The sequence below is a fragment of the Maylandia zebra genome, linkage group LG15 (genome assembly GCF_041146795.1).
Source record: "Maylandia zebra isolate NMK-2024a linkage group LG15, Mzebra_GT3a, whole genome shotgun sequence".
In the NCBI taxonomy this organism is placed as follows: Eukaryota; Metazoa; Chordata; class Actinopteri; order Cichliformes; family Cichlidae; genus Maylandia; species Maylandia zebra.
In genome coordinates, this window is record NC_135181.1 from 14165565 (window position 1) to 14298941 (window position 133377).

At 40.3% G+C, this 133377-nt stretch overlaps 9 protein-coding genes across 13 annotated transcripts in view; 8 read left to right on the plus strand and 1 right to left on the minus strand.

Moving 5' to 3' along the window:
• apobb.1 (apolipoprotein Bb, tandem duplicate 1) overlaps positions 1–9926 on the plus strand; it is a 20117-nt gene extending 10191 nt beyond the window's left edge. Inside the window, exons 21-29 of the mRNA XM_004568751.6 lie at positions 9–219; positions 306–478; positions 805–965; positions 1096–1205; positions 1294–1667; positions 1903–7599; positions 7690–7801; positions 7970–8156; positions 8691–9926. Of these exons, the coding sequence (XP_004568808.3) occupies positions 9–219; positions 306–478; positions 805–965; positions 1096–1205; positions 1294–1667; positions 1903–7599; positions 7690–7801; positions 7970–8156; positions 8691–9677 (8012 nt within the window). The 3' untranslated portion in view covers positions 9678–9926. The remainder of the gene's footprint in view (positions 1–8; positions 220–305; positions 479–804; positions 966–1095; positions 1206–1293; positions 1668–1902; positions 7600–7689; positions 7802–7969; positions 8157–8690) is intronic.
• Positions 9927–26817: 16891 nt separating this feature from the next.
• On the plus strand, positions 26818–66806 carry pum2 (pumilio RNA-binding family member 2). The gene is given in 50 exon segments (XM_004568744.5): positions 26818–27029; positions 27638–27682; positions 27971–28083; positions 28188–28333; positions 28469–28616; positions 29019–29171; positions 29448–29572; positions 29674–29759; positions 29893–30343; positions 30461–30575; positions 30750–30896; positions 31019–31230; positions 31345–31564; positions 31719–31892; positions 31998–32201; positions 32297–32464; positions 32656–32858; positions 33059–33229; positions 33538–33659; positions 33781–33982; positions 34088–34260; positions 34348–34523; positions 34615–34730; positions 34858–35231; positions 35343–40039; positions 40153–41270; positions 45287–45863; positions 46615–46667; positions 48086–48449; positions 50089–50157; positions 51471–51576; positions 53572–53759; positions 53852–54024; positions 54276–54573; positions 54661–54754; positions 54872–54979; positions 55158–55303; positions 55741–55861; positions 56096–56236; positions 57275–57580; positions 57679–57906; positions 58108–58375; positions 58586–58715; positions 58854–58988; positions 59101–59238; positions 59445–59570; positions 59841–59912; positions 60845–60966; positions 63143–63335; positions 64181–66806. Coding segments are annotated over 50 exon segments (14205 nt in total). The 5' UTR covers positions 26818–26971; the 3' UTR covers positions 64313–66806.
• A 1753-nt stretch (positions 66807–68559) lies between these two features.
• Positions 68560–72528, plus strand: LOC105941321 (uncharacterized). Its single transcript, XM_012923976.3, has 5 exons — positions 68560–68720; positions 70874–70958; positions 71051–71130; positions 71230–71344; positions 71423–72528. The coding sequence occupies exons 1-5, from the start codon at positions 68655–68657 to the stop codon at positions 71590–71592; spliced, it is 516 nt and encodes a 171-aa protein (XP_012779430.1). The 5' UTR covers positions 68560–68654; the 3' UTR covers positions 71593–72528.
• Positions 72529–73688: 1160 nt separating this feature from the next.
• Positions 73689–83585, plus strand: laptm4a (lysosomal protein transmembrane 4 alpha). Its single transcript, XM_004568740.4, has 7 exons — positions 73689–73913; positions 77999–78119; positions 79560–79636; positions 80637–80759; positions 81662–81757; positions 81897–81995; positions 82663–83585. The coding sequence occupies exons 1-7, from the start codon at positions 73746–73748 to the stop codon at positions 82735–82737; spliced, it is 759 nt and encodes a 252-aa protein (XP_004568797.1). The 5' UTR covers positions 73689–73745; the 3' UTR covers positions 82738–83585.
• Positions 83586–84232: 647 nt separating this feature from the next.
• matn3a (matrilin 3a) lies at positions 84233–89343 on the plus strand. Of its 5 annotated transcripts, XM_076873952.1 has the most exons (7): positions 84233–84449; positions 85052–85489; positions 85977–86552; positions 87477–87602; positions 87936–88033; positions 88182–88248; positions 88346–89342. In XM_076873952.1, the coding sequence occupies exons 1-6, from the start codon at positions 84284–84286 to the stop codon at positions 88236–88238; spliced, it is 1461 nt and encodes a 486-aa protein (XP_076730067.1). In that variant the 5' UTR covers positions 84233–84283; the 3' UTR covers positions 88239–88248; positions 88346–89342. The 5 variants fall into 5 exon arrangements, with proteins under 5 accessions (XP_076730067.1, XP_076730068.1, XP_076730071.1 ...); XM_076873953.1 differs by lacking the exon at positions 87477–87602 and having other exon boundaries at positions 88346–89343; XM_076873956.1 differs by lacking the exon at positions 85977–86552 and having other exon boundaries at positions 88346–89343.
• Positions 89344–93250: 3907 nt separating this feature from the next.
• On the plus strand, positions 93251–95863 carry ttc32 (tetratricopeptide repeat domain 32). The gene is made up of 3 exons (XM_004568738.6): positions 93251–93403; positions 93613–93779; positions 95068–95863. The coding sequence occupies exons 1-3, from the start codon at positions 93288–93290 to the stop codon at positions 95193–95195; spliced, it is 411 nt and encodes a 136-aa protein (XP_004568795.1). The 5' UTR covers positions 93251–93287; the 3' UTR covers positions 95196–95863.
• A 171-nt stretch (positions 95864–96034) lies between these two features.
• On the plus strand, positions 96035–100750 carry zpax1 (zona pellucida protein AX 1). The gene is made up of 21 exons (XM_004568737.6): positions 96035–96193; positions 96278–96354; positions 96427–96522; positions 96602–96726; positions 96929–97072; positions 97153–97233; positions 97309–97473; positions 97565–97661; positions 97734–97951; positions 98027–98183; positions 98259–98467; positions 98549–98666; positions 98734–98933; positions 99045–99159; positions 99230–99399; positions 99476–99564; positions 99656–99786; positions 99887–100076; positions 100226–100361; positions 100442–100571; positions 100655–100750. Exons 1-21 carry the CDS (start codon positions 96174–96176, stop codon positions 100720–100722), a joined length of 2736 nt encoding a protein of 911 aa, XP_004568794.1. The 5' UTR covers positions 96035–96173; the 3' UTR covers positions 100723–100750.
• A 4183-nt stretch (positions 100751–104933) lies between these two features.
• On the minus strand, positions 104934–111104 carry LOC101465524 (uncharacterized). Its single transcript, XM_014414599.2, has 21 exons — positions 110948–111104; positions 110810–110868; positions 110644–110730; positions 110383–110504; positions 110093–110236; positions 109850–109948; positions 109596–109766; positions 109193–109295; positions 108670–108884; positions 108245–108395; positions 107946–108157; positions 107752–107866; positions 107440–107639; positions 107251–107365; positions 107009–107178; positions 106827–106921; positions 106492–106622; positions 105640–105829; positions 105388–105526; positions 105194–105287; positions 104934–105030 (listed from the first exon to the last, which is right to left on the minus strand). Exons 1-21 carry the CDS (start codon positions 110968–110970, stop codon positions 104960–104962), a joined length of 2706 nt encoding a protein of 901 aa, XP_014270085.1. The 5' UTR covers positions 110971–111104; the 3' UTR covers positions 104934–104959.
• Positions 111105–112242: 1138 nt separating this feature from the next.
• On the plus strand, positions 112243–115579 carry LOC101465242 (delayed-rectifier potassium channel regulatory subunit KCNS3). The gene is made up of 3 exons (XM_004568736.2): positions 112243–112290; positions 112697–112875; positions 113347–115579. The coding sequence occupies exon 3, from the start codon at positions 113351–113353 to the stop codon at positions 114845–114847; it is 1497 nt and encodes a 498-aa protein (XP_004568793.1). The 5' UTR covers positions 112243–112290; positions 112697–112875; positions 113347–113350; the 3' UTR covers positions 114848–115579.
• Positions 115580–133377: the final 17798 nt, after the last annotated feature.

Here is a 133377-nt window from a genome sequence, read left to right on the forward strand (position 1 = left end):
AACAACAGGTGCAGAGCCTACAGAAGCCACAGCAGTCATGAAATATAACAGAAGGAGGCATGTCATCAGTGCCGACATCCAGATCCCCGACTACGATGTGGAGGCTGGAGTTAGGCTGGGTGTTGTGGATGGAAACACAAAGGGCAGAGGAACTCACGCCATCTTTCTCAATTTTTTAAACAAAAATGTTCTTCAGCTCTCCCTGGTTGGTCGTGCCAAGTAAGAAAGCAACTACAGATCACACACACATATTTTTTTTTAATCTCACTGCTATCATTAACAGCAAGATGTATATGTTCTTTCAGTCTGAAGGCTATGAAGGAAGGTATGCTCCAAGTCCAACTTGTGGTCCCATCAATCAGTGCTGATGCTACTGTCACAGCTACAATGAAACGTGATGAAGAAGTGGAACTGGAGCTTGAGAGTGAAATCAAGGTCATGGATGCCAACTCTCAACAGAAAATCAATATCAAATATGGTAAATTGCTTTTTCAGTTACAGTGTTCTAAATGTCCCATCACAAGTTATTTAACAGTTGCATATTGTTGCTTTTTTGTATCAAGGTATGAAAAATGACATCCTCCTATCTGTAGAAATATCTGTCACTTCATCATAGTTAATAATTGCAGCCTAAAAAATGGTTTTACTGACCATTTAAAGGCAACTATGATCAAGACAGAGTGACCCATTTCTAATAGCTATATGCAGGTTATGATATGATCTTTAAAATAAACAATCTGAATTTGATTTTTCTCATAAAGTTGTTCTGGATTTTATTCAGTGCTCTCTTCTTTATCATTTTAGATGCCACAAAAATTGAGGTTGAGGTCAAGTCGGGTGTGAACGCCAAGACCACCATGTTGCCTAAAGGCGACTTGATTAAAAATTATGGCAATGATCTTCTTGACATGCAAGTGGCACAAACTGACATGAAAGTTCGTCATATCTTCAAGAAGTTTGTGGAGGTACATACATATTTGCTCAATTATACAAGTGTTTTTCTTAAAAAAAAACATGAACTCAAAAACATAGTACTTTATTAATCCTAGAGGAAATTTTGTAACAGTGCATATAATAATGGTTATCTGTTTTTAGGCAGCAAACAATTACATGGAAAAGTATGGTGCTGATTTCCCTTACATTCAGAACTTCAGATTGCCTGAAATGCCAGAGATTTCCCTACCAGAGACACTATTCCTGAATACGTAAGTGTGTTAAACCTCATGGTAAATATTAAAACTGTCTAATTTTTCTCCCTAAACAACCAGATATTTACTTTTATCTTTTTAATAGTGAGGCAACGGCCATCTATTACATAAACAATAATCGCTTCACAATTGCTATCCCTGTGCCACTTGGAGGAAAGTCAACAGAAGAGCTTAACTTCCCACCAGCTTTGACCACACCAGGCCTGTCTCTACAGCAGTATGGACTGGAAATCCCCTCTATGGAGATTTCCATCCCAGAGTTTGTTGTTCCTGAGAGCATCACGCTATCTATTCCCTTGTTTGGTAGAGCTGAGGTTTCAACAGTGATGAAAAGCAACTTATATGACACAGAGGCCTCTGTGGCTTTCGGCGTAGACCAAGATGAATCACAAAGCTACTCAGCCAAGTTTGTCATCAAAGGAACCTCCCCAATTGACATTCTTTCAATAAAGCTTGAAGGTACTTCACACTGAAGATCACTGATAAATTTAAAGTTGCTAATGTGTAGTTCAAATGAAGTGCTGTTTTTTGTGTTGGAATAGTTTTCAAGAGATTCTTGATGTATATATGGATATTGTATACAAGCAAATGGATCTTTTCTGGTAAAGTAGTCACCATAGGGATTCTGAAGTTATTAGTCAGCAATTAAGCATTTTTTTTGTTTTTTGTCCTTGTGTGTGTTTTTTTAATCTAGGCTCTGGAAAAGTCGCCACTACCGATTCCATCAAAGCCCAATTTGAAAGTTCTTTGGCCCACAAATTCGTTGAAGCCAGGATTAGCATTGTTGAAGATGCAATCATCTCTGATGCAATTAATTTGAAAACAAACACCAAGATAGAAGCCAGAAGTCCACTTGGTTTCAGTGTTGTCACAGAGCACACTGGTATGGCTGGAATAAACCATGAGGAAATGTCTGTTGACAACAAATTTCAGGTGGCATTTGAAGCTGGACCCATTTATGGCAAGACTCTCTCAATCCAGTCCTTAACCATCTTCCCATTCAGGCCAGAAGTAAAGTTTGATTCTAATTTTCAGGTAGATTCCACACTTGTTAAGGCCCTGAATGTAATTACAGGAACCTATATTAATGGGGAAGTCTCAGTTGCGTCTAAAACCAGTGCCTTTGATGTCATCACTCACAATGCTGAGCTTTCTATCAGAGATAGCAGAGTGAAACTGATATGTGCTGCAAATGCCCTTGCTCTTGGCATGAAGATGCAAAATCAGATAGAAGCCTCTGCTGGTGCTGGTGAAGTCATCTTGAGGATGGAAACAAACACAGACTACTCTGAAAATCATGTTTACTCTTTGCTGACCGCCTCTCTTGATGTCAATGGTCTGGCTATAAATAGTGATGCCAATGTGAAGCTTCTTGAAAATGAGGCTACTCATAAGGTCATTCTGAGAATGAATAAAGATGGTTTCACCACAAAAGGAACAACTACTCTCCATAGCCCGCTGTCCATGGAAAACACCTTTGATGCCGAGGTTGATGCTACAAGAGCTACTCTAGCCATTACCAACAGGGCTGCGATGTATGAAATCAAGGTTGACAACACCAACAATTTTACCTTAACTCTCTCCGGCCTTAACTTCAACTCAAAGGCTGAAGCCTCTGCAAGGGATTATGCCTCTTACACTCATGATATCACCTTCGACCTGAACCCCCACAGTGTTTCTTCAAATGTTAACAACAATCTAAATCTCCTGAGTGCTAACTTTATTAATCAGGCACAGCTGCAGGTAGGGCTTGGCAAGATGGATCTGAGTGGAGTTTTGAAAGCCAACAATGGTGAAGAAGAGCTCAAGCACACCTATCAGATCAGTTATGGTGACATGAGTGCTAATGCAAAGTGCAGCACGACTGGAAAATTCCTTGGAACTCACATGAACCACAACACTGAAGTTGAAGTTGTCGGCCTTGTTGCCATGATTACCAATGATGTCCGCTTTCACTCACAACCGGTGCGCTTAAGCCACACTGTGCGTTGCAATATTGCTCCTTTTGATTTCAACTTGGATGCCATATTGAATGCTGAAGGAGATATGGCCATTTATGGAAGAGAGAGTGCCCAGATCTACAATAAGTTTCTCTTTAGAGCTCAGCCCATGGCTCTTGCCAGCTCAAATGAAGGCAGGGCATCCGTAACCCATCAACTGAATAATGGGTTTTCCCTTGAGACCACATTTGACAACAAGATGATTACTACTTTGTCACTCCAAGAGCAAAGGACTATTTTTAAATTCAAGTCTAAAATGAATGAGCACACCTTTGATCAGAACATAGATGTTTATAACACTGCTGAGACAACTGGAATTGAGGTTTCTAGTACAATCCTTACAAACATTATTAACACAGCTTCCACAGACAACCAGGAGTTCACGGTCTCTGGCTTACTCAAATATGACAAGAACACAGATAGTCACATAATTCAGATTCCAAATCTGTTTGCCCTCCTGGAACACATCAAGGGATTTCTTTTGAATGTTGTAGATGAACTGCAGCACTACATCAACAATGATAATATAAGGGCTAAAGTTGAGGCTCTCCCACAACATATAAGTGACCTACTTACTGAATTGAATATAGAAGACAAGATAATTCAACTGAAAGAGCTTTTCAGTCATTTAATTCAGAAATATACTATCTCCATGAATGATGTGGAAACATTTTTGAGGAACCTAAATGTTACTATTAAGAAACTACTAGCTAATCTCTCTGTTTACATCCAGAACTTTGTTGATGCGGTGAATGAAACTATTTTTAGTGGCAATTTCCCTGAAACCACCATTCAAGCAATCCAGGAATGGCTGAATAACCTTAATGAGGAATATGATATCGAGCCCATTATTGAATATGCAACTGAAACCATAGGAGAAATCATTCAAGTCTTTGACTTGGAAAGACTAAAGGGCAGCAGCTTTGCATTCCTACATGATATTGCTGGCAAGGATGAAATCAAAGCCAAACTACAGTCAATCCTCAGAGGTATAAAAGAAACATTGGAGATTTTTGTTGCTGAGCTAAAGAGCTTCACGTCATCCTTAAAAGCTCATATCGAGTTATTAACGAGCTACATTCCCACGGAAATTGTCAGCCACATAACAGATTTTATTCAGAAAATTATTCAGGACTTTGATATTGTAAATAAGCTTAACACAATAACTTCCAAATTAAGTGAACTGATTGCAAAGCTTGAAGCTGAAAAAAATTTTCAAGCAATCTTAGATAAAGCTGTGGAGGTCGTGAAAAACATCAAGATTGACGAAACCATCACTAATCTCGCTACTGTCATAACAAACTTTTATCGTTTTTTAATGGATTGCCATGAGTTTACTATCCACTACTGGAAAAGAAATGAAGTAAAAGAAATAATTCAGGAAATTAACATGTTTATTGAAATGATTGTGGAAGAGCTTCAATCGTTTGATTATAAAAACTTCCAGGAGTTTGTTAATCTGTCTGCACAGATCATGAATGAGATTATTAGAAAACATGAAATTCTTCTTGGGGCAATAAGAGATTTTGTCAATACGGTGTTATTGTCTGTTCGAGACCTTTCAGAACACTTAAGAGAAATCAAAGTAGCTGAAGTTTTTAAAACTCTAATGGATATCTTCGATGAAGTTGTGTTTAATACTCTTAAGAGAGTTGCCCAACTTGTCAAAGACAAAATTACAAGCCTTGATATTCCAACTCAGCTTGACATCCCCGAGTTCACTATCTTTGGGTTACACATTGTTAAAGCCACCACAATCTCCACTGATGACATCAAGCAGAGAATTATTGAACTTATTGATTTAATTGTAAATTTTAAGATTAGCATGTTTGACATGGATGCTTTCTTTGGAGATTTGACGATGAACTACTTTCCTTCCATCCCTGAGGTAACCCTCCCAGAGATCACTCTTTCTCAGATCTCATTCCCCAAAATTCCACAAGTCCCTACAGAAAAACTTGCCAAGTTTCTTCAAGTCCCTGAAATAAGCTTTCCAACCATTCCAACTGAAATTGTAGTCCCATCTTTTGGTAAACTCTTTGGTGAACTCAAACTTCAGACTCCCATCTACACAATGGAGACATCTGCTGAGTTTAAGAACGCAACTGAGAATGCAATGACGCCTCAATTCAAGGGATTTTTCACTTCCATTGGAAACTCTCCAAATTTTGAAATTCTCAATTACAAACTAGATTCCACTGCTCGCATTGCAATCCCAAAAATGAGACGCGTTGTCTTTGGAGAGACAGTAAAGTTCAGGCACAATTTTCTTGGAGTTGAACATCAGGCATCTGTGACTCTCTATGGCCTATCAGCTCAGGCCCAAGCAAAGACTGGAATTAAGGTCACTACTAGACCTTACACTTCTACCTTTGTAAACACAGCCTTTATTGCTAGGGAAGGGGGAATGACTGCTTCTCTTGATACAACATACACACATTTAGTGGACATTCAATATGACAAGAATGTCATTCTCAGTAATGAGGTAGCTCTAAAACAGAAATCACTTGTTCGCCAAGATGGCTACACACTTACTCTAACAGCTGACAATACAGGAACGTTTAATGGTGATGACAGCCACAACAGCAAGTTAGAGTTGTCATTTTCTCCCAGCATTGTCACCATATCTTTCAGTGGTGACACAGACTGTTCCATGTTAAAGATGAAACAACATATTAGTGCTGAAGTTAGCACATTTTCCTACTTCAAGTTTAATGTTCGCAATGAAGCAGAAGCACCAATTATTAAGAACAGTCTTCTTGTTGCATCTGGATATGCAAACCTTCATGACATGAAGGTTGAGTTGAAAGCAAACAAAGACACAGAACTCTATGGTGCAGTCACTGGTAGACTTTCCAATGCAATAAGCGTTATAGCTCACCCTGGTGAGTTTTTCTTTGACTTTCAAAACAAAGGAAATGTTAAGGTCAACAGTTTTGAATTTTCGACTGCTAAAATAGAACTACAGAATGATTACTTGGCCCACATCAGTCCTGACAGTCAAAAGATGAATACAGTCATTCTGACTCGTTTTAACCAGTACAAAATCTTGTACAACTTCACTCTTGAAAATAATGTAAATGAAGTTGGAATCTTCGCTGCCATGGAAAGTGAGACCAGTCTTGACTTTCTGAAATACCCCATCAGTATTCCTGAGATTGATCTGCCTTTTGTTGACTTTCATACTCCTGCCATCAATGATCTGAACTTGTATGATCAGGCTGGATTGGACAACATTTTGACTACCACTGACCAGTCTCTGGATGTGAATACTAAGATTGTTTACCAGAAAAGCAAGGCAGCCCCGCTTGCTGATATGATGGGCTTGATCCAAATTCCCTATGTGGGCAATCTAATAACAGAACTCTCTGTCAAGTCTGCCATTATTAATCTGATTGCTAATGCCAGAATGTATACAGAAGATGATCTTGTGTTCCGTCTTGAAGCTACCACAACCTCTATGTTTGAGGACCTTCAAGTCAAACTTGCTGGCACTACTAGTCTTACCACCAAGAGGGGATTCAAGATGGCTAACTCCCTGTCCCTAGAAAACACTCGTATTGCAGGAACTCATGACAGCACCATCACTCTGAGCGCTGATACTTATGATACTGAAGTCTCTGTGGCAACAGTTGCAAATATTGCCCTGCCAATACTAGACATGCAAGCAAACCAAAAACTGGATGCAGACACAAAAACCAAAGCAAATGCTATTTCCACCTTGAGGATAAGTGGTAATTTGAATATTCCTGTGATCAAAACTGTTGGAAAGGCTGAGGCAGACCACAGTCTGAAGCTTGAAGGAACCTCTGATTATATTTCCATGGAGTCCTCTACTAGAGCAAACATGGATGGCACAGTCTATGAAGACTACTTTCTTTATGGAATGCTAGATAACGAAGCTAATGTGTTCCTGAATAAAGACGCCCTGCGCTCAACTTCTAAAGTTATTAGTGATACCAAGTTTAACCATGGTACAACCAAAGTCATTGATATGGATGTAAATGAGAATCTTTCCATTGAAGCCTCCATGAGCCATTTGTATGCAGTGCTGACGTATACTGGCAACAATGAGGCAAACCTGTTCAACTTCAATACCAAAGGGATTCATATTGCCCAAGCCAAAATGGATTTTGCACCAGCCTCCTTGACTGTTGATATTAACATTGACGTGTCTCAGCCAACCAACATGGGTGACTTTGCTCTCTCTGAGAAGACTGTTGTTGAAGTAACAGCTACCAAGCAGCACATCTTTACTAATTCTACGCTTGTCAGCCCACTGTACACTACAAGCATGGCAGCTGAAGTAGAAAGCCGTGCTCCTGTCATCAGAGCAGTTGCCAAGTCCTCTGCAACCTCTGCTTTTGTGATCTTGGAATACAACATGGATGGTGAGTTGATTAAAATTCCCTAAAAACTTCTGTCTTTATCTTTTTTTAAGCACTGTTGAGCACTAAATTTGATGCAATTTCTTTATATAGCTTCTTCTACTGTAAACTTTGAGAATGAAGCTTTCAACATGATTAGCCAAATCACACTGACACATGCTGACCTGACTGTGAATGCCAACCATGCCATTATGCAAGCTATGAGGTAATAATCAATATGTTTGTTTTAAAATGTGTTATTTTAGGAAAATGCACAAAGCTATAATTCATGCTTTACTGTATATTTTCATATGTAAATTGCATATTTTTATATCTTTTGCATGTAACAACAGATGAGGAGCAATTGTGATTTCAATATTTCCTTTTGTTCCAGTGTTCAACAACATGCACTGAACGTGAACTTCACCAGTCATACTTTCACTGATGTGAACCTTCAATATGCTACACACAGCAATGGTATCAGTGCCTCAGTATCTTCTCCAGCCACTGGCCTTCTGGGCCTTCAGTTCAGTCGTGCGGTCCCATCCCAGATGAGTGCAAAAGTCTATGGCCGTTACCCTGTAAGTATTGTTAGCAAGATCATTTTAATACAATGGACACTAAGGAAGAAAGGCACTAGATCAAATGGCTAGACAGAGAGATGTGCGCAGATCACATGTGTGTGAATGAGAAGGAGACAAGTGGAAGGGTTAAGAAAAACAAGGTGTAGATGGGTAATAGATAGACCGTAGATGTCAAGATTTTTAGGGGCAACGCAGGTTGTGTGGTTTACATACAAAGTTAGAGACAGGATTGAGATGGTACAGAGGAGGGATAGTCGATATATTGAACAAAAGTTGTTAAAGATGCAGTTGCCAGAGACTAGGCCCTCAGAAGAGGTTTATAAATGTATTAAAGGAAGACATGGAGAGGGCTGGTGACACAGAAGAGGATCCCAAGGATAGTATGGTATGAAGGCAGATGAGCCACTGTGGCGAACCCTAAAAGGAGCAGCTGAAGAAGGAGAAGAAAAAGAAGAATGTCAGTACAACGATAAATTAAGATTTTGGTTACTAAATGTTACTTTCTTTTGTTTTCTTTTTTCTTTTTTCTAGTCTGCCCCAGAGGTTGATGTTGACATCTTGGTCATCAGATCTACTCCCAAGGATAACGACAAGATGAATCTACAGATTGTTTACAACATGGAGACACCCACAGCAATACTCTCTCAGATCAAGATGAGACTTCCTTCCATAATTTCAACATTCAAAGACTTTACTGACAAGTATCAGTTCACAGGGTACATGGAGATGTTAAAGGACTCTGTCATTAACCACATCAATGAAGTCTATAATGCTGCAACCAATTATGATGTTCAAATGAGCCAGCTGTCAATTTTCTTCAGGAACATAATTGTACAATACCAGAAAACTCTCCAGGTCTTCCTAAATGCTGTCATTAAGGTTTTAAGGGAGACCAGGTTCAAAGTGCCTGGGTCAGATGAGACGACCACTCTCCCTGAGGTCTTAAAGAAGCTATCTAGCAGCATTGCTGCTATGCTAGAAGTAACCATTCAGATTATCTATGAAAAAATGGAGGCCACCTATAACTTTTTTGTTGAAAGGTTGAGCAATGTGAAAATGCAGATGCCGGTTGGTGATGCAGTCACTGGAGGGCAGATCATAGATCAAGTCAAAAAAGTTTCCAAGAAAATCTTTGAGGAAATGGTGAATTTTGTAAAAAACATGGAGAGTCTTGACACAATGCTAGTGAAAATAGGTGAGACCCTGGAGGCTATTGTTGAGAAATTGCAGGAATTTGTAGACTCTCTCAAGTCAGATTATTTAGATGAAATGTTTGGCAATATCAATCATCTCTATCGTAACTTTGTCACGGTCCTAAAGAACATAGTTGACCAGATCTCTGCTATGGAGTTCAACATGGTGTGCAAGTACATTATAAATGTGTTCATGTATGTAGTATATGAGTTCAATAATATGGTTCAGGGGGTTCTGCAGCAAGCTTCTGAGGAAGTTCAAGCCCACGTGACAGTCAGAGATGGAAAGCTTGAGATTGACCTTCCATTTCACTTTCAACAGTAAAGCATCAAAGAGTGAAGCCTAAGTACATAGGAAACACTACCATCCATTCAGAGCACATTCTTGGAAAGAATACGGATAAATAGCTTTTCAATATTTATAACAATAAGTTCAGCAGATACACCGGCTACACCATTAATGAAGATGGATTATTTTGTAGAAACACATGTAGAACATGTAAAATGTTGTTCAAACTCACCTTCCAGCATAGACTGAGAAGCATTAATAAAATCCATTAATGCAGTCTGTAAATGTTGGATTTATTGCTTTGTGATTTTTTTTATTTACATCCAAACTTAATTAATTAGGAAAACTGTCAAACTACACAAAAATAATTGTCTATGTTAAACTGTATCTTACAAGAGTGATCATCAGAACTGTCCGATAATGTCACTGTAGTTTGAATAAATATTCATATCTTTTAATTTCTTCAGATGCAACATTAGCTTCAGATATGGAGATCAGGACAAAGCTTTACATGAATTTCTAAAGCTGAGGTGTTAATTCATTTAAAAAATGGGCACATTGGAAACTGGGACTGTTGTAGAGGGCTGCAGGAAAAAGATTAACTCAGTTCTGCTCAATATTAATTTTATCTCTTCATAAACTGGTAAGAGTAGATTGACAGTTAAGCAATGAGAATATGAAATGAAAGGTAAGAATAAGAACATTTTATCAGTGTTTAATCAGCATTTCCAATAACAACTAGGAACAAAATGTGCAAGCTATAGCAAAATTTCAAAGACTTTAATTTTATCTATTGCTATTTTACTTGTAGTTTAACTACTTCATCTTCAGTTTTTCCAGAAAGTTTTTCTTTCTCCATGTTCTCAATGTTCTGGACTTGAATAATCCAGTGGAAATTTTATTTATATAGCACTAGTTCACAACCACAGTCACCTCAGTGCACTTTTTAGTGTAAAGTAAGGACCCTACAACAGAGGTCCCCAATCCCAGTCCACGAGGGCCGGTGTCCCTGCAGGTTTTAGATGTGTCCTTGATCCATCGCAGCTGATTTAAATGGATAAATTACCATCTCAACATGTCTTGTTCTCCAGAGGCCTGGTAATGAACTAATCATGTGATTCAGGTGTGTTGACCCAGGGTGAGATCTAAAACCTGCAGGGACACCGGCCCTCGTGGACTGGGATTGGGGACCCCTGCCCTACAATATTAGAAAGAAACCCCAAATAATTACATAACCCCCTTTGAGCAAGTACAGTGGCGAAAGTGTGGATGAATACTCCCTTTTAACACAAGAACCCTTCAGCAGAAACCGGCCAGGGTTATAACATCTGGAGTAAGTCTCTGGTTAGATACGATGTTCCTGAGATTTGTTTGGCGAATAACCTCAGTTTTATCTTTTATCTGAAGGGCGACCGTGGCTCAGGGGGTTGGGAAGCGTATCTGTAACCGGAAGGTCGCCGGTTCGATCCCTGGGCTCTCTGTCCTGGTCGTTGTGTCCTTGGGCAAGACACTTTACCCTACTTGCCTACTGGTGCTGGCCAGAGGGGCCGATGGCGCGAAATGGCAGCCTCGCTTCTGTCAGGCTGCCCCAGGGCAGCTGTGGCTACAACCGTAGCTTGCCTCCACCAGTGTATGAATGTGAGAGTGAATGAATAGTGGCATTGTAAAGCGCTTTGGGTGCCTTGAAAAGCGCTATATAAATCCAATCCATTATTATTATTATCTTAAATTAGAAGCAGGAGGTGAGACGTAATCCAGGTCTTTATGTGATTAGACTTTAAACTCTGAGGATGCAACAACTAAAACAGTTGTTTTTTTTACTTTTCCAATCATGGTGGAGAAGACAAAGAATAAGGTTTTCAAATGAATTCAAACTATTTCTAGGTCTTTAATTACCTGATAGCCTCTAGTGAAGAATTTCTGCCACTCCTCTTCATCGTGCGCTTTGAGTATTCTCAGATTTGGAAATGTAAAAAAACACAGTGGAAAGTTGATTATCACTGAGAGGGGGTCTGTTTCTGGATTTGTTAAACTTCATTATTTCATGCATTTATTACTTCTGGGCTCAACACCTCTAATCCGGGTTTTTCTAAATGTTTTTTTAAAAGCCCTCAATTGATCAAGAATACTGTAGTGAGAGTAAAAAGAGACTAGAAAGGGACTAGACGGAGAGACCATATTTATCCCATATCAGCTTCTTGTCACTGGCTACCTGTTAAATCCAGAATTTGATTTAAACTTCTTGGCGATAGTCAGAAATAAAAGCTCCCTTTTAACAGGAAGAAACATGCAGCAGAGCCAACTTCAGGGAGTGTTCAATGCAGCCACTATATGTGATTTCTTGTCTGAAAATACCGGCTAACTGTTTGCTAAGCAGTAGTGAAAATGTGAAAATGGAATGTAAAGTGCAAACAGAGAAATCTCTGGATGTAAAGAGACATGTTGATAACTCTAATGGCAACCAATTTCACCTCGCAATGCCCTGCAACCATTGAGGCAATACAGGAAACCTAGAAACTTGTAGTTGCTAACAGGTTTCTAGATGCACCCTTATTATTTATGCACCCTTCAACTATGTTATAAGTTTCAATGTTGCAGACTATGTCCACCAAAGAGCCACAACTTCCCAGTTGGCAGCAGATGTTTAAAACACCTCAAAGACAATTACCAGCTGATCCAAGCAGGTCCAGGAGAGAGTGTCAGTATATCAGTCAATATACCAATTTTTAAATTGCTAAATATCTGTGTTTGGTATCAGTTTTCAAAATCCTATATGAAGCATATATAATACATGGCCCTATAATTATCTTAATATTTCAGCTTTTTGGTTTTCATGCTAATAATGCAGAAATGCTTGCACATGGGAATATTTTATATCTTTTTTTCTATATTCCGTAGTATGTGATAGATTTTGTCCTACCGCAGGGGTGGGCACCTCCAGACCTCAAGGGCCGGTGTTCTGCAGGTTTTAGATCTCACCCTGGGTCAACACACCTGTATCACATGATTAGTTCATTACCAAGCCTCTGGAGAACTTCAGGACACATTGAGGAGGTAATTTAACCATTTGAATCAGCTGTGATGGATCAAGGACACATCTAAAACCTGCAGGACACCGGCCCTCGAGGCCTGGAGTTGCCCACCCCTGTGGTTACCGATTATATATACTGCAATATTCCATTACTCAAAGTTTAGATTCAGCTACAGATGAGGACAGAATTATCCACCCCTCCCCCCATTCTTTTTGCTGGATAACAATCTGCAGTCAATTGTTCTAGTTTTTAACAAATCTCGCACACGTCTCCAGAGCAGTCCGAGCCCTTTCTTCTTTGGCGAATATCTAAGCTACTCCAGATTTGATGGTATTCTGACATGAACTTTGATCTTCTGTTCACCCCACAGATTCTTATTAAATGTGCCTTCTGCACCACAAACAGGACTGTAGACCCTATTCGAACATCACATTTTGGAACCTTTAAATCCCTGCTTTAAAGATGGACATACAGTGGCCCAGGGAGGCCAAACGGACTGCAACTTAAGAAAACACCAGCAATAAGAAAAACGCTGCAAAAGCACACAAAACAAAAACAGAAATAGGAAAAACGACAACGGAATTAGGAAAAAAGAAAACAGAAACAGGAAAAAACTGATTTCCAAAAGCACAAGGGAAGTGTTTCTGGGGAGACAATAACCCGACGGACCAGTTGCAGGAACCAAAATATGCTAAGAATTGCGCTGGGAGACACTTAAAAGAAGTGGAGGATCTATCGGTTTTGTGAGGAAAGAAAAGATGAGAGGTAAGTGTGTTAGCCTAACTATTAGCCTAAAAATACGTCATCAGTAATATATGAATCATAATAAAACACACCTACCATATTTTGGGTTCCTGCAACTGGTCCGTCGGGTTATTGTCTCCCCAGAAACACTTCCCTTGTGTTTTTTTTTTCCTATTTCTGCTTTCGTTTTTCCTATTTCTGTTTTATTTTTTCCTCTCTGGTACTTTTACACCCGGTATGAAGGTTGGACTGAAGATTACTCGTGACATGGTAATGCTCCATAAATATGTTTATATGTCACCTGTCATTTTTTTCACCACATCATCACAGGTGTTAAATTCTGTTCCTGTTTCCATATAGATTAAAGAGACTTTCATGCCCTCTGCTGGTATTGAGTTTGTAACTCAGATGGGTTCTCACATCCCTGAATATGTCAACCCTGGATTAGAAATGCAAACGAATGTTTTCCATGACAGTGGCCTCCATGCCAAGATCACCAGAGCAGTCATGAAATTTAACAGAAGGAGGCATGTTATCACTGCTGACATCCAGATCCCTGACTACAACGTGAAGGCTGGAGTTAGGCTGGGTGTTGTGGATGGAAACACACTCTTGATTTTATAAACAAAAATGTTTGTCAGTGCGCTCTGGTTGGTCGTGCCAAGTAAGAAAGCAGATTTTCCTACCAGAGACACTATTCCTGAATACTTAAGTGCATGGTAAATATTTAAACAATCTAATTTTTATACCTCAACAACATAAACAATGCTTATTTCCCTATGCCTTTTGGAGGAAAGCCAACTTAAGAACTTAGCTCCCCACCAGCTTTGACCACTCCAGACCTGTCTTTAAACCAGTATGGACTGGAAATCTCCTCGACGAAGATTCCCATCCCAGAGATTGTTATTCCTGAGAGCTTCACTGTGTCTATTCCTCTGTTTGGTAGAGCTGAGGTTTCAACAGATGAAAAACAACTTAATGACAAAGAGGCCTCTGTGAATTTTGGCTAAGTTGGACATTAAAATAACCTCCCCAAATAAAATCCCAAAGCTTGAAGCTACACACTGAAGATCACTGATACAGTTAAAATTAACTTGTAGTTAAAATGAGGAGCTGTTTTTATTTGAAGGATTTATTTGCGGTTTGTGACTTTGTTTCTTTTATAATGTTTTGGTACTTTAAATATCTACAGAATAAGATTGACGAACTGTGCGCTCTGAACAACCACAGACTATACCGTGAGTGCAGCTTGTTTATCTTCACGGAGACGTGGCTAACCGAGCTAACGTAGACCTATGCGGTTTCACATCTGTGAGAGCCGATAGGGACACGCAGGCCAGCGGAAAAAGCAGAGGTGGGGGACTCATTGTCTACGTTAACAACAGATACTGTAACCCTGGACACGTCTCCGTTAAAGTTTCGGTATGCCGTCCGGACCTGGAGCTGCTAGCTGTTAGCTTGCGGCCATATTATCTACCTCGGGAGTTCAGTCATGTGATCTGTGTGTGTGTTTACATCCCTCCGAGGGCCGACGCAACAGCTGCCTGTGAGAAAATACACACAGTCACAGCAAGACTTCAGACACAAAACCCCGAGGCTTTCATTATTATATCTGGAGACTTTAACCATGCCACACTGGATTCTACTCTGGCTGCTTTTCACCAGTTTGTGAATTGTCCCACAAGGAGCAACAGGACAATTGACCTACTGTATGCTAATGTGAGAGATGCATACAGAGCCACCCCCCTCCCCCCACTAGGGAAGTCAGACCACAACCTGGTTTACCTACAGCCACAATACACACCCCTCGTCCAAAGGCAGCCTGTCACAACGCGCTCCATCCGGAGATGGACCCCAGAAAAGGAGGATGCTCTGAGAGACTGCTATGACACCACAGACTGGGATGTGCTCCTGAGCCCACATGGTGAGGACATAGAGGGGGCGACACACTGTCTTACAGACTACCTCAACTTTTGTGTGGACACAGTCGCCCCTGCTAAGACGGTACGGTGTTATCCTAATAACAAACCGTGGGTAACACAGGAAGTCAAAGCTGTCCTCAACATGAAGAAGAAGGCTTTCAGTAGCAAAGTGAAGGAGGAGATGAAAGCAGCACAGCGGGAGGTGAAACGCTGCCTGAGGGAAGCAAAGGACACCTACAGGAGGAAGGTGGAGCAGAAGTTGGAGAGGAACAATATGAGGGAGGTCTGGAATGGTGTGAAAACCATCACAGGCCACAACACCAAGAACAGCACCGTGGGGGGGACTGTGGAGAAGGCAAACGAACTTAACAACTTCTTCAACAGGTTTGACCAGCCCACAACCCCCCCACCCTCACCCTCACCTTCACTACAGAGTCCTCTCCCCACTCTCCTGCCTCCCTCGCTTCCCCCCCTTCCTGACACCATGACACCCCCCTCCTCCAATCCCTCTCTCAGCAGCAAGACATCTCCCCCCCTCCCCTCCTCCCAAACATCTCCCAGTGTCACAGTGGATCAGGTCAGGAGGCAACTGAGGAAGCTTCGCCCCAGAAAGGCAGCAGGCCCAGACAAGGTGTGTCCTAGGATGCTTAAGGTGTGTGCTGCTGAACTTGGGGAGCCGCTACAATGAGTCTTCAACCTCAGTCTGCGACTAGGGAGAGTGCCCGCCCTATGGAAGACATCCTGCATCGTCCCGGTCCCCAAAAAGAACCGGCCCAATGAGCTGAATGACTTCCGACCGGTGGCACTGACGTCACATCTTATGAAGACTCTAGAGCGGCTCTTCCTCAACCTCCTCCGACCACAGGTACAACATGCCCAGGACCCACTACAGTTTGCATACAAGGCGGGTGTCGGAGTGGAGGATGCCATCCTGTACCTCCTACACAGAGCCCACTCACACCTGGATGGGGGAAAAGGCACGGTCAGGATCCTGTTTCTTGACTTTTCCAGTGCCTTTAATACCATCCGGCCCTGTATGCTTCAGGAAAAACTGAACAGGATGGAGGTGGACCCCTGCCTGGTGGCTTGGATCTCCGACTACCTCACCGACAGACCACAGTACGTCAGGCTGAAGGACATCACGTCTGACACAGTGGTCAGCAGCACAGGAGCACCACAGGGAACTGTGCTGTCCCCTCTTCTCTTCACCCTGTACACCTCTGACTTCTGCTACAACTCTGAATTATGCCATATTCAGAAGTTTGCAGATGACACGGCCATCATGGGGTGTATCTGGGATGATCAGGAAGAGGAGTACAGAAGTCTGGTGAGGAACTTTGTCGCATGGAGTCACACAAACCACCTGCAACTCAACACCTCAAAGACTAAGGAACTGGTTGTGGACTTCGGGAGGTCCAGAGAAGGTCCACTGCCAGTTCAGATAGAGGGGGAGGAGGTGGAGGTGGTCAACAAGTACAAGTACCTCGGGCTGTGGGTGGACAATAAACTGGACTGGTCATGCAACACAGAGCACCTGTATAAAAAAGCCCAAAGCCGACTGTACTTCCTCAGGAGGCTGAGGTCTTTTAACATCTGCAGGAAGCTCCTGAGGATGTTTTACCAGTCGGTGGTTGCTGGAGTACTTTTCTATGCTGTGGTGTGCTGGGGGAGCAGCACAGCAAAGAGGGACTCATCCAGGCTGGAGAAACTGATCAGGAGGGCTAGCTCTGTGGTCGGCATGAAGCTGGACACTCTGGTGACAGTGGCAGAGAAAAGGACATTAAAGAAACTGCTGGACATTATGAACAATGCTGGGCATCCTCTGCACACGGCCATAAACAACCAGAAGAGTCTGTTCAGTGACAGGTTGCTTCTCCCCAAGACAAGAACTAACAGACTTAAAAACTCCTTTGTCCCACACGCCATCAGACTGTTTAACTCCTCTCTGGAGGGGAGAGGGAGGGGAAACAGGAGGACAAAGGAGGGGGGAACAACTAAGCTGTAGTGCCTCTGCACCTCACTGTACAATACCTTGTGCAATACTTTTTGTAAATAGTCAACAGTGCAATAGACTCAATACTTGAAATGTGCAATTCACTTATATATATATATATATATATATATATATATATATATATATATATATATATATATATATATATATATATATATATATATATATATATATATATGTATATGTAACAGTTCTGTAACAGTTCTGTAACTGTAACTTCGGTCGTTGCTGTGCTTTTTTTGGAAGTCGAATTTCCCAGAGGAACCCACCCGAGGGATTAATAAAGTTCTATCTTATCTTATCTTATCTTATCTTATCTTATCTTATCAGATTTTGGTTATATAAACTGCAACACTAGTAACTCGAAAACACTTGCTGCTAAGCTAAAGAGGCTCTTTTCATCCGTTGACTTAAAAGCTTATATTGAGGAACTAGTGAACTACGTTCTTAGAGAGATTCACACTGACACTGATTTCATTCGGAAAGTAATTCAGGGTCTTGACATCGTGAGTAAGATCAACATAAATTCCAAAATGAGAAAATGCTCAAGCAGTCTAAAAAATTAAATATAGACAGAATTATCAATTATGTAGTTTTATGAATGCCTTTAAGGATATCAACATGTGGAAACCACTAAGTATTGTTTTCATGTTCAAACTTGAGGCCAATTTTATTGCATTGTGTGTGCATTAATTTGAAAATCAGGGCCCCTCTGTTGGTCCTCTGTGGGCTCTTGCTCTCTGGGGGGCTTCTAGGTTTCTGGGGCCTGGGTCTCCTCCATGCTTGCTTCATGTCCTGGGGGCCAGGGCTATGGCTCCCAATACCCACTAGTGTGTGTTCACAGACACAGACTATATCTTTCTTTGCTGCTGCCTCAAAGCATACATTGCATTTTCAGCCTTGTGCTTAGTAGCTGCTTAGTAGCATTCAGTATTTATTATCTATTGTTTCTTATACTTATCTAGGTTGTTGCTGTGATCTCCCTACTGTGTTGTTCTCTTTTTGCTTGTTCTTTTTTTTCTTCCGGCGCATGAAGTATTTTTACTTGGTTATTTCTCACCTCTGCATATGAAGGTAGATCCAAGGAGAACCAACATCTTCTAAGCATATCTCCTTATGTCTGGAAAGTTCTTATCTGTGAAGGAAGGATAAAAATGCAACAGTGATACTGACTTGAAAGATATTCTGGAACTCAAAGAAACCTACAGATGCACAAATGTAATGTCTATTTGCAACCAGAGGGGGTCACTGGAACCTTTTCTTCACAAAATATGTAAAAACAGTGCTACAAGGCTGTGATAGCTCATATGTTGTTGAATTAATGAGAACCAAAAATAGACTGGGCATTTGTCTTTTCATGTGTATGAGGTAGCATGCCGCGATACTTATTGTAAAAAACATAGTTAACTTATATATTAGTCACTCACAACATTTTTTTAATTCTTAACATATTTTGGTAATGGAATTTTGTGTTAGAGTGAAAAAAAAAAACATTTTAGATATAAATAGGTAACATGAAAAGCTTGAAGCTCACAAGGTTGTTGATTTTTCTCAAATATATTTCACTCGTGTGAAAAAGAAAGTATACCTTCTTGTTCTTCAGTGTTCAGGTTGTACATATCAGGAAATAATAAAAAAAATTATCTGGTCAGGTCAGGTTATCAGGTTCTAAAATAATTGAAACACAATCACAAAAGAACAACAACAGAGAATTATTAAACTGTTTCATTATTTATTTAACAAAATTTAAGTCAAAATTTAAAAAAAAAAAACACGAAAAACTAAGTATACCCTTACTGCTCCCATAGAAGGGTAGGTATCAGCCCAGTGCTGCTAATCAAATACATTTAATTAACTGATCGTCAGCAAGTGTGAGCACCTCTATAAAAGCAGATGTTTGGGCAGTTTGCCTTCTGGTGTGTTAACACAGTGCCTAGTAGGAAAGACGTGGTCAGTAATCTTAAAGAAGCAATTGCTGCTGCCGATTAATCTGGCTAGGCTTATAATGTTATTTCTAAACAATCTAAAGTGCATCATTCTGCAGTGAGAAAGATTATTCACGTTCAAAACTGCTGTGTGGACATCCCAACAAATTGCAATGCAATGCTCAGAGAAACTGCAAGAAAACAACCAGGGGCTCTATTTTAATCTCTACAGGCCACAGTTAGCATCTTAAATGTTCAAGTTTACAACAGCAAAATTAAAAAAGACTGTGGCTTTTTTTTTTAGAAGACTTCCCAGGAGAAATATTCTTCATACCAGAAAAGAACATTCAAGAACCAAGATGGCAACACAGCTCAGGTGTAAAAGGTTGTACCTGAACAAATCACAAGATTTCTGGAATAATATATTTTGGGAAAACAAGACCAAGATGAAGATGTTTGGTCATAAAGCACCACGTTTAGTAAAAATCAAACAGCAGATTTGTACCAGCAGATCAAACCCACTGTCAAACATGGGGGTGGATGAGGGATGATTTGAGTCCTTTATATACCCAAGTATTCTAGAGTCGGATGTGAGGCTATCCAGCCTACAGCTAAAGCTTGGTTGAAACTAGATCAAACAGGTCAATGATCCCCAGCACAACAGCAAATATCCAACAGAATGACTAAAAAAGAAAAGAACAAGGTGTCTCAATGCTCCAGTCAAAGTCCAGACCTCAACCTGACTAAAATGCTGTGGTGAGACCTTAAGAGAGCTGTACATAAATCAATGCCCACAAACCTCAATGAACTGAAGCAACATTATAAGTAGGTGAAAATTCCTCCGCAATGATGTAAGAGACTTATAATGTCATCCACAAAATGATTACTTCAGTTTATTGCTGCTAAAGGTTGCTCGAAAGCTACTGAATTATGGGGTGTACTTAGATTTTCGCACTTTTTGGCTTAATTTTTGTTAAATTCCCAATTACACTGTGTAACATGTCTTGAGGTTTTTGTTCATCTGAGATTGGATTTAGATAACTGCTGAGGACCGTATGATTTTTGTTTTGTCCTCTTATACAAACTTTACAATTAAAAGAGGGTATACCTTCTTTTTTCATATGTTTGTAATTAACAAAAACATAGTCTCTGTATTTATTTCATCACCGGTGTACAAGACATTTTTTATATAAAATTAGCGTAAACAAGTCGTGGCAAACCAAGCACAGCACCTCTGATAAAACTTTGAGGACCATTGCCAGAAACTGAAACCTTTGATCCATGACTGCCCTTCCATAGCAGTACAGGAACATGTTATCAAGTTCCTGAAGATAGTAGAAGTTACTCGTCAGTGAGACGTAGGACAGTGTTTTCCCAGTGCTCTCCTTAAACAGGACAGTAAGTTTCCAGATGCTAAACAAATCAAGCCTCTTCTTGACCATAAACACGTGAACAAACATTGTGAAATTTACACAAGCATTACATTATGCAACATTTTGCAATAAATTAGACATCTAGTAAACAGTAGCTGCAATTATTCATCATCTGGTGGGTTTAACATGTCTGTTGCACATCCCTATTTGGTTTTGTAAGACACATCCAAAGCCACCTTCCACAAGTTCAGTCTTGACCAAGGCAGAGAAACCTCAGATGCTCTCCTAAAGCTGCAACATCTGTAATATTCTTGTCTCTCAAGCTAAAGCAAGCTATAAAAACAAATATTGGGTAACTGCTATTACCATGACTCAAATCCCTTTTGTTCAAACATACACGCAGTAGCTGTTCAGTCGCAGTGTGTGTGTGTGTTTGTTTCTTCTATTTTAGTTTGCTGCTTTCACTGTCTTACAGTGTTGTACACAGGTTTTTACATTTTTATTTTCCGTGTTAAACACATCAAGTTCACGTATAACTAAACGTAATATTTAAATAAAAATGCCTGGTTGGTGTTTGATACCCAACTACACTGTATATAAAATGCTTGCCAAAGAAACACACAGGCATTACTTAATAGTGACCAGCACTGTGTTGTTCATCAGCTGACAGGAATCAACATGTCTGCATTGCTTTACTTTGATTCACCTGTTGCACATCTTGATCCAGTGTTGCAAAGGCCACCCAGAGCTATTGTCTTTTGCTGCAGCTGCTCCAAAGTTGTGGAATGATCTGCCCTTGCACGTTAGGCAGGCCTCTTCTCTTTCCGAGTTTAAGACTCTTCTTAAAACGTATTTATTCGATGAAGCCTTTGGCACTGTTCAAGGGGGTTGACTCAGTTTGTTTTAACATGTTTTATTTTATTTCATTTATTTAGTTATTTATTTTGCTTTATCTTATTTTTTTTTATTTTTTTTATTTTACTTTGCTTATGCTATTTGTATATGTACAGCACTTTGTGAACCCTGGTTTTTTATAAATAAAGCTGGTATGGTATGGTATGGTATGGTATGGTATGGTATGGTAGTTCAGACCTAGTCAAAGAAACTGTAAAGATTTCTTCCTAAAGCTGGTTTATCTGTTGATTTTAAACTCTGACATAAGTGTGGTAAGCTACTTTATAGGCCCAGTACTAATGATGTCCAGTACTAAGAGATGCATTGGTCGTTTCAGCTTCATTGCTAGAGTCATGATTAGATTTATTTAAACGTACTTAAAATAACTTTTAAAACATTTCAAAGCAAGGATCATGCCAAAAATCATTCCATTCTCAGACAGTACGCTTTAAACCTGAGTGAGGCAGTGATACATGAGCCAGTGTGATGAAACTTTCATCTGTTTTAAATCCTATAAAATGCATTCAGTGTACAAGGCATAAAGCTTCGAAAGGAAGTTAAGAATTAAAGAAACCTGAGATCTGAGTCTTATTTGGTCTCTACATTAGTTTTTAATCCAAGGATTTTGAAACGTAGTTCTTTTCTTGTTGCTTCAGAGAATTGTCTGACTTTTCCAGTTCACAATGATGAGTACAATATTCATCTTGTTATGCAAAAAAAACCAAAAACATTTGTAAGTTATTTTAAGGCAGAATGACTAGCATGAAAATAAAGCACAGGGACGAGGTTAATTTGAGTGTAAAACTGCAACATGTTGTTTTACTGTCATTCTAAAAGGTTAATGAGTAGGCACATTTGAGGGTGGTATACTCTTACCTGACAATTTGTGATTACACTTTGCTAGGACCCCTGTTTACCTTTAGAACTACCCTAATTCTTTCTGGCATAGATGCAACAAACTGCTGAAAACCTTCCTCTAAAGTCTTGCTCCATGTTGACATGATAACATTACACAGTTGCCGCAGAATTGTTAGTTGCACAACCATGTTGGACCATTCCACCATCCCACGATGCTCTACTGGATTGAGATTGAATGCAAACTCATTGTCAATACTCTAGTAGCCTGTGGTAGGCAAACAATCCTCAGCTGGTGTGAAGGGGCCCACCACCTGAACACTTCATACAAAGCAGGATGATTTTTCCAATCTTTCCAATTTTGGTTAGCGCACGTGAGCTGTAGCCTCGGTTTCCTGCTCTTAGTTGTGTATTGGCTCATAATCTTTTATACTAAGTTATGTTCCTGATGTGTTGTCCATCAAATTCAAACTGAGCTCATATTTTTCTTAAATGGTACTATTTCTAAGTCAAACATTTCATATGTCGTCTGTGTTCAATTGTGGATAAAATGTGTGGTTTATGGTATTTTAATATCACTGAATTCTGTTTTTATGTACACAACAACCCAACTTGTGGAGAAATTATAGTATATTTTATTAATTTTAATATTTATCATGAAAATATATCAGGATTAAGGTTAAAGACAGTAAATCTTTAGTTATTGTGTTACATTTGACAGGAAATGCAAGATATTTCTATCTGCTTTGACTCTTCTCTGTATTTCAGTTATGTCATTATGACTCATGCCGGATCAACAATATACTATCACTACAGTATCAGAGGGGATTTTTCTGAGTGGCTCTAAAGCAATGAAGTGTCTCCTTCCAACTAAAAACTGTAAGAGTACAGATATCATTCACGCCATGATCTCATTCTTAAATCATATGTGTTAATTTTTAATGACTTATATACATATATCTCCCATGTTTGTTTACTGCTTTGTGGTTTTTAGTATTATTACTTTATACCTATTAACTAAATGTCCAGCACTGCCATTTCCTTCTTTCATCCACTAAACATCTGGTTCAAACGTATTAATCAGAGGTAATATGTTCACACTGGTTTTGATGAACTAAGGCGAGCACTTAAACCTGTTGAACCTTATTGATTTGGTAAGTTCTCCTTGTTTTCGGAGCTCAGCAGAAGATCAGTATCTCAGACTGAACTTTGACTTGAGCCCAAATGAAACAGGAGACAAACATCTTTTTTATATTTATTTAGGAAACTTGCTTTATTTTTAAAGTGATCATTTCATATTTCTTCCATCCATCCATCCATCGTCATCCGCTTTATCCGGGGCCGGGTCGCGGGGGCAGCAGCCTAAGCAAAGAGGCCCAGACCTCCCTCTCCCCAGCCACCTCCTCCAGCTTATCCGGGGGAATACCAAGGCGTTCCCAGGCCAGCCGAGAGATATAATCTCTCCACCGTGTCCTGGGTCTGCCCCGGGGCCTCCTCCCGGTGGGACATGCCTGGAACACCTCACCCAGGAGGCGCCCAGGGGCATCCTTGTCAGATGCCCGAACCACCTCAGCTGGCTCCTTTCGATGTGGAGGAGCAGCGGCTCTGAGCCCCTCCCGGATGGCCGAACTTCTCACCCTATCTCTAAGGGAGAGGCCAGCCACCCTTCGGAGGAAGCTCATTTCCGCCGCTTGTATCCGCGATCTCGTTCTTTCGGTCACTACCCACAGCTCGTGGCCATAGGTGAGGGTAGGGACGTAGATCGACCGGTAAATTGAGAGCTTCGCTTTTACACTCAGCTCCCTCTTCACCACGACGGACCGGTGCAGCGTCTGCATTACTGCAGCCGCAGCCCCAATCCGTCTGTCGATCTCCGGCTCCCTTCTCCCATCACTCGCGAACAAGACCCCGAGATACTTGAACTCCTCCACTTGGGGCAGGAACTCATCCCCGACCCGAAGTGAGCACTCCACCCTTTTCCGGCTGAGAACCATGGCCTCAGATTTGGAGGTGCTGATCCTCATTCCCGCTGCTTCACACTCGGCTGCGAACCCTTCCAGTGCGAGCTGGAGGCCCTCACCCGATGAAGCCAACAGAACCACATCATCCGCAAAAATCAGAGATGAGATTCTGAGGCCACCAAAGCGAAAGCCCTCCGCCACTTGGCTGCGCCTAGAAATCCTGTCCATAAAAATTATGAACAGAACCGGAGACAAAGGGCAGCCCTGGCGGAGCCCATCACCCACCGGGAACGAGTCCGACTTCATATTTCTTTTCCTGATCAAATATTTAACCATAATACTGCGAGTGATTAAAGTACATAAAAAAGCCAAGTAAAAAGGTTCAATGCATATTTCATATTACTCTTTTAAATAGCCCACATTTTTTCCATTAAACTAACTAATGATTGGTCACCTCATATCATCTTGTTCACTGCAACTGGCCTGTTGCTAAATTAGATGATCTGCTGTGTGGTAACTTGACTTTAGTCCAAAGATAGACTGGTAAAAAAAAGATTTTACAATTTTTGTTATTATAAAGGTTTCTCCTTTTCCTCTGACATTAAAATGGAATCATTAATAGCAGAGGCAAAAGAAACAGACATGTTAACAGGAGGTGTTGGTGAAAGGGCTTAAATAGCGTTTTTAGTATTAGTCCCAAAAATTCACCATTTTCTCCTATATTCCCATAAGTCCACATAGTCCATATAGTCTACATACTGTACTGTAACCCCTTTGCACAGTGCTGATGTTACTCTTGTGCAACATCAGCTAGTCTTCTTGTGTCTGATCGACTTATCTTGAGTTCATTTCTCCTGTGAGCCTTATCTAGAAGATTTCACAGGCTTTTCTTAGGAGGTGAAAGGTTAGCCATAAATACTGAGACACCACTGCTGAGATTTATTTGCATCCAGTCTGGTTCCCACTGGGAGTGACTAAAGCTCCAGGGGGCTCTGGCCTACAGGAAGCTATGAAACCTTGCCATAGTTACATCTTTCACCCTGTTATTCTGAATGCACCACAGCAAATGAGAAATCAAAGGGCAGGTTTATGGGTTACTGGACCTTTAGCGATCTGAGAGGCACTGGTTATCATTCATTTAGCAGCTTCTGCACTTTACTACTTCAGGCCATTTGTCATATTATAATAATTATATTGCATAGTGCACATTGCAGTATAAGTCATTTCAGTCAAATTAGAATTAGCTAAAACTAAACTCTTCTTATTTTGTGAATAAACAGTTTAAAAAGCCACGGTTGAGGTTTAAGGCTATTACAAGACTACAAGAGTCTAGGGTGGATCCTAAAATGATGTTACACCCAAATGCAAGACATAACTATTGGAGTTGGGCTGAATATTTCCTGTTCAGGAAGATATGGTTTGAGTTTTCCATTCAGGTATTTCAAGGTTTCATTTTAATTTTATTCTATAAGTGAAATTACTCATTATAATCACTTTCACTATGTATTTTTTCCCTGGATGTCCAAGTGCCACCCTAGAGATCCCTGCAGATGCACTGCACTTCTGATGACTGGTTAGGCCCATTAGAGTCCTATCTACCATGTGCATGTCATAAAGCACCTAATGCTTTGAGACGTGCTTTAATATATGCTGATAACAAACTTTAAGCAGGAGCACACTAGCAGCAGGCGATATAGGTTCACATGCTTGAGTCATCTATGAGGCAAAGGTGAGCGTATGTGAAGGCGTTCGCATACTTGCAGTACATCATAGTGCCACAATTGTGTTATAAGCTATATTTTGAATCGTATGAACGTTCATGCAGTCATAAGTTTGAAACAAAGAAATAATACTCAGAAAAACTTTATTAATCCCAAAGGAAATTCTGTAAAATCAAAACTGAAACCTTTCTCGGTTTGAACTGATTGCCTCTTAGAATAATGGCACACAGCGTTGAAATGAAAGTCAATAAAATCCTGATACTACCAAATGTTTTTGTGACCTGAGCTTTGAATGCAACATACAAACAAAGTTATTGATCCATGAGGATTAGTACTTACACAACACTGATGATGGTTATTAAAAATGTTAGCTAGCAAGAGTATATTAATGTTGTAATAAAATAGAATGATATATGATAACACATAAACATTAGTATTATCCTAGTACCACAAAATCTATGTTGTACTGCACTATATTACTTACTAACACATAAAGTAGTACAGCACTAAATAATAAATTATCTGCTAGATACAAATTGTCAGGGGGAAGGGGGGGGGGGGGTGTTTTTTGTTTTTTTAACAATAAGCATTAGCATTAGCATTCTATATTAATGACCTCAGGATGATCTCAAACCAGAAATAATAAAACAACAGTCATTTAGAATAATCACTGGCCACCCCCACCCAGTGCTGACAGACAGTCTTTTTACCTTTGACCTGCCACAAGGACTGCTCAGACTTTGGAACCAGGGCAACACATTTGCAAGTCCCTGCAATCACATACAGTATGTCTTGAAAGCTATAAAAGCCAAAAGGCGAAAGCACAAGAATTAGTCTTCAGAGAAAGAGGGGGACTCTTCTTACCTTAAGGCTTCCAGGAGCTCAACCCATGATGTTGGGTTACAAGCTCTGCCTTGTGCTGTTTCTGGGCACATGCACACTAGCCCGTGAGTACAATATTTTTTTCCATTTAAAGGCAGTGGATTTTTAAAACTTAGACCTGTATGTGAATTAAATCTGTTTGTTTAAAAATATGTAACGAATGCTTTTTTTTAGCTTTGTGAAAAGTTGGCAACTTGCTCTGAAATGGAACACATATTTTACAAATTTGAGACGATGATATTTGATACTGTTTATGTCTCTTACGTTTTTAAAATGGAGCAAAACAAATGTGTAGCTATTTAATTAGACTTCGACATGTAAAAATTTACAGTAAATATTGTTAGTTTGTGTTAAGTGTTAAGCAAGGCACTGACAAATAAAATTACTATGTTTTTTTTATTAGTAGTATTTATTACTGTATTTAACATGTAGCTTAAACATTCACCAAACAAAAATCCCCGGTTTCCCCTCGGGTTGGAGACTCAAATTCCTTAGGGCTTGCATAAGACAGCGTATTTGGCATAAAATCTGCCAAATCAAATGCGCAGAGACTCACGCTTGGAATAAGAGAGCGGCCAAATGTGGCATAATTACTGTATTCAATCATTTGCAATTGTGTTGTTGCACTGTAATGGCAGCTTGTGCGTTTGTTTGGGGTTTTTTTGTTTTTCAGAGCAAGATGTTGGAAGTGTTGAGGAACCATCTCCAGCCTGCTTTTGTGAGTGTCTTTGTTGTCATTGTTTAAAAGTAAATATTTTACAATGTGTAATTTAATATTATAAAACGGGAAAATCAAAATGGGAAGCTTGAAATATTTAATTTCCATTATACCTAGAACGTATATAGAGAACTACGCATTAAATATTTGGCTTCAGTTCCATAAGTCCTGGATGTAAAACTTTGGTTTGAGTGGAGCTAGCCTTGAAGTTTTTATTTTAGTTTAGCATTTGATAAACTGGCTGTTGTTGTTCTAACTATTGCTGTAAATGCTTTAAATACTTTTCAGTGGCCAAAAGATACAGGCACTTCAGAAGATTTGTGTATGACTACGAAGCTGAGACCTTTAACACTGTGAATGGAGCTACAGACAATAAAAGCGGCCCCAAAGTCTCCTGCACAGTAAGTCTTCGAGCTTAGATCATTGCTGAGGAAAAATAACAGCAATCTCATGACCCTGAATGTAAAACAAGAAGTCCAAACAAACTGTTTATTCTGCTGCACAGGTTGAGGTTGATGTGCCCCAGACCTGTAGCTTCATCCTCCGCACAACAGACTGCTCTCTGAGCGAGGTTGTTGGCGTTGACGATGAGGGGAATCCACTGTATCGTCCTGCTGCTGGAGCTGAGGCTTTCAAAGCTGCCATGGAGAAGTGAGTCATCTTGTTTGTAGGAAAGATTTATGTATTTTGTTAATTGCTCTCAGAAATTAGGATCCAGGGTAACTGAGGAAATCAAAGAGTGACCTGAATGGCAGGCTGTAAATGATGATCTGTCCACGTCAACAGAAACACTCTAAAGATCACAGTTGAAGGACAGACAGATGTCAGGCTGTACCCTGAGGACAATGAGCCCGTCAACATCCTCAACATCAAGAGAGGAATTGTCTCAGCTCTCATGGTGCCTGTGATGGAAGAGGAGAAGAACAATGAAATGGTAGCTCCCCTCACTTGTTTATTACTTGATTTTTTCTTTTTTGGGAAAATTTTCATAGCTTCATAGTTGGCAATTAAATCACACCAAGTAGAGCCTGATTCAGTTTGTTGTTTAGTCATGCATAGATAAGTTGCACAAGGTGCAGATAAGCTGGCCCAGTCAAAGGAGATAAATACACTGTTGTAACAGCATGTTCCAACAATGACAATTTTCAGCAACAGGTCAAAGTCCTAGATAACTTTATCTTGTTATTGACAAGCGCTGCTCTCATAATGGAGGTAATCTTTAAGAATGATTGATTACCTGATTTAAGAGATAAGTTAAAGGAAGGAATGCACGTCCATAGGTCCAGTTCTTACAGCTTGAATATTGAATTGTTTTGAACATCCTAATCATTTCCAGCCCACCGTGCACGGAGTGTGCTCCACCGACTTCACCGTCAACAACAAACAGGACATTGCTACTGATGTGACAGTCAGCAGGGATCTGTCCAGATGTGACTGGTTCACTGCCCGCAGACAGGACACCAGTCCCCTGGCTCTCGTCTCTGGGATGGTAAGAGTTCAACAAAAATCTGACACTGCCATCACAAACTCAGGCCAAGAGTCAAAATATCAGCACTCAATCATCAGGAAAAAAATATGGTCTGATTGCATTATTAAATGAACCCAAGCTATATTTCCATAGTATAAAACCACAAAGCAAACATCCATCCCTTTTTTCTTCCAACGTCAAGCCACAAAGTACATCTACATTTCCCAGCATTCTACATTCTCCAAACTTCTGACAAAACATTAATTTTTATTTATTTATTTATTTATTGCCTGTCAGAAATACGGCCTGTCCAAGCTGATCAGGAGCACTCAGAGCTGTAACTACAGGTTTGACAACCAGAAGAAACACATGACCAGTGGAACCTGCACAGAGAAACACATCTTCCTGCCCTTGTCCCATGAGTAAGTTTTATTTTGACTTTTTGTATATTTTTCATGAATAATTTTGTGAATTCTCTTTGAAATCTAATGCACATTTGGGGATTTCTCTCTTCTGAAAAAAGAAACCAATATGGAATTTCTGCTATGGTGAAGCAGACTGTGACTCTGAGAGCGACTGCCAAGATCAATGACAGAATCTTTGATCACAGTGAGTGCTTCTGTTGTGTGAAAACAAATTTAGTAAAAAATAGGGGGGAAAAAACAATATAAATATTTTACGTGTGTCTCTAACATCCAGATTCTAATAGATTTTCCACTGCTTGTGATTTATTTCTGTACAGATGAGGACAATGTCAGGTACTTGCCCATGGATGTTGTTGACGACAAATCCCCAGTGCAAACCATGGATGCTGTCGCTGCCACGATGCAGAAGCTGAACTCTCTGTCAGAGACCAACGAGGGCGAGAAGCGCGCCGGCCTTTTCCGCCAGCTGGTGTCAGAGTTTCGTGGCCTGAAGGGGGACACCCTGAACTCGGCTATTGTTGAGATGACAGACATTTCACCCTCTCTGACGTGGCAAGCTCTGGCTCAGTGTGGTACACCAGAATGCACTAGCGCCATGCTCAAGCTTCTCAGGACCTTTCATGAAGATGCTGTTGAGGTTGATGCTGTTGTCTACGCCCTGGGGCTGCTGCCCAACCCTTCACAGCAGATGGTGAAAGACTTGTTGGCAATGGCTCAGTACAAGCAGAGCAAACCCATCATGTATGCTTTGAGCAATGCAGCCAGGAAGTAAGTGAACATAAATATATGACATTCTGAAGGACGCTCTCCTCGATGCAGTAACACTGAATTGTGGTACCTGTTGTAAATTAATACATAATCCCTAATGTCTGTCTTTTCCTCTAGACTGTATAAATCTGAGGGAGTCACTCCAGAGATCACAGCTGTCTACAACTATATTGCTTCTCTTCTGGGTGCAGACTGCGCTGGTGACAAAGACCTGACTTTCCTGACTTTAAGGGTAGGTAACAAGACGTGAATAAGACTACATTTTCATTCAAGAAACTTTATTATATCAAGACAATACAGAGGGGAAAAAACACATGATCCCACATTTCCTGAGGACAAAGATAGAAAAGTTTTAAAGGGAACATTTAATTGCATGATTTATGATTTGCTTTCATATTCTGTCCAGGTTGTTGGCAACATGGGAGACGCAATGGAGGCCACCGATCCTGCTATTAAGACCACCCTGCTCAAGTGCATGAGACAGCCCGCAACCACTTTGTCCGTGCAGCTGGCCGCCATCCAGGCTTTCAGGCGCATGTCTGTGACAGATGAGGTAACTAACCACATTCCTCTTCTACATGAGGAGTCTCCTTGCTTCCCGGTTTTATAGTGGAGACAAACTGCAGCTACAAAGACCATTAAGTCACTGTTTTTTCAAATTGTTTTCCTGTCCAGATTCGTGCCAACCTCCAGAGGGTCAGCCAGTATCCCAAGGGCGCTGTGCAGAAACGTCTGGCAGCTTATCTGATACTGATGAGAAACCCCGAGGACAGCGACATTGAGGTGGTGAAGAAGCTGCTTAACCAAGAGCAGAACGAGCAGATCAGGGCTTTTGTGTCCTCCCACATCTACAACATCATTTCCTCAACTGATTCAGAGACCAAAAAGTAAGAATGAAGCATTTTTCAGCTTAATGTGTTGTTCTATACTAATATAGCGCCGATTTGGGCACCCATCTATTTACACTCAGCTAATAGTTTTACTTTTAATCTTCACTCCAGGCTTGGGGAGAAAATAATGGATGCCCTGCAGGACACAGAAGTTTCTACACACAGCGACTACACCACAAAATCTCGCAACTATGAGCTGGGAATGGCACATGAGAGCATGGCGGCCAAAATTCAAGGCAATGTCATTTTCGATCCCAGCAGCACGTTGCCAAGAGAAGTCTTGCTGGAAACTACCCTGAATGCTTTTGGTTACAGCATGGATATTTGGGAGGTATGTACAGTGCTTCTCACGCACAATTATTTATGCCATTTTTACACCTTTAACGCTGAACTTTATTCATGGGGATTCATTTTATTTGATGGGACCTAACCCCAACAACTCCTGGTTCATTTTTGTATTCATATTATTAAATTCTTTTTGGCAGGTTGGCATGGAAGGAAAAGGCTTTGAGCCAACCATTGAGGCTCTGTTTGGCAAGAATGGATTCTTCCCTGACACAGTGTCCAAGGCTCTGTACTGGGCTGAAGAACAGATGTCACCAAAGATCAAGGAAGTTCTGGAGAAATGGGTTGCTCCACTGAAAATAGAGGGGCAAAAGGTATATCACTCGCATAACTGTTTCTGTTAAACACTCTTATTCTTAATAAACGTATCATTGTCACTCACACCAACGTATCTAACATATTGGTCCCTTTTTCTTAAGGCTCCTGAAAACCTTGCAACAGAAATTGTCCGCAACCTCAACAAGCTGGTAAAAGACCTGCAGAACCGAGAGTCCCCAGAGGCCATGGCCTACCTGAGGCTAATGGGAGCTGAGCTTGGCTACATCAAGAGCAATGAACTGAAGTCTATTGCTGAAAATGCAATGATGTATGCAAACATTTTCATGAGGATAGTACCTACAAAGGTAGTGTTCTGCAGTCATTAATATAGTGTCTATATAGATTTATTTTTATTTGCAGCTGAAAAACTCTATTTGTTAACTGTATTTCTCCCTGTCAGGTCATGTCTAACCTGATTTCAAGCACTCGCAATGAGATTTTTGCCCATTACATCTTCATGGACAACAAATTCATGATGTCAACAGCATCTGGCTTGCCTCTGACATTTGCTCTGTCTGGCACCTTTGCTCCTGGTGCAAAAGGAGGTCTTCGCATGACTCCAAACATGGTAAGGTTTCCATCTACTGTATTTAACCTGTGTTTAGCACCATACTAAAACAGCAATTGTTATTACAATGTTGCTGTTTTAATTGTTTGTTTCTGTGACATGTACGTAGAATTCTCAGTCATATTAATCCTGACTGTTGGTCATTTTTTCCCCACACACTTCAATTTTTCTGTGATCCCCTTTGTTTCCAGGAGCTGGTGTTCATGCCCGCAATTGGAATTGAGTTCATGACTCAGATGGGAATCCATGTGCCTGAATTTGTTGTCTCTTCAGTTGAGATGCACACCAACATGTACCATGAGAGCTCTTTCAATGCCAAGATCACCATGGAGCAAAACCAGGTCAAACTTTCCATCCCTGCTCCACAGGGCACCATGAAATTCTTAAGAATCAGGTAAAAAAAAATCTGATAACTTACTTTGTGTAATACAAGTAAATGGTATTAATTGATATTGATTATTCAATCAATATCATATAAATATTAATTATAAAGAACACTACCAACAGGGAGCGTATTGCATTTCATATATTCTGTGTTTTTAATAATGTTGTTAGAAGTTGTAAAGTAATTTTGCTGTTCTTTGTTTGAAATAGCAACAAAGTTATGATTGTGGGTGCTGGACACGCTACAGTAATCCCACACAGACTAGCCGACTCCAGCTGCAGCCCTCTCTTCTCTGGAGTCAAATACTGCACAAAAACACTTCATGGTGACGCTCCTGGCAAAACGGCTGCTCCTTACTTCCCTCTGAACGGAGAGACTGAGTAAGATGTCCTTTAAAAAGTCAGGTTTTGCTTTGTTTCTTTGTTAAATAAGAAATGGAAATGCCTTAAATATGATCATGTAACATATTTCCATTTAATGCTAAATATTGTTTAGTATATTGTGGTACAGTTGAAAAGAAGATGGTTAAATACAGATAAGAATAGGTCAAGATGAAAAGATTTTAGCTCATCTCAGATGGTGGTTTTAGCTGGATATATGCACATGAGATTATAGATTTTATTGCTGCACAGTACCAAATTGCATTAGAAGAAATAAAAATGTACTAAAGACTTTATTTTTACCCAAGGTTTGCTCTGGACATTGAGCCTACTAAAGAGGTCTCTGAGTACACAGCCAGTATCACCTATGGCGAAGAAAAGGACGGACGCCACAAGGTTAATTCTGTGAAGATGACCCTGAGAGCCGAAGGTATGAATATTGCTTTTTTTTAATCAAGAATTTTATTACATGTGCTGCCTCTTTCTTTTCTTTTTCTTTTTTTGAGTTATACAGATAAGTGATTAACCTTTTTCTGACTCTGTGACGTCAGGTGCTCAGCCTACTGAGGCTACAGTCACCATGACATACAACAGGAACAGAAATGTCTTCAGCACTCAGATCAACATACCTGACTTTGATGTTGAGGCGGGCGTCAAGCTCGGCATGACAGATAGCAATGCCGGAGGCAAATCTATTACCCTCGAGATCTCCAACAAGAACGTGCCTCAACTCACTCTGACTGGCCGTGCCAAGTGAGTAAACCCAGCAAAATATTTTCCTAAACTGTTCTGTTACTTTACTATAATTCCACTGACCTCATTGCAGAAATTAACTGCTTTTTTTATTATTAATTATAGGCTTCAGGCTATGACTGATGGCATGCTGCAGCTTCAGCTGTTAGTCCCCTCACTCAGGACAGATGCCACAGTCACTGCTACCATGAGCAAAGCCGACGGACTCACCATGGAGATCAGAAGTGATGTCAAGCTCCCAGAGATCTCCTCCATTCAGGCAGTCACCTTCAAATATGGTAATTTTGCTCAAGAAGAGTGGCAATGGAGCTCAAAGAATGGTCATGTCAGGCACAGTTTAAATCACTGTCTTTTTACTGTCACAGGCGAAGAGCAGGCTGAGGTTCAGCTGATGTCCAACATGAATGCTGAAACAAAAGTCCCAGTGCATTACACTAAGGTCGTCCAGGCCTGGCTGAGGAAGACTGCAGAGGATGTTATGGACCAGCGGGTTATCGAGACTGATATGAAACTACGACACATCCTCAACAAAGGAATTGAGGTAAAAAGAATTTTATACTAACTGAATGTTTATTTCGTAGTTTTTAGTCTGTCCAGACTGAATCATAAGAAATATGATGTGTTTTAATCAGGCCAGCAATATCTGGATGGACAAAGTCTCAGCTGATTGTCCCTATATGGCGAGACTGAGGAACAGCTTAGCTATGATGGAAATGCCATCTGTGCCTGAAAACCTGTTCATGAACCTGTAAGTGAAGCAAAAACATTAACTAGTATCTTCACAATTGTTATTATAATAAAAAAAAAAACTTTCAAACCTTATACTGAATAAATACAACATTTTAACAAGTTCCCTACTCTCACCATTTCAACAGTGAAAGCACACTGATATACCAGTTAAACCAGGACCGTCTGACTATCACCATCCCAGTTCCTTTTGGGGGCAAATCATCTGAGGAGCTGAGGATACCTCAAATGGTCACCACTCCACACATTTCCATGCCGAAGTTGGGCATAGATTTTGCCTCACGAGGAATCCAAATCCCAACTTTTAACATCCCATCTGACTATGATCTCACCCTGCCTCTGATGGGCATGGTGGAAATGGCTGCCAAGGTCGACACCAACTATTATAAGTGGGAGGCAACAGCGTCTGCTGGTAACAACACTGCAGAGTCTCCTAACTATGTGGCCAAATTCAACATTGTGGCTGACAGTCCAATCAAATTCCTCTCATTTTCAGCTGAGGGTAATTCTTTATTCTTTATTCTTATAAACTATACATTTGTTATTGAACAGTGCAGAAAAAACATAGACGCTGAGACGAATTGTTAATTTTTTTTATTTGTCTGTTCTAAAGGAGCAACCAAAATCACTGACACAGAAGTGGAAACTATGGAATTCACTCTTGATGGTTCCCTGAAACACATGCTGATCACCACAGGTTTTAATGTTCAGGAAACCATTGCAGTCACAGACAGTTTGATGTCAACTGGCCGCTACAACGTGCATGCTGTTGCCCCTGTGGGTCTGGACACCTCCCTGACTATTACTACCCAGATGACCCTTGACTCTAAAAAGTTTTTTGGAAATGTTAACACAAATGGAAGTGTCACTGTTGGACCCATGACCGCTTCCACCACCTATCTCTACACCTTCTCGGTCGACCCAGCGAAGAAAGAAGCAATAATGCAGAGTTCACTGAATGTGAAGTCTGAAGACCTGAAGCTTGAAAACAAGATGAAGGCATCATATGCAGAGGAAGAGCTTCTGTTTGACTCTAACACTAAAGTGAACAGCGACCCCATTGTGCACAACACCAAAATTAACCTTAGGTACAAGGATCTCAAGTTTACCATCCAGTCCAGCTCTGAGACACAGGCTGACGAGAGGATGCTTCGGAGCCAGATAGATTTTGCTGCCTCTAGAGGACAGGCCAGTCTCAGAATAGAGAATCTAGCCGATGATACAAGCAACCGTATCTACTCACTGCTTACCGGTTCCCTTAATCCCTCTGGCATGGAGGTCAACACTGAGGCCTCCATGAACATCTTTTCAAGCATCGCCTCTCACAAGGCCGCCTTTTCCCTGAACACCAATGGCCTGACCACCAGCTGTACAACAACCGCCCAGCACAGTCCATTCACATTTGAGAATATTTTCCATGGTACAGTTGACACTTCAAGTGCCACCATGTCTCTCACAACAAAAGGAGGCATTAAAGAAAACAAAGCAGAGCTCACCATTGGAGGCAAGATTGCAACCACAGAAGTCTACTTTAACAGCAACTTTGAGGCTAACCTCTTTGATATTAACAGCAGGAACAGAGTGAACTTCAGAGTGAATGAAGATGGCTTGACTCTCTCTAACAACATGGTTGGATCTTTCAAGGAGATGAGGACTGAAAACACAAATGCACTGTCTCTTACACTGAGATCTTTTACCCTGCAGTCCAAGACTGACAACTTGCTTGACAGCAGCAACTCTTACAAGCATGACATCACAGTCAACATGGGCCGTTCTGCTGCCTCAGTTATTGTGAAAAATGACCTGAAGATAATGGAGGTTAGCTTCGTGAATGATGCCCAGTTCAAGGCAGAGCCCTACGACCTGGAGCTGACTGGAACAGTGATGGGAGCTTTCTCAGAGGAAGAGCTCAGACACACCTATGAAATCAAGTTTATTGACATGGTCCTGTCTGCAAAGTATAACACCAACGGTAAACTCCTGGGAACTCAAATGACGCATACCACTGATATCGAGGTTGCTGGCCTGACCATGAAGTTCAACAATGTGGCTAACTTCAACTCCCCATCTCTTCATCTGGACAGCAAAGTTGCAACTGTGGCTGCACCCTTCACCCTGAACATTGATTCCATTTTCAATTCAAATGGTGCAGTGAATCTGTATGGAAAGCAGAGTGGCGAATTATACAGCAAATTCCTCCTGAGAGCACAACCCATGTTTTTCACACAGTCATTTGAGTACAGAGCTTCAACCACACATGAACTAGAAGGCAGACCAACCATTACAACAAATATGGACAACAAGTTCAGCAGCATGCTGAACCTCCAAGAGCAAAGTGTCGCACTGAAGGTGACATCTAAAGTAAATGAGCACGCCTTTGAACAGGAAATGAGTGCCTACAACAATGCAGAAAGAATGGGTGTTGAAATGGCAGGAGCAGTCTCCACTCTCCTCTTCAGTGAGTCCAGTCAAAATTATGCCATCTCTGGATTTGTGAAATATGACAAGAGCAGTGACAGTCACTCTCTCCAGATCCCATTTATTGAGCATCTGCCTGCATTCATTGAAAAGATGAAGAGCACAGTGGTGGTACTGATGGACAACAGCATTGAGATGCTAAAAGACATCAACAACAGGTATGAGATCAGTGCCAAGTTCCAGCTCAAGGTGGCAGAACTAAAGGAGGCCATTAACAACTTTGACTTCAACCTGTTTGTCCAAGACCTGAGAAAATTCATCAGCTCAATGGAAAACTACATCACCAACCTGACACCCAAGCTCCCAACTGAAAAAGTTATGAACATACTGAAATCTATCAAAGACACCATAATGGTTTGGATGAAGAAACATGACATTGAAAACAAGTTCCAAGTGATTTATACCAAAATTGAAGAGATTCTCTCCAGCTTTGAAGTTGAAAAAACGATTGGAGCCTTCATGGATGAGATTGTTAAAATGATGAAGCAGTATCAGGTCAGAGAAAAGATTCAGCGTGCATTTGATGCTCTCAGGTCAATTGACATTCAGCCTGTGATGAAAAACATAATGGTACCTGTTCAGGAGCTGTTGAATGAGCTATATGCCTTTGACTTCAAACAGCTAATTGATGACATGAGTGACTATTTCATCAGAATGATCCAGAAAGTAAGGTCCTTTGATTATGACACCCTCACCATGGAGCTGAAAGAGAAAGTGGCAGAAATGAGCAAGATCCCCTGTTTTGGAAAACTTTATGGAGAGTTCAGAGTTATTTCACCTCATTATAAACTCACAACCACTGCTGACCTGGAGAACACCACAACAATTTCTGATACACCAGAGTTCAAAATGAACCTCATCTCAAAGACTACATCTACTTTGCGAATCCTTGACTTCGCTGTGGAAGCCAGTGCACATTTATCTGTGCCCAAGATGAGTCATGTGTCCATCTCTGAGCTCATCAAGGTTGATCAGTCGTCTTTTGAACTTGACCACAAGGGTCAAATGACCTTCTATGGTCTGACAGCTGAAGCTTCTGCTGATACTATTGCAGCAGCAAAAACTGAGCTCTACTCTGCAACCCTTGTTAACAATGCAGTCTTCAACATGGAAAATGGAATTTCAACCACCGTAGTCACTACGTACGTACATGGCATCAACATGCCTGCCCTTAACATCTTTAGTGAAATGGAGATTAAAGAAAATGTAGTTTTCCTGCTTAAAGATGGCTCCATCCAACTGACCTTTAACAATGTGGCCAGAGAAAAATATGCAATTCGGGACTTCTCAGATGAGGCACGCCACAAGAGCGACTTGTCAGTGGTCATGGATTTCCATAAAGCCAAAGTGAGTTTCACTGGAACAACAGACAGCAACTTTGTGAAAACGAATCAGAATGTTGGTGCTGAAATATGCATTTTCAGCCACGTAGTTGTTGATGCCAAGGCTGAGACTGAAACACCTTTCATTAAAAACAGCGTTGCAGAACTCAAGTTCGAGGCAAAGGTTGAAGACATGAAAATTGATTTCTCTGCCTCTCACAGTGCACAGCTGGTTGGTCAGGTTGAAGGAACTCTCTCAAACTCAGCCCTTGCTCTGGTCACACCTAATGAGCTTAAGCTTGATACCAAGAACACAGCAAATACCAAAATTGCCCTTCCATTAAAGCTGTCTGGAAAGATAGATCTCCAGAATGACATTGCTTTCACCGTGAACACCGAAGTGCAGCAGGCTAGTTGGACAGGTCTGGCTAGATTCAACCAGTACAAATACTCCCATTACTTTGCTGTGGACAACAGAGAAACAGAAATTAACCTGTATTCCCAAATCAAAGGAGATGCCAATCTTGATGTATTGAAGCAGCCTATCACCATTCCTGAAATTACCTTGCCATTTGTTGACATGAAGACACCAAAAGTGGAGGACTACTCACTGTGGGAAGACACTGGTCTGGGCAATCTACTAATCACAACAGAGCAAACATTTGATATGAGCTCCAAGCTGAAGTACACTAAGAACCATGAGTTGATCGCCATTAACATCAATATGGATCCAGTCATCAATGCGTTTAACACCAATTTCAAGACACTGCACAAGAAAATGATGAATGGCAAGGATAAGGCTGCTGCCATACTCGCTACATCATATGACAAAGCAAAGGAAGAGTATGAAAAATATAGCACTGAGTTGCCTAAAACTATTATTGTCCCTGCCTATAAGGTTCCCATGATGAACATTGAGACATCAACATTCACAATTCCCCTGCCTGACTTCACCCTCATCACAATGCCCACTCTGCGTGTGCCCTCTGCCCTGCGCAAGGTAACTCTTCCAAAAATCACCCTGCCCAAAATTCAGAGCATCAAGATCCCAGTTATGGGTGATATGACCTATGAGATCTCCATGAAGACACCAATGATCACTCTCAAGACTAACGCAAGCATCCTAAAGCAGGACAGCATCGCCATCAAACTAGATGCTTCTTCAACATCTGAATTTGAGATCCTGAATGGAATGATTGAGGGCAACACCAATGTGAACGTGATGGGTGGATTTAAAATGGCCTCTCTCCTCAATGTGAAACATTCAATGCTAGAGGGACATCATGACAGCACCATCTTCTTAACTACTGAAAATGTAGCTATCGCCATCACAAACACCGCAAAGGTCAACATTCTTGACCTGACCATGGAAATCTATGAGGAGATTACTGGAAATCCAGAAGAAGGCCTTATTGTCTCAGTTTCCAATCCATCTGCAGGACTCATTGCAGTTCAGATGCAGGCTAAGCGACCGGCACAAGTGAAAGCAAGACTCTATGGTCGTTACCCGGTAAGATGATAGTCTACTATCGATGCACTTTCTAATAAAAGCTGATTTTTTTCCAACCTAAATGATGTATTATTTAAATAATTAACTTATTGGTTTTTATGTGTCCTGTTTAGTCTGAGCCATCCACAGACATTGATATCTTGGGTCTGAAGATGTCTGTGATCAACTCTGAGAAGCTGAACCTTCAAACAACCTGGAATATGGAAATACCATACGAGATGATGCTCGGAGCGAAGAAACAGGTGCCTGCGGTCATGGAAATAGTGTCTGAATCTGCTGTCATAACATACAAGGCGGTCAACAAACAAGTTAGAAGACTCGAAGGTTCCTTTGCACAGGCTAAAAAGCAGGGTAATGTGATGTTCAAGAGGGCTATTAACAGTCTTGAATCAGTAAAATCTTGCAAGATTGTGACCACTGTCACAGATAATACTGTTTTAATCCTCAAAAACTACCAGAAGAAAGTTGAAAAGTTCCTTGATGCTGTTGTTAAATTTCTGAGAGCGACTAGGTTCCAGATTCCTGGCTATAAAGAGAAGCTGTCTGGGCTTGAGGTCTATCAGAAATGTACTGCTTTTGTTGCTGATGTATCTGAAGAAGCAATCCATAAGATTCCAGAGTACCTTTCTTCCATGTTTGCAACGGCACTTGATTATTTCCAAGCCACTGAATTCACCTTCCCAGGTTCTAATCGCATCGTCAGTGGAAAGGAAATTCTTGACGATATGTTGGTAGCTTTAAAGAAAATCCAGGACCAAGTGGTTGTTACTGTGAGAAAATTTAGAGATATCCGGCTGGAGGACATTGTAAAGAAATTATCAGCAATCATGCAGTTTACCATCCAACAGAGTGAGAAGCTTCTCCAAACTCTGAAATCCCAGAATCTGGAGACACTTTCTGACTTTGTGAGTACTGCATACAACGATGCCATGAACTCTCCTGTTATGGCTGGCGTTATCAAGCCGGTTGAAGAGGTCTGCAGAGTTGTAATGGAATATCTAAAAGCTGTGACTGCTAAACTCCAAAATATTTTGGCTGACATATCTAGTAAACAACTCACAGCTGACATCCAGTCCTGGATTAATTCAATGGTGAAAGGCATTAATACTCTGCACAACAATGCCATTACATCCCTGAAGGAAAAAAGCAAAAATGTTGAAAAATATGTTAGAGTAAGTGACCAAAAAGTAGAGGTTGACATCCCTTTGCCATTTGTTGCCAAATTCAACTAAGCAACCATAGCTAACAATGATATAGGATATAGTGTCTGTATTGACTTTCTGTGTTTTGTAACCAACGGTGTAATAGTGAATCTATTTTCATAACAGCAAACCAAACTGAGCAATAAAAATTATGCCTGTATAATGTTTGTTCCTTTGTTTATTATTTCACAACAGACGCCCAGTGCTCCCTTTGTGTCTTGTACTATTTAAAACAAAAGCCCTGTCTGGGTATCAATAAATACAGTTTGTACTGCATTCATGTCTGTGCATTCTTTACATAAAGTTTACCTTGACTGGTTAAAAAGATTGGAAGCTAATGGACTATAAATATTTCTTCATGTAGTTTTATGTTTTCCTGTACAGATTTAAAACAATAAAAAGCTTACTCCCTAAAGATCACAGCAATACACCCTTGCTAGTAATTTTTATCCTCTGGTCTAATTTTAGATCGGACACAAATAGTTTCTGTGATACACACACACACACACACACACACACACACACACACACACACACACACACACACACACACACACACACACACATTTCTTATAATAAAACAATCACAATATAGAAACAGAGTCATTTTGACCAGGGTTATAACAATAGTTAGAAGTCAAGTCTCAAAATGTACTGCCCCTTTGGAATAATAGGATTATTTTGTCTGGGGACAGCTACAGGCTATGTGTCATCATGAGAAGTGGTGAAATAAGTATACAGCTTATTGACTCGTATAACGTGATAAATAAGTCATTAGAAGTATAAACAAACTTAAATCTTTAAAGGGTTTGCAAATAATATGAGAACGAGTAAACTATGAGACTCTTAAAAGTAAACATATTCATAATAATGGGAACGACGACAAATTTATCAGACTGTCTGTCATAAAAACAAGAAAATGCAAATATTTTTTAAATCTATCAAAAATATATTTATAACTAAAACAAATGATGCTGTTATTTATTATTTATTAGGCAAATGAAAAACTGAATCCAATGTTTTCTTACCCAAATATGAACAAGTACACTGGACTTCTCTGAGATCTCAAATATGAACCAAACATAACATTCAAACACTAAAATTGATTTTTCTATTCAGGAATGTTTGTAAATAACTGTAGTAAAAATAATAATAATGTGCTTTAAATATTTTTTCAGCTTTTCTGTAAAATGGTAAAAGTGGAAATTCATGGCTAACAACAATAATTATATTTTAGCAGTTAAAATATTTATTTTTAACATATTGTAATATTAACAAAAAAGGATTTTTACAATTACCAGTACTGTTCATTTTGGGCATTTAGGTCATAAATCTGTATAGTGGGGTAGAATTATTCATTTTCGTATAAGTGTTATTTAATGTTGTCACTTGTTGAAGAGCAGGTATTTTGAACTAGCATAAATTTCTTTCAGCAAAACATACAAAAGTTAACTGCAAATACACAAGTACATTAGATTTACTCTTGTTTCAAAGGCCTGAATCAAAGTGATGGTTCAGTGGATCCTGATTAAAGCAAATAAAGAAAGAAATACTAATAGAGTGAATTTTCTAAATTTACCAGCAGGTTCCAACTATTTTATCAGTATACGTAATGTTTCTTTGTACGATAAAAGGAAAGAAAGCTGTGTGTCAGGAAAATGCGACAAGAGTGGAAAAAAGTGCAGTTAGTGAAACACATTGATTTTTTTTTTTATTGACTTTCCCAGAACAGTACCACTTGTTCCCTTACATTCTGTTTTTTTTCCCCCTCTTTTAATTGTACCATTCTTCCACAGAAAGCATTGTGTAATTACACCAATGGCATCAAATAAACTCTTACAAAGAGATAGGTTTGGCATATTCCACAATTTCCTTTTGTATGAGGAGACGCAAACTGTACCATCTTATCACAAATACTAACCTAAAATCATTGCAAATCAGAGGCACATGAGGGGGGCCGGTGTGGGAAATTAACCAGTCCAGCACAATGCATTCCTGTGCTGTATGTCAGCAAAAAAAAAAAAAAAAAAAAGACAGCAACAGACAGCAGACAGGAGGAATGTGACTTTTAAATGCCACTGTAACTTCGGCTGGAAAGTATTTTTAAACACAGATGTGCCTGCAGCGCAGTTTCTTAGTAAAACACAAAGTAAGTGTTTAAAGCAAAAAAAATCCATCTTTTTTTGTTTCCAATAACAAGTAAAAAGAGCAAAACATGAACAGTAAGAGTTTCACCCTTAACAACAGTCTCTGTAACTGATGTTCACAGTCATATGAACAAACACTCCCACTATCAAGCAAGAGGACAGTTACACAACACTTATGTTGACACTGAAAGAAAAAAAGAAAATCTGAATCCTTTTCACAAGAATGAAAAAAAAAAAAAAAAGTCAGCTCAAAATACACTGATTTTAGCTTTCAGTAACATTTTTTGACAACATAAATTTAAGGTACATTCACTGTCATAATGGAAGACATTGAGATTTTAAGAAAAAGGGAAAAAAGAAAAAAAAAAACTTTCTCTTTCTCAATTGTATTTAATTCAGTTTAACAGCTCTATAATCATTAGTACTTCACATTTACCGTTTTCTCATGTTTTAATAATCAAAGGGAAGCCCTTTAGTTTAAGTGTGTGTCACTATTACATAAGTGTTCTACTAATAGAATTGCATGAAACACTTTCAATAAAGTGTTGCCATCAGATGGCTTAATCCCACATGAGCGTATGCTGTTGGGTCATAAACAGCAGTTTCATGACACTTTGAGAAAACGCCCTTCACCGAGCAAGACCATCACATGCCACACCGTCTCAAGTGCTTAATTGTGTCTGGGAAATATCCTCCGTGCCACTCTAAATGATGCTGTGCCCAAACAGAAAACTTCAAGCTGTTTCCCCCCCCCCATGTGTTTGATAGAACAGAGACAGCTGGATGGAAATGGGACTATATACTGTATGTGCTTCAAAAGATGCTGTTCAGATGTGCTGTACAGAAGACAATGTGTTTGTATAAATTAGCCAAAATGAGTTAAAACTTGTGTAAAAGCATGCTTAGCAACATAAAAAACTAAAGTTGTAAAACATGACTCCCACTTAATACTGACAGAGTTTCTGTCTGAAAACCTGCAAAACTACAGGACATTGTGGTTAGCCCTTTTCAAGACTGGTCCAGGTGTAGTCTTGTCAACCTTGAATCAAATCTAACCTGCTGCATAATTTGAAAGGGAAAAAGACATTTAATACTGTGGAATCAAAATTATACGTTATTTTTAGCCGTGCTCCAAACTAACAAACTCTAAAAACATAAATAACCAATTACAACCTTTAACTATGAAATGTCTTTGCAAAAGTGCCCTAAAATATCACAACCCCCCCCCAAAAAAAACCCAACAAAAAACCAACAACAACAAGTTGGCAATACTTGTAGTTTTAACAAGCTTTCTTTCTATGAGTTGCTGTAGCATCCTGGTCTTGTGCAAGATCAAACTTCAATTACCTCATATTAAAAATTACAGTGCATTTGTTCTTTTTGCTTTACTTGTTACACAGTATAACCTTGGCAATAAAGCTTGTGGCCTATGCAAACTTTAAAACACAAAAAAAGAGAGCAGAGTCATCTCGACTCTCCAGCAGGCCTTCTCGTCTACACGAGAAGATGCAGAAGGGGATTGAAAAGTCGCCCACTGAAATCAAACGCTTTGTGATTTTTTTTTTCCAGTCAGACTGGGATCATGTGACCCCAAAAAGAACATGCCAACATGCCATAACCAGTGTATTTCCCCCCCACATTACACCCGCCATCAGATATTCGTGTGTGTTCCAATCAGCTCCGTTTGCAGTCATCGGTTTTGGTTCAAGCAAAGGCATCCGACTTCGAGGGAGTGTCCGAACAATGGTCACTGCCCTCACATGCCCAGACACAGACCCCAACGCAGGAAACGTCTGTTCTTGCGCGTCCCAGTAGCCCCCCGCCCAAGCCAGAGTCAGTTCACATTAAAACACAGCATTTGAAACAGCCACCTGTGGTTGTTTGTCGTTTCTGTAAAGCTGCCCGTGTTGCCGTTTCAAATACTTCCCAGATCCCCTCCTTGGTTTTAGCTGAGCACTCCAAATAGTCATATGCGCCAATGCGCGTGGCCATGGCCCGGCCATCCTCTGTTTTCACTGGCTCCAGCTTCAACCGAGACAGCTCATTCTTCACGTTCTCGTCGTTGCGGAGATCCCTCTTGTTGGCCACTAATATGATGGGTACGTTCGGGCAAAAGTGTTTCACTTCAGGGACCCACTTTTCAGGGATGTTTTCCAACGAGTCCGGGCTGTCCACCGAGAAGCACATCAGAATGACGTCGGTGTCCGGATAGGAGAGCGGCCGCAGCCGGTCGTAGTCCTCTTGTCCGGCTGTGTCCCACAAAGCCAGCTGGACTTGCTTGTTATCCACTTCTATGTCCGCCACGTACGTCTCAAACACAGTCGGGACATACACTTCTGGAAACTCGTCTTTGCTGAATACTATCAGTAGACATGTTTTCCCACATGCACCGTCGCCCACCACGACAAGTTTCTTTCGTATGTCTGCCATTGCTGCCTCTCCCAGTTCTCGCTCTCAAACGCGGCTCAGTCCAAAGTCGGCAGTTGTAAATATTTAGTCGTGTCAAGTCCAGTAGCTTTTAAACTCTAAGCAGATACTGGTCAAACTCGTCCCTCAAGTCAGTCCTTTCCACTAACTCCGGAGCCTTTTGCCACAAACTACAGCAATCTCTTTATAAAGCGTAAGGCGTTTTCCTAAATATAGCAATCCAATCGGAAATGGGGAGGTGAGATCACCGTCTGTAAAGGAAAAGGTGATTGGGTCCCGTCGGGTTTTTCTCGCGTTGGAGGAGGGAGGGGTCACTGACCACGAGGATCCACCCGACTGAGAATCAGGCGAAATCAACTAAAATCACAGCACGATGACGATAAATATACACGTACTTCTTCTTTGAAACCTCCCTTTCAAATAAGCTTCCCGGACACATTGGCTTGCTACTTTTATTACTGAGTCAGCATTTTGTTCACAAAATGACATGAGCCGGCTGTCTAATGAGGATTCATTCAGACTAAGCCAGTTTATCCTATGAAATGTGAGAGTGATTTTGGGTGGGGAAGTGTCTCTGAGACTAATTTCTATGATACCACATATTAGGTTGCCTAACACAGGGGGGTTTGGTGCTCAAAAGGCACGCTGGGAAGGCAAATTGACACTGACATTGTTATACGCATGTCTACGTAGTTCACGCTATTTACAGGGAGGGGGCACTAGCGTAGACAACTGTTAGCTTTGACTACCAAGCTTTGCTAAATCACCGCTCTCTCTCCAAGGAAACAAAACAATATAGAATCGGGTTGACGGCGTGCAACAAGCACAGATCCTCTCTCGACACGACAACGCGTGAGTATGCCCTCACATCTGTTCACAACCGAATCCAAAGCTGTGTAAGGGGACTGCTTTGGAAGCGGTTGCCGCCGTGCGAGTATTTCCCCTTTTGTTTAGCGGTTAAGGCCCCTCTGTTTGGAACTTGAAGGGGGGCCATGTTGTTTAGCCACTCAGTGTTTGGCTGATGTTTTAGCTAACAACAGCAACATGGCTATTAGCGTTTGTTAGCTCTCGGAGATGGCCGTAACGTGTTGTGTACAGTGAATATCGGATAATAAGTCGAGAAAATGTGTTCTATTTAACATGCAAAGCCAACCGCTGACTATAAAACAGCAGTGAATTAAGCGAATTTCTTTGATGTCTCACCAATAATAAACACAACAGGCCCTTTGCGGTTAGCACTAGCTAGTTAGCTCCAGAGAACCAATGGTTAGCTTTAATCATGTTCGATTTCCGCTAGCAGAAATACATGAGGGGGAAAAAGTAAACAATAAAAAGAAGCGAGGCAACAAAGCAAACACAATCTAATAAATAAATAAATAAATAAACATTTACGCAAATCCCCGCTGAAAGTCGTTAAGGTAGCTTCCTTATTATTACAGCGGCTTGCTTGCTGCTGGCTAGGCTAGGCTAGCTAGCCAAGCTGCTAATTGGTGTGCCACAATGAACAGTTTCAAATTTGAATACGTTGTTGCAAGCTCGTTACATCATCTCAGGAATCAGTCGTGGCTATCGCTGAATATTTGCATTTATGCGTGTATGTCTGTGTGGTAGTCGAAGCTTTATTGCTGGTATCCCCAGTCGTATGGTCACCAGCTAGAATTTGGCTAACGACAACGTTACCGAGCGGTGTTGCTCTTATAAGCCACCAACATCGATGTCAGTCGCTTGTTTCGTTCTTGGCCCGATCTTTTTAATTTAACAAAACATTACTAACCTGTTGTAGCACAAATAGTTAAGCAGAATTAGACAACTATATCCCTGGCGTGTTGTTAGCAGCTCGGGAATTAGTCTTGTCCCAGCGAGGAAAATTAAAAGCATTAGTTATCATTTTATTATTCTTTTGGATGAACATCTTTAATGGGATGTAAAAGCTGATTTTTGTCTGAAGGCTCAAGGAGGATTTAATAAGTCCACGATGGTCGCATTATAATAGCATGGGCTTTCATAAAAGCCAATTATGATGCCGTAAACACCAAATTGTAATGGGTGCTACATTACATTGTATAATGAAATTAAAATTACATCTGAGTCTTTTATAACCTAGTGTTTCTTATTGGTCATTTATATGTAATTGTACAGGACACACAGAGATACTATATCCTCTAATAAGATTTCTTTCAATTTTATGCAAGTGAAATTGAAATAAGAAAATATACATTTCAGTGAGTAAATCTTACTTTGTCTGTTTTTTTGTTGTTGTTGTTTTTTAGGCTTTCCCGTGGAATGAGCATTCCATGCAGCATCCTAGGTATGAATGACGTGGCCTGGCAGGAGACGAGAGGTGGGATGCTGCATGCAAATGGTGCTCCTGAGTCTGGGGGTGTCCGAGTTCATGGCGGAGGGCCCCTAGCCACAGTTGGCGGAGCTGGTCAGGCTCCTGGAGGGCCACACATACAGGGCATGGACAGGGTTCCTAACCCTACCCCAGGTACCCCACAGCCCCCGCTGAGCGGGAGGTCTCAGGATGACGCCACAGTAGGGTACTTCTTTCAGAGGCAGCCTGGGGAGCAGCTTGTAAGTTGCACACCTAGCAAGCATCGCTGGCCTACTGGGGATGCCAATCATATCGATCAGGTAAAGAGTTGGTTTGTTTTTTGTTTTACTGAGCTAAGGCATGCGGTGATGTGCAGTTTAGTATAATTACCAGACAGAACAAGTCCTCAATTTTCACTGATTGTTATATTGGTATAAACAGCAAGTAAACAATCTGTTGTTTAAATGTAGTACTTTGTCATTATTGGAGTTACAGACAGGTCTGTCCACAGCCGTTTGCCCAGTCAAACGTGAGGTGAAGGTTGGAGTGCAGATTTCAGAGATCACCAGTCTGTTACTACAAGTATTAAAAAGCCATAGCACTGCTTCTGATTTACAACAGACATCAGCAAGATTATAGTTTTGGCCATTGTGTCAGCACAACAGGGGTGTGAGTCTCACCATGTTGACTGAGCCAGAGTTGTAATAGAAAGTGTGGTTATTAAATAATGAAATAAATGCTGCAATTAAACTTTAATGAAGAAAGCTTGTCTTTTAATTCTGTTCCCCTTCAAATTATTCCCCTTCTGCACCTACAGACTGCTGCACTCGGGGCTTTCAGTGATCAAAGCAGCGTAGTAAGTCTTCTTCCATTAGTGGTCTAAGAGGCTTCATGGTTTTATTCTACACTGTTGGATCAGACTTGGAAGTGCTTCTCTTAAACGCAAATGTGATTTTGAAGGAAAATAAATAAAGTTGCGTGGTACTTGGATCAGATTAATAAGGAGGATTGACATGTAGTTGGCCAGAAATGGCTTCACTAGGACAGCTCAGCATACTGATATGGATGGAGATATTTTCCCACAGCTGTGGCTTCTTTTTTGCTGACCATATATTGAGAAATGTCTATAATCTGTCTGTAGTAATGTTAAGCCAATGGTGCACTGGAAACCAATCCTCTTTTAATTTCAAAACCTGTCTTTGTGTTGTCATTTAATAGCCACACCTCACATCCTGTCTCAACAGTAGTTTAAGCTGCTCTGCAGCTTTTTTTGTTGCTACATACAAAGCCCCGTCTCGTGTTTAGGTTATTTCATTTTTTTTTTCTTTCAAACTTCATTCAAACTATTCTGTTTCATACAAGCAAGTTATTGTGCCCTGCAGAAGAACGAGTGTAATCGCCTCTCTTTATAAATCATCATGTGTAGTCTGTGCAGATGTTTTTTTTGTATTTAGCTCTGCATAGGTCCTAGTCTAAAAATGTTTTTTTAAAAAGGTCCTTCTCAGATTTTTATTTTCATTTTCATTTTTCCTTAACACATCGTGTATAGTGGGCTGGGGGGCGGTCATGCAATAACCAAAGCTAAATGATCGTGTCAGATACCTTAACATAAGTCGAACAGTCAGGACTATTTGCTTTGGGATTTCATGTAAGAGAATTAAACAACATTCTCTTATTGGCTTAACAGCATATTCAAAATGCTGTATAAGTCATAATTCATGTCTGGCTTATTTCACAAAACCAGAATGTTATGTAATGTATAAACAATTGCACAGATTAAAGAATAAATGTTAGTTTTTTGCTATGAATGTTTATGTATTCTATTGAATTGTCACATATTCTTACAACAAGCACTCTTTAGCATTGCAGGTACAATTTTACAGTTTACATTTTGTTAAATCATTGCTGTTTAATTTAAAATGTTCATGAAAAACCTTTTTTTTTTTAAATCTGTCTCAGGTCCGTGCAGTGGATGAAATGAACTATGATTTTCAAGCTCTTGCTTTGGAGTCGAGGGGGATGGGAGAGGTAAGAACAGTTTTTGTCTGCATATCGTTCACTCTCCTCACTCTTATACAGTTTTCTGTGATTATTATTTAATTATTTTCTTCTTTCCCCGCCGCTCTAGAATTGAAAAGTGACTGTACACATCCGCAGGTTGCTATTTTACAGAAACTATAGAAATGCTGAATTAGTTTTAAAGCTTCAATGTTTGCACCACCACCACCACCACCACCACCACAGTCTTTAAAATACAGATTTATTGTAAACTAGTTCATCTTACCTTTGATTGAAATCCATTAAACCCTCACCTGTCCCTGTTTTATTGTTAGCAAGCATATGCACAATACAGAAACAACTGAACAACAATAAATGTTTGTTTTCCTAATAAAGGGTTTTCTGAAAGCTTTTTGACTTAACGCTATTACAAATAATTTTTTATAAACGATAAACGCCTTGTGCTCCTCTGTGTGCTACACTGATGTAGTTACATTTTCTCATATTTTATGTCTCAGACCCCCCCACCCCCCAGGCTGCTGCATGTAAATCTATGTGCAGTGTACAGTGATGGTAAAACTGTGTTGTATAGGAGTGTTTTTCTCATTTTATGAAACAAGAAGACTAAAATAGCCGGTTCGCTTAAGCAAATAAATTGTTTACTTGGTGTTTGGTTAAAGCATCAATTGCAGCATTGACTTTCTTACTAATGACAAATCTTGTTAACAATGGTCATAAAACTTGGCACGACTTTCCTAGAAATCTTCAAGCTCAACCAGCCTTTTTTCCTGGCAGTGTGGATTGGGTCATTGACTTGTTTGCCTCGCCAGAGCACTCTAGGGGGAAAAAGATTCCAGTTAGAATTTAATCTGTTTTAAGAGGAGTCTGAAGCAGAAAACCTGTACGGATTCTTTAGAAAAGCATTATTGAACTGACTTGAAGTTAACTGAGAGTTGCTCAAAGGTCTTGAGTGTAATAGCCCCAATTATAGGTAATTAGTGTCTATAATAGGTAATTAGTCCAACTTACACTAAATAATAAACATTTGAATCCTATGTCAATAAAAAATTCTTATGAATTAGTAGTCAGTGACTCCCCATGTCTGTGTACAAATACAGTCTAATTGAAGCTTAGATTGTTCAATTAAGTGATTTCTCCTGATATCTTCCAATTATGCCAATTAATTATTAGTGAGTTTAACTTGTCCTCAAAACATTCTGTTCTCAAACATCTCATTCACATATGGAGTCGAAAATACGTCTCCCTTTGCACTCGCAGTTTGGAATCATAAATGCAAATGGTTTTCTACACCATTCAGAAACGCTGTTTATGTTTTTTCTTAGCTTTTGCCAGCAAAAAAGCTCTGGGATTCTGATGAGCTGGCCAAAGATGGCAGGAAAGGAATGCTTCTTGGAGAAGAGTGGAGAGACAATGCATGGGGATCATCTCGTGAGTGTCTTCTAAAATGTCTTTTCTCTAATTAATTAATTAATTATTACATATGTGGTTAAGATATCTGTTCCAGTCATGTGTTTGGGAATGGAATATCTCAGTTTTCACAGGTGCCTGCCAGCTATAACGTTTTGATATAAATACTATTAGAATGATATAAATACAGTGGCAAGAAAAAGCAAGTGAACCCTTTGGAATTTGTCTTAAAATCAGGTCAGATCTTCATCTGAGTTACAATTATAAACAAACCAGGGTGGTTTTTTTTCTGCTTTTTTATTTTTTGTTGAAATTGCACACACACACACAATTATTTTCAATTATATATCATGGTGCATTTTGACTAGGCTATGTTAGAAAATGGTAAACATCTCCCTTCACGAATACCATCTATAAATCATTCCTGGTTAGGACAGTAAGGACTGATTCTGATCTGCAGTGAGTGTTTGTAGAGCCTGTGGTGTAGCCTGTGTAAGTGCCTGACTTCATTGGCGGCATTTACACTTGTGCAAAATACATTCTGTGCGGATTACCTCATGGTTATGTCCTAGTCATTTGTATGCGGAGTCATCCAATAGAAACCAATAAAATGGTGGGGCTTTTTGTCCCGTCTTTAATTCCCACTCAAGTTTTTTTTTTTTTTTTTTTTTTTTTTTTTCACCTGCTGCATTCCCTCACATCTATTCTGATAGGTTCAACAACCTGCCTGCAGGAATTTGCAGACATTTGTGAATCCTTACATTGATGCTATGATCATTATTCCTTATATTGAAGTGATGACAGTTATTCTCTCACTGATGAATTAAGAAACTACAGCAAAAAAGCAGCTGGATATGCACAGGAAGAATCGGCAGTACTGAACAGGCCAATCACAATCGTTGCGTGGACATGATGGGTAGTTAAATCGCTGGTTAGAACGCCACTGCTGTCCATAAAACCTTGCCTGATATTTGCTAAAGGAGTACTTTGATCCTTTACAGCACTACTGCAGTACTGAATGATGTAGCTAAACTGCAAAGTAAAGCCTGCGCTTCCTTTGCCTGAGTTCAAATTATTCTTCATTTATCTCATTTGTCCCTTTTTATCCAACATTTATCTGATTGGTTGTCCCTCGTAAACGGATGGTTAGAACAGCAGGTGAGTGGAGCTGCTGAGCTTGCAGCCAGATATGTGTGCATGAGATGACCATATTAAGCACATCTGCTCTAAGTGACCTCACACAGAGCTAAGAGTGGGGGGAAAATGAAATTAACCATTTAGAACAGTCTGAATCCTGAGCGTATGGCATTAAGGGATTACTTACTAACCGTAGCTGATTATTTGAAATAGGCATGTTTATTATGAGCACTGACCATTGTGCCCATTCACATATGGCTGAAAATGAGCTAAAGTATAATAGGTTCCTTTTACAAGAAGAAGGTCTAACGGTTCAGTCAGAGCCCAGTTTCTTAATCTAATAGAGGTGCTGAAGAATGACCTCGAGGATAATTCACGCTAGAGATTCATTCCTGACAACATGGCTGAAGTGAGACAATTCTAGAAGAATGACTCAAACTTCCTCCTGATTGTGGCTGCAGAAAACCTTTGAAATCACTGCTGCCACAGGAGGTTCAGTCACTTGTCAAATCCAAGGGTTCCCTTACTTTTTCTACCAGCAATCTAAAGTTTTAATAGAATAGAATAGAATGCCTTTATTGTCACTATACAGTTGTACAATGAGATACAGAGCATCTCCTACTCAGTGTAAACATGCTGGGGGGGGTGGTACAGTTCTGCAGCGCTATGTACATATGGACAGTATTAACATAGGGAAAAACCTCTTATGTCCTTCTAAGAAGGACATAAGAGATTGTTTGGGTCAAACATCACGTTTGTGTTTACTTGTGACTCAGATGAAGATCAAATCAGATTTTCTGACCAGTGAACGCAGAAGAACATGTAATTCCACGGGTTCACTTCGCTTGCCACTGTATTTGATTACGACTTTTCGTTCAGATCATTCAGTGTCTCAGCCAATCATGGTGCAGCGACGGCCAGGCCAGGGTTTCCATGGCAATGGTGATGCCAATTCTGTGCTTTCACCTCGCTCAGAAGGCGGAGGTCTCGGCGTGAGCATGGTGGAGTACGTCCTGAGTTCGTCCCCTGGTGACAAGATGGATGGCCGCTACAGGAATGGAGGCTATGTAAGCCAAACTCATGCATCTCATCGATCTTACCAAAAGTGGAGATTGCATTTCTTTGTCTAAATGTTTTTCTGTCTTTCGTATTTACACAGGGTGCAGGAGATGCTGACCAAGATGGGAGAGAGAAAAGTGATGCGCAAGAGAAGGTGTCGCCTTTTGAAGACGACAAAAGCCCTGAGATGAAGGTGGGAGAGGAGAGTGATCCTACTAAAGCCAATGGAAGAGGTCTGCTGAACGGCATGGACAGAGACTGTAAAGACTTCAAGTAGGTTTTCCTTTTACAATGGTACAAGTTAACATTTTTTCCATTTTCTACTGGTTATCTCTAATATAGTATATATAGCTTTTCAGTTAAAAACTAAATATAAAATATCAGACGGTGTAAATATGAACATTTATAAGTTGATTTGAGGGTTTTTAGACTTTTGTTTTGCCCCCAAATAACAGTTGTGTATAAATATGGTGGTCCTTTTTAAACTCAACTTGTTTTTTGTTTTTGTTTTTTTGTTCTTTTAGCCCAACTCCTGGAAGCCGTCAAGCTTCTCCCACTGAGGCTGTGGAGAGGATGGGTCCCAGTCAGACAGGTTTGGAGATGATGGGGCAGCACCACCACCCTCATGCTCTCCAACAGCAGAACCCCTCCCAAAACAAGGTCCAAGCTGAGGATTTCCAGAACCAGGAGGCCCAGAACATGGGCGGTATGGAGCAGCAAGCTGGTGTGGAGTCCTTACAATTTGACTATGCTGGTAATCAGATTCAGGTGGACTCTTCAGGGACTCCAGTTGGATTGTTTGACTACAACTCTCAGCAGCAGGTCTGTTAAATGCACAAAGTCTGTTTGGTAGCTTGCTCTGCAGGTTGTGAGCAGTTTGTTGATTTTTATTTATTTATTTTTTTCCAGTTGTTCCAGAGGTCTAATCCATTGACTGTTCAACAGCTCACTGCAGCTCAGCAGCAACAATATGCACTGGCTGCAGCCCAGCAGCAGCATCTTGGTGAGACAGATTCTTTTGCAGTATTGTTTAACTGCTTTGTCTCTCAGGTTGTCTCTGTTTGAGTTGCGTAGACTTTTGAATGAGAATTATATTGTTGTTCTTCCTCATGTTACTCAGCTGGCCTTGCTCCTGCGTTTGTGCCAAACCCTTACATCATTAATGCTGCCCCACCTGGAGCTGATCCCTACACTGCTGCTGGGTTGGCAGCAGCAGCAACGCTTGCAGGTGATCACATGGCACATGTTCATCCGCAAGTTCTCATTGAAATCCAACAGATCATTATTATTTTATTTCTTTTACTCTTGATTATCTTCTGCCCAGATCCAATGTATAACTTCAGATGTGTGGGGGTTTTTTTCTTCTTTTTTTTTTTTTTTTTTTTTTTCCCTCTCCCCTCCTCCAGGCCCCACAGTTGTTCCACCACAGTACTACGGCGTCCCTTGGGGTGTGTACCCAGCTAATCTTTTCCAGCAGCAGCCTGCATCTACTGCCAATCACTCGGCCAATCAGCAAGCATCCAGTCAAGGGCCAGGGCCAGGGCAACCACAGGTAGGAATAATTTCTCTAACCAGTATTAATTCCCTACTTCATTGGCCTCGTATGATTGTATGAAAAATGTGCGTCAGGATTTGGTTTCAGTCATCTGTCTGTGACCAGTTATCATGTGCAGAATGTTTATGATGACAGGATGACCCTGAAAATGAGTCATCCATGAAGACCTGCTGTTAAAATTTAGAAAAGTTAAAAGTGGGCGGGGCTTCTGCGGCGTAGATCCATCAGTTGTGCATTTGATTCAGAACTGTCCTGGGGTTGGTTGTATATGTTTCCAAGCAACTCGTGACGTCTGATCAAACCACACAGTCGTGGTAAAACACGTTAGCTATATTTTAGCTGTTCCTCATTTAGTCACTTGTTGTGACAACAAGTTGAGATTGCTTCCCTTTCAGTACAAAGCCAGTAACAGTATTTTTAACCGTTTCTGCCAGGTGATGCGCACTGGAACCAACCAGCGACCTCTTACACCTGGGCAAGGCCAGCAAAGCCAGCAGGAATCCCTAGCTGCAGCAGCTGCTGCAAACCCTGCGTTGGCATACACAGGAATGCCTGGTTGGTCTACCATTTCATACTTATGCTATACTGCAATGTAGCCAAAGACACTCACAAGCAAATACTTTTTTTTTTTTTTTCCCTTATTGGTTCACATTAAGTGTATACAGTGTGTGAGTAGTAGTTACAAAATACTGAAACACTGTTTCTAACAACACTCCAAGTATGTTGTGTAGTAGTAGTAAACTGTAATTACTAACTCTCTCCTCTTTGTGTGTCTTGTTTCTTCCTCAGGTTATCAGGTTTTGGCCCCTGCAGCTTACTATGACCAGACTGGAGCTTTGGTAATGGGCCCTGGTGCCCGCACCGGTCTGGGTGGGCCTGTTCGTCTAGTCCAAACCCCACTTCTTATCAACCATGCAGCGGCACAAGCTGGTAGGAATTTTTTAAAACATTTGTTTTAATTAAGGAATTCTTTCCTCTCCTGTGTCACCAACTGTTTGCTCAGAGGGGATCTGTGGATGGTTTGTTGTAGGGTTTTTACATTGCATTCAAGTTCCTTGGGGTAACTGTTGTGATTTGGCACTATATAACTCACATTTAGCTAATCTAATTGCATTAGAGATGATTATTTGGAATTCGGTGACTGTATTTTATCTGATTCAAATCTCTAAAAAGATCACTCTCCATCTCCTGTGGACTATGTCTCCTATTTTGTCCACTGACACCTTCACAAAACCAAATGTGACGTTGATCAGATAAGCAGATCACATAGTTTGGTTTAAATTTGGTCTGTTCGCAGTGTTTGTCTCCTGCAGTTACCACTGCTGTCTCTACTCTGCGTGTGGGGAGGACACACACCGAGCAATGTTTCATTTAGCTATTTTAGTGAATAAATTCATTACTTTAATATGTTCCCAAGCCTCTTACCCCGAGTTTAATCACCACACATAAGCAGTAACCTTTAAATATAGGTGGAAAAAATGATTCAGCCAAGAAGTCCCAGCTTCTACAAAGTGTGTTCACGCTGATGGTTTAAAATGCAAAAGTGGCTCTCCCAAAAATAGCTGAATATGTTTATGTTTAATTCTGCTTTTTATTATTTGTTTATATTTGAGCTTGTCATTTGTGTTTATCTATGGTAAAACGACTTCACCCACTTAGCAGTTCTCTAGCAATCTGCCAGATCTGCTGTTTTGAGTAGGCACAGTTGCATGCACACATGTAGCGATCTGATTTGTATAGATGTCCTCTTCTCAAAATGATAACTTAATGAGCGCTTCTGTGTGGTGTGTTGTGCAAATGATGTGTGTGTGTATTATTAATAGAGATGGGATTTTTTTTTTTTCTTCTTAGATATGCCTACTATAATGTCTGTCCCGCACACCCACTTCTTTCTATTCTTACTTGATTAGTACCACTCATGTGATCTTTCCTCACTTTTGACCTCTCACAATAATCTCTCTCCATCAGCAGCAGCAGTGTCTGCATCTGGCTCCGGTAACAACATGTCTGGTCCTCCAGCCAACGGACTGTACCGCTCCATGCCTCAGCCTCAACCTCAGCCACAGCAGCAGCAGGCTCCTCCACCCAGCAGCGGCCTGCCCTCCAGCTCATTCTACGGATCTGGATCAGTCCCCAACACCTCTCAGAGCAGCTCTCTTTTCTCTCACACCTCTGCTGCCCCACCACCCCCAAGCTCCTCCCTGGGCTTCAGCAGCACCGGCGGATCTCTTGGCGTTGGCCTGGGCTCTGCTCTTGGGGGTTTCGGCTCTTCTGGTCAGTGGCTAAACAACGTGCTGCTTGGAGAGGAAAATGGTCTTGTGTTAAATTTAAGTTTTGTGTTCTAAAAGTGCTTTGTTTATGATTTTTTTCAGTATCCAGCTCGACCAGTAGCAGTGTATCCCGCAGGGATTCCCTGTTGGCAAGTTCTGACCTATACAAACGAGGTGGCAGCAGTTTAACTCCCATTGGGCAGCCGTTTTATAACAGCCTGGGTTACTCCTCTTCACCCAGCCCCATTGGCCTTACACCAGGTCATTCCCCACTCACTCCTCCGCCATCTTTGCCCTCTTCCCATGGATCCTCTTCAAGCCTTCACCTAGGTAAGCCTAAAGAAGGGATGTTTACCTTTTGGTCGACTGTTGCTTTTGAGGTAGAAAATAAAGAAGCATTTGATCCTGTTCGTAAGTGAGGATGTGACTTAAATAGAATAGAACTTTAAGTTGTCATCCCCTGTTAGGGGCACCTTCAGTGAAATTGATGCTTGTAAATGAAATATTAAAAATTGTCTTATTTAATCCTAGGTGGCCTGACAAATGGCAGTGGCCGTTACATTTCTGCAGCTCCCGGAGCCGAGGCCAAATACCGGAGCACAGGCAGCACGTCCAGTCTGTTCAATTCCAGCAGCCAGTTGTTCCCTCCCTCACGGCCCCGCTACAGCCGCTCTGATGTCATGCCATCTGGACGCAGCCGCCTATTGGAAGACTTCAGGAACAACCGTTTTCCAAACCTCCAGCTCCGTGACTTGCCTGGACACATGGTGGAGTTCTCTCAAGACCAGCACGGATCCAGGTGACGGACCTAATTTAATGCTTGAAAATGCCACCGCACAATTAAATATATAGGCTTTTGGGAAATAATGCATTTCTTTTAGGTCTCGTAAATTTAAGCCTTAGCCAAAAAAGAAAACGTGCAAAAAACTACATTGCAGTGTTACACTTTTTATAATGAGTCCACTCTTTGAAGTGTCTTTTTAATCGTTCCCTGCTTTCTCCAATCTAGATTTATCCAGCAGAAGCTAGAGAGGGCCACTCCTGCTGAGAGACAGATGGTGTTTGGAGAGATTTTGCAAGCAGCATACCAACTGATGACTGATGTATTTGGGAATTATGTCATCCAAAAGTTCTTTGAGGTTGGGAGTGTTAAAGTTCATCCATGTGTCTTTTGAGTAACTGCACAGTATAAACTAAACTCGATTCCATTTATAATAAATTACTCTCATATTGTAATAGATTCCGGCATATATAATATATTTTTTATGTTGTCTCAGTTTGGAAGTGCAGAACAGAAACTTGCTTTAGCGACCCGTATCCGCGGACACGTCCTTCCCCTGGCGTTGCAGATGTATGGTTGCAGGGTCATTCAGAAAGCCCTGGAGTCAATTTCCTCAGACCAGCAGGTAATTGTAAGTGAGATTTCACTTCTTTATAACAGTTTTATTTTCTATTGAAAAGCATTTTATTCGTCCTTCATATTAAAGGCTTTGATTTAATTTGATATCATTTTCTTCCATTTAGAGCGACATTGTCCGTGAGCTTGACGGCCATGTGCTGAAGTGTGTGAAAGACCAGAATGGGAACCATGTGGTACAGAAGTGCATTGAATGTGTCCAGCCTCAGGCTCTTCAGTTCATTATTGATGCCTTCCAAGGACAGGTGGGTTTTTATTATTTTGTTTTTTAGTGTTTGTTGTTTTTGTTTTTTAGAATAGCTGCCATACAATAAGCTGCCTTATAACGTAACTACCATTCAGTATAATTTATTTTTTGTAGACTCATGTGAGCTGTAGGGTTGCATTAATATCTAAATCCTCTGATGTTCTTTCACTACATGGTACAATAAGCACTGTTTTTATTTTCTAGGTTTTTGTACTTTCCACACACCCCTATGGCTGCAGAGTTATCCAAAGGATCTTGGAGCACTGCACCCAGGAGCAAACTCTGCCCATCCTGGAAGAGCTTCATCAGCACTCTGAACAGCTGGGCCAGGTGTGCACATCAGTTTCCTCTCTGTCCCATTTTAAACTTCCTTATTTTTGCTAGCTGCGACTGATCGTTGTTGACATTTATCATTTTATGTCGCGTATTTGCATGCGTCCTTCATGTTTGAACATTTCATATTTTTAGCCTGTCATTGTTCCTGTGTAGTTGTGGTCTGCTAAGTGTAAGGATGAATGTAATTGTGCTGTTAGCTGACATTACATCTGACATATGTGATTATTTAAACATCCACCTGCCCCCCTCACTTATTCCATCTAGAAATATCAAGGCGTTTCATTGGAGATGACACCCAAAACATATTATACAGTGTCCCGTGATGCACTGTTCAAGGTCAGAGCAATTTGCCTCTATCGCGGATGTCCCTGTGCTCACTTCCTTTTTCCCTCTTTATTTTTTTAATCTTTTCTTCTGTAAAGAATCTAATTTAACATTTAAATAGTTTTCCAACTCCCAACCCTTATGGTCCTTTCCTAACCCACTGAGCTGCCTGTTCTTCCTTTTTCCTCCCTTCTTGCTTTATGCCAGAGGATTTAGGGACATGCTAATCTGCTGTCTGATGATCCCTCTTTTGCCTACAGCATTTTTTGATCAGTCTGTTTTTCCCTTTTTTCTTTTTTTTTCTTTTTTTTTTTTTTTAATTCTCATTTTGCTAAAATTATAATTGTTTGATTCAAATCTAGGAGTTTGAAACTCTTATAACCAAATAGTTCACAAATGGTGTTTTAAAACCAACATAATGCAAGTTCATGTTAAAACAGATTGACAGAAAATGGTTTGGGAGGCAAATACTTCAAATTTAAAGGTGGAGTTCGCATTACCTACTCAACAAATTACCACTTTAACAAGCTTGGCAGTTGAGTGGTGTTATTTGTTGTTTGGTCAGTTCATTTTTTGTCTCCATCTTGCCGCACTAAAATTACACCCGTAACTGTCTATCACCCGTTTCTGAAGGGGCAAAGATGCTATTGGTTGTGTTACCTGGTCAGCAACACAAACCAGCAGCATCTGTTTTGTCTGACCTTCCGCAGTGATGACGTAAGGGTATTCGAAATACTACAAATGGAGGTGTCGCTCATTCATCGGCCAATCATTGTAGAGTTGCATGATTACCTTATCAATCGAGGCCAATGGGGGTGAAAAAGTAGTGCATGAGTATCAATCATGTTCAGTTGTATCTCACAGTTTGTTTGTTTTTTTGTTGTTGTGATTAATCTTGTTGGGATGACTTTGCCTTGCCCTTACACCTCTGTTGCCTCCTGCAGGATCAGTACGGTAACTACGTCATTCAGCATGTTTTGGAGCATGGCAGACCAGAAGATAAGAGCAAGATAGTGGCAGAGGTGCGCGGGAAGGTTCTTGTCCTGAGCCAGCATAAATTTGCAAGGTAAACTAAGCAGTCTGTATGGATTAAGAGTGGGCTGTATATTGTTTGCGGATTTTGACATTAACAGGGCAGACCGTGAATATTCTAAAGTTAATTTCGTGAAATGATTGTGAAAATAAATAAATATTCTGTTGTGGGAGGGAAAGCACTCACATTACTGTCAATATTAGAGCAGCTGTGTTTCTTCACACTTCTGCTGGTGTGAGGACAGAGATGTGAGTGATTTGCACTAGCATAACTAAGGAACATAAGTTGATGCATATCATCTGAAGATCAGTCGATACGCTGTTGTTGTTCTGCTACATCTTTCGAGTGTTTACATTTGTAAAAACCGGTTAATAGTAGGTTTATAACATGCAGTTTAACGACTCACGTTTGGACCTGATAAGAGATAATTTATCAGTAACCATGTGGTAACAATAGCAGGAAGTTCATAACCTAGATCTTTCTTGAGTCGAGTAGGATGGGAATGCTGAATTTTAGGTTTCTTTGTTTTCAAAGCAGAGATTGTCCAGGGCAAGTGTCCATTTGCTTAGCTTGGAGTAAATTCTTTTGTAATGTATAGGCGGTGGCATGATGGTACAGTGGTTACTGCTATCACCTCACAACAAGTGAATCTCCGGTTTGGCTCAGGCCTTGCTGTATGGAGTTTGTAAGTTCACCTTGTGCTTACATGGGTTTCCTCGAGCTTCCTCTCACACTCTGAAGATATTCATTTTAGGCAGGTACAGTGCTTGAAGTGTATAGCATAAAATTATGATTGAATGCTTGGTTAAGATGAGATATGCAGTGAAGTGCCTTGAGTGGTCCATAAGAATAGAAAAGTGCTTTCTTAATGTGAGTACATTAGGCAAGTAGATATTTTAAAAGACAAGTCTATGTTGAACTAAATGTGTCTGCACGAGTTGTTATGGCGGTCATGTTGGTTTTCGCTCTTGTGGATGTGATGTGTTTGTCAGTGAGCAAACATGACTTTAGGCCGACTTTGGACCTTTAATTTATATTAGTTTGAGTAATTTAATTATATGGCTCACGATAATTGTGAATATGCGGGGCAAAGGATGTTGGCTAAGTAGGCGAGATGGAGGCAGATGATCCACTGTGGGGATCTTTAAAGGGAGGTGCCAAAAGATGAGGGCAAATCCTCTACTGGTAGCCAGTACTACAAAACGACTTCCACGTTCAGTTCCTGTAGTTAAACAAAAGTGGTTGTCTACTTGTTTCGTAATACAAGGTTTTCCAGTCTTGCTACCATTAAAAATGGTGGTGTGTGCTGCCAATTTGTAAAAATACATGTCTGCTGGCAGCAGAGTGGTATATTTTATACATTTAAAAGATGAGCTGTAATATTAGGAAAAAATAAGATGCTCACAAACTTAACATAACTGCTGCAATTAAACAGCACTATACAAGTGTATGAGTGTTTGATGGGAAAAATGATCCTTGTAACTTGTAGAAAAGTGCTGTAAGAATGTGTAAATGACTAATATCCTCTTTAGTGTAACATGGAGCAGTGGGTAAGACTGACTCAGTGGGCCATCATTGCATATGTTTAGAGTTTTGTGTTTCATGTTTCATTTCTTTGGAAAAAGTTTGGAATTCTAATCAATAAATGTTCTCAGCTTTAGGAATAAATTGCTGTGTAAAACTGATCCTGTTAGCCAACAGGGGGAAAAAAAATTAAGCTTGGAATAGTGGTCCCCTCTCCTAAAAACCTGTCTCTGGTAGATTGTAAGCTGATAGACAAAGGGCTTAGACACTCTAACAACTAGATGCTGTTATTGGGATGGTCCAGTGGAGGATTAACTGGAATTTTCTATAGTCAGTAGGTGGTAATGTTGTACATGTTGTTTTCTTATCAAACATAACCTGTTCCTGCACGTGTCAGGTGTAAAACTAGGTCATAGTAATCCTCCTTTATATTTCCCAAATTCAAGTTTACCCCATTAACAACCTGCCCTTGCCTCACAGTTGGGGTCAGCAAAACCTTAAACGAATTGAGCTGTTTGAACACTTATCCAGTCCACTGTGCCCAATAATTACAGTTTGCTAACACACATGCATACATACCACGTGATGCCAAAAACAAAAGAAAATGATTCTAATATGCTGGCATCTCTCTGCTTCCATCTGTTCAGTTATAAACTTGAGTAACAGTAGCTTATTTTTCCCCCAGTAATGTGGTGGAGAAGTGTGTGATCCACTCCTCGCGTGCAGAGAGAGCTCTGCTGATAGATGAAGTGTGCTGCCAGAAAGACGGGCCCCACAGCGCTTTGTACACCATGATGAAAGACCAGTACGCCAACTACGTTGTCCAAAGAATGATCGACATGGCAGAACCTGCTCAGCGTAAAATCATCATGCACAAGGTGAGTCGCCTACTAAATGTGCTCATGTTAGTGTTAATGATAGTGGGTGGATCGTGGTCCATTTGATCCAGTGAATTCTATCAGTGTTCTGTAAGGTTTAGCAAAGCTTAAAAAGTCTAATCTGTTTCTGACAAGTGGTCAAATCGACTTGGCTGGTAAAAGTTTAGCTGTGAAGTTTTATCAGTGGTATCCAGGGGGTTGACAGCTCATTCAGATCATGAAACAGCCCAAGTTCAAACAAGTGCCTGTGTTGGTGCTTTCAAGGACCCTTGATATGTGAAATATGACCAGAAAGACCTGTTTTTAGTCATGTTATCAGTGCCATTATGTGTACAGCGATTGTATTTTGCATGAAAACAAAGTAATAACTAGGGTGTGCACTTCCGTATCTATCTGCCAGCATTGTGTCCATTGTTTACATATTTTACATTACTCTTTGTGTACATCAGTGCAGGCTTTTGTCAAGGCTCTTGTGTTGACATCAAACTAGTTAATGCTGTTTTTGTTTTTTAAAGAACAATATAGCTTGGGTGCCAAAAATTTGCCAAAATATCTGCATTCTTTCTGCTGGCCAACAGGTGGCGACTCCTGTGGTTCCAAAATTAAGAAATTTTTGTAGATTACTGCAAGAAAATCACTTAACTCATGAATTCAGTAACCCTTTTACATACACAATCTCCATCAGCAGTTTCAAGACTTACTTAATGTAACATGATATGCATTTTGTAAATTATGCTACCCATTATTAAAAAGCATGCCCATTCTTTACCCCTACTTCCAGATTTAAACTCATTTGAGCTTCTTCAGATTTTAAATGCCTTTATCTTCTTCTCTTCTTTATTTAGATCCGGCCTCACATTGCCACTTTGCGTAAGTACACCTACGGGAAGCACATTCTAGCTAAGCTAGAGAAGTACTACATGAAGAGTGGATCTGAACTGGGTCCAATCGGCGGTCCCGCGAATGGTCTGCTGTAGTCACGTACACATCCCAGGTCCCCTGAACAAGTGGAGGAGTAGGAGCCCCAAACCCCCTGTTCTGTCTGAGATGTGCTCCTTAGCCATAGGGGTTAGCCTTTGACACCCTCTGTTATCCCATCAAATGGGGGGGCAAGTTACCAAAAAAACAAGACAAGTCAACTTCACCTAAGAACGCTGTGACAACTGACCCCTGCCACTCTGCCACCCCTGGTGCAGGTCCCCAGCATGGCCCCCAGGGGGTGCACAGTCAGCAGGCTGTTTATTCTTTTTGTTTTTCTTTTGTTTTCCTCCTTTTTTTTTTTTTTTTCTTTTCTTTTTTTTCCCTGGGTAAAGCACAAGCCCATTGTTAATGATGTAATTGATGTATTTGACTGGTTTTCATATTATCTTGTACATTTAGTTTTTTACCTTGTAAATTCTCTGTAGAAAAAGAAATTATTACACATTTGCTGAAATTTACAGTTCTTACAATTAACACCAGCAAGTGACTTTATAAAGGCTAAACTGAGTGATCCTTTTAAAACACGATTCCATTTGTTTTTGTAAACAGACAGCTGTTCTTATTAAGCTTAGGCAATTTATTATAATATTTGTATATTATCCCACACACAGTTTAAAGAAAAAAGAAAAAGGAAAAAAAAGTGTTTTCCCATGCCAAAGCAGCTGATGGATTAGTTTTCAAATAGCATCACATAGTATGGATGGACAGAAATCCTTCCATCCACAAGCGAGTACTATGCGTCACGTGCCACAGTCACCCAGAGGTCTTTGAGGCCGCTTTGCCAGCTCGGGGTTTGGAGATTGGTGCTTTACTCTAGGGTAGCGTTTGCCAGTGGTGGTTTGTTTTTTTGTTTTTTTCTTGCCTCGTTTTTTCTTTTGTTTGTTTCTTTTGTTTTTTCCCCACCCTTTGCGGGAGTGTGTGCGTGTTTGGTTACTCCAGCAGCTCGTGGCCTGCATTATGTTTTGGTACTGACAGACTGAGCTGCTACATCCACCGAGCACCATTTGAGCCGTCTTACTCTCCCCTCATGCAGGCGATCACTTGATTTTTTTTTTTTATGCAGGAGGAAGTAAAACGCTACCATTTAACTTAAAGAAGCAGAGCATGAGGTTTGGTTGTACAGCGGGCGTATGACCTGGTTTAATATTAACATAAAATGACCATAGCTTTGGGTGGGGTGGGGCTTTTTGCAGGGATAGCAGGGTGGGAGTGGGGTACGCGTTGGCATGCTGTAATAGGTTTTAATCCTTAGAATGATTTTTTTTTTTCTCCTTTATGTTTTGTGTAACATCTTATCTGTCTTGTAGTTTGAGATGAACACTGCCCTAGAAAACAGTATCTTTATGTACTGAATAATCATCTCGTGTGTGTGTAGAAGTAGTTGAGCAATGTATAGCATCTTTATGTATGAGAAAATTGTTGCTCTTTTTTTGGTTGAGGGGCTTGCAGCAGTGATGGGAACCCCCACCGCCTGAAGGTCAGAGCAGTCCAAAAGATTATTATTATTTTATTTCTGGAATTTGGTCAGTTTTGTACATTTGAGGTGAAATAAATTAGACGTAGCTGAAGAAAGGGATGCTTAAAGAACCTTTTTCTTTTTTTCTTTGGGTATGTAAGTGGATTGGCGGAGGCCGGTGGGGCCATCAAAAGCTATACAATTCACCTGTAACGCTCGTAGTGACGGCTTCTTTGCTTCATATGAATTGTAGAATAAATGTAGTATATGTGCAGTTAATAAGTGTAAGATTATTAGTTTCACTAAAAAAAAGTCTAGTTGTGGTGTTTGACAGGCCTTGCTCTAAATTTGTAGTGATGCTTTTATTTGTCTGTACAGTTGTACATTTGTAAACGTTTATGCTGTAAATGGGATGTCTTTTACACTTTTTCTTTTTTCTTTTTTTTTTTCTTTGGAGGGGGGAGAAAAAGGCTAATGTGCATTTAGATGTGTGTATATTCATCACTCCTTTCCCCTTGAATATAATGTATACAGGTTTTATTTGATCAAGTGTTATTTTAAAGGAAATGAAAACTTAATAGCTTCACAATCTGGCATGGTTTTTGTTTTTAAATCTGTTCTGGGCCAGCCTCTATTTGTACTGAAGCTGTAACATCCACTGTTGATAGTCTTTCTGATGTGTGACAGTTTAAAAAAATAGAAAAAGGAAAAAAAGAAACACTCTGTACTAAAATCGAGGCTGCATTTAGTCCTCTCTGCTACCATGGAAACTTCACAGGATATGACGAGAATTATTTTTGTACAGAAGAGTGCTGTATTTTGAAACAGCTACTACCTTGTAAGCAAAAGCAATGTAAAATATTGTCAATTATATAAATATGAACATATGAGTTTTGTCACACTGTCAAAGTCATGTACATTTTCAGGTGGCCTTATGTACATTTCCAGATGTTAGATGAAGAAAACGAACTCCTTTTTCGAAGCAGAATTGTGACATTGTATGATTAAACTGTTCTTCTAACATTTGACCTTAATTATTGCCGAGTTGTTTTTTTTTTGTTGTTTTTTTCCTCCTTATATGTTAATGATTTTTATAATCCTTTCAAGACACTGGATTCTAAACTAATGGTGAAATAAGTGCCTAAAAGTTGGTTTACATCCATCCATCCATCCATTTGCTTCCGCTTATCCTTTTCAGGGTAGCGGGGGTTGCTGGAGCCTATCCCAGCTTTCATAGGGCGAGAGGCGGGGTACGTCCTCATCCACTTGTATCAGTATGTGCCAGACTGCGTTGGAAAGATTAACATTAATTTCTGCTTTCCAAAACAATTAAAAAGCCTTCACTTCACTGAAAACGCAGCAGCTGCAGAAGTTAAAAGGGAACTTGTACCTCTCCTGTATTGTTCTTCATCAGCTTTGTGGTAAATCAAAAGTTACATTTATATTCCTCCTCACGTATGAAATGCTGAATGACTTAAAGATATCTTGGCATTTATCTCAGTTTCCAGCCTTGGTCTTAGTTACTACAGTTACAAGTCTTCAGGTCCTTTTTATGTAGAACAGCTCCCACTCTGAATCCGGTGACCCTGAACAGTCCCTTAGTTATGCTGCTATAGTCTCAAATTGCTTATGGACTTCCTATGAAGCACTGAGCACTTCTTTTCTGAGGTGGATTGATGCTGGGGCAGCCGTAGCTAGGTAGATAAGAGACTACTATTTAGTGTCCTTGGGCTGGACACTCAATGCATTCATCATTTAAGAGCACATGAATGTTTGAGAAGGAGTTTAGGCATGAAATAACAGAATAAATGATGCGTGGAAGTACAACCCCAGGCCCCAAAATGTTTAGATGTTGTGTAAATTAAAGTAGAATGCAATGGTTTGTAAAACTCATAAAGCCATGTGTTATTAATAATCAAACAAAGAAAACATCAAATGTTTATAATGACACATTTTATTATTTTGTGAAAAATATTTGCTCATTTTGAATTTGACGGCAGGAACACATCTCAAAAAAGTTGGTTCGCGGTGCACAAAATGCTTGAAAAATACTGAAAAAGAGAACATTTTTCAACTAATTAGGTTAACTGGAAACATGTCAGTTACATGATTAAGTATAAAAATCAATCAACGGAGAGTTTCTCAGAAAGGAATCTGAGCCGAAACTCGGTGTAAAAAAAGTCTAAGAAAATTTCAAGTAAAGTACAGGTATTACTGTAAAAGTCTTCTGAAAGCAGGTGACTCATAGTGTGTCATAGTATTTACAGCAAACATGTTTTTCAATGACTTATTAGGACTCATTGTAATCAATGTTTTTAACAAACAGACAGATAGGGAAAGTAGCGATGTTTCCCTTACATTTTTATTTCATTTTAGTTCGTTTTTCCAAGTTCAAAAAATCATTTTAGTTAATTTTTTTTTTCAGATTTCTTATTACTACCATTTTAGTTAACTAAAATGTTTTTTGTTTTTTCGTTTTTTACATCTAGTTTTAGTTTTAAGTTTAGTTTTGGTTAAATAGATTTTTTTTTTTTATACAAAGCCAACAGGATCCTCACGCGATATGATAGATAAAAAGATAGTTTTAAGGGTCAAACTACAGCACGAATAAACAAATTACAGTTTTGCTTTTATTTCCTCCTACGGTAGGTTAATTTATTAATTAACTTTTTATTCATTTATTTGCTCTTACCCAGGGGTCTGTCTTATGTACAGACTCCAGCGTATGAGCCCTGCCACCTGTTATCAGCTACAGTTAACGTGTGTTTTATTGGTGGGCGGGATTTGGACACAGTGACACCGGGAGAAGCTGGAAGTTCAATAAAAACACCTTCGCAGGCAGCTCCGGAGAAGAGCAAAGCGGACACCAGCTCAGCTAAAGCATGCGGCTATCTTTGGCAGCTTCTTTATTTCTCTCTCTGGGATTAATACATCCGGTGTGGACGTCGGTAAGTCATTTTTATCTTGTTCAACACTTTTAAAAAGCCATACGTGACGCTAAAGATCTCGCTCTCACCTTTCTCACTTCCTGAAGTTAACCGGGCTGCATTAGACTTTCGAGCAAGAGATGTTAATGTGTACATTTTCAGCTAAGAGTGTCTTGTGGTTTGTTTTTATTTTTAGGAAAAGTCAACTGAAGATAATACCAATTAAAGACCAGTTTCTGGCTTTTGTAGAGTCACGTGACTGCAAAAAACAATAACACACACCTATTATCCACCATATTGTTATCGGTAGCAGTGATGAAGTAGTCTAATTCTATTAATCAAAGCTGAAATTCTTAACTATAAAAAATAACATAGAAATAATCAAAAGTATTAGGAGGCTTCTCGCTTGTTTATAACGATGCATGGTGTAATGTAAAGGCCGTAAAATCAGATTATTGTATCTGGAAAGCAGGTTTCAATAAATTGTTCAAACCTAAGAATCCGAAAATATTAATTATTTATACAAGAAACCGTTTTTGAATCAGTCTAAATTTCTTTATGAGATATGGTTTGATCTTTTCATGTAAGCCTCGTTAAAAGGCAAACTTGTGTCTTCTTCAGGGTTTCGATTGGAGCCTTTAATCCTCCCTGAAACGTACATGATGTATGAGGCCTGTTATTACTAAGGCTATAAGCTTAAGTTGGGTTAGCGTCACGACTCTGATTTGGCCTCCATAGCATTAGTTTTCTTCTCGTTCAACCATTCTGTTGTTGATTTACTTGTGTTCATTATGTCTGGTTTCAACATCCAGCCTCTCCTTACCTCAGGGCATATACACCTGCTGTGACACATGACTGAAAAAATATTTTGATGTGGTCTTAAAATTAATTATGATCTCAGTGACTGAAAGCCCTCCAGGCCCTGAGCACCTATAGCAGGATTGTAAGACTGGTTCTTATACAGTGCTTTCCTACTCCGGTTGAGCACTCAAAGCACTTCCTTCTATGTTTAGGTGTATGCAAGCGTTGGAGCACTTTAGGGTTCAGTATCTTGCCCGATCATGCAGACAGGGATCAAACCATTAACCTTCTGATTAGTAAACAGCTCCACTTCCTGAGCCACAGCCAGAAAAGATGTTATGTTGTTGTGGAGTCCCCCCCCCCCCCCCCCCCCCCCCCCCACTTTTTGCCAAAATGTTAAACTTTAGTGTCATTTCTTCATGAGCATTGTCATAATGGTGGTGTAGAGGCTTCAACAAGTATTTTTCTCATAACCTCGGGTTCTGTTTACCGCCTTCTTGGAGGGCATCCACAATCTGGGAGAGCATCAAGGGTTCTGATTCCATCCATAATAATACTGTCTGTCATACTCAAGTCATTGAAAATGGTTTATTCAGTGAATGTTGTTCATGGTTCAACCAATTTTCTTGAGAAAAGCAAACTTTCCCAGTACAGACTCTGTATGGTGGGTCATGTTTACAACCCACGTTCCATATCTCATCTCTAAAACTGGAACACATGAATTCAAGTAGCTTTTGGAGGCTGTGCTATGACTCAGTGGAGCCTCTGTTTATTGGCTTAGTATGACTGTGTTTGCCTGTAACTGTAACAGAGCACATTTTATTTGTGATAATGCAGAATACCGGTCAAAGAGTACACAAACTCTTTCTTGCAGCTGTAGAATGGCTTCCTTATGAGGCCTGTATCTGTTCATTACACATAAACAACAGATTGTTTTATTGTACTTTGGGTTCTGAATTCACTGATTATGAGGACTAGACATTCCCATCTGATTCCCATCTGATTGTTCTAGCTAAAGATGTCACCTGTATTTATTATTACTCCCTGAAGTTGTATTTTGTTAAGTTTAATTACTTTCCAAATGGGTGGAGTTGTATTCCCGCTTAAAGTCATCTACTTGACACTACATGCCAGTAACAATCTAATCACTTGTGCCATTATGGGCTTGTCAGCCACAGTGTGTGTGTTTCAGGTTATTTATTTTGTTGTGGGACTTTGTATCCTGGACATGATTCATGTGTTTATTGGCTTCTTAAGGAAAGTACCTTCGTTAGCTTCCTTCACCTCTTGTATGTTTTCATATCTAACAATATAACAGGAAGCAGTCAGCATGTTTAAATACCCTCTTGTGTTTTTTTCCCCCCCATGATTAGCTTTCTGTCCCTCCAGAGGAATTGGAGGGATCAGGCTATGACCTGGATGGTTCTGGTTCCGGTTCTGGAGATGGGTCAGAGGAGGGTAATTCTTCATCTATAAAATGTTAATGACCCATTTTACATAATGTACATGACCACTGTATGTTTCATCCTCTCTAACTGCACTCTTGCCAGGTGTAACTGAAGATCAGCACAACAGCAAAGACGGCAGAATTCTGGCAGAAACCAGAGACGAGACCAAGATTACTTTCCATGTATGACTTACTTCAATCAGTCCCATGATTTCTTCACCTGTTGATGTTGGTGGTGTAACAGGAAGTGATCGTGTGTAACTGTCTTGTCTTTTGCTTTAGGGCTTTTCAGACAAGACGTTTGGCAACACGCACAGGTCAGCAGCAGACGATGACTCTGGATATGTTGCTATACCAAACAGCAGGAGCTACTTTGAGAATAGTGAATTCCTTGCAGGTACTTTGCAATATGGCACAATAAGAAAGCTATAAGCTGCGACTTTCTAATATAGCTCACCTAGGTTTATGTTTACAGGTGTTATTGCAGGGGGAGTAACGGGATTGGCTCTCGCAGCAACTGTGGCAGGAATATTAATCTACAAATGGCAGAAGAAAGAGGAGGAGGACCGATACAGTCTGGGCCCAGAGAAGGCTTTAGATCATAATTATCAGAAACCAAACAGGGAAAAAGTATTCCTTGTTTAACCACACCTGCATCTGATAACTGTAAAGCTGTTGTTTGAAAAGTTGATGCTACTTGGCAATTTATGTACCTCAAAATCTACTGTAAATGCATACTTTACTCGTGGTCTCTGGAAGGAAGGTGGGGTTCATATTTCTTATGCACTTAAAGTGAAATATGTCTATTGTTGTTGAATGTATTTATATTTAAGATAAAACATGAAAGATTTTTGTAGTCGATGATCTTCCAGGTGTCCGTCTTTTAAAAATAATTGTGATTCCTTCGTCGTACACTGAGTAGCTGTAGCACTGGGGTCGTATCCTCTGAGTTTTGGGTGATGTGGGATTTTGTTACGATGTGTAATTTTAATTGCCTTCAGTGTGTTTGGTTGAATGAAGGTAAAGCAAAGATGCACCGTTTAATATGTAATTAGTTATCATTATATGAAAGTTTCTGTTTAATTGTTTTGAAGAGGTAGCTTATTGTAGCATTTATATTTGCCTTTAAATGGGCAAAAAAAAATATCTACTGCACTTCTAAAGAAAATGGAGTGAAGCAGGCCTGTCCACCAGACATTCTGACAAATCATAATGCAATAATAAAACACAAAAAAACAGGCAAATTAACATTTTTTGTAGAAACTTGGCTACTCTGTCATGTTTTACAGGGACGGGTGAATAAATGAGAATCATTGTTAAGTTGCCAGAGAGTGATAATCAAAATTTCTGTAATGTGGTGACCATTGATAGGCAGGAAAATCTCTGTCATTCACCATTACTTTAAGCTATGTGACCCATGTGATAGATATGAATTGAAGGGGCAGCTCATTTAAGAGTGCATAACACCGCTATAGCTGCTGTAATGCAACATGTTTTATGTTGCGTATATGTATGTCTATTTTTGCATGTAATAATCAATAATAAAATAACTTTGTAACAATTAAAATCTGATTTTTTTTTTATGTTTTCTGTGCAGAGGTGGTTTCTTTGAACCACACAGTTTGCTTATACGTGCATATGACTGAGAGTTTGTGCATTTTATTGCATGGCATGTGTTACTACTCAAAGATGATCAGAACTGCAGAGCCTTGTTTAAGTAGAAGGTGGTTTTATACACTGCATCCTGTAGGCTCAATATGAACTGAAAGGCTTTAAATTGTAATACCCTAATGGGTAAATATCATCTGTAAGATATTTTGTGTTAGTGAGCTTGATTATTTGCAGCATGGCATTATTATTATTTTTTTGTTATTATTATTATCATCGGAGATATAAGAGCGACAATGACAGTAGTGTGGTGTGCAGTAGTAGTGATTTAATTTACAATGGAGATGGACTGTGGACTATGATGTTTTCAGATGACATAGACCAGGTAAAAGAGAGCGTGGGAAGGTGGGGATTTGCTCAGGAGAAAAGAAGAATGACAGTAGAGGAAAGTCAGAATATGTCTTTGGAGGGGGAAGATGAAGGTAGATGAGTTTAAAAACCTGTGGTCAACCTTCCAAAGTGAAGAAAAGAACGCAGGCAGAATGGAGCGGATGAAGATGTGCGTTAGGGATAGCAGCAAGTCTAAAAGGTAAGGTTTACAAGATGTTAGTGAAACCCGCTATCATGTATGGTTTTGAGACAGTGGTAGGACTGACAAAAAACACGTGAGGTAGAGCTGGAGGTGGCAGAGTTGAACATGCTGAGAATTTCACTGTGAGTGACGAGGATGGGCAGGATCGGAAATATGCGCATCTGAGGGACAGCTCAGGTCGAGGAGTTTGGAGACAAAGTTAGAGAGGTAAGACTGAGATGGGTTGGAAATGTACAGAGGAAAGTTATTGGATCTTGAAGATAGAGCTGGCGGGTAGGAGGTTTATGGATGTAGTGAACGAGGATATGCAGGGGTTGGTATGGCAGAGGAGGATGCAAGGGGGAAAAGTGAGGTGTGTGCAGATGAAATACAAATAACAATTTATGAACATTTTTGCGTTGCGGAATATTCAGTAAAGTAAATCTATTTAGGCCTTTTTTTTTATTATTTCTTTGCGGCCAATGGTTGAATCCTCTGTCAATCAAACCCTGGTGTCTCTGCCTTTTCCTGCCCGTCAGAGGGTTTGTTTTCATGCGCGCTGCGCGCAGGCCGTCAGGGAAGTGGTGGGCGTTCCTCTTCATTCGCTCGTTGACTGTTGATGCTGAGAAGAATTTCTCCTCCGCAATCAGCTCTTCAGATGTTTCTCCCTACGCTTGTAGAGGACATGCATCATTTTAAACCCAGTCGAGACAGACTGTACACCACTAGGTGTTGCGGATGTTGCCACGTCCGAACGGGGACGATCATCCTGGGAACATGGTACATGGTACGTACTGTGGTTCGCAATGATAGGGGTCAGTAAGCTAACGTTAGCTAGCGCTTTACCAGTTCCGTTAAGTTCCCCAAAGTAGGAAGTTATGCAACGAAGGATGTTAATACAAGGTGCAAATGGCTCTGAGAATTTGTTGCAGTAGTTTTTAGGGACTAAAATATGAAGTAGCTGTTACTCTGGACTCTTTATTCGTCGAGTTAATGTTAACAGAAAGCTAGGGTTAGCAATAACCCGCTACCGCTGTCATGTCGGATTTTGCTTTCTGTTAGTCTCAAACTCGCACAAGTTTGAAAAAAAAAATCGCTTAGTAAATTAAAACAGAGAAGACGTAGTGGTTCATCATTTTTTCGAAGTCATCAGCAGCTGGTTGGTTATTATGCGTATTAAAATACATGAAATTTGACTTGCGTAGCTGACATTTCGCTAACTTGCTAACATGGCGTTTATCAAATAGTGGCCATAATAGCAACCCAAAAAAGCAAAAACGCGCATTTAACACAATAACTAATTATTGTGTCTCACATATGTGGTGATGGCAGTTGTATTAAAGTAGTCAAAAGTAAAGTAATTGGGCATGCCCACGTAGCTAAGGTTAGCCAACTGTTTTTTGCGCATCTTGTTGCTGCAGCTCTGCTGGCTGGTTAGAGTTAAATCGCTCACTGAATTAATCCCCTTTTCCTTTGCCCACACCACGTAGCAGATGTTGCATGCTTTGGTTGCTTATGTAAATCCCGTTTTGCTTTTTTTTATCCCTCTGCAGCTGCACAAAATTTGCCTGGTTTAATCACGTGAACTGCGACTCCCAAATCACTCGGTCGTGTCCATAATGCTCTCTACTGCAGTCGGATAAATGAATAACAGTCGTAATCGACCGGGGTGTCATTTTTACATTATTAAATCCCACCGTTACAACGTATCAGATCAATGTCTGGTAGATAAATAAATACTAGCAGTTACACACATTATACCAAGCTTATTTTCTCAAATTAATATCCATAAATACTTCGATGGAGTTCATAAAGTTAAGCCCTCCACTCTTTCCTTTGTTATTTTGTTATTGTTTTTTTGTTTTTGTTTTTTTAGCCCAGCTCAAGCCGTATATTTATATGTTTGGTATTGCTCACTATTTCGGGTGGGTGATATAGCCTCAATATTACGTCGCAGCATTTCAAGAAAATTTGCAATAATTATATTTCTGACAATATAGAAAAAAATACTAAACAGTGTGTTTTTTATATTTGCAGGCGGCTGCATTTGTAAGTTGATGACCCAGTTCCTAATTTTAGGTGTGAATCAAATAAAACAAGACGCAAACAGCAGGATTATAGTTCAACAGTTGTAATATATCTAGTGACAGCATAAATCAAATGTCAGCACAAAAGTAGCTTAGGTAGTTTTCTCTTGGGATATTTCAAGTAAAAATAGAAAATGTCTGCTTAACACTTTAGTTTAGATAAAGTAGTTTAACCCTGTAATACTACAGGAGCTGTACAATATTGTCAGCAAAAAAAATCTACCTGAGATGTTGTATCTTGTGAGCTTTTTAACCAGCTGTTGAAGCCCTACTACAAGGTAACCACACGAGTAATTTCCAGCCACTGTTTGCTCTTCCTGTAATGTGTAGTGCATCTAACAAGTTGCAGTGCTGCTTGGTGGAGTCATTTGTTTATATTTACATTGAACTTCATCAGCTGTTAGTATCTCCTCCTTTCCAGAAATTTGATTCTGTTCATTTGGATTTTAGTAGGTGAACTGTTTAGTCACTCATCCAAGTGAGTGGATATTATTCATCCTTACCTGGATGATTAAGCTTGCATCAAGACATATATCCTGCCTTGTAGCCTGGTTGTACTCGACTGTGTATTTTTTATTTATTTTATTTTTTTCTTTTGAAACAAGTGTGTTGTTTCCACCTTTAGCGGGACCATTTTTCTAGCATATTTTAGTACTGCAAGTACTGCACTTTGTTGGAGGATGTTGAAGTAGCTTCCTTTTTAAGTAATAAATTATCATTGGACCCGTGGCTCTTGCTTTCATGTTCAAGCTTGTATCCTTGTTGCACACTGGGGAACTTTAACACATGATGTTGCTGTAGCAGTGCTATTGTGATATGACACTTTTATAACACGTGGTAAAAATGATCATGGCTGTTATAATATGGCACAGCTCTACTCACTGTGCATTCAGACAGCGCTACACAACAGCAGGCTCTGTAATTTTCTATACAGAGTATGTACTAACATGGTCTTTAATGTGGTTTCGGCGTCTCAGGCTTGTTTGTTGTTACCATTAATGTAAAAAGCGGAAGTAGAGTTACTGAGAGAGGCGACATGAAGACGTACCTACTAGCTGGGGACTTTATTATAGTTGATGCAGCATGGTGGTGCAGCAGTTAACAGTGTTGCTTCAGCCAGAAAGTTCCTGTTCTGAATCTGCTGGCCAGCTGGGGCTTTTCTGTGTTTAGTCTGCAAGTTGTCCTTTTGCTCGTTTGGATTTTCTCCAGGTGTACAGACTTCCTCCTACAGTCATGCACGTTAGGTTAACAGATCCTAAATTGCATGCATGCTGGTGTCAGCAATGATAGAATGATTTAAACTAAATATTCACCTCTTTGTCAGTAATTTTGATCTAGAAAATTTAAATATTGTGTCTCAGATGTGTCGGAGTCACTTAGTCTTACCAATACATATGTGGTCACATTCAGTAAAGAAACATTAGCTGCAAGTAAAGATAGCTGGTAGTACTAATTGGTAAGCTAGTGTCATACATTACAGATTTTAATTATTGAAAGGTGTACTTAGTTTTTTGTAGTGTTTCTTTTTTAACAATTTTGAACTGTTTCTGCTTAAATTGTGCTACTTTAAAATGTTTGGGGATGTTTTGTTTACTTTCAAGCTACAGTTTTCTCAAGTGCTTATCCAGCTGGGGCTCCCAGTTGTCAAATAGCAGGTGGAGTCCATGGAGGTCCATGATAAAGTCAAACTAGTTGAAAGTGACTTTGATCACTTTAAGATAAGGAGAGTGTTTTCCTGTTTCACTGTCCACAAATGAGTCACCAAAAACATTTTTAAAATGGTGTTTGGTTTAACCTGTCAGTATGTGGGCTGGTTTTTCAAAGGCACCGGGTCAGAACTGGTCCCGTGGCTCATTTGTGGGAAGTCGATAATGGTGTGTAGCAGTGATTAATTCGGGCATCCACATTTGGCATAAAAATGATTTTTCAAGCAGATGATATCAAAGGAGAATTTGAAGGCTACATAACAGAGACCCAGTGTAGGTTTTATTTATGTCAGTGAGTAATTGGAGCATAAGTTGAAGGGCACAGGTGTAAGGGGGCTTCCAGATTGGGTTAAAATGGCCTGTATTTATATAGCGCTTTACTAGTCCCAAAAGACCCCAAAGCGTTTTACACATCCAGTCATCCACCCATTCACACACAGGTGATGGCAGCTACATTGTAGCCACAGCCACCCTGGGGCGCACTGACAGAGGCGAGGCTGCCGGAAACTGGCGCCACCGGGCCCTCTGACCACCACCAGTAGGCAACGGGTGAAGTGTCTTGCCCAAGGACACAACGACCGAGACTGTCCAAGCCGGGGCTCGAACCGGCAACCTTCCGATTACAAGGCGAACTCCCAACTCTTGAGCCACGATCGCCCCACATTGTATGTTCATCTACTTCACTTAATATCTTTGGGCTTAAACAGTATGTGCTAGACTCCTAATTTTGAAAGCATTCAAAGAAAACAAAAACAGAACAGTTTCTGAAAGATATTGTTGTGCCTTCTTGAATCATGGAAAAAGACGAATACCCAGATAAGGCAAAGAAGGAGGTTTTGCAATCTTGTTGTGATCTTTATCTGATCATACAAGTTTACTTCTCTCCCTTTTACGTAACCAGTGGTTTCAGTTGATCTTTTTCAACAATATACTTGTTGCTGTGCCTTTCAGCTTCAGTGTTGGCATGTTTCTGGAATCTAAAATGTGTCCTGGTAATTGTATGTTCATCTACTTTTGGTGAAGGAATACATATCTATGTATTTTAAAGCCCATTTTAACCTTCTCTTTCCTCCACTCAGGTAGTGAACCTGTTGATGGGCATCCTGCTCACTGTCGCTGTGACCCACCCAGAGAACGTCCCCACTATCGACCTGCAGTATGAGGTCATTGACCACTATTTTGCTTCTGACCGGATGTCTGGTAAGTAAAAACAAATTGTCATAAAACTAATTTCATAACAAAAAAAACTGGATTGTATTCTGGTTAGTGGATCATACACCAGTATTAACTTTCAAAGGTTGGTCTTTAAATTGTACTGTGTCCTATGACAGTAAGGGCTTGTGCTCTGAGGTAGAATGAGTGAAACATTAGTTCACTCCATTGGAATAAATAGTGGAGCCATGCCTTTTCTTTTCAGTGCTTTTCACTAACTCATGAGTCGCTGTTATTCTGTGGTTGATCGTGTGATTCATTTTCCACTGGGAGATCAGCTCCACACTCACTGCAAAACAAAATTTACAAGGACAGCAGAACACTGTTAAGTTGTTTACGTGTCATCTTAAAATGTAGTTTGGGGTGTGGTGCCACTGGTGCTACTTCCTTTGTGATTCCTTGAGGATTTATGTTTGTTTAGATATTTGTGTGTGCGCGACGGGGCAGGGCTGGCAGGACTGAGTGCGTGTTCTGTTTAGCTGGCAGTTGTTTTGTTGGTTGGCTTGGTGAAGGCCTCTTCATTTTAATAAAACAGTGACTCAGCGAGAGAGGAGGGGCCACATCGGCCATGTGGTGACCTTCCCATAACAGGCTTGTGCCAGCACACAGGACATTGGAGGATGTCCACTGCTTGCAAAGGCAATCTTAATATTCAGATGGGTTAAGTTGTTAAAAGTCGTGGCCATTAGGGCAGCTTCATCAGCCTCCACTCATTCAGCAGTTGAAGTCATTTTAAAACGTTGTGCAGCTGATAGAAAGAAGGGGTGAAAGTGGCTCTGTGGGTTTGAGGTTAAGGTCATTTCTTTAAATACTCCTTTTAGATATGCTGGTATAAATAGGAAATCCTGTGTTAATAATATCAGAATTATGAGTTGATGAAATTTTAGCTGTTCGTCTTCCTGCTTTAAAAAATATATTATAATATATTATTGCGGTGTGTGCGTTTGCCCCTATCAAATTTATTTTTCTTGAGCGGCAGTCCCCTGTCAGGTTCATGCATCAGTGAACATGTTGTTCTGCCTGAGCTAGTGAATAACGGAAGATTTTGTCTGGACTGCATTTCTGTAGTTGCTCACTCACAGGCATCTCCAGTGCAACAGGCAGAACAGTTCAGTATGAGAGAGACTGAGTAAGTGATGAGGAGAGAGAGGAGGATATGAAAGGCAGACCTTTTAATTATCCCAGACTGAGTTTCATTACGTCTTTACTGACTGAAAGCGAGAGGCTTAATGCTCCCCAGAGCTGGCCTTTAAAATGGAGTGAGCTGGAAAGAGAGAATCCCTGGAGACTGTTCACTTAACACTGAATGCAGCTGCCTCAAAGACCACAGGCAAAATGTTTAACAATAAAGCCAGTGCTGTAGTAAAATGTAGTAAAATCTTTAACTGTATTCATTCAGTGTATTCCTTCTGTCTTTTTCTCATACAGAAAATGCCTGTGTTGGATTTGCCATCTCTCTCTTGATGCTCACTATCAGTGCCATGATGGTGTACGGAGCTATTACTGTAAGTGTGCACTGTAAATAAATTTTTTTTCTTTTTAAATCTCTTTGACAGCGTGTAATATATTTAAAGTGTTGTCGTGGTTTGTTTTTTTTGTTTTTTGTTTTTTAATGCAAAAATGTAATCCCAAATGTCGTGTTTAAAAGTGTGAAAGAAAAAGAAGCAGGATAAGAGGTAACCAAAGGAGAAAAACATGCCAAATAACCCTGATGTCATGGGGCTGAAGCACACAATACTGTGATCTTATTGCCTGTCGTCTTTACCTCACAGGCTTGCCTGATGGCATCAAGACTGACAGGTTTGATAGCGTTTTGACGTGGACCTGTATTTAGCTGCTAGTATGGATGACTGCACAGTTAAAAGTATGACACCCATCTGCAGGCTGGGTATACTGTGCATGCTGGTTACTGTGCAGGTAGAAACCCAGAGACAAATGTGGCAGATACCCTTTTCCACTGTAGTATACCAGGTACCCCTTTTAGATTCCACCCTCCCCATTGTAATAAGTATTTAATTATAGTGTACCAAATCCAAATTCCTACTTAATGTTAGCAGTGAAGAAGATTTTCGTCAGAACCTGAGTACACTGTGCTTTGGTAGAAAGAAAATGTATCAGAAAGGACTGTTTTGCTGATTTAAACCTTCTCTGTATATATTTATGATAATGCCTGTTTATATCCATGGGTGCTTATTGTTAGCTGTTTGTTTACCTCAAAGCACATCTGATATTTCAATCTGAGCAGTGGAAAATCTCAGAATCGTTACGTTTAGAACTTGGAAGAAGACTTCTTAAGAAATGAGTAGTGCACCCATAGCTGTAAGATTTGTAGATCTAAATAACATTAATATGTTTAGGGTTTATCTTAACTAAGACAAGTGTTTAGAGATAAGGTTTGAATCTGCACTATAGTTCTTCCAAAATTATAAAAGATCTGCCCAAGTGATTCATTCTTTTAATCATCTTTCTTTCTTTTTTTTCTTTTTTTTTTTTTTTTTTTTTTAGCACCGTGAGGGCTGGCTCATCCCATTTTTCTGCTACCAGCTGTTTGACTTTGCTCTGAGCTGCCTGGTGGCCATCAGTTCTCTCACGTACCTACCCAGGATCAGAGACTACCTGGACCAGCTGGTCAGTTCAAAGTCCGATGTTATTTTTCACAATATCTCAATCTGACTACACCCTTTCCATGACAGTATCTTTACAACTTCTCACTTGGCCCTCATCCAGTATCGCCCTCTTTGCTCTCTCTAAAGATTTAGTGATTCACACCATGCCCAGTTGGAAACTGAGATTTCGGACACTTATTAGTCAACATTTTCCATAAGTGCTGTTGCATAAATGCAAAGGTTGTTAAGGAGGTAGTGTACTTTTGTGTCACACTGGAAGTCTCATGGACACTACAGCGTATAAATGTAACTGGCTCTCTTCCACAGTCTGTCTTTTAACCTGTCTTCCTCCCATCACCCCCAACCGGTCGCGGCAGATGGCTGTCGCTCCATGAGGGGAGGGAGTTTTCCTCCCCACTGTCGCCAAGTGCCTCTTCAAAGAGCGTTGTTCGATTTTCTCTCCATTATTGTAGCGTCTTTACCTTACCATATAAAGTGCCTTGAGGCATCTGTTTTTGTGATTTAGTGCTATATAAATAAAACTGAGTAAATGTGCACATTTATACATCAAACACTCAATTACTAAACAGTCAGTATTTATAGGGAGTCCTTTCAGATGCAGCCATGACCAATGAAGCAACAGTCAACAGTCGCCGTATCCACAACCTAAGCTTTTCATGCTTCTAACGATAATAAGAGAGAGAATTCTGATTTTACCATACGATTTATCTCTACACGTACAGAGATTATTTCCTAGAGGGAAAAAAAATGTAAGAAAACAGATGAGCTCATTGTTATTCTTTCAGTAAGGATGCTTCCAGAAGAAAAAAAAGAAAACGATAGTAGTCTTTTTACATTTCGAGTGTGGAAATGCTGACAGTAAAGTGAGTAAGAATCAACATTTTGTCTCCTTTTCCTCCTCAGCCGGATTTCCCATACAAGGATAACCTCCTCTATATGAACTCCAGCTGCCTGCTGCTCGTTGTGCTGGTCTTCTTTGCCTTCCTCATCATCCTCAAGGTGAATCTATCAATTATTCACAGTCAGACACAGTTATATTAGGATGTTTGTTTGGTTTTGGCATATGTGTTCATTTAGGAGGAGGAGACAGGAAGCTGTCGACTGTAACGATACAAATATTTTTCCCTCTGCTTTCCAGGCTTATTTGATCAACTGTGTGTGGAACTGCTACAAGTATATTAACAACAGGAACATGCCAGAAATCGCTGTGTACCCTGCCTTTGAAACCCCTCCCCAGGTATGCAAGCCACCTCAGCATCTATGAACAGAAAGTATTGAGGCACTGGCACCGTGATGCTGTAGTTGAGGCAGCAGGCGACACGGTGTCTCCACACTGAAAGCTGACCTGCTGAGAGGATAGTCTCACTCCAGATATTCTTTACGCCATCTTTAAAGAAACATTTAATATTACCGGTAGTTATTATTTAGGTTGCACTAAAACATGCTTCTACTATGGTAAAATTAATTCATAACTCAGGCTAAAATCGACAATATAAATGATTTAGTTTGCCGGTTATCTTCTCAGTTATTAGACTGAAAATGTGTCTGTAGACAAACAGAAGTTGCCAGCATTCACATTTAAAAAGCTCCGATTCACTTTGTGCATTTTCCTTTATTTTTAATCGAGTTTCAGAATAATTTCAAACTAATTTTAACTTCACTGATGCTGCTCTGCTCAGAATGTTCTGAATACTGCAGATGGGCCAGAGTTCTGATGTCATCGCAGCTTAATTTCATTTATTGATGTTGAATTCAACAAAGGAACTGAGAGTCACAGAACATGACTCTCAATTCCTTTTTTCAGAGACATGCTTGGTTGGGTTTTTGGTTTCATGTTGTCTTTTTTCCCCCTCCCTGTACAATGAGCCCTCACTACTCTTTAAATGTTTCTCTCTCTTCTTTAGTACATCTTGCCTACTTACGAGATGGCCATGAAGATGCCAGAGAAGGAGCCGCCTCCTCCTTACATGCCAGCCTAAACACCAGCCCTGTTGCCAAAACACACACGCACACACAGCCATCATATGCATTCCTTCTTGCCCTCACCTGATCCCCGACCCCTCTGACCTGTTGTGTAAGTGTAAGACCCCTGAAGATGTTTAGTTCAACCCTCCCACCTGCCCTCAGCCGCTGTATTTCTATAGTGTCTATAGAGCGTTCTGGAGATGAGAGGAGAAAGGTGGCAAATGAGAGCATGACTGAAAATGAATGAATGAATGTGTTTAAAAAGAGGCACAAGTGTATCCCTGTCCCACCCCATCTTCTGCCAACATTTTTTTTGTTGTCTTAGTAAAAGGGATATATGTGAAAGTTAAACTGCTTGAAATGCTCTTATCAATCCAGCACATCCCATTAATAGATTGATATATGAAGTTTAAAAGAAAAACAAACTGACAATCCACTTACTATAGCACTTATTGTTGCATTGTGTTACAGTTTTCCCCTCAATCATTAAGAAGTAAATGATTCTATCTCAGTCTTGAATGGAGTCTGTAGCATTTTTTGTCTGTTATTTATTTAGCTTCACTGTAATTAAGTTTTACCCCCACCTTAGACATCATCACCACTCTCTGCTGCCCCTATGTGTTGGCTAAGGTAGTAAACTGTGTTCCAGCTAAGATAAACGTGTGGGGGCAGAGGGCACTGATGGTGGATCATTTTCTCTGCTTTTTCTTTTTAACTTTTACCTGGTACCTGTAGAAAACGGCTAGTCTTGTGAAAATTAGTTGTTGCATGCTTATCGGCAAACCTTACCCTCGTTCCTATATTGGTCATATGATTTATCCTAGTAGAAATACATTTGACTTCAATAAACCTTTCAAAACTATTACATCTTAGTTCTCGTCTTTTTTTCTCATCATAAATAAACTGAAGGAAAATCGAGAGATATTAAAAAGGAGCTCTCACTACAAGTCTTGAAATAGCGTTAAGGACAAAAAAAACAACCACATGGTCTCATAGACTCATATGCTGGTGATTGATAATACTCATACGCCATCTAGTGTCAGCAGGTAGTAATACAGTGTTTAGGGACGTCCTCAACCCAACCCTTATTTGTTTATTTTGTTTCCAAGTAGCCAGACTTTCTTTTAATTTTTGAAAGTGGTCTTAAACAGTAATTCTTCAGAATTTTTTAAGCTAATGTGTTATTGTCTATAGCTCCACAGGTTTTATAGTAAGTTATTCAAACTCTGGACTTTGTTGGTAGAGTGTATTTCAGACAGCATGTTTAGATCAACAAAATCACATATTTACCACTTTATTGTCCCAAATGTTTTTCATTATGCTAAAACAAGATTTGCATATTTGCAGCACTGTTGCAAAACATTGAAAAAGTAAGAACAAAGAAACATTTTTGGCTCTTCTATACACCTCCTGAAGTTCATGACCCACCTTTTTGGGGCAGACAGTTTGACGTGTCTCACTCAGGTCTCCTCCTACTCAGTGGCGGTTTGACCCCCTGATCCTCACAGACAAAGTGTTCAGAGAGGTCAGACCACAGAAGGCGCTCTGCACACTGAAAGGATGAAGGCTTTTCACTGGATCCTCCTGTACTGCGCTGCACCCCTGCTGTCTGATGTACAGGGCACATACCACCTCATGGCAGGGGATCCCGAGCTAATGGCTGCTCAGAGTTACGCTCAAACCAGAAATAATGGGCACCCACCGCTCAGGACCCTGAATCCAGCAAGTAAGTCTTTAATTTTTAGTATTCTGGTTTTACACAAAAGTCTAGCAGTGGTGGAATAGGTAGGCTAGGAAAAGAAATACAGCAGCTTACAAACATGTAAGACATTTAAAATATCAGAGAGCAGAGCAACTAGAATTTGACTCCCAAGTTTAGTGGAGTTGACAAAGTACAAGATACTTGAGTGAGCATACTTTGTCCACCGCTCCTTTCTAGCAGTATTATTTTGCTTTTTTCCACAAAAGATTAATGCACATTTTTTTGTAGTAAAAATCATTCATTTTTAATATTACAGATATTTCATTCATAAAAATTCATTCTAACAAATAAATTTTACACTCTTCTCAAACACATCCTGCATGAATTCTCAGATCTTGGCTGGGGGTTTCACAAGCTCTGTGCAGACTATAGTAGAGGCTTGTCTGAAACAGCCCGGATGGCTGAATGCACATACTAATAATTTGTCTGTGATCCAAAGTAAACAAAAGAGATTATTGCACAGTATGTTTTACTTACTACACAATGTCAACTTACACAACTTTCCTGTTTACCTTCTACCAACCTACTAATGTTCTCATCACTTTTCCTTTCTGGTGGCCTCGTAGTTCACAGAAGTGACTACACGTATAGAGAAAGGTATCACTACCACTACCAGCCACCAAGGATCCCTCCACCGGTAGTGTATCACCCCTTTCCTCTATCTCCACCAGTGACTTACCACAGACCCCCAGTCCCTATATCACCTTTTCACCACACATTCAAAGGCCCACATATGCATCACATACACAAAGCTCTCTCACCACCACTGGTTCGTCATCCCCAACATGGGATCAAAGACCCGTTCCCTTACAAAGTGAAAGGTCTCTGTCCCTCACCTGTGGTACGCCCTCCAACTGAACCAGAACCGGCAATTCTACCAACCCTGCCAGCGAGTACAGTGCCACCGGTGACCGCTGTGCCGCCAGGGAAGACCACCACTCCTGTGACGCTACCGGTCAGTACCCAAAGCGGCTTCATCACCACCGTCAGTCCTGTGCCGACAGGTAGAATATTACCAGTTAGGTTTGCTTTCCAAACCAACCAATGCTCTTTTTTCAGGTCAGATATTTTAGTTCCATTTCATCAGTGATGTTTATGTAAAGAGGTAAACACTCCAGAAATGATCTAGTTTAATGTATGTGTGTAAAACTGGACTGGCAGGGATTCTAACTGCCATTGACATGCCATTTTTCATGTGTTGGGCATCCTTTTCATTCAGGAAAATGACATGAAAGGATAAAGCATGTCTCTGATGGACTGTTGAATCCCTGAAATGATGCATAGTATGTAAAATAGCATACAATATCATTTTAGAGGAACCACCGCGGCGATGCTCAATTGTTTCATTGAGTGCATCCCAAAGTATTCTTTCTTCTTTTGTGGATGAATAACTACATAATGACCTCAGAGAAAGTACAAATGTTTGTCTGAATAACGAACTGAATTTTTTTTGTATTATATCGATTTAATCCTGCCATGGTTTGATCACAGAGACAGACTCTCAGTGCAGAAGCCGTTCCCTGGACCTGGTCTTCATCATTGACAGCTCTCGCAGCGTGCGTCGAGGAGAGTTTGAGAAGGTTAAAATCTTTCTGGCCAACATAGTCGACACCCTTGAAGTGGGCTCAGATTCCACCAGGGTGGCTGTGGTCAACTACGCCAGCACGGTCAAGACAGAGTTCCTGCTCAAAGACTATTTTAGCAAACTAGACTTGAAGAAAGCCATCTCCCGCATTGAGCCTTTGGCGACTGGCACCATGACCGGCCTCGCCATCAAAACTGCAGCGAATGAAGCTTTCACCGAGCAGTCTGGAGCCCGGCCTCGTTCTAGGAATATCTCCAAGGTGGCCATCATCGTGACAGACGGGAGACCTCAAGACCAGGTGGAAGAAGTGTCTGCTGCAGCCCGGGGAAAGGGTATCGAGATCTACGCTGTCGGGGTGGACCGTGCAGACATGCGATCCCTTCAGCTGATGGCCAGCACCCCTCTGGAGGACCACGTCTTCTACGTGGAGACCTACGGCGTCATCGAGAAGCTCACGTCCAAGTTCAGAGAGACCCTGTGTGGTAGGACAAAGCCGGCCTGCAAGACCTTTTTCCATCATTAAGTCTGGGGGAGGCTTTTATGGGTCATTGACAGTTATTGGTAAAAATGTGAAAAAAGTATTAGAACAGATGGTCTCAGCCCCCGTATGGACTGCAGATGTCGGCTCTAGAATGTGCTTGTAGTCGCCAATTTAAACCCACGGAAAGTCTTAAGACTGTCAGCTTCTCTTTAAAAAGCGAAACGTTTATATGGTGATCATAGATTGATTATTTTTGCAATCAAAGCGTCCCGGTTCTCTGAATTTTTCCTTAGTCTGTGTTGAAAATAATTAAAACGTAGAGTAAAACCTCTCTACAAAACTTTTAAACATTTGGAAAACTGATTAGAAAGCATTCAGATGAACATAACATGATAAGTGAAATCCATCCATATAAGCTGATTTTATTCTTTTTGAAACATAAGAAACATCGAATTTTCAAAGTAAATTTATCAGACACAATGATCAACTATCAAAAACAGTTTGCTAACTTGTGTGACTGCTCTTCAATTACATTCGTGTGCTAAAAGACAGATGTTGAAGGTTTGAAATGGATGTTTTGCTGTATTGTTTCTCCATATGTGTGAATTTGTGTGCGTCTGTTCGTTAACTGTCCAAACTGATGTGCTTTGTTATGTTACCTCAGTTGTCCAACACACAGCAGTTCACAGATGCGGTGAAGGTGTTTCCGCCACATGTGTGGTCAACTACAAATATCTTCGAAAAGTTTCCAGTCATACTTTTTTAACTCGTGCATGCAGAAAAAAATCATAAAATTCCAAAATGTGAAGTAAAAAATAGCTTCTATCTTTTTTTAGCATAGTCTTACGTTTCACAAGCTACCCACCTTGCTTGCACGCAAAAAACTGTACCCATGCTGCCATCCCTTAATCCTGGCTTATTCTAGGTGTGGACCCCTGCTCCATGGGACACGACTGCGAACACATTTGTGTCAACAGCAACGCCTCGTATTACTGCAAGTGCCGGAAAGGTTATATCTTGAATGCGGACAAGAAAACATGTTCCCTGAAACGTAAGATCATACTGTGTGGATTCCTGCAGCTCTTTGGTGTCATACTAATGCTCCTCAACAGTTTAAAGACGTGTAGATACCCAGCTTGGATTCTGATCAGGGCTTCATAACACTACAAAAATCCTGAATCTGTAGCAGATGGTTTTGTTTTTTTGGACAGTTTACATGAAATTGGTACTTTTCTGCCTTAAAAAGCTTCCATTCATTTAAGCTTTGTTTTGTTCTCCATCAGCAGTCTAGTGGGGGAAAGTGGCGTGGGTGGTGCTCTGTGTGCTTTTTCACTCTCTGCGTGATCTGTTACCCTGATGTGAAATTTGCTTTCTCCCGGCAAAGAGGTGAAGGTCGAGGTGGTGGAGGATCCCTGCAAATGCGAGGCTAGACTGGCTTTCCAGAAGCAGACGCAGGCAGCCATCCAACAGCTCGCAGCCAAGCATATCCAGTCTGTTGTTTCAGATGGATGACAGTTTATTATAAACAGTCTCTGCAGCTGACAGCTGATGGTTTCTTCGTGTTATTATTGTTACTGGTGTTATTGCTCCATTGTATAATTGTAAAAAAAAAAGTCCTTGACTCCTCAAACTTGCTGACGTGACTGGGAGAATAGAGCGTCTTGAGAACACGGTGGGCCGTGCCTGAAACTTTGCACGTAAGTAAGAGTCAGCGGCTTTTTCCTCCATGATTGGTAGTAAAAGGTTCCCACCCACTGGGAGCAATCTGACCTCCTGATTATTTATATTCCGCAGAGCCAGATGACTTTTGTTGCTCCCACAGACTACTGCATCATGGGGAGGAACTTCCTGCGATCCACTCTAACTTCAACCACAGACTGAGAGAAGCAATGACTCACAAATCAACCCCCCAGGTTACTGACTGCTGAGCAACAATGTCTACAAATAAACTTTATTTTAACTTTTTATTGATGATTTTTTTCCCCCCAAATCTACTGTAAATGTTACTTAAACTAAACCCCCAGGAGCATATTAAAATATATAGTAATCTAACATTTCTTTAATCTTTTTTTTCTATTTTGTATAAATGAATATTGTATATATTAGCCTGGTGCTGAATTACACGTAGCCTTAATAAATGTGCAACTTGAATTCAACTAAAAATACGGAATAATGAATATTTTCCCATTTATCAGGTGGTGACACAAACATGTATCATACCATATATATAGTAAAAAATTCCATTAAAATCTAATCTCATATTTGTACATTTGTTGTTGTATTATTTTTGAAATAATATTACATGATGCACTCTATAAAATACATATTTAAAAAAATACAATTACTATCTAAAGATGTAACAGCGTTATAGTAAATTCTTTAAGTAGTAAAATTCTAGCTGATTGACTGAAAGATGGCATTTATTTTGTGAAAATATTTAGGATTATAACTCTGCATTCCAGAATTGTTACAGTTTTTGTAATATTTTTTTTTTAGTTTAGTTTAATTGTATTTACTTTTCAGTGTATTTTTCCTTGTTTAAGCGAAGCTTTTATTGTTTGGAAATGATTAGTTTCATTGGTTTTAATGTTAGTTTTAGTCTTTTGTAGATGTTACTGTATGGAGGAAATATGCTAGATGTAGGAAAATGAACACAAATGTTACCAAAAAAACCCAGAATTTCTTTGAAAGCAGGTATCTTAATTAAACATGTCTGTTTAAGCCTCACTGCTCACTGCTTACCCAAAAAGATTACTGTAAATGAAGCCTGGCGCTCAATGATTAAAAATCAAAATTAAAATTAAATGTATCAAACTGTCTCTGTAACTCTTCTAAAATTCATTCCAAGTCCTCTCAATGAACATCTATCTTCAAAAACTTGAAGGTATTTGGGAAAACATGTAGATACAAAAGAGTCTCTTACATAACTGTACATTTTTATGGCATACACATATTTCTATGTCAACTTAGAAAGGCAAATATGAAGGTAAAGCGCTAACATTTCTGTTTACAGTGCGCTGTAACACTGTTTGGCTTCACAGAACGGTAAAGATGTGTGGGGTCAGGGGGAAATTAGTTTTTAAACCTCTATTTTTTTTTCACTCAGAAACATCTTTGATAGTAACATAACATATAGCAGGATTAAAGTCTACAGTTTACTTCTCTGACTGCTCTGAGTTGAAAACTTTCTGGTTTTGTACCCTGCTATCTTTTACGCTTTGGCTGGTGCCAGAAAAACAACAGACAGAGGTTACCGTGTCACCTCTGGAATGACTCTGCAGCACAGACAACAGAGCTTCTCTGTCTGCGCTGTCTGTGTGAGTCAACATGCCAACGTTTACCTCAGGTCTGCTCTGGATCCTCTCCCTCCCTTCTTTAAGCAGACAGCTGTTTTTGGTTTGTTTGGTATTTCAGTTCATAGTTACCCACCCCACACACACACACACAGGCACACAGAGGTGAGCCCACCAGTGTTTCGGGGGGGAAAAGATGAATGGGACTCACATGCAACCAAGAAAAGGAAAAGACACTACAACGGATGTCTCTTCAGGAGGTTTAAATAGCAGAATCCTCTGCTTACATTCATTGATTACTCTGTTACTTTAACAGCTGCACATGTCCTCATTGAAATGCTTTTCTCGTGTCTCCTTATAATAAACCGTTTACCGTTTCTCACAAGTGTTAAGCTGGGGATGGTTTAAAGTAACCATATGTGCTCGTCAGAGGTGCAAAGCAGTGAACTCCCTGCTAGGTTTTTATTTTGGGAAGGGAAGTGTGAGGCCACTCTCATGTCTACACACTAAATATTAAACAGCTTAGTATAAAACCTGGAAACAGGAAGAGAAGTGAAAATGACCATAATTTTCATGACCGAAAAAATTTGCCATCTGTCTCAGGCTCCAGAAATCAAATCAGCCTCATGGATCAGCCTCAGCCTCTTGTAATCACTAATCCAGACAATAACTGTTTTGTCATTAGAGCAATAACATAAAAAATGGACTTTGACTTGTGTAACAGCCAAATCTCATGATAAACAGTCTGTTCTGTAATTGCGATCGATGTATCTGAATGTATCACAGTGCAGACTGAGAGTTTTACATCAGTTGCACTTCACACGAGCTCCACATTGTCAGCGTTTTTCATCAGACAATTTATTTTAAATCTACATTTCTATATCATGTTTGTGTTGTATGATGCACGCACAGAAAGGTTTATTTTTATGTTGTTTGTTGCCACGGTTGCATTCATTTCTACTCAATTTAAAAATCTGCCAAAATACTCATAAAAGTGTAGACAGCTATATGTACGAATGGCACATATGTTTTACCTTCAGAGTGACTCTGTGCTGTAGTTCACCTTCAATAGGACCCTCTTATTGAAGGTGTGTCTTTCCTGGTTCTGTCAGTTCACAGTGATCTTGGATGTTTTGTGTTAATTCTCTCAGCAAACAGCAACATTTTGGGTGATGAGACTCGGCGGTGCTGAGATTTCTGAACATTATGTTTTCTTCATGATATCGCCGTCGAAATAAAACGGTTAAATCTTAAATAAAATGTGACAATTTAACACATAACCGCAAAGCCAACTTCTTCCTCTTGGATTCCTGTCATGTAATAATTTACAGTCACACTGACGTGAAAATTAGTATATTATATCCGTTTTCTCAGTAGTGTCAACAGACAGTGGCCTACATGCCCTTCCTCTGGTCCAAACTGTTTCTGTTTGATCCGTTTCAACTCGTCCACACAGTCTGGAGATAAATGGGCTGTAAAAGGGAAGTGCACAGCCTCTGAATGACCTTTAGCTCTTAGGGTGTAATTTGTTTTCAGCGGGACAGTTGACTTCTTCACCCTGGACATTCTTCCTTACAGAATTCCCTTCTTGTTGTTCACTGCAGTGAGAGTTCCCATTGTCTTGTTACTGGTGTTTGGGGTGATTAATAAGCAGTTTTTTTCTTTAAAATATAAAAAAAAACGTCTTTAAAGATATGAAGCCTCTTGTTGGATTTCCTACTCAGATGCTTTTTATAGATATAATCAATATTATTTGCACTAACTGCATCATTTACTTTTTAAATCAAATCTAAGTTGAGTCTGACACCTGCTGTTAGAAAAAGAAAGCACAGTTTGGTTTTCACTCACATGGTGTTTTGTCTTCTGTAACATCCATCCATTTTCCACAACATATCCAATTTAGGTTCACATTAGGGCTCGAGTCTATCCCAGCTGACATCACGGAAGAGGCGGGGTGTATCCAGGACAGGTTTCAAATCTATCGCAGAGCTAATACATAGAGACAGACAACCACTCACACCTACAGAAAGCCAGAGTTCCTGTAGAGAAGTCATGGAGACACAGAGAACATGGAAACTCCACACAGCCAGCTGGTGGATTCAAACCCAGGACCTTCTTGTTATTAGGTGATGGTGCAGGTAGATAGTTTGCCCCCTGAGAGGCACAGTAAAACAATAAGAAGATAATCTCTCTTCCACAAATGTGTGTACACATGAAAAATCAAGAAAAACAGAGAAAGCTGTAGTTTAGTAGTTATTATGAGCAAAGAAAATAATATAGGAAAGGTGCATTTCTACGACAACTAAATGAAGAAAATGGGAGAGAGAGGAGAACAGATGGAGAAAGGTTAGTAAGGAGGGGGTGAGGGCATCTATGAAGAGGATGGAAAGGGGACAGGCAGGTGGTCCTGATGGCACACCAGTGGATTTTTAACAGGTTGTTTAATGCGATTATTGGGAGCGATCGGATGCCTGAGGAATGAGGAAGGTGTACTGGGACCAGTTTTCAAGAACAGGGATGATGTGTAGAGCTGTAGTAACAACAGAGGGATACATGAGCCATACCATGAAGACATGGCAAAGTATTATTAAAGGTATGTTAAGAGGACAGGTGACAATCAGTGAGCTGGTTTCATAATGTGAAAGAGCACTACGGATGCAACGTTTGCTTTGAGAATGTGATGGAGACATACAGAGATGGTGCTTCACTGTGGCTTTGTGGCTCTAAAGAAAGCATGTCATGGGGCGCCAAGAGATGAGCTGCGGTACTAGATGAGGAATTCAGGAGTGACAGATAAATATGTCAGAGTGGTACAGGACATGTATGAGGACAGCGAGACTGTGGTGGGGTGTGCAGTAGGACAGACAGGTTCAAGGTGGGGGTGGTATTACATGAGGGAGATGCTCTGAGAAGCTTCAGAAAGTGGTGACGGACAGGCTGACAGATGAGGTCAGGCAGGAGTCTCTGTGGACAATGCTGTTTGTAGATGTCAAATCTGTAGTGAGAGTAGGGAAGAAGAAGAGGAATGAAAGTCAAGCAGAAGACCTGTTTGTGAATGATAGAGTAGAGACAGCGAAAGTAAATGAGTTTCTATACCTTGGATCAACCGTCCAAAGCAATGATTAGTGCACAAGACAGACAAAGTTGATGGTTTGGACATGTATAGAAGATAGAGATTAGATGAAGGATGTTGGCTTTATAAGGAGCTGCCAGGCAGGAGGGAAAGAGGAAGAGCATAGAGAATGGTGCTTCGTAGTATTCAAAACAATAAAAACGATTTTTTATTTTATTTTTTCTTACTAATAAAGGTTTTAAAACTTTATTCGTGTTTAGTACCATGAACCCTCACTGATCTACGCCGACATGTGAACCACGCTATGATTGGACAGTTTGTAGTGCAACGTCACATCCGCAGGTGAAAAACAAGAAAACCTTTCGCACACATGGAGGAGAATAATTCCCAGATACTCGAAAACGCCCACGCTGAGTTTAAAAGGGAGAATTTTAAAATGGCAGAAGAGCTGTACACAAAGTTTATTTCTTCCTGCTTACAGTCCAGGTATCGTCATTTTATTCTGGAGACGCTAAAGGCTAGCTGTTGTCGTTTATAACATGGTGGTGTTACGACACATTCTGTTACACATTAAATTTTGTGACCCGTTGTCGCTAACTGCTAGCTAATTTCAGTTCCCTTCCTCTCTCTCATGTTCACATTTAACTGTAGCCATGATTTTAAAAGGGGGTTTTAACTGTGTTATATTTGAACAGGGAATGTGAAGCAAGCAGTTTAGCAACTGCTTATAACAACCGCGGGCAGATAAAGTACCTCCGGGTGGACTTTCGTGAAGCGGTGGATGACTACACCTCTGCGACACAAGCTGACAGCCAGTTTGAAGTGCCTTTCTACAACAGAGGACTAATTCATTATAGATTAGGTAAGAAGAAGCAACAATTAAGCGACAGACAGCTCGCAGCAGCAAGCCAGTTCACATCAACAGCCAAAAAACCCCACCTCAGCTTCCGCCCATTACCTTCAAAATAAATGTCTTTTTCTCTGCTTCGTTTTTATTAACCTCTGTAGGTCCTATTTGAAAACAGTCCACTAACATTGTATACCATATAAAGAAATATAAGCACACACTGTGTATTTATATGTGTGAGGTCAACATATAGGTTGAACATCTCCATTATAGCAGACTTGCCTGTGTTTCCTCATAATCATCATCTGAAACACAGATGACACTACGTCTATTAGAAGAATGACATTACTCCTTCCAATTGCGTTGAAAAGGTGTTTTAAACTATTTTGGCTAGACAGTATTTATGATACAAGTACAAGTCAGGTTTTTAGATCCAATCATAGCACAGAAACAGCTGTTATCAAAGACTCACAGAGAGTTTTATGTTTCAGGTAGTACATTTAGATCTGCAAAAATAAAAGCTCGGAGGTTCCTCCGTTCTTGGTCCATTATTCTGACATGCTCCTGCTTGGTACTATCATGAAGGATCATTATATATCCTATCACTTTTATGCATATGATACACAGCTGTACCTACCTATTTATCACCCTTTTCTCTGAAACACTTTGAAAAAGACAGGAGCCATGTTATCATTTTGATCTCAGTTTCGATCGCTAATTAGCATAATGTGCTTTCTACGTTTAAATATATATCAATAGTTAGAAAAATATCATCTCAAACTGACTCTTAGAAATGGGTCCGTGCATTCATATCGAGTAGGTTAGACTACTATAACGCTCTATTTGTAGGATTATCCAAATCATTAGTAGGACAACATAAACTCTTTCAGAATCTGGCAGCCAGAACACTTACACGTATACACAAATTTTAACATATTGTCACAAAATGTGGCTTAAAAAGAGATGTGATGATCTGTGGATGGCTGCACCTCCACTGAAAACTAAAGATGATTACAAGAAAGGACAAAGACAGCAAAGGCAAAAGACATTGTATATAAGAATAAATGCAAGACAGTAGAAACAGTAAAGGCTTCTGAAATCGTCAACTGTTATCCTGTAACTGTTTGGTGCTTTCTTTTCTATGACACTAGATGGAGCTGTGTATTTGCACTTGCAAAGGGTTGTGGCAAGTTGCCACAACCCTTGTGCTTTTACTGCTGACTCTTTAAAATCCAGCCTAGAAGTTTATTATAAAAGATACCCTTATATTTAATATGTATTTACAATTTTTATTATCTTACAGGCTTTTTTGACGATGCCAAGAGTGATTTCCAGCAGGCATTAAAGCTCAACCCGGATTTTGAAGATGCCAAAGTGAGCCTTCAACAGACACTTCTGGACCAGGAGCACAAGATAAACAGGGGATACTGACAGCTTCTGAACCTACATGTCACGTGTAACCTCTAATCCTGCTGATAACAAAATGTACACCAGTGCACTTAATATCACTAATTGTCCAACTGTTTTTATTCGCTTGTCATTTTTTTGTTTTTAAATATAAAATCATTTGCACAAAGAAAGACAGAGCTGAAAATCAGAGGATAATTGATCTGATGAAGCAGACGTCCCACTGGATCAGGGGTCACAGATGATGGATTTTTTTTTAAGAAGAGCATTAATATTCCTTTTTCACACCGACTCAAGCTCCTCTCAGTTAGTGAAAAATTGATATCCCTTTATAAAGGGCCGTATAAGACTGAGACTGGACACTGCAGACTTATCGACCCATCAGGTGAAAGCTTGATAAATGTTGAAGCCCCCTGTTGAAGGTTGTAGGAGAGGCTTTGTGACTTTAAATGAACCCTAATCAGAAGCTGACATAAAATAATAATGAGGAATGTCTCAGCTGCATAAAGCACACTTTGTGTCCTAAATTGAAGCTCAGACACAGCTTAAGTTTTAATACAAGGTGATGTGGTTTTAAAGGAAGGAAGTCAGCAAATATAGAAACAACAAACATACACAGAAGACAATATAAATATAATATAGACAAATGTAAATAGAATCACAAATCAATGACAATAAATTTTTTAATGACACATGTCTGTCTCGCGCTTGCTTATTCACACAAATACAGATTTTGTGATGTCCTACGAGAAGCAAAGGCATCACAAGTGGAGCCTCCCCACAGCGAGTGAGGCAGGAAGCATCACTGATGCGTTTCACCTGTGCAGAGGTGATTACCTGCTGTATAAAACAGCTGCTGACGCCTGAATGAAGCAGTCAGCTCTTTTGCGTCAGAGCTGGTTTGTTGGTGGTAGGTCTTGCTTGGGGTTTTCAATGCCAAGCTCTGGTTGTGGTTGGTTTCAGTAAATTTTTGTTTTTGCATGGTTACATTGACACTGCGACATGTGGCGGCTTAAAAACATGTAAGTTTAAGTTAAGTCTTGTTTAGTTTTCTGACAGTTACTCTAATTTTTCTAAAATGTGCATTTTTTTTCTCCCCCTTCAAGTTTATTATGGAACTTGATGGCTGCAGTAATTGTTTTAGGTCAAGCATGGCCAAATACGAAGCTCGCTTCACAGTCAAGTAAGACTAACTCGTTAAACTGCTCCAGATCAAATTGAGGCTACACTACCTGACCATCGTCTTCTTTCACAGGCAGTGGTTTAAAGGCAGACTGTTTAGGAAATCTAATGAGGCTGTCAATGGATGAGGCTTTAGCAGTGGGGAACCAGCTTGTAGTGGAAGCCATCAGTGAGTTAAAGGGCTAATTGGGAACAGGCTGTGTCATTGCTTTGAGAAGAGATCCCTCATGTTTGCATGTCATCTCCAGATGGCACCCAGTGTGTCTTGTTGACACCCACCTTGGCTGCTCAGTGTGGGTACAGCATGGAGTCTGACCCCTGGGGTAACACAAGAATCTACATGTCTCTGATGGGCTGCTTTGTGGACAACAAGGTATGTTGAGCTTAGGTGGAACTTTTTTTCTTTCCAAACATTACAAATTTAAATATCACCTAGATTTTACTCCAACCTTCCATTTAATAGAAACCTTAAAAGTTTAGGTCTGCAAGTTTTGCAATTTTGCAAATGAGTACAGGTAATAGTGTATCAGGAACAGACTTTCAGGGGGAACTAACTGCTTACACTTCTCTTATAGGATGATGCAACATTTAAAATTGGCTTGAAACTCCAAATGTACAGCCAGAGGCCATCAGATGTGGTAACTCATGAAGTGAATCAAACGTGCAGCTACACTCGCTGGGCCCCTAAAGAGATTCTCTGTGACAGGAACTACATGGAAGTGGGTTACGTAACACTGCCAGGTTTACTTTAATACTTATGCCCTTCAAACTCTTCAATTAGCTTTGTCTTGTCTTCTAGGTGTCAAACTACTTGATGAAAGCTAATCCACAAACTAAGCGGCCGGCTCAGGATCAAAATGTTGACTCATATCTGCTTGAGGTGCCTAGATTATAGAGTTAAGAAAATTACTAAATGCAATCCAATGAAGGCTCAAAATGTTCCATTTTGCTGCAGGACTCTGGTGCATCACATGGTATCTGGAAGATGACATTTTTCACCCCTGAACCAGTGGTAATGGTGCCAAGGGAGGCTGAACAAGCTGGCTACAGTGCAATGACTACCTCTAACAGACTGATTATGCGAAGCCCTTACAATACACCAGAGACCTTCTCAGAGGATGTAAGGATTACTTCATAATGGATAATTATTTCTGGTAATTAAAACTGACAGTAAAGTCCATATATATATTTTTTTTTTATTTTTCCTTAAGGTGGCTGGAATCCCCATGGAAGTCTTCAAGGTGAGCGTCTACAACAAGGCAGAAAGTGGTCTGGGTATCGTGAACTTGGCAGCAGCTTGTCCCACAGGTGAGCATCAAACCTTCTTCACAGTAAGCATTAAAGTGTAGAATTGTCAAGAAGTTGCTTCCTCTCTTCTAGGGGGCGTACTCTTCACTGAGAGTGTGATCTCTTGGTACATTCCTCGCCGCATGACCCCTCTAATGGACGGCACATTCAGAATTGTAGAGATGCACATGGGCATCAATGGGCAGAGGCTGGATAGGTCTCAGATGGCTGCGAGAGGGTACACACTATCCACCACAGACTTTCACATTGTTGCCGAGGTCCCAGTGGGCTCACCCGATGGTTACTACAAGGTCTGGAAATCTACCTCAACATGCGACTTGTGTGTTTGTATGTGCGTTTTATTAAAATGCTATAAATAATTGCAGAGTCATGCCCCAGAATACCAGTACTATGTCACCTACACTGTGGAGCCAATGCTCGAGGTACTCTGGAGGGCGGATGGGACCCAAGATGATATAAAATACAAGGTTTTGTTCCCCATTACAACGCCTCTGATGCCCAGACCTCCCCAAGTGGAAGATTGTAAGTCCCACTTAAAAGTAAAGAACTGAAAGTCGAGCCTGCAGAAAAAGCCTAAACGTGTGGCTTGTTCCTCAGATACGGTTCCAGAGGACGGTGTGTTTAGCGTCATGTTGGGGGGCTTCTTTCATGATGTGGAGCTGAAGAACATCACCTTTGTTACTGGTGTTCTCACTGTGGAGGAGAGCAATGCCAGAGGCCTGATTGTCCAGGAGCACATCTACACCAATGGCACAAAGGGCTTCTCTTTACAAGTGTCCTTCAATGCCGATGTTGTCCTGAAGACCGTATGTGGCCAACTATTGGAAATTGCACTAAAGATTGTATTCCAACTGCCAACATAACTTTTTTTTTTCTCCCCCCTTAAGAATCCCGAACCCTTGGTTACAACCTACTCTCTCCCTTTGACCGTTGGGCTGATCATCCTGCCTGATGGAACTTCCTTTGCTCATGAGGTGACACTGCAGGCGTCTCTGCAGGATGTTGGTGAGACTCTTTTCTAGAATTGCACATTGAGCTTTGAACTCCAGATTGACTTTTCTTTCCCTTGCAGTGCTGCCTGCACTTACTGGCACCTGTGATCAGAAGCACTTTTACGTCAGGGTGAAATATGGCAGTCAAGACCGTAATTTTGAGACCGCGGTTGGAATGCGACAGCTAACCCCCGACCTGGCTAAAGCCTACAAGCTGCAGGAAAACCGCACACACTTGATCCTCAGAGTGCCCTACAATGCCCAAGACTCAAACTTTGAGGTGTATATAACATGACTCTTTGAAAACCTTCCAAGCACAGACCGGAAAAGCCCTGTAAATGCCAGTCTCCTTAGGATCCGAATTAAATGTGCTCTGAACATTTTCTTGCAGCTGGTTTCCTCAGTTTCCATCCAAGCCAGACTTGACATCGTGCTCTGGGAACCAAACAATCAGTGGGTGCTTGGTGACCTCTCCCTGGCCTGCAGCTTTCCCTTGATGACAACTAGTAAGATTTGGTCACTTAAACTACTCATTAAAATAACAAACACAATCATAATAATGTCTACTTTCTTCAGAATGCTATCCTAATGGAACAATAACAGCAGTGGCTGTGAAGCTGGAATCTGTGCCCAGTCTCGTCCCAAGTCAGCTAACATTGAAGGACCGGTCTTGTAGACCAGTTTTCAGCAACGATCGCTTTGCCCACTTTTCTTTCTCTGCAGATTCATGTGGAACAAGTAGAACAGTACGTTTACAGACCTTTATCAGTTGAAAGTGCCTTTTGGGAAATGTGTTAATCAACTTGTGTTTTTTGTTTTAAGTTCTTTGACAACTACATGGTTTATCAAAATGAGATCAGCCTGTATCATAAGGTGACAGCAAAAACCTCACCTGCTGAACCTGGGTACAGGTAGGTAGACCTGACCAGTGAGTTATCCTGATGAACTGCTGATTCAAAGTTTAAAATGTGGTGGGTTTTTTTTCCCCCCCATCCTGTTTAGGCAAACCATCTACTGCTACTACATGGTCAACAAAACACAAACTGTTGCATTCAGTCACAAACCAAGGAGCGATGATCCTAGAGCAGAAATTGGGACAGGGCTGCTAATGGTGCAAATGAGGCAAGCCCAGGGTAAGTCTGACAGTCAGTTTGCTACAAGGTGGAGAATTTGACATCTGTTCTCTTTAGGTGTATACACTGCCTTAGAGTTCTAATTGAGCTTCTCTTCCAGATGCTGCTTATCAGCACTTTTACAAAGCTGAAGATTATCCACTGAAGAAATACCTGAAAGACCCCCTGTTTTTTGAGGTGGTGCTGATGCAGTCAACAGACCCCCAGTTGGAGCTCATCGTGGAAAACTGCTGGGCTACTCTTCAAGAAGACAGGACATCTGTACCCCAATGGGACATCATTGTGAACAGGTGATGGCATAAGTAAATGCCAAAGTGGAAAATCTCCACTACTTCAACTATGTAGTCCAGCTAACTTTGCCATAGTCTAGAGTGGGTGGTTAATTCACTTGGAAAATGAGTCTTCATAGTACATTTAAATTATATATTCTTCTCTCTAGTTGTGAGAATCGCGATGACACCCATGTGACAGTCTTCAATCCAGTTAAGGATAATATTGCCATGCCATCCCACGTCAAACGCTTCTCTATGAGGATGTTCACCTTCACCAATAACAACGAAGTTCTGAGAGATCAGGTGATTCGGGCAATCTAGTCATAGGACTGTCTAATGCAATACTGTATCAATGTGTGCTTAACCTTCCAGTCTCCCCACAGATCTATGTGCACTGTGATGCAGTGATTTGTAATACAAATGGCCCACCAGATGGCATCTGCAGAGGCCAGTGTGTGCATCCCACAGGCACAAAGGGCACTAAATTTCAAGGACTCAAAGGTGCTAAAAGGGGTAAGTGTTAATGGTGTAAGTAAGACTGGGACAAACTTGAAGTTTGAAGTGCAGTTGGTGACTTTTTTCTTTCCCATTTGCAGAGCAAAGAAGTACAGAGTCAACCCACCAATGGCAGCTCTCCTCTGGACCCATCCTACTTTCAAATTGATATTTCAATAAAAATAAATCTTAAGCTATATGTATTCTTAGTGACTGTGAAAATGGTACAGACTGTGGTTAATGCAGAACAAAGTATTCAATTGTGCTACTATGGCATATTACAGAACTTCTGTAGTTGAGCAAGTTCATCTAACAGAATTGCTTCTCATCATAATCATATTTTAGTGACAATGCATTTGTGCACCTTCATAGCTTTTAATTTGTCTGTGCAAACTTCTATACTTTAAACTAATCACCTGTAAATTATGATGGCAATTAAGCTACAATTTTGTGGTTTGATAATTCTGTTTAATCCTATAGTTTAAGTGGCTTGGAGGGGTAAAAAGTCTTTAATCAGATCTTAATGAAATAAAATTGCTCTTGATATTCACTAATTTGAGAATCAACTCGTCAAGGGTTAAAATTGCACCGCAAATCAAATTGGTTTCATTTTTATAATCCAGTTTTCACAAAAGGCAGCTTATGGTTGCCACAGATCAATGTTGTCATAGTCCTTTAATTTATGTAGTCTTGTATAGATGCGCCATAAAATCACACCCTCACCCATAAACTTCTAATTGAAATGTAAGTGTATAGAGCACAACTCAAAATGCATGTGGAATAAGGACAATCACTGGCTACAGGGAAAGCCATAAATTGCTTTGACAAAACTTTTATGGACAAACTAAAGTACTTTGCTTGCTCTGACTGCCAGAAAGTGGAGTCAGCATCCATCTTGTGCTTCCAGGGAAGAAGGAGACGACATTTACAGCAACACCGGCTCAGACGCCCCCGCACAGAAGTGGCTTGAGCAGATGGAGATAAGATAACCTTTATTAGTCCCACACGTGGGAAATTTGTTTTGTCACAGCAGGAAGTGGACAGTGCAAAAGTTATGAGGCAAAAATTAGAATACAATAAGAATAAATACAGTACACAACTGTACAGAATAGAATAAAATAAAATACTATATACAGTAGAATAAAATAAAATAAATATACAATAAGATAAAAATAGAATACAAATACAAATAATAATGAATGAGTGCTGACGGAAAGCATCTTCTTTAACCAGATATGTCCTTCAACATGCATATCAAACAAATATGTAGGACTGCTTTCTTGCATTTGTGCAATATCTCTAAAATTAGAAACATTTATGACAGTAGGCGGGACTACTGTAATTGATATTACAAGGCTAAAAACTAACAGAAAAGCCTTTGGTTGATTCCAAATGCTTCTGTGAGAGCATATTTCTCTCATATTAGCTCTTATTAATTGATCCTTCAGCTTTCCAGCTTTTCTCTTCTGTGGAATGCTCTCTCTACTTTTAAGATTGGGTTTAAAACTTTCTTTTAAAGCATATAGTTAGGATGGGTTCAGGTGACCCCGAATCCTCCATTAGTTACACTGCTAATGACCTGGGCTTCTGGGGGCATCCCATGATGCTCTGAGTATTTGTTCTTCGCTCTGTGTGTTTAAGATAAGATAAGATAACTCTTTATTGTCATTGCACAGTCATACATAGTACAATAGTACAATGAAATTGGAAAACTGTCCTTTGTCGGCACTACATGTAACACAACACGACACGATACGACACATCACAACGCAACACAAACAACACAACACAGTATAATAACTTAGTAATAAAAAAGAAGAAGAAGTGTATGTGTATTGCACACTGTTATTATTGCACATTAATTATTATTGCACCTTGTTATAAATATAAATATTATTGTTATCGTTTTAAACATTGTTACCTCCCCCTAAAAAGTCCAGGTAGGTAGCCAGTCAGGTCAGCTATTTACATTGATCAGGGCTATTGCCCTGTTGTAAAAGCTGTCCTTGAGTCTATTTGTTTGGGACCTCAGCAACCTGAACCTCCTGCCAGACGGCAGCAGCTTAAACACCCGGTGTCCTGGGTGTGTACCGTCCCGTAGAATGCTGCGTGCCCTCTTGAGACAGCGAGTGCTGTACAGGTCCTTCAGGGAGGGAAGAGGATGTCCAATGATTTTTTGGGCCATATTGATGACCCTCTGGAGTGCCTTTCTGTGAGCTGTGGTGCAGCTGGAGAACCACACACCGATGCAATATGTCAGTACACTTTCAATGGAGCAGTGGTAGAAGACGGTCAGCAGCTCCTTCTTCAGGTCCATTTTTCTGAGGATTCTCAGAAAGTGGAGACGCTGTTGGGCTTTCTTTAAAACCGCAGAGGTGTTAGAGCTCCATTGGAGGTCTGTGTCTATGTGCACACCCAGAAACTTGAAACTGGAGACCCTTTCCATGCACTCCCCGTTGATGCTGACAGGCTGCAGCTCAGACTTCCTCCTTCTGAAGTCAACTACCAGTTCTTTTGTCTTGTTGGTATTGAGGTCTAGGTTGTTATCGACACACCAATCTGACAGCCTCTGAACTTCAGCTCTGTATGCAGTCTCATCTCCCCCTGAGATGAGCCCCACCACAGTGGTATCATCTGCAAACTTGATGACTGTGTTGTCTGGGTGGGAACTAACACAGTCATGTGTGTACAGAGTGTACAGTAGGGGACTCAGTACACAGCCTTGTGGAGAGCCGGTGTTAAGGCTGAGGGCTGAGGAAAGATGATGCCCCACTCTAACTCTCTGTACACGGTCTGAGAGGAAGTCTCTGATCCAGCGGCAGGTGGTAGAAGGAAGTCCAATTTCCAGCAGTTTAACTATTAGTCTGTCCGAGAGTATTGTATTGAAAGCAGAGCTAAAGTCAACAAAGCGCAGCCTGGCGTAACGGCCCTGCACTTCCAGGTGAGAGATGGTGGTGTGGAGCGTTGTAGCAATGGCATCTTCAGTTGATGTGTTAGCTCTGTATGCGAACTGGAGCGGGTCGAGGTTGGGTGGCAAGCAGGACATGATGTGACGTCGGACCAGTTTCTCGAAGCACTTCATTATAACAGGTGTTAGAGCAACTGGTCGGTAGTTCAGGCTGCTAATGTTAGTACGCTTTGGCAGTGGGACAATTGTGGCTGACTTTAGGCACGGCGGGATGCAGGACTGGGACAGTGAAGTGTTGAAGATCTATACAACATCTATACGACACTTTGCATTTAATCATTAGTTATTAATCTCTGGCCCTCTTCCACAGTGCGTCTTTCATCCCGTCTCCCTCCCCTCTGACCCCCCTGGTAACGACAGATGGCTGCCACTCCCCTAAGGCTGGTTCTGCCAGGGGTTTCTTCCAGTTAAAAGGGGATTGTTTGACTGTTGGGTTTTCTCTGTATTGTTGTAGGTCTTTACCTTACAATATACAGCACCTTAAGGCTACTGTTGTGATTTGGCACTGTATCAATAACACTGAATTAACTCCAATCCTGTTGTTCCACCATTGAGAGCCTCCTGATAGCACAAGATCAGAAAGATGTGCAGAGGATGGCGAAAGTGGCCTCATTGGAACTACACTACTATGGAAAGATGCACTGGTCGACTGCTCAAGAAAGCAGAGTACTCCGTTTGATTTAATTAGCTTCATTTACCATTCAGGAGCTGCTGAATGTCATTTAAAAAAATAAATAAATTCCAGAGTATTTATGAAGAAATATTTTGAAGTGGAAAAATGCACCCACCACACTACAGAAATCCTAGTTAATGCCTCTGAAAATATGTGTGTGGAAATTGTTCCTGTGGGCTGTAAAATGAGTCACTTTATACTGATGCATTTCGAAGACAACTACAAATATTTATTGGGCTTTCTAAAGTACAAAAGCAACTTTAAATTATTAAGATTCTAATCAGTCTTTTGGCTACTTTAGGCACCACGTTAGATCTTTCATTTGCATCCTCTGTCATACACTAACATTCTGGTCTTCCTCCTGCCTGACAGAGCAATTTGTCTCCAAGCTAAGCTGTCCTCCAATCATGTCTCATCTGGCACCCCCCAATGAAAATATTGGCACCTTCATTTCTCCAGCTTTGACTGGAGTTTTCGTGAGTGCCACCATCTCAAAACCACACGTCTCTCCATATCATAAACCTTTCATTTGTCTTTTAAGACACATGGTCACTAGTATTCCTCTTGTGAATGCACACTCACCTCTGCAAGAGTCCTTAACCCAAAGAGGTACATTGAATTATGACTTCTCACATAATTTGATAGGTGAGGCAACACAACTGACTACATACTCAGAATTACAGGTGGAAAATCAAATTTCCACATGTAGCAAAGCATAGGAAAGAACAGACAATAAAGGTGAATTTAAAAAAAATCTTTATTGTATCAACTCATAATTACTGGTCCAAATGTCACAAATGATTTTGAACTTTGTTCCTCTGAGATATGTCTTTTACCTGTGGAGAGAAGAGAATGAGGAAAGTTAACAGTAACCAATTTCAGCAGGCTGAGAAGAAAATTAGTCTGAGACAGAAGTACTATGGCACACCATGTTCTCTTCTTTTTCTGGGTCAAACCCTTGAAACAAAAGGTTCCATTATAAAAGACCTCATACTATACCTCTTCTGTACTCTGGGTCTGAACATTGCCCATTACAAATGCCACCTAATGGATTTCTGGTATCACAGATCACAACGTCACAGTGGACAAAGACCTAGAAGATGCAAGTGTTTTTATGAGTACAGATTTGCATGTGCAGTTTTCTGAACCATGGATTTTTTTTATATATATATTTTTTTAACAGGCTGAGTTACCTGAGGACTTAGATCCTCTTCATTTTCAGTAAAGGCAAACATCTGGACCTCAAAGCGCTTTAAGTGAGAGGGATACTGAACCCTAGCATCAGTCCACACTGGATGGAAGACCACATGGTGTGGGTCTGTGTGTGGACAGCTGGACAATTTCAAAGATACATTAAAAAGTTAAATTTTGTCCCCCTACCCCATCCTTGCATCAGTATGAAGGAAGAGCTTATGCTAATACGCAAACACCAGCCTGAGCGTTACCCGTTTATGATCAGATCCCATCTGGGTTGGGACATCTTGTCCTCATCCAATGTCGCCCAGCAGTTCTCCAGCTCCAGTGATACTTGAGGATTTATTGCACTCATGAGCTCCACCTCAAAATACAGCGGCTGCTGGAGATGTTTCATGATGGGAGAGTCCTCGAGTCTGTAAAACTCTCTGAAGGAGTCGTCTAAGTGCAGAGAGACAGCATGAAATGACATAATGACAGGAGGCTTTGAACAATATAATCAGCTCAGGACATTGAGGTTTTTCCTCTCACAAATGCTGCATATACACCCGCCAATTATGGCCATGCACGGACCTACTTACTTGGGAGCTGCCAGCTCCCAGAACAAATTCCTGATTTGCTTCTTGCATAAAGCTCAATATCCAAATTTTCTGGGATGTTAGAATAAAAACTAAGATTAGTTAAGGCTTAGCTACTTTAATGAGAGCTGCGCCTAGGGATAAATTCAAAGTAGAATGATGAAAACTAATACCAACTCCTTACACGCAATAGACAAGGCATTTTAGATTATAGGAGCTCCTGGAGTAAAAACCATTGAAGCTGATTGTCAACATTAAGCAGGAAAAATTAGCCACATGCTGATGACAGCAACCTTTAAAGTCTGAACCATCTAGTTGCCAGAAATTTTAAAATGTTTTCAAAAACTATTAGATCTTCTAGAGATAAAGCAGTAAGGTTTAGTTAGTAAAGGCAGTTAAAGATTAATTTAAAATTGCTTAATGATTTGAGGATGACTTCCAGTTTAAGGGAGAAGAATCTTAAATCTCTCCAGTGCTGGAGTTGTATTTGTGTTGTGGAAAAATGAAATTATGCCAACTTCATACCCAAAGAAAGTCTCATTGCCACTTGCAGCTGGCCTTTTGCATTTTCAGCATATGGTTCACTCCTGCGAGGTCTGGTGTGGAAGGACACAGCGTGGGTTGTGTTGAGGTCGTAGTAACATGAAACCTTTAGCCTAGAAGACAAGCCATGAGATTTGAATGCAGTCAGAAGTGCAAAGACCAGAGAGAAAAATTCCTACAGACACTCATCTTTGTCTCAGGATCAAAGATTGAATAAGGGATAACGCAAAGCTGAAGGAGTCCATTTAATCCAGAGATTCAAGTTACTTTTAAAAACTTTAGTCTCCTAATTTTCCTAATAACGATCAGCCACTCACGCAAATTCTGCTTCCTCAGAGTCTGATGTACTTTTTGTTTCGAGGTCATGTGGCACAGAGATGTCATTTTCGTAGAGCATCGCATTGGGCAAAAACTAAGGGAACAAAGTTAAAGACAATACATCAGATCAGCCTCACCATTAATAGTCTGTATTAGTCATGAAGTTGTGCAGTGACAGTACCTTTCTGGTAGTCCCACAGGAGTTAGCAGTGAAGACAAAGTAAGCATAGCGGTCATCACTGTAGACTGGACCGCAGGTGGGGTCGAGCAGCGTGAGCTCACTGGGGTTCAGGCTGGGAACAGACTCCAGTTTCACAGCCAGAGTGGTTATGGTACCATTAGGGAAACACTCTGAAAAGAAAAGTTTAAAAACTCGACTCGAACTCTCCAATGAAATTTAAACAACAAGAAACCCAAACCAACCAGTAAGCAGTGAGAAGAAATTGCAAGCCATCGAGAAGTCACTGATGGGCACGTTAGATTCTGGATCCTTCAGGATCACGTCAATTCTGGTCCTAATGGAAGTTGGTGTAATAGCCTGAAACATTGTTCAAGTTAGAGCAAGCAGGACATTAAACAGAAGATTCTCATCTACAGCAAAGCACAAAATACCTCAAACTCAACATCAGGGGCTGCAAACGGCACAACAAGATTGAAGTGAGTTCCATTCTCCATGTAGCCATACTGCTGAGCCAAACCTGGTGTCAGCAGTCGCTTTCCCACCATGGTATGAAAGTTGAAGTCTGAGGTTCCATGTTCCACAAGGACATAAAAGTTCTGGTAATCACAGCTTCCAGAGACGGAAGGAGGAACTGCAGGTAGATTAAAAAAGGCATCAAGAACCCTGGCCTGCAGCTGGTGCAAGGTCATGACAAACATTTCAGGCTTGTGTGTTTACATTTGTATATAAACAGCCATACAGACCCTTTTCTTCCAGTGTGGCTTCCAGGTAAACCGTGTGAGAAAATGGAGCAAACTCATTCAGCACCAGCAAACCAAAGGTCAGGTGAAGAGAGTAGACTATAAATCCCATTCCTCTCTGTAGGGAAATGGAAAGATTAGCAGTCAAATTAAATATGCATTAATATTCTGCCCCCCAAGCTGAAATTACATCTTACCGATTGTAGCACGGCAGGGTCTGTGAAGGGCACTTCAAGTGTAAAGACTTTCAAGCTGCTGTTAGGGGACACATGCTCTCTGATGTTAAAGCCTCTGGCATGGCACTGTGCTATAGTCAAAACCTCAGAGGGGAAGGTGATGTTCATCAGCGCCACGTCAGGAGCAAAATGCCCAAGCACTAGCTTAAACACTTGCTGTTTCGGAACAGTCTCTGTAGGGACGAGAGAAGAGGAATTCAGTGAGCTTGCACTTTACACAAATAATCATAATATATGATAAGTGGAATGGAGAGACTCGCCGTCAAAAACTTGAAGATTCAGTGACAACAAAGGCGTCGTGATGGGAAACAAGACTTTGTATCTTGTGTCTTCTCCATCTTCAGTCCAGAGCAACTCCAGCATGGGTTCGATTGTATAGGAGAGGAGATACCGATTTCCCTGGATATGGCTCTGTTTATCATTTTAAAACCAAGAATTTGTCATTATAACTACTCCTAATGGAACATATTTAAAAGCAGAACAAAAGCTGTAATAATTCTTTATAAGATTCCTGCTTTAATGCTTGTAGAGCAACTCTTTTGGAGGCTCAGCTTTGGAAATGGGCCCTCATTTCACAGTGAGAAGTGGCTTTTACTACTTTGCCATCTTAAAAGGCCAAGGAAGCCATTTATCAGTATATACTTGATGCAAATCTTGATTTCTTATAAAAACAACTGCCTTTCACCTTAAAGTATCCACCGTCGGCCCCAACAGGAAGCTGAACAATGATGTACGAGTCGTCGGTAGACAGCTTAGCCGGCATCTGAGTAGGATCAAGCGTCTGACCGTTGATTCCTAAGTACACCTCCAAGAGCTGAACCCGCCCAGAGGACATTAAGGGGTCAATGCGTTGGGGCAGGCGCCAAGTGATCATGGTGGGCGTGAAGGAAACACTATGACCTGCACATAAGGCATAATATGAGGCCAAAACAGACACTACTATAGAGGATTTAGAGGCTACAAGGTCTGCTGGCAGACAACTTTGCTAACAGCTTAGCATTTCTAAACCACACATGCATACAAGTCTTCATATTAAACCTGGGACAGACAGCAAGTTAATATTTCTAAACGTCCAAATGCATCACCACCCTAGGAATAATGAAGACTAGAAAAAACAAGTTTGCAGATTTAACTGCTAAAGCCTTCAGGTTTTAAACACAAGATGACACAGGCTCCCTGCAGCTTCCACATGGTTAGAGTTTAATTACCGTCCAGCACTGGACAAGCAGCTACAGCATCAACTCGAGCAGTCAGCCACTGCTTCTCAAAGATAGTCGAGGTTTTGAACACCTTCATGGGCACCCCTGCTACCTGCAGGGTGAGATAACATTTAATACATTGAAGATAAAGCATGTGTGCAAAAGAGCAGTTCGTTAGAACATGGAAATGTAGGCTAATGGGCCATATGTACTTTATCTTGTCAAATGTCAGACCGTAACAAGTTTAAAAAGGTAGTCTGATCATATAATGAATCTAAATCCAATTGGTTACTGACTGCAAGTGTGAGCCATCTAATGGGCTACAAGTACTTTAACCAGAGTCTGTCTGTAGAACAAGATGCCAGGTTATGTCAGGCATGTGTGAAAAGCATGCGATCTGCAGTTTACTCACAGTCTGGGTGTACGTTGCCAGTGCAGACTTTGAACTCCGGAGAATCACCCTGGTGGGAGTGTTTCCTACCCCGTACCCCCTTTGGTGGGCCTCAGTCGCCTTCATGATCCTCTCCTCAGGTGTGAAGAACACAACTGTTGTGATTATGTATCCTGCGTCTATGGGGCGTTTCTGTAAGGCAAACACCAAATCGTGACTTTACATGCAGAGATGGGGTCTGAGAATAGACTAGAGGCCAAACGAGCTCCTCCAACCTTTGCGGCTTGTCGAGTAGAAGCAAACTCTGGACTGCCCTGTTGCTCTGAATATGCAGGAAGGCCATAATCATCTGCAGCTGCCCTCTTCACGGACACCTAGAAACAAGACCCTTCGAGTCAATGATAAACCATCTCTCACCTCTCTAGGAACTGTTTTAGCCTTGATGCTCTTATGGGCTATAGCACCACTGTCATATAGATGGGAACATGACCACAGAAGGTTTTGCTGCAGTCACTTGCCTCCATATAGCTGTGGTCACAGACGATTTCCCTGAAGGCCCAGGGAGTGTAGCGGCAAGTTTTAACCACCTGGTACACCTTGTCTTCAAACAACTGGTTTCCATGCAGTCGAACATGCAAAGCAGTGGTGAATTCTTTATCGTCCTACAAAAAAATAAATATTTTTTAAAAAAAGAAAAAGTTAATACTAGAAGCATAGGACACATTGGGTGCTTTGAAAAAAAGAAAACAAAAAAAACCAAACAAACAAACAACCTCTAATAATTCTGTCTTTATCTTTGTTACGTTACCACATTGTGAGCAAAACAGTTTTGAAGAGAGGCATAAATCAAGGCGTTTCCCAGCAGATCAATCTTCACACTGATGCCACACTGCGAGGCTAAACTTGGCGTAAGAGGAATTGCAGTGTTATCTGAGGAGAGGATAAGGAACACATAAAATAAAAAAAAATAAAAAAAAATAAAAAAAGTGGGAAAAATTAAGCTTTAAGAGGCAAGAAGCCAAAGAATTTTTTTTTTTTTTTTTTTTTTTTTTTTTTTAAAAAAGCTTACTCATGACGGCAGTAATTTTCATAAGATTTCCTCCAAGTGGACCAACATCCACACGCATCACATTCCCCAGACACTGAGCGGTGATATCTGGAAATAAACATTGACGTGAGTAAGTAGGCAGTAGTTTGATTAAGTGACATTTTTAGGAAAAATAAATAAAACTTACTTAAAGGGGGCCTCTTTTGAGCCTGTGTGTTCATAACAACTACCAAAAGAATGAACCACCTGAAAAAAACTTAGTCAGTTAAAGACAAAAATCTGAAAGTTTGACTAAAAAGGTTCTTAGAAAAATAAAGCTACAAACCCCAATCCTAATGAGTGACCCATGGCACAAGAGGTGGGGAAGTGGTAATCTTAGCGTCTCTGTTTTTGCCGTTTTTAAAGAAGTTTGTAGGGGACCTAAAGGCACCTCTTTGGGTAAGATGAGGGAGGTTGCAGCCACACACAGGTGGATCTCGTTGGAGCCTGATGAGGTTGATTGGGTGGAAGTGAGTTTTAACCAGAGCTGCAAAAATGCTGACGGCACTTGTACTGGAATTAAATTCAAATATGCTTGTCCAACCAAATGAACTGTTGTAAAGTAAATAATTAATAAAATGAAGCATGTGTGTTTGTTTTGTTTTCTTATATACTGAGAATTCATCCAAACTCTGAACAGCATTTAAAAATTAAAAGTTATAGTACAAAACCAAAGCAGAAATGAATTTTAAAAAGGCAGCAGTGTTTTGTACTATTGCTAATAATTGCTGGTTTTACGTTCTTCAGTTGAGGGAGCAAGTCTATGTGAATAAAGTAAAATAAAAATGAAGGTGTGAGATTTTTCATACAATCTTCCAATAACCTGCCGAAGTTGAAATGAGTGGTGCAAATTCAAAAATGTCACAAATTCATTTTGACTTTTTCTAAAACCAATTAGAAAAAGTCTAAATGAAGTTGGGGTCTTGAGAGGTGCCACTGAGGTCAGAAGATTGTCCTTGTGCAGGTTGTGAGTTCATGATGGTTGCGCCACAGAAGAGCAGAATAACTATAAACTTCTGTAGCCCTGAACTGTTGTAAACAAATTTATTCAGAAAGCATGGATATTAAAATGGCAAATTGAGTTTTTAAGTCCTAAAGAGCAGGAAGCACTCAGGAAATCCCCTGTGCTTTTAGGAAGTGAAGAAATTGATTTTATGGTTATGATTTCACTGCTAAAAATCAAAAATTAAAACAAACAAAGATACTTCAGACAAATTATCATCAAATGCACCATAAAATATTATTATAGTTAATTTAGAAAGCATGAAGTAATTTCATATTTCTGTATTATTTAGGTTTTCATCAATCCCCCTATTTATTGTTTAGTTCATTTTATTTTATTATTTATTTTCCTCCACTAAAACATTATTAATTAAATTTAAAAAAAAATACCTTAAGTAAATACTTATACAATCCAGCAATAAAAGCAAACAAAATAAATTATATCAGTTTTTTTTAATGCCTGCATTAATTTATTTTAATTTTTTTTTTTTTTATAGCATATGCATTTATTGTGTCAAATTTTTTGTGCTTCTTAACCTTGGCCGTTTTGGTCTTCCGTATCGCACACAGAAGTTGTGGGAGATGCTGAGGTTTCTTTCTTTGAGGGGATAAAAAACACGGAGTTTGGTAAGTTATAAAACCTGATTTATAAACGTTGAACAGCAGCTGTTTGATGAGTAGCGTTTTAGAGTCTGGTTTGGCAGTTCGCCTCCCGGCAGCGCTTTCTCAAAGTGGATTCAAATGTCATTTATTAGTTACTTCGCTCTCTGCAGCCAGTGCGCTGTCTCCGCGTTGGTTCAACTGCAGCTGTTTCACTCAAATACAGAACAAGTGGGGTTTGTAAGGGACATTGAGCACATCTGAAGTGACATTTAAAGAGTGAGTAAGTGATAGCCCAGGACAGAAACATAATAATTTTGGAGGCTCTTTTAAAATAAAGCGACTAGGTTACATACGTTATAAATTTCTCAAGAGGTGTTCCCAGTCTCTCGCTGCCCTCTCCTCTCCTCCCTCGCCCCTCCCTGTTCCCTAGAAAAGGGAACAAACTGCCTCCGTGCTTCTGTCCCGCCTCCAGCTCTTCTTGTCCCGTCCGGGGAGCAGCGGCGCCTCACTCCCTCGCTGACCTGCTCTGTGCGGCATTTCAGGAGAAGATGAAAAGCAAAACGGCAGGATAAAAGTTCTTTTTCATGGAAAGAAACGCTCCGAATACAGGTATGTTTTTCTACCTTTGCATTAAGACCCTATAATTAACAGACTTATCAGGTCCTTATTAACCAATTTAAAAAAACAAAAAACTTTAATTTGAAAAACTCAGCTTCGCTTAAGTGTCTAGAATTCAACTGTTTAAAAATATCTACACAAAAATGTAGACGAGGGCTGGAAATCAGTTTGTAAAATGATATTTTTCTAGTGGTAATCCTGTACATGTGACAGCACCTCATGCCTCTCTGCTCTCTCAGTATAAGCCATTTCCTGTGTGTGCTGTATTGATCCCCCTCCCTCCTTCCGAAGACTAATGTATTCTACAAACAGTGCAGTCAAATGTGTCTTGATAGAAACCATCCATTTAAACGTTACAGTTAGTCTTCACTGGGGAATCCTTGTGGGCATTTTAGTTGTCATAAAAAAAAGACACAAAAAGTCTGCTAGAATGAACTGACTTCACTGTAAATGTCTTTTCAGGATCATGGGGTATGGGCAAATCCTCCACCGGCGAGGGGATGAGGAGGACCAGGTCCACCTCAATGTGGGAGGGGTACGGCATGAACTGGATCCTGATATGGTGCTCCGCTTTCCTCACACGCGTTTGGCTCGTCTGCTGTGCTGCCAGAGCGAGGCGGCAATCCTGGAGCTGTGTGACGACTACAGCCCGGCTGAGAAGGAGTACTACTTTGACAGGAATCCTCGGGTTTTCCTGTGCGTGCTTAACTTTTACCACACGGGACAAATCCACATGATGGAGGAGTTGTGCGTTTTTTCTTTCTGTCAAGAGATTGAGTACTGGGGTATCAAGGAGCTCCACCTCAGCCCCTGCTGCAGCAACTGGTACCACGAGAGGAAGGAGTACATCGAGGACAGAGACTGGGACATCAGGAGCGAAGACCAGCAGGAGCCGAGCTTCGACTCCTCGTTTGAGGAGCTCTCTGCTCTCGATAAAGACCTCGCCAAGTTCAAAGGGGCCTGGTGTGCAGAAATTCGCAGCTACATGTGGCTCAGACTGGAGGATCCGGGTCACTCGAGAGCCTCGAAGATCATTGCTGTGGCTTCCCTCAGCGTGGTGTTGACCTCCATCGTTGCCATGTGTGTTCACAGCATGCCAGAGTTTCAGCGTGTGGATGACAGTGACAGGCCCATCGAGGACCCCGTGCTCACTAGACTGGAGGCGGTTTGCATCGTCTGCTTCTCCGCAGAGTTCATAATCAGGTTAATTGTCGCGCCCTCCCGACGGAAGTTTCTCGGAAACCCCTTGAACATAATCGACGCCGCTTCGATTTTGCCGTTTTATGCCACTTTAGCTCTGGAGACCGCCGACGAGGATAGCGTAGAGGAGAACGAGGACATAGAAAACGTGGGGAAAGTGGTGCAGGTTCTGCGCCTCATGCGGATTCTCAGAATCCTCAAACTGGCTCGCCACTCCATCGGACTGCGAGCGCTGGGGGCCACCGTCCGCCACAGCTACCAGGAGGTGGGCCTGCTCCTTCTCTTCCTCTCAGTGGGAATCTCCATCTTTTCTGCTCTCATCTACTTCGCAGAGAAGGAAGAGGACACCGATTTGGGGACAATACCTTCAGGTTGGTGGTGGGCCACAATCACCATGACCACAGTCGGCTACGGGGACACCTGCCCCGTGACGGTGGCGGGGAAGATTGTGGCCACCGTGTGTATCATCTGTGGCCTGCTAGTGGTGGCTCTTCCCATCACCATCATCTTTAACAAGTTTTCAAAGTACTATCAAAGAAACAAAGCCATGGAGGGACAGTGCATCACCAAGCCCGAAAGACAAGACCCAGAACTCCCTCATTACAACATCAGGGAACTGTTAACGGGAAGCGTGTACCCCTTTATAGGAAGCATCGCCTTTAGGAACAGTGGGAGCAGCGGAGGGGACGATACGGACGCCTCCAGTCTCCAGGACATCGAGGTGTACGATAATGACGCTTGTGAAAATGGAGCAGCCAAATGAGATTCCTGCCATTTCACCGAGCATCACTCCCTTTATGACTGCGAGTCAGTCTCTGCCTCTCGGGGCAGAGTGCTCCATCACTGACCCTGCCTTCCTGCACTGTCTTCCCCCTGCAATTTGACAGAGAAATATTGTGGCCATGAAGTTTTTTCCCTCCTCTATCTCTCTCTCTTTCTCTCTCTCTCCCGCTCTCTGTCTACAGGGGAATAGCTGTGGCTGAAATATACAGCGTCGCTAAAACCGGGAAATCTAAAGGGAATTATCTGAACCTTGCTCAGAGGTTTGAAAGCCCATTTTCTGCTTGAGAAAACTGCAATGATGCATGTAGGAGGCCATAATGTTAATGTTTTTCAAAGTAATGTCCTTTATTGATTTCCTGCTTGCTGAAAAGTTCAGACAGAGAGTTTTCCAAATGCAAAAGTCTAGGATGACAACAGCACAGTTTGATGTTTAAAAATGGCGTTATAGATCTCAACGTTGGCTGCATGACCAAAAATAAGTGCATTTTGAAAGAGAGTAATAAAAATAGTAGAATTAGGCACAAAAATTGATGAAGAGAGGTGTCACATTCCTCTCAGAGCACCGTGGAAGTCGCTGATGTGCCGGGTTTTTATTTCGTTTTTGTTCGTTTTGGACAGTTCTGGCATCTCGGTGAAAGGGGAACTCATGTGGACATGAAATAAAACTCACAAGACAGGTGCTGCTCATTTGTGCCTGTTCAGATAAGCTTAAGATTCAGGCGTTTGAATTTATTTCTTCTCGCGAGTTTAAACTCACATCAGGTAATCAATGTGTCGAATTTAATTTTTGAGGAGTGCAACACTTTGAAAATGCAAAGAAACCTTCTTTTTTGTGGTATTCTTCAGCCTTATCTCTCCCTGAATGTATTGATCTCCTGTCCCCTGTTATAATTTCTGCTTGGATGGACGCTGCCCTACCAAACTTTTCTCTGCAGGCGTCTAAAGGTGCTCATGCAGCTGAACGGAAACAATTCAAACATGAATTTGATGGCGGTTGAGGAAAAAACATTTAAAAGCACCTTAAAAGGCTGCACGAGAAGCCGGTTTCTGTTCAAACACACAGACTAACTGAGGCTTAACCTGAACAGATAAACGCCATTACCGTCTGATTATTCCTTAGAAGTAACAAATGAGTTTCGATCACTTGGTTTCGTGTATCAGGTGTGCTCAGTAACCAGATTAGCATATTGCTTATTCCACACTTTGGGTTTATTGCCTTTGTCAGTTGCATTTTATTGTAATGACAGAACTGGCGCAGACACCTACTGATTATCAATAAATTTACATGCACAAGTGAAGAGCACAGTTGATGGCATACAGTACGTGACAGTGATTTTGCAGGCATGCATGCAGTGTGCATCCTTCCATAGGCACGACTGTCCGTATTTGTCAGGATATCTTTCTAAAAAACAAACAAAAAAAACCATGTGAGGAGTCACCACATGAATAAAGGGATATATTGGACGATTTCTGCTCTCCGTTCAATTCTTGTTTGAACTGCTCACACCTCATGCCCTTCACTGAGAGGTCACAGTTAAACATCATTCACGTTAAAGCCCCGAAGCATCCGCTGCAACAAAATGAAAGGAAGTAACGATCTCATACATTTGAGGCACTGTTAGAATAATGGTTACAATAAAATGGTAGTGCTGCTTTTCTGAAATGTAGATTGCTGTGAATATTGCGCAGTGATAATAATAAGGCACAACACCTCTCAACAGAGTAAAATACTAAAGTCGAGGTTCCGTTATTCGGCCACGATACAATTTCTTATGACTTCTTGATGCAGACAAAAATAAACATCAAAAGAACACTAAAAGTTTTTGTAAAAAAGACTTTTTATATGACTGAAAAACCTGTACACACTCATATATGTCTTTACACTTAGTCGGTGAGGACAATATTTAATTGAAAACCAAATCTGTAATCTTTATTCAATGTATGTGTGAGCATGTATATCTCTGTATGTGTTAAGAAATCTGCCCCAGGACATTCAGCTGACAATGCAACACAGTTGGCAACAGATAACTGCACAGATATCTGTTCCTCACCATTACTCACAGCCCTGTGGCTTCTTGGGCTTTGGTTTTGAAGAGGGAAGTGGATTTCAATATCTTGTATAGGCTTCCTATATAGCCCATTTCCCATAGCAGGTGGTGTCTCTTATCTATTTATTAAGTTTGCACTGTAGCATGACAACAGTTGCACCTAGGTTCAAATGTTTAGTTGATGTTGCTCTTAGGTTGCACATATTTCTGCAAGCATTTCCATTTCCAGTCCTCAAATAATTCAAATATTACAGTTTTTTATTTTAGTGTAAATGCCTGGATGCCAGAAAGTTTCACAAGAAAGAACCGGCTGCCAGAAGCCAAACAGTTTATTATTCAGCACCTGTCTCATAACTGTTTGCAGATGCTTCCATTTTTTTATGCAGACCTTTATACTTCTGTATTACTATTTGGACTCCTTCCCTCAAAGGTCAACACAGTAAAGATGAACAGTTATAGAGACAGAGTGCAGTGGAGTCATGGCTTCTACTGGAGGAGAAAATTGCATGTGCTGGTAAAAATGATGGATACCTCAAAACTTCTGTGTGGTGAGATCAACTGGAATTAATTGTTTATAAGCTGAAAAATGAAGCCTTTCATGAGGTGACATCGGGTGATTTTCAGGTGGGATTCAGAGGGATTCTGATCTACTGGATTGCTACTGATTGTGTAGCAGAAAGCATTTTATCCTCAATAAGCCAAAAATGAAAATTTGTTAAAAGTGCCTTAGTTAACTACAGTAGTAATAATAGGTTTCATATATATAGTTGGATGTCAGCTAACTATATATGAAGGGTGTAAACAGAGTGGCAGCAATGTGGTGATGAGAAATTTCAATGAAATTCAGCAACTTATAGCAATGACAGACAAAACAACTGACCGACAGACTTAGTATAAGGTGGATATATCAGCCATCGGTTAGTGCAGACCTGTCATGAAGCCCTGACCTGAGTGCTTTAGATGTTTTGAAACCAAAGGATGGATTAATGAGCGCTAACCCTGGCTATTCCTCCTTTCTGACTCGTCATGATTTACAAAATGAACATCGTGGTTTATTCAGTATGACCTGAAGGTAGCGACTGAGCCTGTAAAGTTATATCACAGAGCAAGAGAGCTGCAGACGTCTATACAAGTGGAAGTCTTTCTGCAATCAGAGCAGTTGAACTCTTCTGGCCATTGTTAGGTGGTTGCTCAGCAACGTGATGATAATACGTCGTGCATATTTCAAATTTTGTGGATATAAATTAGATGTTAGTGTTATGACTATAGTACATGCTTAGAAGCTACAAATGGGTCATTTTAGCCTGTTGGTTGGTGGTCGTTTATGCTGCCTATACTGTGAGGTGAGCTGGTGAAACTACTAGCACTGGGAGTAAGGAGAACCATTGATTGACATATGATGGCGTGCTGAACATTAGAGTTGAAGTTGATGTTCATTAGTGGCTTTATGATATATGATGATGAGCACTTTAAAAATGGACAGAGCTATAGGCTGACAACGCAAAACATATTTTTTAGCCTGTTAAAAGGTTTGTTTGGGGGGGGGGGGGGGGGGGGGGGGGGGGGGGTTCGGTTAGAATATGAGCCCTCATTTCTGAAACTTGCGGCTCTCACTCTGTCTGTTTTGTTAGTTAATCTTCGGCTGTGATTCGATCCCTGCGTGCTCTAGTCGGTGTGCCAAAGTATTCTTGGGCAAGATACTGAACCCAATGCTTTCATTACATTGCGTGAATGCGTGTGAATGTTAGATAGAAAGCACTTAGGCATAGGGGGAAAGTGCTTGTATGAATATGTGTGTGTAAGTGGGTGAATAAGACATGTTGCATAGAGTCCATAAGTGATCAAGCAGGGTACAAAAAACTACAGAAGAAGCAGTCCATTTACCATTTACAGGAACAATCTATGGTGATCTGTTTTTCTCATGGAATCAAATAAATCAATACAACTTTATTTTGGTATTTAAATATGCCTACAGCTCATTTATTTTAAACCGCCTCGGCAGTTTTTTTTTATAACTGGCACTGCATCCAGCCATTAAGTAAACCTTGAATAGATGTAACTGTGTTACTTTCACTCCAGCAGAACTCTCTAACAGGTACTGAAATTCTCCACTGCATGTAAATGCATTTACTACAGGAACATGTCATTTTGCAGGACAGGGTGACGTTGGGCAGGGTGTTGCTGGTGTAAATAATAAATGCACTTACCTGTTAAGGTCACATCAAATGTGTCAGCAGAAATGTCACAGTGAGTTTCAGGGAGTTCCAGACTTTCCCGTTAGGCTTTTCTTTTTTTAATTTTAAATGAAACAACCACCTTCATTACATTAAGGCTGAAGTGAAACTGCTTACTACAATACTTCTGTTGGGCCAAAGAAAATCTTAATCCGAGTTAATGTAGAGTATTAAAGTACTGGGATAAAAGGTGTCACTGGACAATTGAACTCCTGTCAGAAACTCTGTGACTACTTTCATTAGCTGAAAAATAAAAGCAAATCAATAAAATGTATTTAAGGAGCTTCCCCCCCTCCTCTGGATTTATGTCCATAATCGCCAGTCAGCACTTTGATGTTAATTTGAAGTGAGTTGTTTGTGCGCAGTAGAGACAGTGATGTCTTTCAGCTGGCAGTGCTGTAAGGAGGGGATACTTCAGCAGCGTCTGGTGGACATTAATGTTAAACAAAAGTCACCGAAAAGAATGATGGAGGGCGGAAAGAAGTATTGCAGGCTTTCACACTTATCCATCTGTGTGGCTTCAGTGTGTTTTGATATTTCAAAGAGAAAAACAGAAATCTACACTTGAAATATCTGACATTTGTTTTTAGGTATGAGTTTAAATCTGTATATTTAAAAACCCTCTGGGTCTATAACAGCATCTGTCAGTGAACCTCTCACATGAGGAAAAGGTCACTGCATGCAGTGATGAATGTGCAAGAGGCAAAGGGGACTTTTTATGTGGTGTGAAATTCTGCTGAGGCATGCTGCACCAGCCCACCATGCATTAAAGTTAGCCTAGTATAGAAGTGTTATAATATATATAACAGTGTTATAATATAAATAACAGTGAGTTAAGACTTAATGAAAGATGGTAGACGTGCATGTGGGCTCCAAATGAAAAAGAAAGTCCAGATTTGTAGATCCTAACATGTTCACAGGTGATGTCCTTAAAAAATTAAGTACATCCTGTAATTCAGTAGTTCATAGAACCACCTTTAACAGGAATAACTTGAAGTAATCATTTTCTGTATGATAATAACAAAACACGAGCTGCTTATTTGGCTGATATAAGTCCCAAAATACAAATACAAAACAGAGACAAAGAGATCCCCGAAATACAGAGTAACAAAATCCAGGTGGCTCATGAAACACACGAGGAAACAGTACAATGCAATAAAGAAAACAAATAAAAACTGAAGTTTTAAATACACATAGAAACACAGAGGGCAATCAGAGAGGAGTGGAAACACCTAGATAACAGAAAACAGCTAAAACTAATCGAAAACAGTGAGCTAGGGGAAGTAAAACTACATGACACAGTGACTGTCAAAATAAAACGGGAAGAGACGAATACTTAAAATTTTGTGGAAGACACTGGGACGACTATTAAAGTACAAGGGATCAAAAATATAAACAATATCAAACACTAACGGAAACCAGGTAAAAAAACAAAACAAACCATAGTAATAGGTGCCAGCTGAACTACCTCCAGATCAACACTAATAAAACCAAGGAGCTGGTGGTAGACTTCCACAGGCACAAACATCCTCCACTGCAACCACTGAACATCCAAGGTATGGACATTGATGCTGTGGACAGCTACAGGTACCTTGGTGTTCATCTGAACAACAAACTGGATTGGACTCATAATTCAGACGCCCTCTACAGGAAAGGGCAGAGGAGACTGTACCTGCTGCGGAGACTCAGGTCTTTTGGAGTGAAGGGCCCACTCCTGAAGACCTTCTATGGCTGTATCCCAATTCAGGGTCTGCAGCCCTAAAGTGCGCAGCCTCAACGATCCTCAAGGGCCGCGTACTTAAAGACCGCTAGGGCCGGAAGTGCGAGGCTTGTGAAATGGGACGGTCTAGCCTCTGTTGCGCTGCCCAGGTTGCCTAGCAACCATGATACTAACAGCTGGAAACGTTTCATACAGCATTGCTTGACAGAAATGAAGGAGGAAATCTTTTGTTCATTTGTTTGTTTGTTTCTACATGAGCTTTGATCATTCTCTGTAAGATTAAGGTCAGCTATTGAACGGCGTATATTTTAAAGTAAAGGCTTTAAAACCAAGTTAGTACAAACGTCACTAATGTCTCTAATGTCACTAATGTTCTTCGTTATTAAACATTTGCACATAAATAAGTGACGTAATATTCAGTACTTACTTAAAGTTTACTCTTCGGGCGGCAAAATTATCCACACCCACCGCTGCGCTATGCATTCTGGGATATGTTGGGCCACGAAGTCTACACCGCCACGTCCTTAAAATTCAGGGAAATGAAGGACGCATTTGAGGGCCGCATTTCGAGCAGCCTTCGAATTGGGACAGCCTTCGTCGTGTCGCTGTGACGTAATCGGCCTTAAAATGCGGCCTTTAAGGCTGCAGACCCTGAATTGGGATACAGCCTATGACTCTGTGGTGGCCTCAGCCATCTTTTATGATGTGGTCTGCTGGAGCGGCAACATCTCTGCCGGGGACAGGAAGAGACAGAACAGGCTGATCCACTCTGTTCTAGGATGCCCTCTGGACCCAGTGGAGGTGGTGAGTGACAGGAGAATGGTGGCTAAGCTGTCATCCCTGTTGGACAACATCTCCCACCCCATGCAGGAGACTCTGACAGCACTGAGCAGCTCCTTCAGTAGCAGGCTGCAGCACCCACGCTGTGGGACAGAGAGATTTCACAGGACTTTCCTTCCCACTGCTGTCAAACTCTTCAACAAAGACTTTTGCAGCTGATCAAACACACACAAACTCACACATGTGCAATAAGACTAAGTGCAATACGTGCAAAGTTGTATTTTTACTCAGTTGTATATAGCATTTGTATTCTATTTATATCCTATTGTATATATTTTATTTTATTTTGATGTATATATTATTTTATTTTATTATATTATATTCTGTACAGTTGTGTACAGTATATTATTATTATTGTATTCCAGTGTTCTCTAATTTTTGCTACATAACTTTGCACTGTCCACTTTCTGCTGTGACAAAACAAATTTCCCACGTGTGGGACTAAAAAAGGTTATCTTATCTTATCTTATCGTATCTTAAGAAGACTAAATATGGAGAAATTATTAAATTAAAGAAAAGCCTGAAAGTAAAAAACTAGAAAATTCTAAAGAAACTTTTCAGTGACCTGTTCCTGTAGGGATCTAACTGGATTCTAATCACGGCAGCAAAATGTCCCTCAAAGCATAAAAGAGCCACTGAATTTCCTCAGTGTAGGCGTCGAGGGTTCTTGCTTTCCCATTTGTCATCCCTTCTTTATTTTGTCACTTTACCAAAGTGCTGCTCGTAGCAAGGTTAACAATGACTTTACACTACAATTCACAGGAAAATAAAAGTAGTGCACAAACTGTAATCATTATGGTTGTAGCTATTAGATAAATTCATCAAGTTGCTATTATATTTCATGGTCCCAGGGCTTGTTCTTGTCTTCCAGAAACTTTTTTAATATTATTGATTGTTTTGTTGTAGTTATTCTAGTTCTGAGCTTGTTTTTCTATGATATAATTGTTTCTTGATTTTATTATTTTCTTCCTATCCCAACTGCCATAAGGCAACAGGTCGCCAGTTTGTCTTAGGGCTAACATAGAGAGACAGACAACCAGTCATACTCACAATTAAGAATCACCAGTTAACCTAACTCCGCTGTCTTTGGAAACCTTAGTATCAACCAGGCCAGTTGGTGGATTTGAATCCAAGATCTTCTTACCCTCCCTGACATTATGACATTATATATATATATTATATTAATGCACACAAATGGGGTCTTTTGTAGAGGTTAGGAGTCCTGTGGTAGGAATGTTAACTGTTGTGCAGCTAATATCAGTAAATTATTTATTCATATCGAGTCAGTTTAGTTATAAGCACATTAATAAACCTTATATAGTGACAAAATGCTCTGACAATGTGACAGAACATCCATTATGTCACGTTCCTGGGTCTGTTGACCCAGCGTTTTAAGTTTTAGTTTATTTGGATGTTTATGTTTATGTTTAACTTCTTTAGGTTAGCTAATCTTATTTGTTTATTAGATTCCCATTTGTCTTTTCTACCCCTGTATTTAAGTTTCCCTCACCTTTTATGTGTTTCATGCTGCGTGTCTTATGCTGTCAAGTTTGTGTTGTCATGTCTGCATTCCATTCTGTTTCCTGTTTTATTGTGAAATTCCCTGTCCTATGTGCAGTGTGTCTAGTTTTGCTTCCCCTTGTCTCATTAGGTCTGATTTGTCCCAGCTGTGTTCCCACCTGTTCCCAATCCCCTCATTATCTCTCGGTGTACTTAAGTCCTCTGTCCTCCTTTGCTTAGTGTCATGTCGTCTGTTGTCCTTTGTGCCACGGTTCCATGGTCCCACATCAGGTTTCATGTTTTGGGTCTTTTTTATGTTTACCTTCAGTTTCCCCAGTTTAGGTTATTTTTTAAGCTTCACCTCTGCCTTTTGTTTTGTAATGTTTTTACCAGCCTTAATAAACGGCTCGCTTTCTGTTAACATTCAAGTTTTGTTCCACGTTCCTTGGTGTCTGCATTTTGGGTCCTCTTCGTCACTCTATACAGTCTACCTCCTCCAGACTGTGACACATTCATCCATGCATTATCTTATCTGACCCATCTAAAGTGTTAAAATAGTCAACAAAAATAGTTTTTATATTGATCTTACATTAATTTTGTGTCTCTCATATAAAGGTCTTACACCTGTTGTACCTTATATAAAAATTCAAGCCAAGCTTTAGTTTCCAAAGCTTTATAAATTGTGCCAAAAGATGGGCTACATAGGGGGAAAGGGGTTTTATTTCTGGTCCTCCATATTCATTCAATGTTCTATCAAACAGCTTAAATTTCAAATTGCAGGTTTATGTTGGCTGATTTAGCCAAAAGTGATCTGTAATACATTTGATTACACTCTCATACATGAATTTTTTTAATTTGAATGGGAGTGTACTAAAAGAAATTAAAATTTAAGAAAAACAATTGCAGTGATAAACCATGTCCCAAATTTACAACGAATTATCCACTTAGGTTGTTACTGGCCTTCTAAAACCGAGGAACAGCTCTTCACAAACTGGATTCACTGATACATTTCTGCATTTACTGACGAAAACATTACGTTTAAATCTGTTTAAGAACATTTGTAATTGGTAGTGTTTACTAACAAAAAATCAGCTTGAAGACTGTTTACCCTGCAGGTCGATGGCCAATTATAAAAATCTATATTGGGAAAGAGATATTAGAGAGGCAAAGCTGAGGTGGTTGGGACATGTGCAGAGGAGAGATGGTGAATACATTGGAGAAAGAGTGTTGACGATGGAGCTGTAAGGCAGGAGTAAAAGAGAAAGACCACAAGTGGACATGCAGAGAGGGATGGAGTGAAAGTCAGCGATAGGATGAAATGGAGGCAGGTGATCCACCGTGGCGAGAGAAGCCGAGAGAAGAAGAATTCGGCGGTATAGTTTAATGCAGTAACTTGGGCAACAACACCATAATGAGCCAACTCTAAAATAAATATATAACTTTAATGTTTCCACATTTGTGAAATGTTAATGAGCCGGAACATGATTTTGTCAAGTGAGAAATGAAGAGAGAAGTAGAAGAGTTTTTTTTCTTTTTCAGTTCCTCGTGTGAATCAGAAACTGCAGAGACGACAGCTTGGAGAAACTGTTTTAATACTTCCATTAGCCCTTGCACTTAAATGTATATATAATGTTTTGATCAATCATTACATAGTACAGCCAGCCACAGAGTACAGCCACATCACATTCACTCTGCGGCAGCAGTGGTTTCTGCTAAGGTCACAGAAACAATTTTGTTTATATATCTCTCCTGCTTTTCCCCTCTTGTGCAGGGATACTGAGACTGAGTGAAAGTTGTTATTATGTAAGTCTATAATCATTTATTACGCTGACAGAGGTTTAGTTTTTAACACCAAGACCCATAAATCTTCAGCAGTTTATTCAAAAAACAACTGAGGGGTTTTTTTTATTTTTTTTTATCTTCAGTTACATAAATAACCATAGTTTCCTAAAACCACTTAATTCCAGAGTTAGAAAACCTTTATTGTAAACCACAAAAACAAACATTTTTACTTGATTATTATTTAAAGAGTTTCCATAGCATGTCTCTTTTCCATCTTTTATTATAAATTTATTAGTCACCACCTGACAAATCTCTTTTAAATAAAGTGTAAAATAATCCAAGCGATTTGGGTTACAGATTCTTTCTGCTGATCTCCTGATTAGTTTTAAAAAATGAATTCTTCGACACATTCCCTCAGCCAATAGTTAGATTCATGCTTTATTCACTTAGTGCTGCAGTTCCTCGAAGCAATCAGTGCTGTTATGTTAATACCATTGGCGGATGCAGTTTGCTAAGCTGACATGAAGATGATGACTTTGAGGTCAGTCATTATTAATTTAGTCGCCATTAATAATTCAGCCTAATGTCCATATTCAAACCCTACATGAATTTGAAATTGTTGAGCATTATAAATACTTTGAGCTCTGTCTGAATACTAGACTCGGTTTGAGACCAATGTGGAGTAATGTTATGGGCAGCTGAAAGTATATACTGGGCTCTCTGCAAAGCTGACATTTTCCTCAGTCAGCTCTTCTTTTGGTGACAAGTAAACTCACCTGTCACGTCATAAGTTTCCACATAGACTTAGACATTTCTCTATCATACCTTCTTGTTGCTGTTTCTCACATGTATAGGGTACGTGTTATTTATCGATGCCATTTGCACTATTGTTTGTTAAAATTCTCTTTTGCACAAGTGGCACCTCTTACACTGGGTTCAAATAGTTTCCTGTCTAAATATAGAATGAGTGCTTTTTTATTATTTCACTGGAAGGTTTTATAAGTAAGTAAGTGAGTACTGTTTACATAAACCTAGCATAAAATGTAAAGAAATTAGTGTTTGGTCGATTTTTTCTTTGTTGTTACAATGCTTCCTGGCAATAAATCTTATTTTGTTAAAAAAGCCTATTTATTTCCCCTCAAATAGTACCACATTTGTAAGGAAATGCATTTGTGGGTTGAGCAGCAGAATTGAGTATGTGGGTTCCATCCATGAAAAACTTCAAATCTTCTTCCAGTGCTTTGAAAATGATAAGAGTTTCTGTTTTGTCAGAGTGTAGAACATTTGCATTCAACCAAGACTAGATGCCAGTCAAACAGAAAGCTGAACGTCATCTGCATAAAAATAGTAAAACATGTTTTTTTACAAAAAGGAAAAAAAAAGCAATTGAAAGTTAAAGATATACGATATCTAGGTTAAAGTTTATGGGTCCCAAAATTGTTCCCTGTGGAACTCCACAGGACTAGACAGCTTCTGACAAGAAATACTACTGCTACTACTAACAATAATAATAATGCTAAGGAAGCTGCAAATGGTGAAGTAGAAGATCTTCATGACTCAACAAGCTACCTTAACAGCTATATTAAACTTGTAAGCAAATGTGAACAAAACTTATTTTTTAATCATCAGGCATGTAAAATTGTATTTCACATGGTTCTGGGTTCTTGTTTAGTTTCTCTTTAAATTTTATTGATATTTTCTTTAATGTCCCAGTGTTACTATTTTGTCTTCTGGCTAACTTCTGTTTCTGTTTCAATTCAATTCAATTAAAATTTATTTATATAGCTCCAAATCAGAACAACAGTTACCTCAAGATGCTTTATATTTTAAGGTAAAGACCCTCCAATAATACAAGGAAAACAGAGAAAAACCTGACAATCATATGATCCCCTATGAGTAAGCACTTTGGCAACACTGGGAAGGAAAAACTCTCTTTTAACACGAAGAACCTCCAGAAGAACCAGGTTCAGGGATGGGCGGCCATCTGCTGTGACCAGTTGGAGAGAGGGAAGCAGACAGGACAAAGACACGCTATGGAATAGAGCCAGAGATTAATAATGACTAATAGCTAATTGATTGTTGGTTTTCTGATGTGTTGTTTTTGTTTAACCCTTTTCTTTGTCTTTGTCTGTCACATCCACTGTCTTCTCATCTGCTATTAATAGTTTCCATCTGTGTCCTCTCTCCAGCTCTTTGTCACATCTACTGTTTGTACTCTCCTGAGAGGTATGATGAAATAAGTTCTGCATAAGTCTATCAATGCTTAAAACCCCAGTCAGAGATAATGGGTATCATGATAGTGGTTCTCACCTGTCTTTGTTAACTCGGGCGTTCTGCTTCAGACTCTGTGCTCTCATGAAAGGGGGTGCTGAACATGCCATTTGACTCTTCTTAAACAGGAAATGGATCAATTGAGCAATCCTTACTTAAGTCCGAAACATTATTAGATGACCAGGTGAGAAAGATCTTTAGAGAGCATAAAGAAAAATATTGCAGTATAATGTATTACTTTTGCTGCCAAGAAGACAAGAGCAGTTCTGTAGAAAATCATTAATCTTGTGAATTCATGATCATCACAAGCACAGCAAGAAAAAAAAAAGAAAGATATTATCTCACGTTACATTTTTTTAGGGCTTTGGGCACTCTCTGTGCGGCTTCACATTAGAGATCTGAAACATTTTGATACATTTAAACATTAAAAATTACTCAATGTGTTAAGGTGTGACACTCACATAGCCTAATAAAGGAGATGTGGACATCACTTAAGTTTGTCACCAGATCAAAGTGGAATTAATCATAATGATTAACTGATTAAGTGTTTAATCCAATACAGTAGCTGCAATTGCAGTCATATAAAAACAGGGTGTTTGGCAGAAGAAGGGAGCCGAACAAAAACTTTTATTTTACAGACCATTTGAGTACATTCCTGTGACAATGTGCGCATAGTTTGTGCTGCTGTAACTTTACAGCATTCATTTGATGTTTTTTATGGTTGATTATTTTAAAGCAAAATTCGGAACATAACCTGCTCTTGATGTAATATACCACTTCAGATCAATTCATGCTTATTTTGGGCTCCTGTCCCATTTTATTGATTTATTTATGTTTTATATACGAACGTTCAATAAGGAAAATCTGCAATCAGCCATCTGCCTGCTTTCCTGGGTGTTAGGTTGCTATTCTGTTCTTTACATCACTACCACTTTCCCACGCTGTCAATCTCAATGCTGTCATCGTTACTCTAGTCCAATAATCTTCCTGCACCCCTTCTTTGAGCCAAAAAGCCTCCACTTTGTGTGGTTTAAATCTGTGCTTGCTGACATTCTCCATTTCAAATACTCATTCGTGAAACTCAACCTCGCAGACACCTCAGTTAGAGCTCCATCCAAGCTTCAATCTTTACCTTCACCACCACCAGCTTTTAGACTCCGGGGTGTCCTGTCCTAAATCTTAAAAATGCCTGGAGTCTAATTGCCAAATACATGGATTTCTGTATCTCAATAAGTAATTTTCAATTCTTCCAAGTAATTTATCCTTATTAAAATATAGTATATCCAATGTAGGCTTGCTTTGTCTGTTATACTTGTTTCCTGTGTTCTACATTTGGGTTCTACACTATCATTAGGATGCTTTTCCCACTCTGTTCACTACTTTTTCCTGTTTCTTTTTTACATTGTGGATGGCGAATCTATCCAAAACCTAATGTGTTGTTTCCTCATTTTCTAATATAGATTTTTTAAACTTACAATACTTTGATATTGGCTGAGCTTTGGAGGAAAATCACTCAATATAGAGCTTTTACACACCAGCAGACTTGTAACTTGTATGCAAACAGAAGCATCTGTAGCATTTTGTATCACAAAACAGAACTTTTATTATTGCACTCAGCATGACCTAATATCAATAAGAAGAATATTGAGTTAAATATAAAACAAGTGACTAAGATATTATCTTCCTGTGTCATGACTGAACTGAATTTAATCATTAAAAAAATATATGGATTCTTAGCCACAGCCAAACTCCCCTTCACCTCATCTCAGTCACTGCAGTGTGACTTATCCTATTTAGAGGTCGAGGAGACTGAAGCATTTCAGTAAGCCTTTTTGGTCATGCCTCGACTTCTCTACCCTTTCACTCATACCCAGGAAACCCTCAGTAATTACGAATGCAGAGATAAGCAGATAATCCAGAGTCCCATGTGCAGCCTGCTGTTCGTCTCAGAGGGGCCTGACCTCAGTCCTCAGCTCCAGTTTAGCCCTCGCAGTGACAGTATTTGCTCCTCCAGGACCTGTGGTATTTGCCTTTGCACGCAGATACAATTTCTGTTTGTTTAGACGAGTTACCTGAGGTCAAAACCTAAACGCTGCAGGGTTGCTCCATAGCTTGAATCACCGTGATGCTCAGATGCACAGAACAGATTGCAATTTCAATCTAACCATAGGTTGCAGATTTCCCTTTTTTATTTCAACTTTTGAGATTTCAAGACTGTTCAAGTAATCTTGTTCCACATTGTCTGCCAATGTAATACATTTATTCTGCATTTGGCTTGTTTAGGTCCTTTGATAAGAGAATATAATTATAACAGAGCACAATATTTTAGACCAACACTTGACCTCATGTGACTGATAAAGGTTTGTCCGCACAGCATAAGGTTGTAATGCTGATTATTATACTAAGTTTTTTTTTAGCTAAAATCGAGTTGAGAAAATTGTTACTCATCTAAAATGCAGTTTTACTCTCACTGTGCTTTGCATTTTGTCATCCTCCCAATCAGCTACTCTGCCTTGCTTCTGCTTAGGGTTTAAACGACTGGTCGGTGTGCTCATGAATGTCCCACCGCTAATCACTCACAGCAGTTGAAACTAGCTCTGCAACAATGCACAATTACTCCTGAATTTGTTTTTATGGGGCACTATTACCAGTGGTCTAACTTCATTAATTACTCTAGTAAAAAAAAAAAAAAAGTGCCCTTTTAAACAAATATTTCTTTCTCTGATTTTCTTCTACTGCAGGAAAAACGGGCGTACTTATGAGTTTAGGACATAGTGTATTTCTTGTGCTGTTAATCACGGGCTCACGAGCATTATAAGAATTAAATTTACATTCCATTTATGCGCTCCAGCGCGACAGAGAGCCGAGCCGGGACGAGCTGGGCCAGGCCCCAGCAAAGATAAAGTGAGGATGAAAATGTCAACAACGTGGCTGCAGCGCTTTGCCTGGATGATGAAGTGATCCACTCGCGATCGGTGGAGAGCTGCAATGAGGAGAGTGAGGATTTATTGGAGGCAGTAAAAGAAAGCAGGTGAGAGTTGTGGTAATGAATCAGTGGAAGAGAGAGGGAGAGAAGAGCAGCATTTTCACCCGAAATACCCAGAACTTTTAGTTTCATGTGATGAAAGACATGAAAGCAAGTTCTGCAGAGATGAACTGATCCTCAGTCTACTACAATCTGGTACAAAAAGCCAGAGTTTGTATATTTGTACAAAACTTACCTGTTTAAACTGTTTTCCAGCTGTGTGTCCACACAGGAAATGATTTGTTCTTTCATTTTGTTGCTGATCTTTGGTTCCCAGTGTTTGACTCATTACTCAATGAAAGAAATATACTACTACTGTAGAAACATGTACAGCTAGATGTGGAGGCTGAAATGCTCCAAGTCTGTGTCCCTTGCATTCCCATTCTTGTATCCCATTGCATATCACAGTGACTATTTCTGCAAGGACACCCGATTCATTAAAGTCTACACTACAATTTCTTCCTCAGTATTAATTGTATGCAACCGGTACGGCAATGCGTTTACAGTTTAGTGCTTTGTTTTAGTTTTATGCATATTCACCCAACTTGATAAATTTAAGTTCCAGCTGTGAAACTTTGCTCAGATTTTCTGAACAAATACATATAAACAGCATTTAAAACACAGAAAATCCACAGTACCAATTTCACATGATATAAAAATAAATCCAGCTAAAGTACTGAGGAATCTGCCCACACATGAATTTATAATTTTATTACTTGTAGCCCATAATCATAAAACGCAACAATGCACTACTAAAATCTCTCAGGACTGAGGCTGAAAGTTACTGCAGTGTGATATTCTTTCCCATGACTGTTGAAGCCAGCTGCCTGGACTTATACAATGCAAGTGCTATATAATTATGTCTACTCAGCCTTTCAGCACATCAATAAATGTCTGAAAATTAAAAATCAATGGAAACCTATACCTTAATAGAATTCTATTGTAGCTTTTGCTGAGTTTAGAGTTAAGTTTAATCTCTTTCTAATCACCTGTGTTATTTATTGGGCTCTATATTTGCATTTGTATTTGTCTGTATTGCAGCAGCATCCTTGGCAAATGTCTTTGGAACCTTTTTGGCAGTTGTACAGCTGTTACAGCTTCCAAACAAAGTCTTAACAATTCTTTAACTTTTTAATAAAGGCAGTTAACCTGATGGATTTTAACATTTAGCCTATTAACTTTTAGTACTTAGCAACTGCCCTCACTGAAAAGAAAATCTAAAAGATTAGTTTTGAATGGAGGCAAAGTTAAATTATACATATCTGTTCAGTTTCTTGTTAATGCAAGTATCTGATCAGCCAATCACATAGCAGGATGTCTGTGCATTTAGGCATGTTGAAGTGGCCGAGATGACCTGGTGAAGTTTAAGATATGGCAGTTGGTGCCAATGGGTTGGTCTGAGTATTTCAGAAACTGCTCATGTACTCTGATTTTCTTATATTTAGCATTTACAGAGAATGAAGAAGACAAAATATTGTCTATATTCTTCACTAATCCCCATCCAGGATTACTCCAAAAACAAGAAAGGCAAAATAATAAACGGGTGCCTGAAGGAAGAACTTAAAAAGCTCAGATGGACACTCACCTAACTTAGCTGGGAAGGTGTATTTCCTTTCTTCTCAAAAGGGAACATGACCGCTACAGAAAAGCAAAAAAAACAAAAAACAAACGCCACTAATTCCAAACTCCCTTCTCAATCATCCCGGACAAGCCCCCACTGGTTACGTTCCCCTGAAAGGGTCCAGGAGATGAGGGAAAGTAACATGTTACCAACATGGCTCTCTGGCACTAGAGCTCACCTTTCTCTGGCCTTAAATACCTTTAACAGAAACTCAAATAACCTCTTGTTACAACCAAGACATGCGGAGGAGCATCTCTGAACACACAAATTACTTCCAGCCTTGAAGCAGATGGGCTGCAGGAGCAGAAGACCACACAGGTTGCGACTCCTGTTAGCTAAGAACAGGAAACTGAGGCTATAAGTCACACAAACTCACCAAATTAGACAACAGAACGCTGTGAAAATGTTGCCTCGTCTGATGGGGCTTCATTCTTGCTGCCACATTTGGATGGTAGAGTAATTTGATGTGAAGAACATAAAAACATGGATCCATCCTGCCTTGTATCAATGACTCAGGTTGCCGGCGGTGGTGTAATGGTGTGGGGGATATTTTCTTGGCACACTGAGGGCCTTTAAGTACCAGCTGAGCATTATTCAATTGCCTGAGCCTACACGAGTATTGTTGCTGACCATGTCCATCCCTTTATAACCACAGTGTATTCATCTTCTGAAAAACATCATATCACAAAGCTCAAGTTTCTTGAATGTGACAATGAGTTTACTGTGCCTAAATGGCCCTACAGTCACTAGATCTCAATCCAATAAATACCTTTGGGAGTTGGTGTAACAGGAGATTTGCATCCATCAAATGTGCAGGAACTCTGTGATGCTATCATGTGAATATGGACCAACACCCTGACGAATGTTTCCAGAAGCCTTTTTAGTCAGTCCATGAAGAATTAAGGCAGTAATAGCAAGGCATAGCTAAAAAAGAAAAAAGTGGCTGACAAGTGTACGGTAAGTTTATTCCATGGAAAAACACAGCTCTACTGTTACTGAATGATAAATGTTGCACAATGAAAAAAACACCCTACAAATTACACAGCACCAATGCAAAAGTTCATTTACCTGACCATTTTAATGGTGACAAACTATATGATACATCTGCTGCATCGCCCCATGCACTTACCACATTAAAAAAAAGGGTGAATGGGGGTGAAATGTCCCATCATTTCCAAAAAGTTTAGAATCAGATTAGCCTCTGAATTACAATCTCCTTTCCTCTCGCTTCCTTTTGTGCTGATTGTTACCACACAGCCCTTTGCTCGTTTCAGGTTTCGGTGTGTCAGTAGTATCAGTATCTTTGCGTTGTCAATTTTGCATTAAAATGGAAATCGATTGTGCCGTGCTGTGAGACCCAAAGCACTTACCAAACACGGAAGACATTATTCAGCGAATAATTGGCTGCTGCATTGCCAAGCAGAATTGTGCCCAAGTGATTGCTCTGATTAGCCGAAGATGACCCTGTG

What these genes read in the sequence shown, in the direction of transcription:
- LOC105941321 (XM_012923976.3), top strand. Translation starts at nt 68,655, where the DNA reads ATGCGGCTATCTTTGGCAGCTTCTTTATTTCTCTCTCTGGGATTAATA. An exon ending in TACATCCGGTGTGGACGTCG is followed by an intron (nt 68,721 to 70,873) that starts GTAAGTCATTTT and finishes CCCCATGATTAG; the next exon opens with CTTTCTGTCCCTCCAGAGGA. An exon ending in GAATAGTGAATTCCTTGCAG is followed by an intron (nt 71,345 to 71,422) that starts GTACTTTGCAAT and finishes TTATGTTTACAG; the next exon opens with GTGTTATTGCAGGGGGAGTA.
- laptm4a (XM_004568740.4), top strand. Translation starts at nt 73,746, where the DNA reads ATGCTGAGAAGAATTTCTCCTCCGCAATCAGCTCTTCAGATGTTTCTC. An exon ending in TGGTGTACGGAGCTATTACT is followed by an intron (nt 79,637 to 80,636) that starts GTAAGTGTGCAC and finishes TTTTTTTTTTAG; the next exon opens with CACCGTGAGGGCTGGCTCAT. An exon ending in CCTTTGAAACCCCTCCCCAG is followed by an intron (nt 81,996 to 82,662) that starts GTATGCAAGCCA and finishes TCTCTTCTTTAG; the next exon opens with TACATCTTGCCTACTTACGA.
- matn3a (XM_076873952.1), top strand. Translation starts at nt 84,284, where the DNA reads ATGAAGGCTTTTCACTGGATCCTCCTGTACTGCGCTGCACCCCTGCTG. An exon ending in GTTCAGAGAGACCCTGTGTG is followed by an intron (nt 86,553 to 87,476) that starts GTAGGACAAAGC and finishes GGCTTATTCTAG; the next exon opens with GTGTGGACCCCTGCTCCATG. An exon ending in TCCAACAGCTCGCAGCCAAG is followed by an intron (nt 88,034 to 88,181) that starts CATATCCAGTCT and finishes TGACTCCTCAAA; the next exon opens with CTTGCTGACGTGACTGGGAG.
- ttc32 (XM_004568738.6), top strand. Translation starts at nt 93,288, where the DNA reads ATGGAGGAGAATAATTCCCAGATACTCGAAAACGCCCACGCTGAGTTT. An exon ending in TCTTCCTGCTTACAGTCCAG is followed by an intron (nt 93,404 to 93,612) that starts GTATCGTCATTT and finishes ATATTTGAACAG; the next exon opens with GGAATGTGAAGCAAGCAGTT. An exon ending in ACTAATTCATTATAGATTAG is followed by an intron (nt 93,780 to 95,067) that starts GTAAGAAGAAGC and finishes ATTATCTTACAG; the next exon opens with GCTTTTTTGACGATGCCAAG.
- zpax1 (XM_004568737.6), top strand. Translation starts at nt 96,174, where the DNA reads ATGTGGCGGCTTAAAAACAT. An exon ending in GCTTGTAGTGGAAGCCATCA is followed by an intron (nt 96,523 to 96,601) that starts GTGAGTTAAAGG and finishes TGTCATCTCCAG; the next exon opens with ATGGCACCCAGTGTGTCTTG. An exon ending in CTTTCCCTTGATGACAACTA is followed by an intron (nt 99,160 to 99,229) that starts GTAAGATTTGGT and finishes TACTTTCTTCAG; the next exon opens with AATGCTATCCTAATGGAACA.
- LOC101465524 (XM_014414599.2), bottom strand. Translation starts at nt 110,970, where the DNA reads ATGGGTCACTCATTAGGATTGGG. An exon ending in TGGCAACGTACACCCAGACT is followed by an intron (nt 109,296 to 109,595) that starts GTGAGTAAACTG and finishes CTCACCCTGCAG; the next exon opens with GTAGCAGGGGTGCCCATGAA. An exon ending in AGACCCAGAGTACAGAAGAG is followed by an intron (nt 105,031 to 105,193) that starts GTATAGTATGAG and finishes TTCTCTCCACAG; the next exon opens with GTAAAAGACATATCTCAGAG.
- LOC101465242 (XM_004568736.2), top strand. Translation starts at nt 113,351, where the DNA reads ATGGGGTATGGGCAAATCCTCCACCGGCGAGGGGATGAGGAGGACCAG.